This window comes from Corvus kubaryi, unplaced genomic scaffold, assembly GCF_017639235.1.
Source record: "Corvus kubaryi isolate FWS band 111438036 unplaced genomic scaffold, C.kubaryi_AGA036_p1.0 37256, whole genome shotgun sequence".
NCBI classification, from domain to species: domain Eukaryota; kingdom Metazoa; phylum Chordata; class Aves; order Passeriformes; family Corvidae; genus Corvus; species Corvus kubaryi.
Genome location: NW_024581076.1, coordinates 5255949 through 5400127, shown reverse-complemented (window position 1 = coordinate 5400127; position 144179 = coordinate 5255949). Strand labels below are relative to the sequence as shown.

General features: G+C 39.2%; 3 protein-coding genes across 8 annotated transcripts in view; 2 read left to right on the top strand and 1 right to left on the bottom strand.

Annotated features, from left to right (window-relative positions):
- ALKBH8 (alkB homolog 8, tRNA methyltransferase) overlaps positions 1 to 42152 on the top strand; it is a 44791-nt gene extending 2639 nt beyond the window's left edge. The window contains exons 2-13 of one of the 5 annotated variants that reach the window (XM_042023835.1): positions 1787 to 1910; positions 2312 to 2389; positions 3967 to 4207; positions 5259 to 5390; positions 6244 to 6339; positions 7699 to 7803; positions 10825 to 10895; positions 28741 to 28847; positions 31891 to 32045; positions 32855 to 33120; positions 40110 to 40259; positions 41439 to 42152. In XM_042023835.1, the coding sequence (XP_041879769.1) occupies positions 2321 to 2389; positions 3967 to 4207; positions 5259 to 5390; positions 6244 to 6339; positions 7699 to 7803; positions 10825 to 10895; positions 28741 to 28847; positions 31891 to 32045; positions 32855 to 33120; positions 40110 to 40259; positions 41439 to 42008 (1962 nt within the window). In that variant the 5' untranslated portion in view covers positions 1787 to 1910; positions 2312 to 2320 and the 3' untranslated portion in view covers positions 42009 to 42152. Of the gene's footprint in view, positions 1 to 1786; positions 1911 to 2311; positions 2453 to 3966; positions 4208 to 5258; positions 5391 to 6243; positions 6340 to 7698; positions 7804 to 10824; positions 10896 to 28740; positions 28848 to 31890; positions 32046 to 32854; positions 33121 to 40109; positions 40260 to 41438 lie in introns of all 5 variants that reach the window. The other 4 variants (XM_042023833.1, XM_042023834.1, XM_042023832.1 and 1 more) reach the window with 4 other exon arrangements.
- A 14737-nt stretch (positions 42153 to 56889) lies between these two features.
- CWF19L2 (CWF19 like cell cycle control factor 2) lies at positions 56890 to 125490 on the top strand. Of its 2 annotated transcripts, none has more exons than XM_042023829.1 (18): positions 56890 to 56995; positions 70002 to 70082; positions 70827 to 70946; positions 72329 to 72436; positions 74745 to 74864; positions 76011 to 76104; positions 77254 to 77369; positions 77658 to 78382; positions 84299 to 84392; positions 87275 to 87364; positions 99696 to 99821; positions 101079 to 101216; positions 110594 to 110806; positions 112319 to 112435; positions 116542 to 116697; positions 118009 to 118089; positions 120359 to 120460; positions 121349 to 125490. In XM_042023829.1, the coding sequence occupies exons 1-18, from the start codon at positions 56930 to 56932 to the stop codon at positions 121487 to 121489; spliced, it is 2688 nt and encodes an 895-aa protein (XP_041879763.1). In that variant the 5' UTR covers positions 56890 to 56929; the 3' UTR covers positions 121490 to 125490. The 2 variants fall into 2 exon arrangements, with proteins under 2 accessions (XP_041879763.1, XP_041879764.1); XM_042023830.1 differs by lacking the exon at positions 56890 to 56995 and adding an exon at positions 57034 to 57207.
- Positions 125491 to 144096: 18606 nt separating this feature from the next.
- The window catches only part of LOC121662564 (vitelline membrane outer layer protein 1-like), a 10287-nt gene continuing 10204 nt past the window's right edge, over positions 144097 to 144179 (bottom strand). Inside the window, 1 exon segment of the mRNA XM_042023828.1 lies at positions 144097 to 144179. This exon segment is cut by the window's right edge and continues 286 nt beyond it. Coding sequence (XP_041879762.1) covers positions 144171 to 144179 — 9 coding nt within the window. The 3' untranslated portion in view covers positions 144097 to 144170.

Genomic DNA, 144179 nt, shown 5'->3' with positions numbered 1-144179 from the left:
GGCCTGTTTGCAGGTCTGCCATCAGGAAAGTAAAATGATTATTTAAGAAAGTACCAAGAGATTCAGGAAGGGAAGGGAAAAAATCAGAGTATAAAATAGGCAAAAACATTTTGAGCTTTATGAGCTTAAACTTTATGAGCACCGTTGCTTTGAAGGGAAATGCCAGACAGTTCCTAACAAATCTGTAATAAAAATAATTTTGCAGAGATCAAGATTGATTCTATAACCCATTGATCTTCTCAGCCTCTACCCTTCATTTCTGAAGTCATGTGAAATAATTATTTTAGTAGTCCTCTCCTTTTTCTGAAACTCTGCCCTGTTTCAGTTTTGCTATTTGTGAGATTTTATTCTCATGCATTTTGCCTCCATTGCATGTGAGCGTGGCTGTGCTTGAATTCTCTCTAGGAGATCCTGGGAAATGTCAAGAATCTAATGGTGATAGGATGGATTTCAGTGCTGAGTAATTTATTCCGTGTCTTTTGTTTTTTGGGGTTTTTTTGGTCAGGCTCGGATATAAATATGACCTTTATGTGGTCAGATATGTGTAAAAACTTGCATAATGCCAGGAAGTCAGGGTTCAAACTGTTACAGCCATGCATGTGACACCTCAAACTTGATAGCAGGCATCTGAAACTGTATCAGGAGAGAATTATTGGTGCCTACCATGCCAGTATCTTGCTATGTTTGCTTGAAATTGTTGTTGACAAGTGTTTCAATTCATTTAAGACCACTGTAAAATCGTGTTTGAGAATGGAAGAGGAATGGTAGGAGGATGAACAAGTAAGTGGAAAGGAAGGGCAAAAGACTGAGTCTTCTTTGGCAGCATTTACTCTGCTCCTTTTTGGAGAATTAGAATCTTTTATTTCCACAGAGCGCTTTTGTCATTCTGATTCTCTTTAAAGATTTTTCTCTTGCAGCGCGGTTAAAAGTTGTGCAGGTTGATGATAGTAATGCTGCAGCAATCACAGGGAATACATACTTACAGCTCCTGTGTAACACTTCAATATTTTATAACAATTTTAGTAGCATATTAGTGCTTGTTTAAAACAAAATTTTTGCTAAGTCATTCAATACAAAGTTGCAATGAATACTAATATGAGGGATTTTTTACCTTTACCATTTTTTGTGGTACGTTGTCATATTATCGTGATTGTGTCTGCAGTTAAGGTATTGGGAAGCAGCTCTGCAGTCATGCAAGCCTGAAGGCATGCAAGTGGATGAGTGACTTCTGGGGCAGTTGACACAGTTAAATAATTACATATGGGGTGATTGACCTACTTTTGTTTCAGTTTTTTCCTTAAAAATAACTGAAACAAAACCATTTTTTGACATGAAGAGAAGATGGAAGGATTGTGTCACATTGATGATGATAAAATAATGGAATAGGACAGACAACTGCAGTTGGACTGTCCAGCTATACTTTTAGGAGGATTTATAGGAAAGAAGAGAAGATACCTCTAAGATACAGGTAAGGGGTTATGTTGTAGGGAAAGATGAAGTCAAAGTCAAGCTGCATCAGTGTCTGGGAGCTTTGTCATAATCTTACATGAGGTCTGGACTCTTCCCTTGGATTTGAATGAAGTAGAATAAAGAAAGGAAAAGAATGTAAGCTCAGAGAGATGTGGGAAGGTGCTGTATGATCTCAATATAGTGTTAGACCAAAAGCAGCAAAAGATGCAGCAAAACCTGGAGAATGCCAGTGACCCTTAAGTACTCACTGGTTGGTAAATGCTGTGTTGCCATGAAATTCAGTAGTTAATATAGATATATATTTATATGTACACAGGTTTCTGTTCCTTCTCACGACAGGAATGTGATTTGCATTAAGTTTGGCCTTGGGAGATGTGGTGAATGAAGTGTGGAGCATCCGACATCTAAGTATTGGACACATTTTTCTACTCTCAAGAAAGGCAAGTTTGGCCAAATGCCATACTTCGTTGCAATTAGGAAAAAGGAGCCAAACATTTCATCTCCAACTCAAGCATTGGGTGAGGCATGAGAATAACTGAGAAGCTGAGACAATACAAGTCTCATGGCAGTTCCACGCATAATTTTTTTCTCATGTTCTGCTCTGGAGAGACAGTAGAGAAAAGGAAATTAGCTGAAACTACTGTGTGAAAACAGGAGGGGCAGACAGGTTAAAACCCACAAATGGATGTAGTAATACTGTGAATGTGAATAAAGGAGTGAAGAGGAAGCGAAAAATGGGAAAATGAAATCAAGCATCATAGCAATCTTTTAAAGCTTTATTTTTGGGAGAGATCCTTTTCAAGCTGCACACTCACTGTGTGTTGTTATTTCTGCTTTCCAGAACACCAGCATGGAAGCTAAAACCACTGAAGATCATTTGAAAGTCCATAAAATGAAGAAGAAGGTACTGAGGAAGCAGGTCAGAGCTCAACATACACTGATGAGACATGAGGGCATAGAGTGTGTCTCCCATGCCACACAGGTGACTGGTAGTTGTGATTTTGATGGTAGTGTTAGAATGCTGCTTATCTGTGTTCTGTTCTCACATGTGTCTTGTGTAAAATGCAGTTCTTCCAAATGCACTTCCCGAGACTGATGGTTTTCTGTGCTTCTTTGATTTCAAAGCAGAACTCTACATCAGCAGTTCAGTGTCTATGGAGAGACTTTGATGGTCTTTGGATAAGGTTTTTTTAACCTGAAACAGTAGTTGCTTGGGTTGAGGAGGAGGAGGAAGCATTGGAAATGCTATTGAAGTAGATAAACTTTTCTTCTCTGTCTCTGTGGTTTCTTTTTTATTTTCTCAGGCTTTTAACTTTTGTACCTTTCTGTCCTCTGTACTTCTCTCTCCAGTGTAATTTGTCTCATCTAAACTCCCTGTTAAAAACATGTCGATATTGGAACTCTTTTCCATTTTGTTTTCTTCCCCTCAATAAATTAAGGCTGTGGTTCTGTGGGAGTTGAACTGGTTGGCTGAATTGCAGCTGTTGAAATGGGGACAGCTTTCTCTCTTTCCTTGCAGAAAAGCGACCTAACAGAAAGCTATTCAGATTTTTGATTTGTAGTGTTCTGCCACAGCAGAGTTATAGCAGATCAGAGAATGACCTCACAGATACTGATGTAGCAAAAAGTGACAGGAATTTGCAGACACAGAAATCAGAGTTTCTAATTTCTCTCTCTCATTTATGAAGAAATACAAATGGCTTGAAACACTGTAGAGCAGTGTCATTTACTCTATGGTTGTTCATCCCGATCCTGCAAATTCTTCCCATTCAAGTGTAGAAAAATCAGTTAGATCTTTACACATTTTTGTAATCAAATTTAGTTTAATTTTCACTCAGATTTCACACCACATGGACAGATGCTAATGACTCAGCAATCTTGTTTATGTTGTAAACTCTTTAGAACAAAGACTGAGTTTTTCTAGTGTTGCTTGGAAGTGGATCTGTAATTTGGGACTTGTTCCCCTTGAAACTGTTCCAGGTACCAAATTATCCATCTAATCTATCCAAAGAGTAATTCTGGGGTCCAGCAAGGTCCTTATTGGTGACAGAACATTTGAATAAGTGATACATGAAAGAAAATCATAGTGCTAGTGGTAAACTTGTGTCAGGAATACAGAAAATGCTTCCAGGCTTTGTGCAAGAGTCTGATTATCTCCAAATTGCATCATCAGTTGCTGCATGTTCTGCAGCAGTTGTGTAGTGGGGTCTTTGTAGATTAAGTGAAAGGAGTGGTTTGAACCTCTGCATGTCCTTCACACGCAGGCCTCTCCTGCATTAACTGAGATGTTTCTAGTAGAGATTGCAAGGCTTTCAGCCAGACTGTGTGCTGGGCAAGCTCATGGGAATGTAAGTATCTTGTGCAGAATACATAAAAGAGTGCTTATGGGTTTAAATTTTATTTATAGTGCTGTTCTCTTGGTAAAATGTTAGTTTTAAATGAACCAACAATAATCACTAATTCTCTCTTTTTTTTTTTTAATTCTTTTTCAATTAGAGCCTGGTTATTGCCAATGCTGGTCTTGGTAATGGAATGAGTAGACAGCAATTGCTCAGGATACTAGAAGAATATGGAGCAATGGAAACACTCTTAATGCCACCAAATAAACCATATTCATTTGTGAAATATAGGACAACAGAAGAAGCCAAGAAAGCCTTTAATGCCCTTAATGGAAAGGAAGTAACACTGGAAGACTGTGACCAAAACATTGTTCTATATATTAATTTTGTGGAAAAAGGTACAGTTTTTCTGCTCTCCTATATATCCAGCTTCCTGCACACTGCTCTCCTTTGCTTTTACTTCCTGGGTTGTAAATATAGGTGAAAGCCCACTAGTTTTTATAAGTAAACACAGAGAATGAAAGCTAGAATCTGAGATGCAGGACAGAAAATAATCTTTGCTCCTTGTATTTTATTATAGGATACTCTAATTTCAACTCTATTACTTGGAAGCAAAAGGGAAAAAAAGATTTGAGTAATTTCCTGACCATTCAATACTGCACGTGAAGGTTTTGTGGTTAAAGAACCTGGAGAATCTCCAGACAGTTCATTGGATTTCTTGTGTCACCTTAGTCTTGCAATCTCTAGCTCAGCTTCAAGAAGAAAAATATGCAGAATGGAATTTCTGTCTTTTTTTTCCCCTTATCCCCAAGATTTTTTTTTTGACTGATTATAAGCTATTTAATACGAGATCAGTTGCTCTTTCTGTGAGCTTTCATAGTGTCTAGCAAAAAGGGTTCCTAGTGTTGGTCTGTACATTCTGCCAGCAAACAGATTTTTTTGACCTCTAAGGATAGCAAACTGAATGTCCCAATGTCAGTGATGTTTCACCTGGGTGTTGTTTTGTACTCCGTATTTGTACATATTTGATTACAGAGTACTCTCTGTGGAAGCAATCTGCTGATACGGTAAATCGCTAAAGTTCTACAAAATTAAAATGAAATTCGGGTAGAACCTTGAAGTGATTGGGAAATTCTGTTTACCATTATTTTGACAGGAAAAGCACAAGTGGTTTTGTGTTTAAATAGTGTAAAGTGTTGTTCATCTTATGCAGTAAAATTTTTAGAAAGTGCTTGAATGATGCAAAACTTGGGCCTTACCCTGTTTTGGCATGACAAAAAGAGATCACTCATTCTCCAGATAAGACCACAATGAGGGCTTCATGGTATTGTTAAAGATTTCTACAGCTGTAATATATTCTCATACCAAGTAAATATATCCCCATAGGGAACACATGGTTTTATTTTCTCTAAACAGTGACAGAATTCTCTTTTTTTTCATATACCTCAGTTTCCTTGCAAAATGCTGTTCCTACAAGCTTGCCTCCAGGCTTAATGGTAATTGAAAAGATTATTTCTCCAGAGGAAGAAAGAAAGATGTTGGAAAGTATTGACTGGAAAGGAGATGAAGATACTCAAAATGGTGGGCACAACTATAGGAATCCAGATATTCTGTACTTTTATGATGTTTTTTCCTACAGTTTCAGGTTATGGGAAGTCTACATCTTGGTAAATGTATTGTCAGAAATTATCCTGTGTTTGTTCTTAGCGTTTTAGGAATTGGGTCTTATACTGCAGTTGATCAACTCCTTAGGGAAAGTGGTCTGAATTGATGTTCTAGAATGGATTTACTTGAATAACATACCTGCATCCAGAGACAATTAAAGTCTTTTTTATGTGTCTTGTGCCAAGCAGAAGACTTTGTAATTTGATGTCCATCTCAAGAGCTGCGTCTTCTTTTAAGTAAAAAGTAACTTAGTGAGGCATACGTTCCGGATGCTGTTGTGCTTTCACTTGAGTTTGTGGAGTTAAATCCTTCAATAAATGAATTCTTGGAAATCATTTCAGAGTTGCTGTGTAAATTTGTTCTGTGGAGCAATGCAAAAGTTATGTTGACCTTATCTAGTGTGTAACTTGGTGATTGATAAAAGCAAAGGGTCTTGAAGTATCTCTAGGGTATTCATCTGGTGTAAGTTCAGAGATCAGGGCAAGAAAAAGGTGCATTAAGCATGGCTCAAGAAAATGGGTATTCCCTGCTTCTTGCATATACAAAAACACCATCCCTTTGACTCAAAACAGCAGTGAATGTTATGCTTGATGAAATACAAAAGATAATAAGGCAGACGTGTGTACCACAAAGAACGAGGGTCACATACACTGTTTTAACTGCTAATTAAAGAATGTTTAGGCTTAACAGGTCAGATGGAATGGGGAAACATAGCAAATTGCTTGCAATGTTTTATGTAGTCTAACTTTAAAATTATGTATTTTTACAGCCCAGAAGACCTTAAAGCATAGAAGAGTAAAGCATTTTGGATATGAGTTTCGCTATGATAACAATAATGTTGATAAAGACAAACCATTACCTGGAGGTGAGAACTTCCGTATTAAACTGCACTTATTTTGCCCTGATGTTTGAACCATTATGTAAAGCCTTTAGGCTTAGCTGAGTTATGGCTGTGAGATTCTGGTTAAAGGAGAGCCCTTGCTGTATCTTAAGGATACACCAAACAGTGCCTTTGAGTTTTGAGATTCATTCCAAATTATTGTGAGTGCTTTAAGATTGTTGTCCAGTCACTTGGAGCCAGAGGTTGCTGCTCTTTGTTGAGGTCTGGTCAAATAGGGCTTTTGGGATTGTAATTGTCATTCCTTTTTAGCTTTTTGTTCCATCAAACAATTGCGTGTTACAAATTGCATATTAATTTGTTTGGGGGGTGTGACGTATGTTGCTGTGTATATTTATCTCTGCCAGCTTGAAGCTTGTTGGATGCACACTGAAATAAAATTTCCTTTGCTCTGAAAGCAATTTTGTAAAGGTTTCAATAACTCCTATTTGGAGTTGAAAGCTGTGAGTCAGAGCAAAGCCAGTGAGTCATCTTACAGAGTTAGATTTAAAAATAGTAAAATAGGAGAGTTAAATTCCTGTAAAACTTGAAGGTGTTTAAGGTGATGCATGTGTACTGGGGTGGATGCAGCATGCAACAGAAGGATTCTGGTTATATTAAGATTTTAACTGTGAAGCTATATCATTGTAAGAGGATTGATACGTGAATTGTTTTCTAGTCTCACAGACTATTTTGTGTGAGAGAGAAGCATAAACACTTCTTGAGGGAAAACAAAAATAAAAATCAGTAGATTCATGGATGGGATAGCAGTAACATATTTGTTGGTGTTACCTTCAGTAGAATTTTTCAATCAAGTCCTCAGGTAAAATAGCAAACCAAAGCTTCGGTGGAGGACTATGCCTTCCCCATTCCTGTTTCAAGACCATCTTAACTTCAGCAGATTTTTTTGGTGATATATTATCTAATTCAGTAACAGATTGCCAGAGAATAAATTTTTTGGAGGGCTCTCTGCACGACTGACTCTCTGCATAATAATTTTGCTTCTTAACTGCAACTCTTTTATTGTAATTGGTGGAAACTTTGCCTCTGGTTTGATGTGGTTTTATTTATGTGTAGAGATACTACAGTTTGCATTTGTTAGGGACTAATCTGCTTCTGAATGCAGAGGCCTTGGAGGAGTTGGCGTTTCTAATTTTGAGATCTTAAAAATATATTGGACTTGAAGACTAGGCCCCCAGTTCTGATGTGTGTGTTAGCAGCAGATGCAGAGTAATCATTATTAAAGATGGACTTGCATGTATATGAAGCTATTTCTATGTATTTTTCCAGTTATATTTATTGTAAAAAGATGTCCTGTCTTGTTTACAGTTCTGTTTCTGTAACTAGGTCTTCCTGAAACTTGCAACCCATTCTTGGAGAAGTGCTTAAAGCAGGGATATATCAAACATAAGCCTGATCAGCTGACTGTAAATCAGTATGAACCTGGACAAGGTAAGTTTATTTGTCCCTCAAAAATTGTGAGCTCTTTATCTTACATTGTGGTTTAACCCTGGTAGGTAACTAACCACCATGCAGCTGCTTGCTCACTCCCCTCACTGAAGTAGAGGAGAGAATTGGAAGACAAAAGTGAGGATTGAGATAATGGGTTGAGATCAAGACAGTTTAGTAAGTTAAAAAAAAAGAAAATAAAACAAAGGAAAACAAGTGATGCAAAAAATACTCCTTGGCTACTGGCCAATCAGTGCTCAGCCAGTCCCTGAGTAATGACATCCCTGGTAAACTTCACCCTTAGTGTTATTACTGGTCACAGTGTCATATGATCATATGGAATGTTCCTTTGGTCAGTTGGGGTCAGTTGTCCCAGCTGTTTCCCTTCCCAGCTTCTTCTGTACCCCCAGCTGACTTGCTGGGAGGGAAGCATGAGAACCATAGAAGACCTTGATACTGTGTAAGCACTGCTCAGAAAGAGGTAAAACATCCATGTATTATGTACACTGTTTTCATCACAAATCCAAAGCATAGCACCATACAGGTAACTGTGGAGCAAATGAACTACATTCCAGCCAAACCAGTACAGCTTCCCTAAAAAGCAGAAGAGTGTAGCATCTAACTGTGACATGGTGTAGGGACAGGATTTAAGCACTTGCTTAGGGTATTTTCTCTGTAACCAGAGATGCTTTGAATCAAAACTAAAGTCTTAATACTGGTTTCCGCACATGGGAACTTAGTTCAGAAGTGCAGTCTTTGATACTACTGTTAAGGAAGATGATGGTGTTTGAGTCCAAGGCCATAGTTTAAAAACTAACTAAAAACATAGTTTAAAAACTAACTAAAGAGATATAGGAATAGGTAGTCATATTTGTTTTTTTTATTTAAGTGCATTTTTTTACGCCAAACTTGTATTGCGTCCTGTAATGTGCATATAGTCTCCATGAAATGGCTCTTGCTGTTAGCGCATATGATATAATGTTAGTGTATGTGATATATGGAGTCTTAAGTATGATGCAAGCAGTGTTCCCTTATCTTAGTAATAAGGAATTACTGTATTTTTAAAATTTTTCCCAAACTGGAGGCTTCTGAAGAAAAATAAACTTCTAATCACACTTCTAGGGAATAAATCACATGCTGTACTTTTTGCTAAGCTTAGTCATCAAGGTTAAGTATCTGGCTTGCTTTCCAGAGTGAGTATCTCATTTGTCCTTAGGAAGAAAGAACATTGGCTTTACTCTCAGAATTAATGTCTCACATCTATTACAATGTCTACTGAACAAGGGTCTGAAAAGCTGATCCTATTTGTTTGTGTATCTGACAATACACAATTAAATTGATGCAGTTGTGTACTTCTGGCTGGGATATCTGAGGAGATTAGTTAGAATTGTAGATTTCTATCAAGAATGGAAGCAAGTTTTCTTGAAAAATCAAACAAACAAAAACCCAAGCCCAAAGCAAAATACCCCTTCTTAAGTGCAAATCATTAGGATATGAATGAGTACAGAAGTGCAGTCAGATTAATACTGTCTGCATCTTTGTTCTGAGCCATGTTTTCACTGGAAATTATACCTGAAACTTTAGTGAGTTATGGCTATGAGTGTCTAAGCTGGAAGGGCCACATATAAGATACTTTAAATGAGGTGGGTAGATCAGTGTGGCCTCGGTTGAATTATCAGTGATAGTGTAGAGAGCTGTCGATGTTCCCCTGCTGCACAGTGAATTGCACAGACTTCAGTGTGCCTCTTAAGGCAGAACCTCAGTGCTTTGTACTGAGGCAAAGTTATGAGCCGTAACAAACAGGTATCTTATCTGTCCTTGGTTTTCAAGTCTCACTGATTTTCTGTCAGATTAAATGTTGGTCCCATAAAACACTTGTATTGTTTTCACTGAAACTAAGGGAATTCAGAATATTTACATCTGGATGTAAAATCTGCCAGGCAGAAAGGGTACTTTATAGAGCTGACTGACACTGTTAAAAAAAATTGTTTTTAACTCAGGAATTCTCTACAGAGTCCCAAATGAACTTGGGTAGAATTTTTAATAAACAAATAAAACTGTTTCAGTTTGGATGGTTGAGGAGTTACTCTGTCTGCCTAGGCCTGCAGTGGATCAGAGGACAGTGTAGTTGCAGTTCCCCCAAGCTGCCTGCTGTTCTCCCTTGCTCCACTGCTGACTGCCATTCCCCACCATGTGGTGAGATCTTGCTGTGGCATGCACACTGCTGTTTTAGCACTTGGTGTTAAAATGTGTGACACAAGCTGCGGGGATTGGCAGTTTCTTTCTGATTAGCAGATATGAAAGAAAAATATAAAAGGCAAAACTAAAAATGACTGTCCTTTTGGCAATTCTCAGTTATGTGTGTGTACTCAAACACGCATCGACAGATGTATTACCCAGGGCTTAGCCTAGCAATGATGTGTGTTTGCCTAGGAAGTGCAAAACAGAGGCAGGACTTGATCCTAACAGTGCCTGCCCCTGAGATACTAGGTCCTAATGCTGAAGCTGAATCCCTTAATGCAGTCATTTGCTTAGGAAATAAAGGGATTTGAGATTACTCCTCTGTGAAGAGAGTTAGGAAGAAGTACATGATTGTGGATGAACTAAAGCCCAAAATCGTTATATGTGCCATAACTGTTAGTGCTGAGGGCTGACCTGCCTACAAGGAAAGTGAAGTGATTGAGCTGCTCCCTGCAGCAGGGAGAGCGTTTGGAGTCATCCAGGAGTGAGGGAAGCCTTGGACTAACCTGGACTATCTTGTAGGTATTTTTACTGATTATATAAGACACCTAAGTTAATTGTGTACATCTAATCTGGATGTGTAAATAAGACAATTGCCCTGAATTCTTATGGAAGGCAATTCCCTTGTTTATGATAAGGTTGGTTTGTTCAACCATACATCCCAGTTTTCCATATGGACATCCATAAAAATAGGGCTTGCTAATGGAGATAGCACTCTATTACTATTGTTATTATTATTATTATTATATTGACTTTTTTGTTGTTTGTATTTTTTTAAAACAGGAATTCCTCCCCATACTGATACACATTCTGCTTTTGAGGATGAAATAATCTCTCTCAGTTTGGGAGCTGAGGTACGCTTAACATTTGCATGTGGTCTTATGCTTTACTGAGAAGTTCCATTTTTATATTGTTAATTTGTTAATTTGATTTTCCATGGTGTCTGTCCACATTCATCCAAACTTAATATTAAATGTGAAAGGTAATGTGATATGCTAATCAAGTAACTTCAATACAATATTGTCACTGGAAGATTTGCCAGTGATAGCAATGATTCTTAAATCTTGGCATCCAGTTTTCCATTGACCTTCCTTCATCTTTATTTCATGCTTTAATTTTACATCTTCTGCCTCAGTCCTGCAGCCCTGGGCTTTCTTATCCTTTCCATTTCAATGAAAAGGCTGACTCTGACACGGATGCTGTGTTACTTCTTTGATGTAACACCATAAGTAGTGCATTTCTAGGTTATTGTATTACAGCATACCTGTGTGATGGTCTCAGAGATAGCCAAAACCAGTGATTTTAATCACGTGAAAAATACAAACCTTTTTGGGAAGTGGACTGCCTGGAGCATTTTGAAGCTGTAAAAGGTTGGAATGTGTACATTTCAACCAGGGAGACAGCTAGACTTGGGCCATTTCTAGATATTTCAGGCATAGGCATTGGATTACAGCCTGTTAGGTATCTCACAAATTTTAGTGCTTTTTCCTAATGGGCCATAAATAAACTTTTCAGGTGCAGGCAGTCAAAGCACAGATGCAGTAAAACAAGCCAGTAGCCCATGACATGCTGCATTGTTTATGGCTTTTCTTTCTAGTACTTCTACAATTTTTTATGATTTCTTTGTAGTTTTGTGCACTTAGCTCTTCATCTGATTTTAAAATGAAAATGTCAGTTGCAGTAATACGTGAGTTAGCTATTTTAGGAGTGAAGCCCCCTTCTCTATTCCCATTAAATCTTGCCACGGGCAAAATTTACACACTCTCTTAATAAATAATTGGACTTACACATACAGCATCAACCTTTGGTGTCTTTCTCTTCTTCTCTTCATTTTTCTCTCTGTAGGATGACTTGTTTTCCTACCTGAATACATTAGGCTGCAAGGTGGTAGAAAACATGCATAAAGCCATATGTCTTGTCCTTTTTTGTTCTCCTCAACAGTAAATGCACACATTTAAATAAAAAGTGCCATAAAGAAATAACCTTGCAACCCAGCTGATTCTGTATTCTATTTTGGAAATTGGCAAACCAGACACTTCAGAGGAAAAGAAGGAAGCAGAATGCCTCATTATGCTGAGGAATGGAAAGAGCATTTCTTTCAATTGCTTATATGCTTGTCCCTTCAGGATCTGAATTAGGCAGATTGTGATACTTAATAACTAAAACAAATGCATTGGCTTATGAAAAAGAATTCTGGCAGAACAGAGGACTAAACACAAACACGCTCCTAGCGTGGTGACTTAGTTATCACCACAGATTCTCAAACTCCTTATGTCATGTTCACAGGCCCACAGAACTGTTTAAGTTGGAGAGGATCTCTTAAGGTCATGTAGCCCAAGCTCCTGCTTAAGCAGGGTCAGCAAAAGTAGGTTGTCTAAGACTGTGTCCAGTTTTGTTTTGAATATTTCTGCAGATGGAAACTCCAGAACCTCTGTAGGCAACCTGTTGCAGTATTTGACCTGTGTCACAGTAAAAATCCAAACTGTTTCTTTGTGTTTTGATGGAATGGCATGAGGTTTAAATTGTGCCAATTGTTTCTTGTCCTGTTGATGGACACTGTTAGGAAGAATCTGGCTCCCTCTTCTTCATTCCTTCCCATCAGTTATTGATACACTTTAATAAGAGCCATCTTACCTGACCCTGAGCCATCCCTTCTCCAGGCTGATCAGTCCCAACTCTCTCAGCATCCCCTTATGTAAAGATACTCCTTTATAATCTTCCTGGCCCTGTCCTGGACTTGCTCCAGTAAGTCCATGGCATTTTTGTAGTTGGAAGCCCAGTCCAGTCCCAGTACTGGACAGAGTACAAGAGATATGTCCTCACCAGGGCTGATTAGTGAGGAAGAATCACCTCCCTTTAACAGCTGACAGTGCTCTTGCTAATGTAACCCAGGACACACTGTTGGCTTTTTTTTCTGCAAGAGTACATTGGTGGCTCATGTTCAACTTCTTGTCATCAGGACCTCAAGGTCATTTTTGGCAAAGCTGCCTCCTAGCTCATCAGCTGCCAGTGTGTAGAGATACATGGGATTGTTCCTGACCAGGTGCAGGACTTTGCACTTCTGTTTGTAGAACTTAATGGGGTTCCTGTTGGCAGCAGTTGTCCAGCCTGTCCAGATCCTTCTGAATGGCGGCACAACCATCTGGTATCAGCCACTCCTCCTAGTTTTATTTCACCTGAAAATGTGCTGAATGTGTGCTTTGCCTCATCATCCAGGTCATTAATGAAGTTGTTAAACAGTGCTAGCCCTGGCGTCAATCCCAAGGGCAGCCCACTAGTGACAATTCTCCAACTGCGCTTTGTGCCACTGTCATCTTCAGTGGTACTTTGCAACCTAACTCACATTACTGAGGATCAGTCTTTTCCTCAGTGGGGAATGAGTTTATCCAGTAAGAAAGCACTCTCTACTATTTTGTTAGAGGAATCACTGTAAGTTTAATTTGTTTCTGCAAACCTGATTTGTATTGAAAAATGAATAGTTACTAGCATGTATGCTCATTTTAAATATAAACAAATAATCTTGAGAACAAAATAAAGGCATGATTCTTCACAACACTGCACTTGTCTTGCATCAGAAACTTGACAGCAATCCAAGTTCTTGTGTGAAATGAGGTGGAAATGTAGGTGTGAGATCCTCTTTCTGTCACATGAAACAGCTTTATCAAGAGGCACAGAGTGGCCAAGTAGTTGCCCTGGTTGGTGCAATCCACTGTGTTTTGAGGATTTTACAAGACAGATTAAACTTGTTTTGAAGGAGAATAAATCTCATTATTGCTTTCCACTTCTGCCTAGCTTATAAAAACTATTGAATAGTGTGAGAGCAAAGCAGTGAGAGGTGATTTGTCTTGTCCCATAATACTTCAGGAAAAGTGAGGGTCTCAGGCTAATCATTCCTGTTTGTAACCCATTTCTTTGGCATCTCCTGGGAAACTGCAGAATAAAATGAGACTTCTAGAATGTCCTGTGGGCTTGTAATTGCATTTTATAAATCACCACATTCACCCTTTCTTTATAGAAGCTGATAGACTGAAAATATTAATGAATATCAGTGTCGGTGCTGTTGTATTGAATGGACTTTATTTGGAAATTGTCATAGTAGGAAAGCCAAGGTAATGTGGTAAATTTAGGTGAGTGACCTTCTATTAAATTTAATGGCAAATCATATTCTATGTCCATGAATTTGAACAAAGTACTGCAAAACAGTCCTTTCTGTTGAGAATGTTGGTTTTATTTCAGTTAGGTGTTATTTTCAGTGCCTCCATTTGGTGTCTCTAAAGATATGCAGTTTTACATCTATTTCATCTTAGAAGCCTGGCCAAGTTTGCAGCTGTCTCAAAAGAATCCTAATTTTAAAGCCTGTGTCGAATTTCTCTTTGCAGGTTTGCGGCAGGAGCTTGATCAATAGTGAGATTTCTGTTTTTCCACTTTTCCTAATTTGCCATTTTATATGCTGCCATGTAATGCTTGATTCATTAAAACTTTAGAAATACAGAGGTAGCATTTCTAGTATGAGCTAAGTAGTGCTACAAACATATCCAACAATAGAAGAATTTTCCCTTCCTGGCTGCAGATCTTACTCCCAGTCAACAGCTGCCAACACCCTGCAGTCCCTCCTTGTCAGCTCTGCCCCGCTGTGTCCAAGACTGCTGTGGGACACCCACTGCACCATGCCAGAGAGCAAAGCACAATCACAGTTTGCTCAGAGGGGGTGTTGTGTTGGCACAATACTCTGATTTATGTTGCTGTGTCCCATTTTCCTAAGATCCAGCCCCAGGCTTGTTGTTCTCTTCTCTTTAGCTCTGCTTTTCCTTGACTTACTCTGCTTCCTATCCATATGCCTTGGGCTGGCAAAAGGCTGATACAAACGCTGAGAACTGCTTTGATGCTCTGTCTAGGCCCTGACCTAATGTCTGAGGAAGGAAAGCTTTAGGGATGTCAGCCAGACTTGTGGCTCAGGGTTAAAGAGGGGGGCCATGTACGGAGGATCCTTGACCTCTGCCTAACTTCTGTTAATCTGACCACATTGATCATCTCTTAGCCTGCGGATCTTAAGTGCTTTGATCTATAAAGAGAACCTGTGACTCTCTTAAGCCTTGAAAGAAGAGCAATGTTACAAAGAAAAACTTTATGAGACCTTTTGAACAACCTTTGAGTATGGTCATTCTACCACTGATGGAATGAGGTATGCTGCTTCTGCTCATCTCTCAGTTTGATAATCAACCCTTTTTCTGGCACTTTTGCTTCTTACCTGTTGATTGATTTCCAATCTGTCTTGGTTAACAAACAGAAACCTGTAGCTGGTATAGCACCAGCTGTTTCTGTAATGGCTGAGAGATTTTATGAGAAGCCTATAGAAAGTCTAGGCTGTACCCAGCTTTAGACAGTTAGCAGCTGTTCTGTGTCTTGCATGAGCTTTAACAAGATAGGCAGGCACTGCATAGTGTTGTGTGGTCCAGCTCTTATTCTGCTTATCTTGGTTAGTTGCTAATTCAGTTTAATTTCCTTTTTACATCTATATTGCTTTATTTTTTTTTTTGTTAGAAAGCATCTTGCCTATTTAAGGAATTACTATGGTAGTGGCTATACCGAAGTTTTTTTTCTCCATCTGTGCTGGTAGGATGATGGTAGTGGGTGAAATAGTGGTAAGAATCATCACTATTTAAAAAGAGATTGTGTTGGCAGAATCAAATTGTCTCTGAACCCAAATGGAAGACACTTATTTTAATCACTACAACCTAATGCTGAGTTTAGAAGTTTGTTCAGATTAGGTAGGATTCCTAAAGCTCAATAGTGTGCTTTTCCAATCTGTAAGACAGGTGCAACTCAAGACACATGTCTTACAGACATGGATTTTATTGGTTCTTGAAGAATAGTGACTTGCAGTGGTTTTAGCTGGAAATCCAAATGGACTTTATTTATACTTGCATACCAAGTTTAGTTGGTTTGTTCCATTTAAAGTAGTATTTCATTTTTGAAAACTAATGCAGAGCTGCTCCATGTGAAAGGTATCCTGAGCACCGTAAATTAAATTTATCAGGCTTCATAAGTCTGTCTCTCCTGTTTGCATTTGCTTTTTATAGCTGTGTCCTGTGTGTTTCTTTCTATCCATGTCATACCATACTGTCACTGAGCTTGGATGAGATACAAGAACCACCAAAAAAGGAAGAACTTCCTGTTAATGTAATTGAACATTGAAATATGCCCTCTGAGATAAGAAATAAAGCCTGCAGCCCCTTTGTGGGAATACTTAAAACAGTCTTACTGCCTCTTTTGGGAAAGGTGAAACTTTCTGTTCTGAATTTTTATTTCTGTGCTGGATGTCTCTTCCCCATTTTCATACAGGATTCTCTTCATAGATACCAACATGTCCTGATGTTTCTACCTGATGAGTTATTTTAACCTTTGGAAAGATCCTGAAAGCCCAACTGCGATGTAAACTGTTCAAACAGAATCTGCGTTAAAAAAAAAGACTCCTTGGTTGTTGATATGCTAACTCCTGTTTCAGCCAAGGGTAACAAGAGCAAGGCACCCACTGTGTGCAATTAATGCAGACAAGCATTTGTTTCCAAGTGCTGTCCAAGAATCTGCTAACCAATTTCAATTTGCATTGAGATGGTACAAGAAGAGCATTTGGTCAAAATTGCCCCCAGAAAAATGATTTGATAGTATTATTTCTCTGGAAGCTGTATGGCAGTAATTTGTGAAGAAACAAGACAGCAGTGTGGAAATCTTGCTTTCTCTGATCTCTCCTAAGCTCCTTGGGAAGAACAAAATCAAAGCTAAGCTATGATAGAGCCACATTTCAAAGTTTTGTATGTAAAAATACGCTTTTTTGCTTCCCTTTCATATTGGTGAGACATGGTTTCCAGCTGCCTCTCTCTGAGATTGGGCATTTACCACCAGGGGGCCAATACCAGGCAAGTAGCTCTGCAAAGATTGGTCTCCTGTCTCCCTTCTGTTAGATTTATACCAGCCTGCCTTCCTCTCCACAGAAGGAAGAAACTTACCATCTCCCATCTCTTTCCATAAAGCTGTTCCCCACTATGCAAAGCCTAGTAGCAACTACATCAGTGCTGAGGAAGGAAAGCACCCTGTAGTTTGATTGCTGTGGGATCTCTGATCTGCAGAATGTGCTGTGACTTGCTGAGCTATTTCTCCTGGGTCTGCTAGACTAGGAAGCTGCCTTACTCCATTCTCTGTAGTGGTTTTGTTTCCTGTTCATGGTCCCTTATTTTGGCTACTGAAGGGGAAGACAGAGCTGCAGCCCCTCCTGGTTCATACCCCTTTGCTTTCTTCACAGCCAGCTGGTTGTTCTTTTTAGCATCCTGTGTTTTGTTTGAGCCTTTCAGTGTTGAGAAAGGGTTGTGGGAAGAATGTTCTCTTTGTCTCCTGAACTCCTCTGGGCAGTGCATCCAAAGCAAATGTGGAAAGAAAGATAAAAGAAATGGCAATTAGGAGGAATTTGAAAATGAAATCACTCAATATCACATAGAAAAATATATAGAGATGCTATAAAAATGTCATATGGTTCCAGTTATTTCTGTGTGATTGTGAGAAAACTCCTACTGGGAGTGAAATACTTTCTAAAATGTTTGCAGTCTGCAGTAGGGCTTATGATTTTCTGACTGGGGTCATAACTGCTAAATAATGAAGGAAAACTTCTGCGTAATTCCTTTACCAACTTGATTCTGTTTTAACAGAACCTGTTGTCACCAGGCTATTTGCTGTTTCTGTAGTGTGCTTATTTTGTATGCTGAGGCAGCATCATTTCATTTTCAATTCTCAGACGTCTGGCTGTTAAGGCACTACTGTGACACACAAATACAGATACTGAATTTTTCAGTGGAAGCAAATGTACTCTCTAAAAAGTGTCTTGCTATTCCATAGCTATTGCTACATTTTTCTAATTGGTTTTCAGGTGGTAGTGTACTAGTTTGAAAACAAACTAGTGGTAGGCACCAAGTCAGAATAACAATTTAATGGGGAAATTCAAGAAAAGGGGGGAAAAAAAAAAGAAAACACTGGTTCAAACTGACAAGAGTCCAGATACAACCTGTTAGTCAGGGTGGTGGTAGCAGTCTGGTAGAATGGTAGCTGCAGTCCTCTGAAGTGGTAATCCAGTAGAAAGGCTCTGCTCTTCCTCAGAAGGTCTAGTGGTGGCTATGTAGCTCCTGTCCTCTGGAAATCCAGTGGAAAGGTTGTCTCTGGTGTTCAGAGTCCCAGCTTATAACCATGATGGGATGCTTGGTTCCTCCCTCTGGGTGGAGCATCTCACAATGGGGTAAGGAGTCATGAGGCCAAGTGTTGATTAGGCTCATTAACAGAAGATAGTCCGGAGGGAGTTATCTCTGAGTCAGGCGGCAGGACAATGATGGGCCATTAACAGAAAGATAGTCTGGGGGGAGGAGGCAAGGAAACACTGCCCCACCTGATTTCAACAGCTCCTGAGGATGATAATAGAATACACTGCAACCCAGGACAGGTAGGAAAAATATAGATAGATAAAAATCTTGGGAAAATATTACATTATGGTGTACAGTACTGCTAGTTTTAAATGAAAACCTTTTTTTCTCTCTTTTGCACTTCATGCTTCCCATGTATCCTTCACTATGATGCATGAGCCATTCTTCCACGGTGGTGAGATGAATTAACTGTTTAAATATGAAGTTTCTATTAACTCCAGTGAAAAAAATATTGTAATAAAAGAAAAGAAGCATCAAACAGGAGACCAAAGGCAGTGTGGTCAACAGGTTGAGGGAGGGGATTCTCCCCCTCTACTCTGCTCTCATGAGACCCCTCCTGGAATACTGCATCCAGCTCTGGGGCTGCCAACATAAGCAGGACAAGGACCTTTTGGAGAGAAGCTAGAGGAGGATCATGAAATTGGTAAGAGAGCTGGAGCTTCTGCTATGAAGACAGGGTGAGAAACTTGGGATTGTTCAACCTAAAGAGAGGACTCTAGAGAGTTTTCCAGTACTTAAAGAGGGCCTACAGAAAAGTTGGACAGGGATTCCTTATTAGGGAGTGTAGTGACAAAATGTGGAGTAATGGTTTGATACTGAAAGAGGGGACATATACATTAGATATTAGGAAGAAATTCTTTACCGTGAGGGTGGTAAGACTCTGGAAGTTGTGAATGCCGCATCCCTGTAAGTGTTCAAGGCCATGTTGGATGCTTCTTTGAGCTGGTGTAGTGGAACATGTCCCTGCCCATGGTGCTCTCGAAGGTCACTTCCAAACCATTCTAAGATTCTGTGAAAACTAACAGAGTATTTGAATTTACATTTCAATTGGTATTTTTACAGCTAAAATGGTTTCTGAGTCAGGTTTTGAGTTGTCATTCTTGAAATGTAGTTCCATTTTTTTATAGAAACCTCTGTGTTGTTTTTTAGTAGTTAATAATTTCTTAATTTTTTAAAGCATTTTTTATTTTGTCAAGAGGTTCATCAGTGGAAGGTATTTCAATTCCCCATGTTATTTTTAGAAGGTCGGTACTCGCTGTGTGACATGGAATCCTGGTGTCTGCTACCAATTAACAGCAAACAGGCTGAACTGGAGCATTAAAGATTTGTTATCTTTAGCTGTTGCATTTCAGCTGTACTTCAGTTTTGGAATTCAATTCCTTTTGGAATAAGGAAATCTAATTTCATTAGCCAGTGATGTCATCTCTATTGTCATAGGAGCCTATTTTAAGACTGTGGCAAATTTCATGAAGAAATGCCAAGTAGTCAGTCAATAATAACAATCACAAGTAGCCTATAAGCAAAGAAACAAGCTTAGCTTGTTAAGCTCCTGCTGTGGTGTATTGTCTCTCTTTGCTTTGGACAGAACTTTGTCATACCAGTAAGTGTAGGAAATGGGGTTTGAAGTCTGTCTGCATTTATACTATCTTTACAAATCTGAGTATTTTGCATGCTGTAATGTTCTGTTTCCGTTTTTCTTACCAGCTATATTTTGGGAGGAGTTTCTCCACAGAGCTCTTGTTGCAGAAGAGTTGAATTTTTGCTGAGGAACTGGCAATTTTGAGCAGTTAAAGTGTGCTGGAGCTGTCAGACCTGTGATGCTGATACACTTGACAGAAGGATTCTGTCAGTGGGAGAGTCTTGCCCCTAGCAGAGAAGCAAGTAGGCAGGCAGCCTGTTGGTGCTGCCCAGAGGCAATGCAGGGAAAACTGGTCTCTTTGCTGAGGCAGCAGAGGAATGGTTGGAGGAAACCAAAGTTGATGGTGCAGCAGAAAACAGTGAGAGCTGGACACCTCACAGTTCCTTGTGAGGTGTTCTTGTTCCTCCTGCCCTTCGTGTTACTGCCTGCATCTCTGCAGTGCGTGTTCGTTCATGTAGTCTGTTGTAAATTCAGGGCCAGATGTTGAGGCCCTGGTTAGAGCTCTTCTGTGTAACTTTTGGCTGCATTATGAGAAGACAGTCATTGTGCTAATGAAGCAGATGGAGGGAATGACAAAAGAAAGAGATGACATTATTTAGATGAAAATCAGCAGTGTTAGAATACTGCCTATCCAGATTTCAGAATGTGTTTTCCCTTTATGGTTGTTTCCCCTGCTTTAAAATAGTATTTATATGTCAGATGTGTGGGACTTCTATGGGGTGAAACATAGCAATTGAGTAATTGATAAAACAGTTTTCTTCAAATGATTTTAAAGAAGTGTCTTTGTGTCATGCAGCATTTTGAATTATACTTTATGGCCACAGGAGACATCATTAACTAAGAAGATGGCTTTCATTAGTTCTTTGGGTTTTGTTTGAGGGTTTTTTTTTGTGGGTTGGTGTTTTTTTATCTTTGTTTTTGTTTTTGGTTGGTTGTTTTTTTTTGTTGTTGTTCATTTGTTCGTTTGTTTTTGGTGGGGTTTTTTTTTATTTGTGGGGGGTTATTTTGTTTGTTGTTTGGGTTTTTTTTTTTTTTGGTTGGTTGGGGTTTTTTTGAGGGTTATATGCTTTTGACTGCTAAGGAATGATGTTTCTTAATGTATTTAAGGAATTTTTGCAAATTCATCCCCAGATCTTTGTTCCTCAGTAGATTTCCCTTCTACAGTGAAGATGTAGAGGATTAAGAAACAGGCCATATGGTAGTTTCTATAGCAATAGATTAAAAACCATGTCTTGTCAGCCCTTATGAGAGATGATGCAAAAATTAGTTTGGGAAGGCACAGTTTGCATGTCGTGTATCCTGGAAGTTCTCTTTTATTGTAATGATCTCTGAGACAGCTGTTAGATGCAGGTATGAGAAGGACTAGCTGACCTTTGTTTCAAACTCTGAGTGAATAAATTCATCATTTCATCCCTTTGAATTACAGGTATTCAGCACCACACTGTTTCCATACTACTGTCTCAGAATGTAGGGGCCAAGATTTTAGTGATGATAATAGTGCAGGAAGAGGTTTTAATTAAGGCAGAACTCTTTTAAACAGAGTTGAAGCATCTGCTGAATCCATACTTGGATGCCTTATTTAATAACTTCTTGTCATTGGTATTCAGTCCGGGATTAAAGCACTGGAATTTTAGAGTTTACGAGTAGGTGTGCACTGCATGTGTACCTGTGCACTGCATGCCTGAGCTCCTCTGTAATCAGTGGCGGTTGAGTCAGTCCAGCCTATGGGTAATTCAGCTCATGCTGAGTTAGACATCTATTGTTTCATTTCATAGGTTTCAGTTCCCTAATGGGTTGTTTTAAAATCTAAGGCCAAATGTAGGTCCTTATCTTGAACTGATTTGCCTGTTTCCACCCCAGACTTTACGTTAGCCTGAATTCCTGTACTACAGCACTGCAAGCAGAAAGCTGAGACCTGCAGAGGAGAATAAGGTTTGATGAGCAATCCCAATGTTTGTAGAGAGTGAGGGAAGATGGTTTTCCACAGTGTAGGGTAATGAACACGCAGCATGTTTTACCCATGCCTTGAAATACACTGAACCTGCAAGGAGTTGGGCTGTTTTACAACAGCTGGCAGGTCTGTGCCACACTAATACTTGGTATGAGTCTACACTTTGAATGTAAATATTTCAGGTCCTGTTTCCTGCAAATTACACTTTCCTGTTTTATTCCATGTTTGGCAATATTACTCAGCCAAAGACTGGTTTTTGCTGTATCAATTATTCTTTATACTGAATGGAGGCTTTACAATTCCTCACACTGCTTCTGTTGTAGAAAACTTGCAATTAAAGGCTATAATGGTTGATGACAAAATGATAAATGTACAGGTAACGTGGAATGGACATAAAATTACAGTTGAAGGGAGTCCTGCTTATGTGTATATGCAACCTCAGTAGCGTGAGAATTGTGTGTATTTCCACAGATATTTGTAAACCATCAATGCTTTAGAAAGGTGCCATGTGCTTTTTGAATACTGAAGTTGTTCCCCTTTCTACTTAGATATTGAGAATCTCTTGAGACCTTTTCTAAATGTGTGGAAGAATTACAGATATGCCACGGCACCACATAGACCGTGTGCTACCAGGATCCTCCAAATATCATAGTTGCATATAAATTTGTGCTTATTACAGAACAGCTGTGTCTGTGTTGTAAGGACTTGTTCAGTGGTTTCTTGGTAGACATTTGGTACAGTATTAAACATGTAAATAAGATTATTTGCTTTCAGGACACAGAGTAATACATTAAGTGCAAGTCTGAGTAGATGTAATCAAGGACACAGAACTGCTTTCTTATGATGTCTGGGTGTTACATCTTAAGAGATTGAGCTCTCTGGAGCCCATCAGGGTCAGGATGATTGTGCTTTTCCATTGAAATGTACTCCATTAGAAAGCAACTGATGTAAAACCTTAGAAATTTCCTTTCCTTTGGAAGGGAAGATGAATGATTTGGTGCATTTCTGGCACATTCTGCCCTGGTATAGTTGGATGCAGTTCCCTATATGTCAGTGTAGTAGCACCCATGGATTTAAAGGAAGATGTATGACTGAAAGAATGGAAAGTACTGCAGAGGCTAAGTCAGTAAAATAAATTAAATAAAGACTAACAGCATTAGCTTCTTGCTTTCTGTGTACTAAAAGAATTTAAGCTAAGAGCTATGGAGGCAATTTATTAAAGGATGAAGATGAAATGTTAGTGAGAATAAATAAATTGGTTCTTGTTGAGAAAGAGTCTTTGGATTCACAAAAGGACATCAAGGTTTTATGCTTGGGTTGGGATAGCACTTTCCAGAAAGGAGCAATCGATACCTGTTGGGGGAGACAGAGAGAGAGAACCAGTGGTAATGTAACTATTGTCTTTTACTGTAGGGATTGAAAGCCTTTTACATGTGAGTCTAATATTAAGCATTGAGTTTTAACACAGGTAATGATCTGGGAAGGTACAAAGACCACAGGTAATGTCCTGACATACAAAAGAAGCTTGGTATTTTAGAGGCAGTAGGAACTGACATATTTAATGGCTTTTGAAACACGGAGTCAGCTTGAGAAGACATAGGAGTGAAGCACAAAAATTTGTAGCAGCTGTGAGGGATCTTAGAGTGGGAAGAGCAGCAGTCAGAAGTTGGTGGGACAGTGCCAGAGGTACCACCAGCATCCCATCCTCTGCCAAGGCTGGGCAGAGCAGCCACCTCGCTGGGCATCATAAGGAGCTGGCATCCGGCTAGTGAGGTGACTGGTAATTTCTAATAACTTGGAGCTGGTGAACTTCCAAAAATGAATCCCTGTGTACAAAAGGAGAGTGGTGTATGTTCCAGCTAGCTGTGACAAGGCCTCTAGAAGATTTGAAGCTCCTCCATCCAACTGTGGTTAGCTTGAAAATTGCAATAGTTTTTCTCTTCTTGTGCACTACCTGAACCTTTTAAACAGAGGCCAGACAGTAAGGGAATTTGTATCATGGAGTCAACAGCATACAGAGTAGCTAAGAGAGATACTGGTGTGCTGTTCAGTGGATGCACTCAACTCCACTTATCAAGAAAATCATAACAAGGTGAGACCTCAGATATAAAGAATGAAGTGCTGTCCATATATTGAAATATTTTTTAAACACTCATGTGCTAGACTTTGATTAAAAGGAAGAAATGCATAGATACTTAAAATGACACAGAGAATTCAGGAAGATGGATGTAAAATTGAGTACAATTTTTGAAGAAAGGAAGCCTAGTAAGTATACTAAGCATCTGAGTAACATCGCCATAGTGCCTAAGTGGATAAATAGGCTTAGCAAGAGATGGTCTACTTTGGTATAAATCTGATACGGGGGAGGCCTGCACATGTGTTGAGAGATTTTTGAGAAAGGCAGTGCTGAAGTAGTTCATCGTCACGATTGTCAATGCTGCACTCGTTTTCTGAAGTATGGCCAGAGAACATGATATAGGATGTAAATATCTGCATACATTACATAAGGTTAATTTGCTATGATGTGGATTATTCAGGAAAGATAGTCCTAATTGCTTTCCTTCAAAATTTCAGCATTTTCTGAGTCCCAAGTTTTGGAATTTAGCGTGGTTTTTTGCAGTGCAAGGTGCTGTGTGTTACCAATTGATTGCCTTGGTCCTGCGTGAGCCAGCAGGCTCTTGTCTCTGCATAGAGCCCCACTGTGGTGTTCAAGCTCCGTGTGTGGGCTTTAAACCTCTCAGCTGTCTTTGAAGTAGACATTCTTTTTCATCTGTTTTACATGTGGGAAACTGTTATGTAGGCTGGCTGTCTTTGCTCTCTGAAAATTCAGTAAATAATGTCAGTCTTGAGAAGCATTCCACATTATACTTTTTTTAGCTTTAGTGTGTGTTTCGTCTAAGGTAGTCTATTAACATCAAATACAAATTGCATCAGAGACAAAGCTTAGAAAAATAATTGTCATTCCCCACTGTAGCTGTGAAATTCTTATTAACACTGTCCTTATAGCTCTATTGCATTATTTCTATTTTGCCTTTGAATCTTTACTTATTTTATAGACCAGTCACTCACTTTCATCCTCCTACTCTTTCATGAAGTATAGTACCACTGCACTGAAAGGTGGTGCAGACTTCTGCATGCTGAGGTGTTAAGAAAAAGATACTTTATTCCCTTCTTATGTTGGATTATTTTCTGATTTTTGCACCTTGCCATATTTTATGCCACAGGAACAATGTTTGTGATGTGGATGTCTCTTTGCTTTGATGTTTAGCCATCGTTGAAAGCTGTTTACTGCTTCATGTGCTCCCTTCTCATGAACACTCTCTCTTAAATAACTTGGCATCGTGACAAGTTATTTAAAAACACAAGTAGGTATTAACTGTTTCTTTTAAGGTTTTTTTGCTATATTTAGAGACACACTTTTTTCATTGTAGAAGGAAAAATGGTAAAACTTATATAGCATCCACTGTTTTTATTTTTTGATTGTAATCCTTGGATGATGCACCATGAGCTAGCTGGAAATTTGATCTTTATTGACTCTGCCATCTAAGAGAAAAAAGAAAATAGGTGAAAACAAAAATAGTAATTGGAAATAGCTCCTGTGGAGCAAAGCTGTCGTGAAGCAGATTGATTCAGCAGTGGCAAAGTTGCTTTATTGATTGTAATTCGTTAGTAAATTAAAAAGAGGACCACACGCGTTAATCTTCTGTGTGCATGTGTGTTTGACAGTTAGAATTGAGAATGCTGTCCCAGGATAAAGACACACAGAGGAGTGTGGGAATGCTATCTACTTCAGTCAGTAACAGGCTTGCCAGAGATAAGAACAGAGTTCTTAAAAAATCCTTCTGGGTTAAATATTCTTTACTGTGCTGTAAACAAAGGATAGAAGAAGTACTCCTTGGTTTTTTAAGCATTCAGGTGCAGTTAATCTAGGTAAAGGAATGAAGCATAGGAATTATACTAATTATCTTCAGATGTTCCTTAAATTTTATTCTGTCTCAATTGCAATGTCATATTTATTGTTAATAGATCAGTGCAAAACTTTAATATATTCTAGCTGAGGACCTCAGTCTGCTTCATGAGCAAAAGTTGGTTTTGGATTTAGATTTTTGACTCTTTTAATTATTGCAAATTACTTGATGTCATTGTCCATTTCCAAGTAAATTAATCCTTTATTTATATTTTCCTTCCCAAATCATCCCAGCTTCTCATAAGGATGAAATTTAGTTAGATGGGGAGCAGCCACACAAAATGAAATTATAGTACAGAAGTTTTCCCTTCCCAGGAAAGTAGGGAGCAGGAACACAGCTGGGATTCTGTTCTGGTCAGGACTAGATGTTACCAAGATAAATTCTTGCTTTTCAGCCTCAAATTCTGCACCATGAGAAATTTTGTTTCATGTATTTCTTGTTGGTTTAGTGTAGTTGAAATTCAGCCAGGAGAACATGCTCTTCTCTTCTCTATTCTTCTGCAACTGCTGTCTGAAAATCCAGCTGCTAGGGATAGTTTTGTGGCCTCTCATTGCCAGTGTGTAACCTGCTATAGAGCACTCTGAACCTTTGTTGTTTTGGATGCACAGTTGTTTACAGGACAGGGTTTGAGGAGCATCTGCTGTGAAGAGACTCTGGGGCCACACAGATGGTGGGGGAAAAGGAATTGGAGATGCATGAAGTAAAACAGCAGAGAAGGCGGGGAGCTGGGGTACTGTTGTTTTCCACTACTTCATATGGAGTCGCCAGCCTGGCATGTGGGAGTGAAAGGGAGCAAGGTCCTCTTTTGGGTCCTGGAGGGAGATGGGAATTGGAAATGCAGGGGACCCAGTAGAGGTCTTCTCATTGATTCATGGACAAAGTGCAGGTTTTTAATATCATCTGCAAGAACAGATGTTTGTAGTTACTACTGACTCAGAAAGAGGACCAGTGGGGTAATGGGATTCCTTCCTGGAAGGAACGTGGGCACTCATATGTTCAGTTTATTCTGCCATACTGCTGAAGAACCCAGTCTCTATCTTGTCCCCTCACACTTGTCCCCTCACACTTGTCCCCAGCAGCACTGAGCCAGAGAGGCAAAAGACCGACTGTGGCATCATCTCACCCATTTCATCCTACCACTTCACTCCCCATTTCTTTTCTTTTCATGCTTTTTTTTCCTTACGTGCTGCTCCTGATTAGTTATCTTCTGGTTTATTTGCCTTGCCAGATAGCTGCATCTTTTTAAAGAGATTTGCTGCTACTTGTGCTTTACAGGACAGCATCTCCATCAGATTTGTAAAGCCACTGTATTTTCTTCTTCTTCACCCCATGCTTCTTGGAGGTTTCCTAGAAGAAATTGCGAAGTGCAAGGGAAGGAGTACAGTAGCAAGTGGCTGCCATTTGTCTATTTGTGTAGCTATTTAAATGTTTCATGATCACTAATCAGAGCTTATAGTTACGCTTTATTCCTCTTCCCTGATATCTCTCTACCCCTTTCAACCCCACTGTTTGTCACCCTTGTCACTTCTTGCCTTAAATTTAGATAACCCAACAGGAGAAGAAGCTGTGTCACTCTATGTGAATGGTAGTACAGTATAAAATTTTTTTTTCCTAAAAATGTGAAGTCCCTTGTGCTTTGCTTCAGTGTGCACAACATTAAATAGTAATTGTTGTTAGTGGCAATTTGTAGTGTTTAAGAGTCTTGCTTATTCAGTTTCTGTCTTACTGAGTTTTTGTGCTGAATGACTGATTGTTGCACCACTGTTTTCTCTTTGTTAAACACATCTGTACGCAGAAATAGAACTGCCTAATTTGTTTCAATCTGGCATACTGGAGTAAGTCTGCTTTTAAATTGCCTACTTAGTAGGTTACAAATCAGATGGCTGCATTTTCATGGTGCTAATTCTCCAGTGTACCAGGAACTGCTGACTTAGATAGTTTTTGACCACTTTTCTTTTTCAGTAGGTCTTCTGTAACTCATTTGGCTTGCTTAAATGACCTGCTCCTTATTTTCCACAGCAAGAGTTTCTCTCATTTGGGAAATGTAAAAGGGTAACATTCCTAGCCCAAGTAGAAGCAAAATGTACCACTGCCATCTGGGCTGTGAAATTGGAATAAAGTGGAAAGCGTTACCTCACTATATTGCCATGGCTGGAAGCCAGATGGCAGATAATAAAAGGATGGTCTGGTAGTTGGCATGTTAGTCAGGATCTGGGGATGTGCTTGTTGTGCTTCAAACCTCCAAGAATGTGGGCAGGTTGGAAATTATTTCTCTCACCTAATACTGCTTATCTGAATGTTATGTATCTACTGAGTTAATTGTCTCCGCTCCTCTGCTGTGAATGGATAGGCATTTCCAGAGGGCATAGGGTCATTCCACATCACTTAGCTGTACATTTTACACTAGGATGAATAGCCCTGTGGAGAAACTTGTCTCTCTGCATAGATATCACAAAAAGACAGTACCTGACGGCCTTAGTCCAGGTACATAACTTTCAGATGCTTGAGATACAGCAAATGAGCCCGCTCTTCCTCTTATGCAGCTGCCTTTAGTTGAGGGATGGCAGTCCTTTCTGCCAGATACACACAGAGGTTGAACAGTGCTACTGTTCTTACAAAGTTTTTATTGTGAAAAGAAATTGATATATAATTTTAGTTATCTCTATATACATATATTTGTGACTACTGATATTTGAACATAGTGCTGAAAGGGAGAGAGCTTTAGGACAGGAGACCTGGAGACTTTTGCATCCCTAGGAAATATGTAGCTGTTTAACAGAAATATTCAGTTGAACACATTAGAGAGACAAACAAAGCTAGGACTTGAGAATACCTGGCTTATGTATGAGGCTCTATAAGTCATGCTCATTTGTGGTGACTGGTTTTGTTTCTTTTTAGATTGTGATGGATTTCAAACATCCTGATGGCCGTACAGTGGCAATTATGTTGCCCCGATGTAGTTTGTTGGTGATGACTGGAGAATCCAGATACCTATGGACACATGGGTATGTGTAAGAGTCCCTGCATTGCTGATAATAGAGGAATAATAATGTTGTTTGTTTACTTTATTAATGATATTCTGTACTTAAAATTACTCTGAAAAAAGTCAAATCAAGTTTTAGAATTAATATACAAGTTCACTCTGCTGCTCAGATGCTGCTTAGGTTAAATTGAGGAACTTGGGGATTTAGGGAGCTAATTGCCAGTCCCTGAGGTGCAGTTTCCTGCTGCTGTCACAAGTGAAGTTTCAGCTGGAAATTGCTCTCACTTACATCTGCAGTGTGAAAGTTCTCAATGACTCTGAGCTTGCAAAGAATTGATTGTAGTGCAATTAGTGTCACCATTCTCTTTCTTTTCAGCTCACAACTTTTCTCATTGGATCACATATGCCAAAGCCTTGAGAGAGGGGCTAGTTTAAGAGAGTGACTTTCCCTGCACTGGGAGCCTCAGGGTGACGGAGGGGAGTCTTCCTGAGCTATTCCCAGCTGCTTTAGGGATACTTTAGCTGCTGGTAAGACTGCATTGAGCAGTTTTGGGAAGCTGGAAAGAGATTTCTTGAAATATGTCTTGGGGCTTTGCTTATTGTAGAATCTAAGTACATGCTTTTTAAATTGTACACCACTGGGAGATACTTACAGTTGGAGTGCTGAAATTGGCAAAAAGCGTAACACCTTGGTGAGCTCTGAGTGTGACAGTAACGCACTTCAGGTGAGTATGGCAACCCTGAATTGGACAGAAATGCCCATAGTAAGCATTTCTTCCTTTGTTTGACCTAAGCAGTCACTGGTTCAGCAGTCAATAGGTGACACTAACTACATTCTGTGTAAATTAAACACCAAATCCTTTTACTGGCAGAAAATCTTCTGCCTTTTAATTTTGCTGGTTAATATGTATTATGAAGAAGGGTGAATATGAACTCCTTGATAATCTTTATGTTGTTAATTTTTATAGAGCTCTTATACCACCTGCATATTCCCTCGTTAAATTGAAGAGTTGTAAAAAGCACTCAGTACTTCTGCTGTGCATCATTATAGAAGGCCAGGGCAGTGAACTCCCTTGTTGTTTGATATCCAGGACTGAACACAGATACCAGCGTTGTAAGTGTCTTATGCTGTCCTGTCAAATACTGTCAGCTGCCTTTTGGAAAGGCTACATACAGCTCTGAGAACACAGTGCAGTTTCCGTGTCAGTGACATTGCTGGCCAGGAAAGCCAGTGGGCAGTCCCCAACCCCAGGCCTCAGGCAGCTCCATGGGCTGGGCTGAGGCCAGGTTGGAACACCAACCCAGGGTCAAGGCAGTGGCCGTACACAGACAGAGCTGGGGATGCATCTGGGGCTGTAACTGGAGCATGGCCCAGTGGGACAGCCTGTGCTTAAACACAGCTCCCAGGGGAAGGAGAGCTCGCCCTTGCTGAGGCCTCAGCTTTCTCCAGGGCTACCAGCTCTGCTCCTTCCAAGCTGGCCCTGGGCAGCCACACTCCCAGGAAGCAGAAGGATGCGTGCTGGGCACTTGCAGTACTGGCCAGCAGCCATTCAAGTTGGAATAGTGTACCTGTCTATTAACACCTGCAATGAGATGATTACTTAACTCCCTTATACCTTCAAGTGATGGTTGTCTTTTGAGAACCAGTGAACAAATGACATTGAAAATGAAGATCCTAGATCTTTTTACTCAAGTACAAGTGATTCCCATGCTGGTTCTTGTCCACCTTTCCTAAATAATAGTTTTTCTATATTTTTTTATAAGCAGTAGTGGGTCAGGATACTCAACTGGAGTAAGCTTTCCGTCATGCCACTGGAATGTCATATCATAATCAAAATTAATCATTCAGCGAGAAGTTGTAGCTAATTCACTTGTTTACATAATGTCAAAATGTATTTAATAACATTTGTGATGCCTTTTATCTACACCTCAGAAGTCAAATCATAAGAGCAAAAGAGTCAGTTCTGAAATTATTCTGGACATGTTTTCAGTGTGTATACTTGGAATGCCAAGGAATTAGAGACTTCGTTTTGACCCCATTAACAAAGTGCACAGGAAAAGTGCTTTTGTTCAGTTCTCTCTGAAAGAGAAACACAGGGTTTAGAAATAAGCTATGCAGTGTCATCAAGGAGGACAAAAGATGTATTCTCTTTTTGAGTCATAGGTGAAAGTAAAATTCTGACTTTTCTGATGAAGTTCATTGGTGATGTTTTTCGTATTTGGTTGGGTAACCTGGCAAAACTCTATTCTTGGCACTGAAATAGTAAAACCTCCCTGTGCCAAGCAAGAGGGTCTGCAGCATTTTATTTTTGGCATTGAAAAGTCCTTGTAATAGTAATGAAAGGGAGTGAGAGAGACGAACAGAACCCAGGAGGAGCAAGTGATGCACAATGCAGTTGTTCACCACCCACTGACTGATGCCCAGCCTGCCCCCAGCAGCGATCGGTGCCTCCTGGCCAATTCCCCCCAGTTTATACACTGAGCATGATGCTCTGTGGTATGGAATATCCCTCTGGCCAGTTCAGGTCAGCTGTCCCAGCCATGCTCCCTCCCAGCTTCTTGTGCCCCTGCTCACTGGCAGAGCATGGGAAACGGAAAAGTCCTCACTTAGAGTAAGCACCACTTAGCAACAACTAAAACATAAGTGTGTTACCAACATTATTCTCGTACTAAATCCAAAACACAGCACTGCTGCTGTTAGCACAGGTGCTTAGAAGAAAATTAACTCTATTCCAGCCAAAACCAGGACAAAAATAAATATATTTTAAAAATTAAGTATTAGACAAATAAACAATCAAACTTTATGGAAGAAAATGGAGGGAGAGAGGGAAGGGAAATGTAATTACATGCAATTAAACAACACTTTAATTCATGTCATTAGTTTGTGTCATCTCTTTTCTCTCTGAAATTGAATAAGTGGAAAACTGAGAGGCAGAAGTATGTGAAATAGGATGTTGTAGTCAAATTTCTCTCAGAGTGTAAAAATTACCTTCTTACAAAGGTGGATTGGGTTTTTTTCTGATGCAAATTGAATTATTCCTTTATTTTCTCTTGCTTTATTTTAGGATCACACCCAGAAAATACGATGTCATTCAAGCATCAGATCTTAGGCAAAAAGTTGGAACAATCACTGCTGATGCTGGAGATTTAACATTAAATCGAAGGGAAACAAGGACATCATTTACATTCAGGAAAGTGAGGAGGAGCCCTTGCAACTGCAGTAAGTGTCTTGAGGCAACTTTGAAGTCAAAATTGTTATTTATCACCAATAGGTAGCTGCTTTTGTTTTTGAGCAAATCATTTGATTCCTTTGAGTAGTTTTGGTAGTCTTCATAGCTATTCCTGGATGGTTCATAACGTGCTATATGGCTTGAATTGGTTGCATTCATGTGGTTGCTGGAGTTTCTCTATACAGGAAGGCATTTGGCTTGCTCCAGAGCCAGGTGAGTAATCTGTAGTCTTGCGTTTTATTGGCATTTCAAGTGCTTAATAATGTAACAAAATAGAAATAACTATTCTTCAAGTTTTCCTCCTTTTTTTGATTGTTTTTTATTTGAGGGGGCCTGTAATTTTGAGAAAATAAGTACATTAGAGAAGGAGTCGTATCTGCAGTGACAGAGCCATGTACAGTGCCTTAGGGCAGTAGAGATAATAATAGGTGGCTCAGTGATTACATGGAACTGAAGTCCATTTATGCCCTTAGAACAGAATTTCTGAGGCTGAATTGCGATGATGTGGTGGTCTTTGGCATTGGGGACACTATCTCAGTTTTGAGAGCATAAACATCATTAACATAGCAGATTAATGATCACTGCAAACAGCCTCTGGTACATGTGGGCAGGTTACTTGTTTTCAGGTCATCAAGCACTTCTGCAGTTTGACCTGTGTTTCAGCTTTTAAAAGATAAAGGAGGAATGAAGCATTTTTTTGCATTTTAATATTTCACTTTTAATTTAATTTTTCTAAACATGCTTAATCAACGAGGAGTTGCTTAAAAAAATTAATATTTTGTATCCATTGCTTATCTAGTTTACCCATCTGTCTGTGACAGCCAGAAGGGACAGCATAGACTGGTGCAGCCTTCATTTCCCCAGAATGAGATGGAAGCCTCAAAGCTGGAGCAAGAATATGTGCACAAGGTGTATGAAGAGATTGCCACACACTTCAGCAGTACCAGGCATAGCCCATGGCCCCGAATTGTAGAGTTTCTCAGGTCCCTGCCAACAGGGTCAATAGTGGCTGATATTGGCTGTGGTAATGGGAAGTACCTAAGCATCAACGAGGATTTGTACATGGTAAGTAGTAGCTACTGTAATTTGTTTTTGTTGGTTCTGGTGTTTATTCTGTCATACACTTGTAGCATGCTGGAGGTTCAGGTTGGCATTGGAAGAATGCCGAGAACAGAAAGCTATTTCCTGATCCAAGATCAATTACCAATTGTCTTAAGTTTCCACATGTATTCATTATCTGTGTTGCCTTTTTCTTTTTTTCAAAGCCACTTTTGCATTGTAATTCAAAATATGTTGAGAAAAGTAGTAATGGGTGCAGTGGATTGAAAAATTCTAGTGGATGGTTTAGCCATTTTTGTCATTGTTGTTGAATAAATTTATTAAATGGTTGGGCAATCTGAATGCTTCCAACAAGATTTTCACTTGGTTGGTGGGTGGGTGAAATCTCCATGGGCAACACTATTTTTCTTGTCCTCTTCAGTTCCTTGTGATACGTCTCATTTGTGAATGATGTCATGTTTGGCTGTTCCACCTCTGGCTCTGTGCACAGGCCCAGTAAATACACCAACATAAAATTCACAGGGAAAACTTTGGTACAGATTTCTGGCCCTTCTCTCCCTTTTCTTTGCTTTTAGACAATTCTGACGTCATTCTTGCTCATATTCTCTCTTCTGCTGTCTCACAGTCTGTACTTAGTCCAGTTATACATCTCTCCCTTCCTGTCAGGGAGAGATGAAGTATATACAAATATGAACCAAGAGATAGCTTTCATTGCAAATATTTAAAAAACCTTTTTGGGGGAAAAAAAAAAAATCAAACTTGCTGTTTCAACCCAAAAGAAATCTCCGAGAAGTGTGTCTTATGGTATCTGCTCTCTCCCAGGATTGTCCGATTCTTTCACAGGTTTGTCCTCTGAAACACTCTGAAATCTGTCAGGCTTTAAAACTTCTATATAGGGCAAAGCATTCATTATTGATATTAAAACTTGGAGTTGTTTGTCTGTCTCAGGAGTTGCTGTCCTATTTATATTCAGCTAAAAAAGATAAGTTGTTATTTACAACCCTGTTTGTATTAGTAAATTATCTCCCTTACTGTTCTTATGGGCTAGAACAACATCATCCAATTAATGAGTAGGCATCTTTATGCCTGACTGCTGTAGCCTGAGTATAATTATTAATTTCAGTACATTTCAGTCTTTCAGTCCTGACTCCTGTAAGAAAAATCAACAAGCCTAACTAGAGAGGAGAAACATTTATTAGGGTAGCATGAAGCTCAACTGGTTCTAGAATGGATTTGGTAAATTGCAGTTGTGGAGGTCTGTGGTAGACTTTTAAAGTGAAATTAGTGCAAGATGCTGTGTTCAGGAATTGCCAGCACCAGTCTGTTTTCTGGAGCCTGCAGTTAACCAGCTAAGGAAAGGAAAGATCACATTGGCTGGCAGTCAAAGGAAAGCCAGCTCCTCTCCTCTATTACTTTAGGACTCACCTCATTTCATATGTGTCTGCAGGAGAGATAAAAAACATGAAAAATAACAGTGAAATGGAGGAAACTGTTAGAAAAGCAGTTGAAACAGTTGAAAAATAGAATCTGGGAATTGCTTCATTCAGTTGACCTCCCTAGATGTTTTATTTTCCACTGGAGACAACTAGTGAGTGCTTCTTAGATGGAGATAGACTCTAGACTTTGCATTTGGTTGTTTTCATCTACAAGTCAGCACAGAGCCTCAGGATGATGGATGTGACTCCTTTTTTCTACTAGACTTATTTTTATGTAGCCTCCAAAGTATGGTTAAAGAAACCCTGTGTTTATTGTGTTTACAGGTGTTTTTAAACTTTTGACAAGGTATCTCAAGTGCTGTTAATTCCATCTACCGTGGTTTAGGCATGGAGCTGAGGGTGAGGGATTACAGAATGTTTTATATATCAGGTGCATTGTTGGGATAAAGGGAGTGCTCCCTAGATGCAGGGCATCAGTTTTCTCCCTCATTTATTCCTCTTTAGTTGGAGGCGTGAAAACCAGGCATAAATTTAGTCAATTCTACATCCTTTTTTTGTGCACAATGTATTGGAGCTCTTAGCCCAGGTCCTGTTGGGAAAGAAGCAATAAAGCAGTGCTGCAAAATTAGGAGTCGTGTAGGGATTGGATGGAGCAGTGTTGGCACAGCTCTGTAGCTTGGGGTGTTTTGACTCAGCAGTACTGAAAACCTGAGGCAAGCATTTCCTGAAGGCAAGCAATATGCTTTACAGGTTATTGTGCACTTTTATGCTTTAGGTAGCAGTGCTAATGGTAGATCAAGGCTAAGGTGGCTCTCTTGGTGGTTTTAATCTTCAGGTACTGTCTGAAAACGTCTCCACTGTGGCCTGTGCTGTTGTACTTGCTTCAGTTTCTCCAGATGATTACAGGCAGCCTTATCTACTTGAATATCCAATGTGACAATGAAATGCACGAGTCCATCTATGCTCAGCGAAAGTGACAGTGCTGTAATGGCTGCATTATTCTGACACCGTGCGAGAGCAGCAATTTCATGACAAACAAATTCAGATTAAGAATGTTTCAGCTGGAGGTGGAATCCATGTCTGATGTAGCTAGCACAAAGGCTGGAGAAAGGTTGAATTTAATAGAGTTTCAGATTACTTTTTCTGTCTCACCCACCTCTTTATTGTTAAAATGAATGCAAAAAAGAGACATGTTCTTAGGGTTGTTTTTCCACAATTCTCTCCCCATCCAACCTCATTTGGGGGAATTATTTTAACAGATTTTATTTAGGTGCTTTCAACCTTAATATTCATATCTGTAAGCAGAGCTTCTATTTTTATGGAACACTGTGTTTCAGTCTTAGGCATTCCCCCAATTACCACAAGGGTTTCATTGATGTTATGGCAATGATCTCATCAATTTCTATATGCTTTAGCTTTGTCTCCTTGTTTCCAGTGTTCAGGTAGGTGTGGTGATGTGTAAGTCTCTGCAGGAATGTTCAGCATCCTCACAGGGCTAAAGTGTGAATGAAAAGTCATTGAAGTCTTTCAAATTTGTGGTTTACATTTGTAATCGAACTGATAAATTGGTGGGAAATTCAATGGCAAACAACTGAAAATGCCATAGGGTAGATACTTTTTCTTTTTATATAAAGAAATTACGTGACAGAGTACTGATGATAGGAAAAAAAATTTGGCAATAGAGGAGCCAGAATGATTTGCTTTAATACAGACATTCATATTTCTGTTGTGTGTCATTCAGAGGTAATTGGTAACGTAATTTACATTTCACAAAACCTTGTAAGACACCTTTTTGCTGTGCGATGTGCATTGCTGTTTTCTGCATTACTGGCCCAAACTGTGATCTACTAGAACTATATAAAAATTTGGTTTTTCCAGGGTGTGGGGAGGAAAGAGAGTGAATATTTACCGTGGTGTGGTTGCATAATGTTGGGTGGGTTTTAGTTGCACTGGGTTTGTACAGATTGAGAATAGATTTCTCTCCCAAGGATATTTTAGTAGTGGGTAAAAGCAGGAGGGACAAAACCAATTAGTAAAGGTACACCTGGAGTAAGTTCACCATATCTTAGCAATTGAAGGGCAAGGCAGATGAACCTTTCCTGCCCTTTTCTCTCAATGAGTAACAGTCATTAAATGGATGAGAGAGCTCAGAAGGAACTGGCAAGAGCAGCACAAAACTAGAATGAATGCTGAATGGGTCAACTTGGTTCTGTTGCTTTGTCACTGAGAAATGAACTCTGGGTCTTAGGCATAGCACTTGCTTTCAGAGATACCCTGACTATATGCAGTGGAAAACCAAAACACTACATGAAAGGAATACTGAAAGCCTGACTCAGACTAATTGTTCATAATTTGGTTTCTTGAGCTTCTCATGCTATTGGTTATAGCTGAGGCATTTCTCTGGAGAGCCACATAATTCCATTTGGTGGCTGGATTTCAGAATTAGATGTCATTTTGTTCATTGCTTCGTAATGTGCTGAATAAATCAGGTTCCCAGATACTTAAATGGACTAAATCTACCAGGCTGAGTTAGTTATAATGTAGAAAGAAAATACATAGTGGTGGGTGATGTCTAGCTGTCTTTACCTATCTTTATTTCAGCATGCAGGAGGATTTATCTTTTGCAGATTTGCAGCATCATTACAAAGCAAGCTATTTATTAGTCTCTTTTGCCCCCTAATGATCTATACCAAACCACTGCATTAAGCAGATTTTATAAAATCTACTTTAGGTACTCCTTGCTGAAAAAGTGGAGGTGAAGGTGTATGGGAACACAAAGGAGCAGGATGGCATAACTGCATATGTTATCCATTTCCAGGAAGCCAGTACAGAGCTGCTGCAAACTTGGACAAGTCACAGGTGTTATAGTTGTTTCTCCCTCTCTTCTCCTCTTGTATCTTGGTCCTTTTTTACATATATATTTTGCTTGTTTAAAGGTTTGTATTATCCAGTGTGCCCAGAGAGGGTGTGGTATGCCTGATGACATACCTTTGCCCCTTTCCTAAGTTTTGTGTTTGCTGGGGTTCTAGTTACAGAGTTACAGGCCTCCATACTAATGTAGATTTCCTGTCTTAAAATAAGAGTTGGGTGCAGTTAGTGTTTATCCTTATAAACTGAAAATCAGCGCATGAAATCCAAGTGGATTTCAATCACAGTACCTGTCAGCAGCCACTCCGGAGCTCCTGTGAGCCATTGTTTACATCACAAAAAAGATGTGCAGAGAGGGGTAGAGGTACTTCCCAAAAAGGCAGGGATGTGGGAACAGATGTCTGGATTATAATTATTTTGAAATATCATGTAGAGATAATTCTAGTAAGCATGCTAAAGTTGCCTAGCTTCAGCACCAGGCATCTGTGATGACTCCCTCTGTTCACAGTTTATGCATATATGCATAGCACCTATTGTCATGTTTACATTTAAAACCATGTAAAGTTTTAGCCCAATATATCTATTCTAGAGCAGCTGTGTGTTCAAAGTGTTCTGTTTCAAAGTCTCCATTTTCATTGCGAAACAGCCTCTTTTTGCTTTGGATGTATATTTGCTTTAGAAAGTATGTCAATACAAGTAAACCTGACTTCATAATATTTGATATAATTTAGATGCAAATGTGGACTTTGCATTCTGGCAGTCATGCCTTTGTTCTCATTCTCAGTTCATTGGATTTCATCAGCATACATTGTAGTCCTTTTCAAGGTCATTTTGGGAACAGAGGATTGTATTCCATTACCCAGCCCATTTTTACTCTAGATGTAGAGGGCCAAAGCAATTCTTTCTGGGAAAGCTTGCTGTCAGTGGAAGCTGCAAATGTTCTTCTTCCTTCTTCTGCCAGCAGTGAATTTCGTCCTTTGAATTTTATTATTAAGTACTGCAAGCCAATGTCTTAATTGCAGAAGTAGTTAAAGGTACCAGTAATGAGGTGTGTAATCGCTAACATGCAGGTTGTCAGAGTAATTCAAAGACACTTCAGTTGGCTGCCAGTGTCAAATGATGGGGATTTGTTTGCTTTCAAGTAAACAAGAGTTTCCTTTTTTTATTCATAAACAACACAATTCACTCAGTGCTTTAGTAAATGTGAGAGACCAAGGAATGAATGTGAAGAAAGCAATTGATTGAAGGATTGATCTTTCCAGGTCTGTTTACTGCAGGATAATATATACATATTCATAGTTTCTGTGGAGGATTATCTTGTATTGTCAGGTTGGCATTTTCACAACCGTTTCATTTACTTTGGATAAAAAGTCAGGGCCCTGAGTAGAAGGCAGCTCACTGGTAAGCTTTCAGGACATAAGACTGGAACAGAATTCTGGTTTTCTTCAAAACTGTGATGGTAGGCTGAAAGATAAAAGGATTTGAATGGATAAAATGAAAAATTATGATGGAAAATAAATATATTTTCATTAATCATTGCAAAAGAGGTTTTCAATTTTAGTGGTACTGTTGTCTCTTCTGGGTTGATTAAGCAGAGTAAGTTGTTTGCTATTCTTGTATCAAAGATGGTTTAGTATTCTTTTGGTGTCATGCAACAAACACTGTCAACAGTAATTATTTAGGATTCTGAACCTATTCTCTGCTATCTACTTGTTGTTGGTCATTGAAAAGAAACAAATTTATTATTCTTATACAAGCAAAGTTTAATATACAGCCTGGTAGCAGGGCTTTGGTTTGAGTATTCAGTGTGCATGGCAGACATGAAAACAAGGATGGCGCATGTCTCACTCTATTTCTTTCAGAAGGTGTCTTGATCAATTTAGATTTACTGCTTTTATGCAGGCATGTAAAAAAACACTTCTAGATGCTGATTTTTCAAAGATGTTAAGTTTTGTGTTACTGTCTTTGATGTGGACATTGGGCAGGGTTTAATGGGGAAAAAGACTAATGTTTTATGAGGTGTTCTGAAATGGCTCTTAGGGGTCACTTCACTGGACTGTGTAGAACTTTAGAAAATTATGTTGTGCTTAAATATTTTTGTGGATCATGATACTGAGGGGTAAGAAGAAGAAATCTGAGCACTTCTTTACTTACACTGAAATGACAAAACCTGGGTGATGAGTGAAGCTGTATGCCATATTTCAGTGATGCCACCAAAGTCCCTGGATAGTTGTTTACACTTGTAGGTCAGCTTTTGTGAGTTCAGTATTTGGGTACTTGAAATGTTGTCAAACTACAAATGGCAGTTTGAATGAAAACAAAATACTGAGGTTAGATCACCTCTCATTTTGCTCATTTCAAGACACCTTAAATGGGTTTTGAAGAAAAGTTAGGTTGAAACCTGGTCCGTCTTAAGCTGGTTCAAAATCAGCGTGCTATAATAAGCTACTACCCGGTCTTTCATTTTTGTTTTAAGTAAGCATCAAGGTTGTTTTCTTTTTGTCTATACCTGGGAACTATATACTTCTCTTAAAGATATTTTCTCACACTTGCTCTTGTTTTGATTTTAAACTGTGTTCCCTCAGTGGGAGACTGTGATGCCTCTATTACTTTAAGCATCAAGTGAGAATCATATTCCAGTCTCATAATTATCCTCTTTTGAAAAGCTTAAAGAAACATTATCTGTTCTAGGTTGGCTGTGATCGCAGTAAAAACCTGGTGGATATTTGTGCAGAAAAACATTTCCAGGCGTTTGTCTGTGATGCCCTGTCAGTGCCAATCCGCAGTGGTTCTTGTGACGCCTGCATCTCCATTGCTGTAATACACCACTTCTCAACAGCAGTAAGTCACCCCTCTCTCTGCTCCACTCCACAGTTGTATTGCTGTGCAGAGCTGCCAATACTACAGTACAAGCAAAGGCAAGAACAAAATGGGAAGAAATCTAAGGTTTGCATTTGGTGTAAGCAGTTGTCAGAGCAGAGTTAAGCTGTTGTGCTACTGCTGCTTCTTAGACTTTCTCTGCTTTTCAGATACCCTTGCTCCCCCTGAAGCTTTGGTCCTGATGTTTGGGTTTCATTTTTGTGTGCTTGCAATTAATGACACTGGAGAAGGGGGCTCTGCTGTGGGAGTCAAGAGATATATTGCTTCCAGGCTCATATCTTGGGCAGATCTTGTGATTTGGGGTTTTTTAATCTGTGCATTCATTGTCCATCCTCAAACAAAAGGGAGACTACTCACCAGTCTGCTGTGTCCTTGGGCTGGGTAAGGTTCTCCTGGCAGGAACTGTGCCATGGTAACAAGCTTCTAGACCATCTTAGAGAGGCCCCATGGATCTTTCCATACCAGAAACGCAGTGAATGATTCCAAATCCAGTACAAAAAAATAGAAGGAGCTCTGTTTTGGAGAAGGCTGACATATCTTTGTTTGTGTGGTCAGAAGACCTGTGTTTAAGCTGTAAATCTGACCCCTTCAGGTGTAAACTTAGCCTGTGCATCATCAGGTACAGTAGATTTGAATCTGGGATTTTAAATACTGAATCACCTTCTTGAAAAGGTGTTTGTCTTTTCCAGGTGGGCTGGTATGTCCAAGAAATCCTGCTCAGCACAGAACTATTTTCAAATGGAAAGGGAATAGTAGAATCACTGAGGCTGGAAAAGACCTTTAAGATCATCAAGTCCTGCTGTTAACCCAGCACCACCAAGTTCACTATTAAACCATGTCCCTCAGTGCCACATCTACAAGTCTTTTAAATACCTCCAGGGGTGGTGAATCCACTACTGCCCTGGACAGCCTGCTCCAATGCTTGACATGACTGATGTCTTGATGAAGAAATTATGTCTAGGAAAATGTCTTGGCTTGCACACAGTGATGGAGGCTATATTATGAATGAAAATAAATAGTGGGAAAAAACACCTTCCTTTCAAGTTTTAGTGTATCTTAGGCAAGGAGGAATTGCTGCCATTCCATTCTCCTGACTTTTTGTTTATGTACTGACTTCACACTTTTGCTTTTCCTTTCCAGGAGCGGAGACTGGCTACTATCCATGAACTAGCTCGGCTTCTAAGACCTGGTGGAAAAGCACTCATTTATGTTTGGGCAATGGAACAAGAATACAAAAACCAGAAGTCTAAATACCTTAAGGAAAAGAATGGTAATAAAAACAAAGAGAAGGAAATGAATACTGGCACAGCCGAGAGACCACTTAATGACCAAGGGCCTGATAACAGCAGCCAAGACTCAGCATGGTCTGACCAACTCCTTAATGGCTTGAAAGATGAAAGCTGTAGTGCCAAGCCAGTAGCAGACTTCAGACTGCCTGTTCACACTAACAGAACCTCCTTTCACTCTCAAGATTTGCTAGTTCCTTGGCACCTGAAAGATGGTAGTAAAAAGAAAGAAGAAAGTGTTGATACAGTATTAGTTCCAGGTGGCTCCAAAGAATCACAAGAACTCAGCCCTGTTTTCCACCGCTATTACCATGTGTTCTGTGAAGGGGAACTGGAAGCAGCGTGCAGATCCCTGGATTGTGTCAGGGTTCAAAAGAGTTACTATGATCAGGGAAACTGGTGTGTGATTCTAGAAAAGTTGTAGCCTGTGGTGTTTCCTCTACCATCTGTAGAGTTTTCTTTGTTTTTTACAGTGAAAGGTATTTTGTGAAAAATATTTTTAATGCAGGCTGCAGCTATTGCCTCTTTTAAAATAACAGAATAAAGATTGTGTATTGAGTTAATAATAGTGGCTAGCACTGTGTGCATATGTTAACAAAATAATGGCCAAATTCATCTACTTCCTCTGCAGAGTGTTTGCTTTACTTCTCTGAATTACAGTGAAGAGGATTAAGTGGGAAAATACTGCCCACGCAAATCACAAAGTCTTGAGCTTTTAAAGACAAAGGGTCTGGTTCTTCCTTCTCTTACACCATTTTATATTGAGGTAGCTGCAGTGGTTTCCCTGCAGTCCACAACTAATTGAAATGGAGCTCTGGGCAGGAAAGGCAGAGCTGTTTGCTGTGTAAAACTGTGGATCAGGGACGAGGGAGTGAATGGTGTATGAAGCAGTTAAGCTGAACAGTCAAACTGTTGCCTCAAGTTTGGTCCTGCCTGTTTTGGTGTCCATGAGGGGCGACAGATCTCTTTCAGTTTGGAATTTACTCTCTTGATTGTGGTAATAATGATTTCCTCAAAGAGAGCTGGAAAGTCAGCGGGTACACTGCAGACATTTTTCTCTTCCTTGGCTCTCAAATACCTACAATTCATGCTGTGTGTCCCCAGAGTTCTGTAGCTCTTCATTGTAGTGTAGTGTGAAAGCTCCTCTGAAGTGTGAGTTCCAGCCCAGCTGGAACAGCCAGACCAGCTCTGCTACCCACCTGCATTCCTATGAGTGCACATCTCTGTGCCTGTAGCACCAGGACTCGTTGGGTGGGGTGACCCTGACATCCCCTGTGGGGGGAAAAAGGGAAAAATATTAAAGTGAAGGCAATATTGGTGCAGGTTTTCTGCTGGGTAGTTTCAACCCCTAAATGTTGGCAGTGGAGCAAGTTCTATTTACTGCACTTCAGAAGAGCAAAGGGCTTGAGTAGAGGGAACTGATGCTGGGCTGGCTGACTCAAAGCAGCCCTTTTGGCTGTTGCCTACAAGGACTAGGGCAATTTATTTAATACAACTCTCGTGCTACCAAAGGAACGTGCCACCTGCAATACATTTCTGGAACTAAAATAATGGGCTGACTTTTGTAGGGTGAGTGGCTATTGGTGCCTCTGGAAACCAGTGCTGCTAAGTGATTTATCGCCTGTAGTTGTCGCAAGATCTATGGTATTGGCAGGTTGTGCTTCTGTAAATAATGGCATTTAAAATGAGTGCCCATCCTAAATCATGTGGGGACTTCGAGGACAGCTGTGTGCCCTTGGCCTACTCCTGCCTGCCTCCCATGTGCAGGCTAAAGGCACTGCTCGCAGTCACTGTTTCTCCTAGGCTCCCATCTTATAATGGAGAAGATCTGAGGGGCATGCTAGCAGTAGGAGAGGAGCTTGCTGCCACCACAATTCACCTTTGCTTGCTGTCTGCTTCCAAAGAGCCCCTGGGAAGGAAGGTCTCATTCCCCAGCTGCATATGCTGCCCATGTAGCAGCAGCCTTGTCCTAGCTGATTTCTTTCCTTTAGACAACAAAGGAAGCATGTCTGTAGCAATGAGCTCTCTTGGGCATGTTCAGGGGCTGATTTGCACACATTCAATGAATATCACATAGCTGGAAGCATGTCTTGCATCAAAGCCTGAGCTGGCTTCAGTACTGGGACACAGTGTTTTTGGGTGCAGGAACTCACGCCTTTACCGGCTGGACTGTGGGACCAGACCTAGCCTGGAGAGCTCCAGGGTGCAGTGCTACATGATGTTGGTGTGGCACTGGTGAGAAGGGACAGGGACAGCCTCTGATGGGTGTCTGTGCAGTGACTAACTTACTAAATTGGGCTCCCTATTCTGATTATGTGGATTGCATTCATGTAGAATAAAGTAGGAGGACACATCTCTGAAGCTCTGTGTCTGCAAGGCCCTGTGTTTGCTGGTGCCTGGACTCCTGCTGAGCACACAGCAGCTGCCATTGCGTTTGTACATTGCCTGTAGCTGCATTTACTCTAAGAATATACAGTGTTCTGGCAAGGAACAACTACTTCTTGAAAGTCCTTCTGAAGTGTTGCCGTATCTTGACCTCGTGTGACAAATTAGGAATCAGGTCTGTGGTTGTGCTCCATTACTCAATGTACCCTTGTTCTGACTGGGGATAGCTCAGAGGTGCTGCCTCCAAATTCACTGCTGGCTCTGACTGGACACAGGGTCATGCATTGTTCTAACCTGGGGCTCAAATGCATCAAGTAGACAGAGCCTGAATAATTGAACGTGGACTTTATGTAACACTGATCTATTTTTTGCAGGCCCTGTGGCTCCTGTAGAGCTTTCCTGCTTTCTCTCTGTTTCCCTGGCAGAGGCAGCATTAGGCAGTGTCTGGTGTCACATTCAGCATTTCTTGCCTTCCAGGCTGAATAACATCATTTATTGACTGCCACATGTAGGAATAGGTCAAACTTCCTCTCACCAGTTCTGCAGTGAAGCACCTGGGATGTCTGAGAGACAAGTCATATTTTGCTGTCAGCCTTTTTGGATGCCATCTCTCTTCCTGCAAGGTATTCCTTTTAGCTGAATCACAGCAGCTTTTCCAATCCATTTCATGCTGGCTCAGAGCAGAAAGTGTCACTCTCCCTGTCCTAGGCAGCCCGATGGTGGTGAGTTTCAGTGGGTCCTGGTTCTGGAAGGAGGTTCTGGCATGGAGAACACCAGCTTGGTCAACACTGCATGGACAGGCACACTGGGTTGAACATACAATACATAATTCCTTACCAAAGAGGGTTTTCCTGGCATTTCTGAGGGCTGTGAGCTAGAGGACAGTCCCAGCAGCATGTCATCTCTTCAAAGACAGTAGAAAAGTTAAAAGTACTCTGACATCCTCTGAGGCCTGGAAATGTTATGAAGTATTTCTTTGGTTAAAGTCAGGGAGTCTCTTCAGATGCTCGAAGAGGAATCAAGTGGTGATGGAAAAAATGACAAGAGAGGAGGGCAGGTAGGTGTTAACAAAATGTTTTGCAGGGATTTACAACACAGAATTACGTGCCACCACAGCTGCCCTCTGCACTACCGCACTTGCCCCTTTTTACCTCCTGGAAGTGTAATGAGATGAAACTCTTTAAGGTCAACAGTTAGATTTAAATGTTACAGGTTTCACAGTGCACTGGTTTTCATAGTAATTATGCTCCCTTTTTGGCCTTATTTAAATAACAAATGTGTTTAAATGGTTATTCATTTGCAGCCTAGAAGATAAAGGGAAAGCAAATACTCATCTCCATGTGAGTATGACCTGTGCTGTGAATGCCAATGCCTGTCCTATGGCAGTCCTCCCTGATGTCCCAGTCATCATCAGATCTCGGTGTACCCAGGAGCAGCGAGGTGGGAATTTCTGCTCTGGCCCAGATATGACCCTTGGTTTAGGTCTGGGCAGGCAAACGTGCAGGCAAACATCTGGTGGTGTGACCAGAGGTGGCTGTTTTAGAGGTCACTGTCCCCCTTGTTCCCAGCTTCCTGTTCCAGAGACCACCAGGTGACCCCAGATCAGGTGCCCTGACCCTGCACTGGGCAGACCTGTACCATGTGTTGCACTGTCTTGCCCTGACAAAACAAGGGCTTCAGAGCATCCACGGGCTCAAAGCTAAGGACACGATGAGGTGATTTCTTGTCCTGGGGCAGGCAAAAAATGAAGCCTGCAAAACATGGAGGGCTTCTTTTAACTTCATAGGTTTCTTCAGACTGATGTCCTAATGCAGCCAAGCCAGTGACAAAAACTCCCCCAGACCTTGGAGAGGCTGGATTTCCCTGGAAATGCTCAATTTAAGCTTAGCAGGGAGAGGTGTAGGACAGCAGATGGCAAGGGATGACATGCTGATTGCATTGCTTTGCTGAATGAGAGCCACAAAAAGCTGAATGGGGACCACAGCTTTTCTTAAGAGAACTTGAAGGACTGGCCTTGGCACAATGAGAAGATGATGAATTCTTGTACTCCCTAGTGCCCACCAAAGTCACTCAATCATGCCCTTCCTCAGTTGGACAGGGGAGAGAAAATATAATGAAAGGCTCATGGGTTGGGATAACATTGGGGAGAGATCACTCGCTAATTACCATCATGGGTGAAACAGTAGAAAAAGGAGAAGTAAAACTGAATCTTGAAAACATCTTGCCCCCACCCTTCCCCTCTTCCTGGTCTTAACTTTATTTCTGATCCTCTAACTCCTCCTTGCAGTGACACAGAGGGATGGGGAATGGGATTATGGTCACTTCATCACATCTTGTTTCTGCAGCTGCTTCCTGTTCTCATGCCAGGATTAGGCATCTTCTTCCTCTCAAAGAAGCATTATGAATGTGAAACTTCTAATCCATGTAAGTACAAATACAGATGTGCTTCATAAGTATAAGTAAGATTAAAGTGTCCATCTTGCTACTACTGGCTTTTGGCTGAGGGTGTTGATACTGGATATAAGGTAAATAACTCATATTTCTGTCTTCAAGAGTTATAAGGCAGTGTAGGAAGCAGGAAGTTTCTTTAATGTACTAAGAGATGGAAAAGCAGAGAGATTATAAAACAAGTTATAGGGAAGAGCATGGTGAATAGAAACTACAACTTAGTATCAATAGAGCATGACAGAGAGTGGAGACTAATGGTGATCAGTTAAATGCCATGATCCCAGTGGGAGCAATTAAGCATCTATCAGAGATATTAAATATAGGCTAGAAAAACAGCAATCAATCTGAGTGAAGGCAAGCTGCTGGCGTGCATACAGGATGAAGAGAATTTCTGCAGATGACATGGAAAGTCAGCTGTGTCCGTAAGTCTCTCCCAAGCAGAACTCAGACATTCTCTGCATAAAGTGAACGTCAATGAGCACGTTTGGGGAACCGTGTGCCAGAAATAAACGTCATGCAGCTGTCACTGCATACAGCAAATGTTCTGAGTTTTGCAAACTATTCCCCAGACTGTACTAGGTGGATGGGGAACCTTCCCAAACACCTAAATTATGAGAGATTTAGAGTGGTAACATTTTCCATACATTACAAAATTTTCATGTTTACCAGAATCTAAAAAAACTTTTCGTTTCAGAATTCCAGTTCTGTTATACCCGTAAATATCACAGAAACCTTTTCCACTTGCAAAGTGAAAATTGTAAAGATTTGTCTAGGAATACTAAAGAAGATTAATAGCTACTGTCTCCAGTGTGGTTTGTTTTGTGTATTCTTCTTGCTGCTACAATTACGGATTTCTTGTCATTACCACTTTCTGTGTGTCACTATGGTTTTCTATAATTTACTGGGAGAAGAGAGGGAAAGACATTTCATTCATTATTACAAATCTCTTTTATGCTTTAAAAGAAGTGATTATACTGATAATGTCAGCATTTGGACACTAATTTATTATGCAAATAACTTGCTCTGCCTTAACTAGTATATGTCCTCTTGGGACAGAATCAGAATTGCATTGCTTTGTCCAAGCTTTCTGAAAGACCATACCTGACATCTCAAGTGCCCACAAATGAATCATTTTCCTTCTCTCACCTGCCTCTTTAACAGATACTTGCTACAGAGATGCTTGTTGAAGGCAGACAGCTTGTTCCTGTGCCTGATGGTGCTCTCATCACTGAACTGTAAAAGACACCTATGTTGAAGTGTACAACTCGGGTCAACAGCAAGACCCTGGATTGTTTTTGTCTGGCTGACATCATTTGGTACAGTATTTCTGTCACACTTCTGCACTTGCAGCAAGCTACCACTGGTGTGCAAGCACTGTAAAATTCTCAGAAACTTTGCAAGTATTTTAAGCTATTTTAAAGGTATCCTTGTTTAAATTATTCTAACCTGTGACTTTGTCATAATATCAAGTATCTGATATTGTGAGTTGACTCTTAAAACTGGACATTTTACCTGTCAGCCATAGCTGTGGCTTTGAAGGATAACACAAGGAGGAAGCTAGAGACAATCCAGGGGGTTTCCTTGTCCTCTTTGTTCTTCTCTTCATTTCTAGTAAATAAGGTGGTCTAATAATTTTATTTTAGGGCTTTTTCTAAAGCATCCTGAGAATTGATGGAGACTTGCCCCTCTGCCTCTTGTGAGCTCTGGATCAGGCTCTGAGGTAGGTGGCTTAGCCAGCAGACTGGGAATACCAGATGTGATGTAGGATGACAGAGGCGGGGGTGGTGCTTGTAGGTCTGAGGGCATCAGGACCTCCCAGTAGGCAGCCCCTCCATGGAGGCAGCTCTGTGGAGGTACATCTGGGCACTGACTGGATCAGGGACACAGAGAGAGTGCTCTGACATGAAACTCTTCTCTGCTCCTTAAGCAGGCTATGCCTACCATTACAAAACAGCAACCCCAATGACAGCAGTACTTTTTCCTCTGACTTTATGAAAGCTGTGGCAGGAGATTTCCAATTCACAAGCAAATAAGGTGGAGAGATATGTCATTGCAATATCAGTAATTAATTTTCTCCTTGCAATGCAGAAATGCTCTGTATTATTACTTTTAACATGAGGACAAGCTTACTCTTGTTAAAAAACTAATGCCCTTTATCTAAAAAAAACCCCAAATCAATCTTCTATCACAACAATCAACTACATAGATGAATTTATTCTTAGCTGTCTTTGTCTTATATTCCTACTGAAATTTAATTAAAAGGAAAACTATTGAACCAAAGCACAAGACAGTAGAATAAATTAATGTGAAATAGATATTTTTATAAGTGATTGTGTGCTTCTTTGTGTGATGTCTTATTCAGACTCTAGATCAAAACTGAAACTGATTCCAAGGCCTAGAGAGAGTTTAGAAATTGCTAACAATAAAAGTAGCTCACAGTCTGTTGCTGAGCCATCCTATCTTCTCAGATAGTTCATCTTTGATGCCTTGTGCAGAGCAGAAGATGAAGCAGCACGTTTCTCATCACATTTGACTGCTCAAATACACATCAGTCCTTAATGTTAGACTTCTCATACACTTGGATGAGTTCAAAATATAAGCTTGCAACCAGGGAGCTGCTAAAGCACCCATCTCGGGGAGGCAGAGTCCTTTACAGTATGCTGCAGCTCTCTCTGGCAGTAATTCAAGTTACAATCTGGCAATATCTGAAGCTCTGTTAGAACAATTACAGTGAATCCCACATTCTTGCTATTAGAAGGCAAACCCTGCCTTCCATTCCAATTTCAAAGCTCCCCAGCTTTTCACACTGCCTTATTCTTCTAGTTAAAGATGGTAAGGATAAGAAACAGAGAAGTTGTTCATTCTTTTTTTTTTTCTGCTTGCTTCTTGCTTAGTTTCTGAAAGTGATTTGCACAGTACATAGTTTTTATACATTCTCCTGTTCTCTCTAAATCTACCAACACAAATCTGCTGGTTTCCCCCCTCTTTCTTCCTTTGTAAATCAATTTTTTGTGCACAACATCCCTTTCTGAGGACTTGTTTGTGTGTGCCATCCATCTTTTCACCTTTATTTATGTACGTATTTCCTCTCTGGTCCCATGGCCTCTGAATACTCACCCACATTAGATTTCCTAATATACCAATATAGAAATAACCCCTTGACTCATGAGTAATGCCATGCTTGAGTCCTTGAAAATCCTAATACTCTTTATTTTGCATTCAAATCCTCTCCTCGGATTATTTACCTCTGGGCCTCTTACAGGCATCTCAGGCTGGGAAATTTTGACATAAAGCCTTTTACTAAGTAGCCCATCTGGTAACTAGCCTGATGCTGGTTTTAATATATCATAAGAACCAGTTCCTAGCAGTTTCCAGATGACTCTTTTGTTGAGGGGTTATGCCCTTCAAGAGAGCTTTCTTTGAAGAATGCTTCCTATCTTTTTTTGGTTGGTTGGTTTTTTGTTTTGTTTTGTTTTTTTATTGCCGTTGTAATGATTTCTGCTGCATGGACTCACTTCACATCTTACCTTCCTCACTCTTCATCCCATATTCTGAGGAAGGTTCAGAGGGTGTTTTATTCAGAATTCATCAATGCCTCTCACCAAGCTACCAGAATGAGAGGATATATTTCCTCTGGCCCAACTGTTGAGTATTAAAAATACACTAAAGGAAAAAAAAAGTTTATTTATCATGCATTCTTCTTGGGTCTCAGGCTTTCTTGGGTCTCAGGCTGTACGTGACAAGGATGTAAATTAGAAGGTGTTCTGGAGTAAAAAACATTTGCACCAATTCCTTTTAATGCAGAAATGCTGATTATGGACATGTAGCTTATCTGTATGCCTTAAATTAGAGGAATCACTGAGATTAATCTGTTTCTTTCTGTTGATATCTCACAGATTAGATAAACACAATTCTGCAGTCTCTGGCAGTGTTCCCATTCCCTCTCATTTCTGTTACAAAATCTGAAAGACATGGAGCCAGCTTGCAGGCCACAGTTAGATTTATCACTCCAAGATCCCTGGTAGGAGGTTTGTTAGGATGGCCAGAGATCTTGCCTCACCTTTGTTCATTCCAAATAATCCTCTCAGTTGAGTCAATCCACTTGTTCAGATTGACATTCCAAGTAGTCTCCTGGGAGAACAGGCAGGAGGAAACATAGGGTCAAAAATCACTCTCACCCATCTTCCCTATATAAAAAATGCTTGGCTTTATAAGGCATAAAGACTTTAAAATAAGACATTATTTCTGTGTGACGAATCCCTTTCTGAATCCACCATCTTGGCAGGACACTCTGCAGGGATGTGTTTCTATCTTGCCTGTCAGCAGCTTCCTAAGATGCTTCTGAAAGGCAGGGTGAGGGCTTGAAACCACATCATAGAGAAATATTAAATGGAACTTGACTATGGGAGATACTATGGTCTCTCCCATTCTGAAACTTCTAGGGCAGAAGAGCCCAAAAAACATAATAAAAGAAATCCAGCGTCCTCCTACTTAGGGTCTCTTTTCCAGCTCAGTGGTATCCAGCACCGTGGCATATGCTTGGAGATATGCTTGCTTGGTGTAGCCTCTGTGTTAGCATTAACAGGGGCCTGGAGGGGCCTTTGTGCTTCAAAATGAGGTGAGTGGCAAGACGAGCTGGTAGTGTCATGCTTGTCAGAGGGTTTGCTATCAAGAACAGTGACAAAGACAGTGACTTGGGATGTCAGGCATTTTACTCAGTATTTACAGCTATTTCAGGGTCAAGGGCTAAGACAAGAATTAGATATGAAATTGCCCTTCCCTCTAAACACAGAAGTATAACACAAAGAAAAATGAAAAGCAATTTCAGGAATTGTGGGGTGAAAATTGGAGAGGAGTAAATTGCTCAAGTTGCTGCTGAAAGAGACAATTATGAACACTCTCTGTGGCAGTCAAATTCTCTGTACAACTATTGCCATGGTGCTGTAGTGCCTTGAAGCCCTTTCCATAGAGCAAGACCTCACTGGTGTCAATAATTTTTTCCCACAAGTGTTCACCTTTTCATTAGAAAAAGACATGCTCCCAACTTTTTTTGATTCTCTATATTGCAGTGAAAGGAGGAGACTCTCCTGCAATACTCCATGTGTATAGTCCAGCTGGGAGGGTTACTGCAGCTCCCTTCAGTTTGCTGTGTGCTGCCCACATGCGTGTGCACTGGACTGAGCTACAGTACTGCAGGAGAAAAGGACAAAGACAGCCCCAAGGTCTCAGGAGCAGCCAAAGGCTGTGCTTACTCTGTACACTGTCTCCAGTATCAGTTTAAGGTATTGCTGCTCTTTGTAACCAATGGGCTGATACAGCTCTTTGTGGGACTACACTACAACACGGCCTCTGGCCTACCTTTTAAAGGCCTACCTTTAAGAACTAAAACTGTGCTTTAGTCTCACTTAAAACCAAAACCAACCCATTGCACTGCATTGAAACTCTAAGAGTATTTTAGTTACTATTGCACTGGTCTGATGGATAGGGACTGATAAATGAAAGCCCCAGGGCTTTAATCCCTGCCCCAGCCAGGTGATCTTGAGTCAGTATTTGTGCCTCACTTTCAATGTAGCTGATCTGAAGCCCCCTGACATGTGCAGCTCTGGACCTCTCCAGGATGAGCAGGCACCAGAAGATGTAGTAATTTCTCCCAAAAAGGTGTGTTACCAGTCTCAGCAAATCATGGACAGGATGAGTGTTACCCCTGCTGTGAGCTTCCTGTCTGACAAAAATATTTTCAACTTCTCAAAGGAAAAAAAAAACTAACCAAAGCAAGCTCCTCAAGGCATGAACTGAGTAAGTTCTTTCACATGTGTAACAGCTACCTCACAAAACATTTATTAGTAGAATAATAGAATCATTTAGGTTGGAAAAGACCTCTAATCTAAGACCATTGAGTCCAACCACTAACCCAGAACTGCCAAGTTGTCACTACCGAATTTCCCAGATGAAGGATTCACTTTATTACAGTCATAAAACTTGGGTGGGGAGAGGGAAAATGGATGTTTCTAAACCCCATCCCCCTGGTCTCCTGAACTATGGCTGAAATAATCATCTCTTTTCAAAGAAGCTGAGGAAATTAACAAAATAACAAGTGCTCAGGGGCAGGCAACTCACAATTTGCTATTGAATATGGAACAATGGGTGAATCATTCTTCGATCCACCATTTGTTCCAGCCTCCTCATTTGTTCTCATTGCAAGCTGAGCTCTCCTTTCCAAGAGAGGCTGTCAAGAACCTCAATGTCACTGGGGCTCTTTTGTTGCTGCCAGGAGCACTCTTCTTGATGGACAGTAGAAAATCGTCTGGTTTTTCAATTCAGGTGCTCACTGCACAATTCAGGCACTCACTGCACAATTCAGGCAAGAGCAACTAATAATCCGAGCATTGCTGCTGCATTGATTTTTGGATGAGGTGTTCTATCATTTTATGGCACTGAATTTAGACACAGTTGCTTTAATTTTCTCCTGAGTACACATAATGAAATTTCTATGAAAGAAATATGCTTTTCCCAGTAATTGCATCATTCTTTGTTTGTTTGGGTTTTTTTCCCCTGCAATTTCTCCAAGGACTGACATTTTATTTCTGAGACAAGACAATGAAAATTCCCATCTGAGTCTAATTAATCCCTCAGAACTGAACGTAAAGGACTGCTCGGCAGTACCAAAGGCAACTGAAAACTAGGTGGTTTTAAAAATGAACAGAATAACTGAAACTACATTATGACTGGGGTGTGTCCTCTTTCTGTCCTCTTACTAGCATCTTACTGGATATTGTTTTTCTTTAGTATGAGGACTTCACAATATATTGTTATAACTGAGGTAAGAAATTCTCTACAGCATCACTGTAGAGAAACATTTTGTATTCTCAGAGTAAAAGAACTCCTTTTCCCTTAGGGAAACACTGCCTCTTGTTTAAAGAAAACTGCACAGGATCACACTAAGTGGAGACGATTTTTTTAACCTTTTTGAAATAAAAAGAAAACATCAAGCTGAGAGTTGAAGGCAAGCAGTGAAAGTTAGAAGCATGGAGGTTTATAACACAGGTCAGCTGGAGAGTCACCAGTTTCTTTCAGAGAAAGTGTAAAATGTGCCATTAAATGGAAAATAATGCTTCACTAGGCAAGGTCAGTTCCTCCCTGAAGGAGTTAATCAAAAATCAATATCTACAAGGCATTATTGTTTTATTAGCCTGTTTAATTTTGGCACTGAGAATGAGACAACTGAACAGAGGTTCCCAGCTGACCATTAAAAGTTGTATACCAAGAACTAGTTCTCTAGGCTCACTGAAGATTTCTGAGCATGTGAGGACCTCTCAGACATACTAATATCTTGAAAGAAATAAGGCTAAACTTAATTTTTTACCTGCTTCCTTTGAGAAAATGCTTTTCTTGAACGAGGAGAGGAAACAAAGCTAAATTATGTCACCATTTCCCTAACTGCTGACTTCAAAATTAAAGGCAGCTCACAGAAAGAACTTCCTAGGTTTTACTGTTCTTCAGTTTTTGAGATTATACAGTGTATTTGCATCATAGTTTCTTTCCTAAAAACAGGAGTATTAGAAAATGGTTTAAAATTAAAATTTACAGTACCACCCTATTAACGACATGGAGGGTTACAGGTATGAAGAGTAGCACCTAACACTGCAAGAGCTCACCCCATGCTTTGAATGCTCTTCTTTGTAACTTTCTGCTGTAGAATACACATTCCCTGTTCTCACTCCCAGATTGTCCACATCTGTCACTATCCACGCTATGCCACAGTTTCCAGACTTTCTGTTCTCATTTTCAAATACTTCCTAAACTGAGTCAGTCACAAGTAGTTGGCTCAGCTCATGGACTATCAATTTTCTGTTTAGATTTAATACAAATCTATTAAGCCCATATGCCTGGCTGTGTGCTGAGTGAGTTAGAGAGCATACACTTGAGATACTCTGCTGGCTGCCTGGAACAAGTGGTAGCACTGGGATGGAAAGAAACGAATTTGTTGGTGAGAAGAGCACATCACAATCAAGAAGAGGCTTTCTTAATGGGCCAAACATGCTCTTTTCTTGCTTCTCCTCTCTCAAGCAGTGTACTTTCCTGCATATAGCTAAGGACTGAAAGTAGCATTAGTCAATCCTGCTGGAACATCTTCTGTATCCATCTGTTTGCTCTGTAAATGGCTCCCTGAAGAGGGTTCACATGCTGCTTTTCCAAATGGTGCCTATGAAAGTCTATCAGTTATCATTCTACACCTAGTGGTGATCTACAACAAGTTTTTCTTGAGATGTTGTTAACTGTCAGTATAAATTGAACAAATATGCAAATTCAATTTACACATTTAATACCACCACGGAGATGATGATTAAATTACTGTTATCACTTTGAAAACATACTGTCCCAGGCAAATAGCTAACAACTTACCCAAGCTCTCCACTCTGACCTTTGCCTAAATGTTACTACTTGGCAACTGTGGACACATTTGGTGTCAGACACGTTAATAATGCTCTGATCTCATCCCAAAGAAATTATGTCCCAGATAAACACTGGCTTCACCAGAGTTATAGAAGCCCTGTCAAATACTGTTGCCCAACTGCAACTTTAAGTGCTTGAACACGCCTGTTTTTGAATTTCCCTCCACTCACCCAGGCACATTCCAAGCAGCCGTCATCCTGACATTACAGAGGTCACGGTCTTGCATGGATGCACTGAACTGGCTGCAAACGGGCAAGAAAGTGTCTGGAAGATCACCTGGAGGCGTTCACAGCAATGGGGAGCACTGGGCACTGTGTGGAACCTGTGAGCATCTTTTGGGCCACGTTTGTTTGCTCTCATTAATGCTGGTCTGGACAAGCAGGCCAGGGTCTGTGTAAGGGAATTTCAGCTCGGCAGGAGGGATGAGCCTGGAGGTCAGTATTCCCATTGTTGAGGAATACATTTAGTGCTCAGTGTGCAGCTGCAGGCTGAGCTCTGGGGAGAAGTCTGAGCCCGAGGTAAGAGACTGTGAAACTGCCAAAGGGCACGGGGACCTGTGGTGCCAGCCAGGTGCCTGGACACTCAGGGGCATGGCAGGAGCCAAGGATTCCAGACTGTACTGTGCTTGAACTGTGAGGGTATAAGAGCCCTGGGGTTTCTTCATTTGGGGCCCCTCCTTGAAGGCACCCAGCTCAAATTGTTGTTTTGTTGTGGTATCATGATTAAAATATTTTAAGGATTGAGATGTCACAGACTTTGCTATGGGAAACCTGGGGTCAAGCCAGTAAGGAAACCTTGTCTGACTGTGGGGTATGTAGCTGCCAGGTCCAACTCAGGTGATATGAGTGTGACTGCTGGAGTGGCTTCTGGATGGCTGGGCAGGGAAGTTTCCTTAATGCCTATCCTGGGACTGTGTGGTCCTGTTGGTCAAGCAGCACAGGGTTGCAATAAGCTGCTGTGCCATGACATGGTGTTTGCCGTGACCTTTGCCTGCGAGGCCGGTGAGCTGTGAGCAAGGTGTGGGGAACCCACCTGAGTGCATGGGATGGGGCAACCCTGGATGTATGGACAGACTGCAGAATGAGACACTGGAAAGCAGCGCCACGGAAAGGACCTGTGGGTCCTGGTCAGTGGCAAGTTGAACACGAGTCAGCAGTGCCCTGGCAGCCAGGAGGGCCAACCCTGTCCTGGGGCACCACGCACAGCATCACCAGCCGGGCAAGGGAGGGGATTGTCCTGCTCTGCTCTGCACTGGGGCAGCCTCACCTCGAGTGCTGGGGGCAGTTTTGGGTGCCACAATGTAAGACAGACATTAAACTATTGGAGAGTGTCCAAAGGAGGGCAATGAAGATGGGGAAGGGCCCTGAGGGGAAGCCATACAAGGAGTGGCTGAGGTCACTTGGTGTGTTCAGCCTGGAGAAGAGGAGGCTGAGGGGAGACCTCATTGCAGTTACAACTTCCTTGTGAGGGGAAGAGGAGGGGCAGACGCTGATCTCTTGTCTGTGGTAGCACTCGAGGAATCCGGCGTGCAGCTGAGTCAGAAGAGGTTAGGTTGGATATTGGGGAAAGGTTCTTTACCCACAGGGTGGCTGGGCACTGGAACAGGCTCCCCAGGAAATGGTCACAGCACCAGCCTGAAGCGCTTGGACAATACTCTCAGGCACATGGTGTGATTCCTGGGGATGCTCTTATGCAGGAGTTGGACTCGATGAGCGTTGTGGGCGCCTTCCAATTCAGGATATTCTGTGATTCTACAACCCTGTCGTAAGCTGAGCGCGTCGCGGCGAACGCTGGGGAGCCCGCACAGGGGCTGAGGGGCCCGGCAGCAGAGCTCTGCTCCGGGGAGGTCCCCGCCGGCGGGGCGGGCGCTGTGCCCTCCCTACGCCCTGTGCCCGCTGTGCCCTGTGCCCGGCTGTTCCCGCTGTCCCCGCGCATCCCGCGGCCCCGCCGGCAGGAGCCGCAGCAGCCCCGCCCCGCCATTGCCCGGGACGCTGTTCACGACAGTGTCGCGGCGGGGCTGCCGTACGGCCGTTGCGCGGCTTCCGGCGGGCTGTGCCGATGGCGTCCGGGCTGGAGGGCGAGCGGAGCCGGGAGCAGCGGGAGCGGGAGGCGCTGCTGGCTCAGGTGGGGTGACCGGCCTGGCCCAGCCTTGCCCTGGGGCCGCTCAGCACCCCCTCGTTCCCTAGGCTGGGCGCTCCTGAAGGCTGCCGCGGCCGTGGCAGCCTGAGGAGGGGACAACGTGGGGAGAGCCCCTTCTGTGCCGAGGGGAGCTGGGCTGCGGCACCGGGAGTGGCAGGACGCACTCTGGAATTTCTGCGTGACACCCACCTGATCTCGTGCGTTTTGCCACTTGTGGTATTGATCCTCTTGGTGTTCCACTTATTATGTATTTCTGTGCTTACACCTTTGGAAAGAGCTGGAGTCGGTCGTCTTTACATTCTCATTTCAGATTTTTTATACATTGGTAAGATGGCACCACCCTCACTCCCCGTCCTTCTCTAGGCTAAACAGGCCCAGCTCTCAGCCTTTTCCTAAACGAGACATGAAAGGCATCTCCTCCTTGTCTTGTGGTCTGTCTTTACTAAAGAGGCTGTATCTCTCCATTGCAACACTCTGGTCATGGAGTGGTAATAACTTGAAGTTGTGTGCGTGTGTTAAGAAGTGGGAGCCTGATGACTTGCCTGGTATGTTGCTGTAGTGTAAGACAAGAATTAGGAGGCTCCCACTCACAGGTGCTTTGGTAGAGTTGCTGTGACTTGGAGACCCGTGCTAATCCTGATGAATTTTGTTCAAAATCTGCCTATATGCTGATTTTGGTATTTGTGGTGATTCTTCGTGTGACTTGTAGGTAAAGTGAATGCTGAAGTTGTAAATGGCGCATCACTTAGGTGACATGGCTTATTTTGGAGTTTAAGGGGGAATAACAAGAAAAGTGTAAGAGGAAGACAGAGTATGGAAAGAGTATGAGGTTGTGGTGATGGGCTTTTGACAAAAGGAAGGCCAGAGTAAGCAGCAACCAAATCTTACTGGGCAAAGACATTGTCAGAAAATAAGTAGTGGGAAAATGGCCTGAGTAGCCTGATGGTTGCACAACAGCGATGCCTTTTCTCAAGGCAAAGCAGAAAGAGAGAGGATTTCATGTAATGTATCATGTGGGCATCTCTCTTGTACGGTTTTGGAACAGTTTCTTGGCAATAAAAGTTCCCTTCAGTGATTTCCCCCCTTTTGACAAGCAGTTGAAAGGAAATACGTTTAACTTAGTGAATCACACTACCCTGCAAAAGTTTGTTGATGTTGTTGTCTGTTGCTTTCTTTACTTGATGTATTTAGGAGTGCTCCTTTGCTCAGTTCAACCTCTTGGATGTTCAGAAAATACACTTAACAGCAAGCAAAACTTATGTAGGACACTATTATCCTACTTTACCTTGCCTTCTCAGCTGGTGCCACTTGTACAGCAAGCTGTCTGGGCCAATGCCACTGGCTTAGAATCCTAGAACAGCTCTGATTGGAAATACCTTGAAAGATCACTTGGACAGCCCCTTGTGGGAAAGGGAGCCAAGGTGAGATTATCTAGTGCTCTGTTCAGTCATGTCTTGAGAACTCCAGTGATGGGGTTAAGGAAACTTTCGTTTCTGAGCATTCAAGAAGCACAGTCCCCCACCTGAATCCCACTCCCACCGCCTGAGGCTGTCACTGCTGGCACTGAAGCCCCTTTGCAGAGGGCAGCTCCAGTGAGCCAATGCGTGCTCTGCTTGACTCCCTACATGCACCACTCACACTCAGTCAGACAAGTTTCCCTTACCAAGCTTGACCCCAGGTGTTCCATAGCAGAGTCACAGACATCTGGATCCTTAGAACAATTTAATTGTGGTGCAGAACACCAAGCCAGCTTGAGCTGGGTGCCTCCAGGGAGGGACCCTGAACAACCAAATGCCTGAGCTTTTATACCCTTGCAGTCGTAATTGTGCCATAGTCTGGGGTGCTCCTGCTGAGTCCCTGGCTCCTGCAGTGTCTCTGAGTGCCCGCTCTCCTGGCTGGCCCCAAAGGTGTGTCTGCTGTGCAAAGGGACAGCACCAGTTCACAGCCTTTTGCCTTGGGCTCCCATCATTTTCCAACACCCAGAGCCCAACCTGCAGCTCACACTGCAGCTGCACACTGAGCTCTCTGCACCGAAGGTATTCCTCAGCAGGAATGCCTTGTCCTCTCCCTGTGGCTCCTTGCTTGTGGAGAGAGAACTTCTGTTCTCTTTATAGAACACCCTTTACTGGAATACTGTGATGAGTTTCCTCCCTTAGGTGTCTCTTCTGAGGGAGAAAAGGCCTAACTCCTTCAGGCTTCCCTCACAGGGCAGGTTTCCCAGCCCTGTGATCATCTTCATGTGTTTTCTTTGGACACTCCAGTTTATCTGTGTCTTTCCTGAGCAGTGGGGGCCAGCGCTGGGCACGGTGCTCTGGTGCAGCCTGACAAAGGCTGAGCAGAGTGGGGTGGTGATGTCTCTGTCTCTGCCAGCAATGCCCCTGCAGATGCAGCCCAGGATCCAGTGCCTTTGTTGCTGCAGCAGTGCAGTGCTGACCCTGCCAGCTTGTCCACCAGGACCCCCAGATCCCTTTCAGCAAGGCTGCTTCCCAGCCATGCAGATCCAGACTTGTGCCAGGCTCTTGGATTATGTCGTCCCACGTGCAGGACCTTGCACTTTACTGTCTTAAACTCCATACATTTCTTGCTAGCCTGCTCTTCCAGCCTCTCCAGGTGTCTCTGTAGGATGTCTTGCCTTCGTGACATGTCTACCACCCAGTTTGGTGTCACCAGCAAACTTGATGAGGTTTCAGTCCCATCATCCACATAATTTATGAAGATGTTGAGCCTGTAGAGCCCAGTATTGATCCTGGAGGATCCACTTGTGACAAGCTGCCAGCCTGACTAAAAAACATTGATAAATGCTTAATTTTTGTGAAAGCTTTTTACAGGGTCAGACATTGCAGTAGTTTATGAAATCATAGTTTTCCTCTTTTCCTATTTGCTTCTGTTTGCATCAACAGTTTAACATGAAATGAAAGTGTCCTGTGAGGATGTTATATAAAAATTTTGCTACAACTTCCTCTTACCAAAATCTCTGTGGATGCTTTTAACTTCTTTTGTTACTACCTCTAAAATACTGTTAATTTGAAGTAAGAATATTTTACATGTAGCATTAAATGCTTTTGTGATGTTTTTATAGCAACTGGTGTTAAATATGCTGCAATCTGTGGAAAAGGCAATGAATTTGTATTTAACCTGTAATCATGTTTGGGTAGGTCTCAGTTTAGGGAGGTAGTAAAGCTGTGGAAGGAGGTTTGGTTGCTGGAGAAACACAACAGCAATGAGCCAAAGCCACTCTCATAGGGGAAAGGTTGACATTGGGAATGAGAACACTTCTTCATACTGACAGTGTGTGGGGAGAAAGGGCACAGGTTGTTTTTGGCAGAGTTTGAGTTGTTGCTAAAAAGCATGGTATCTTGAGTACAGGGGCTACACTTCTGACTACACTGTTAGGATATGTCTCAAAAGTCCTTTGATGATACTGTAGCTTCATAGGTCCTAACTCTTAGTGTCAATATATTCTGCTCATCAGCCTTGCTGAAGAATATTAGAGAAATTGACGTGGAGTTTTTAGAATGAAACCAACTCTGATGTGTTTTCTTATTGCTTAGATGTAGTATATTAAAAGGTATGTATGTAGGATCTGTGTTGAATGTTGTCATTTTCTTTGACTTGAACGAGAAACAGACCATCATTGTATTGTTCAGCATATTTTTAAAATGCAATGAATACAAATTACTCCTACATGAATATCTTAAAATATATGTGCAATTTTTGTGTGATACTAAAGAAAACTGAATGCACAACCCTAATTTTCTAGAGTAAGGCAAAACTGATTTTCTGTGTACAGCAGTAGGCTCAGAGTTGGCTTTTACCATTCAAAACTAACAACTGGGGAATAAATAGCTCTATAAAGATGTTACATCATTGCTTAGACAAAAGATGATGAAGTGTTAGAACTACTGTGAGAAGAGGAAAGAACAAAGCAAATGGTTGCGCAGACATATTGCACATCATTTCTGTGCAATGTGAAATAGCTTATGCAGTCCTGGTCCCAGCATCTCAAGAAGAACCAAACAACCTCGGAGAAGGTGGGAGGAAAGGTGCAGAGATGATCTTGGTGCAGACTGTCCAAGGACTCTAGAGGTTTTGAGATGAGGGAAGATAGGCTGAAAATAAAGTTAATACAAGAGAATTCTGTAAATTGTTAAATGATGTGGAGAAGGGAAAGAGAAGTGCTGTGTGCCGGTCCTTTCAGGTCAAGAACTAGGTTGTATTAAGGGATTTGCAGGTAGCCAACTCAGAGCAGACAAAAGAAGGGAGCTTTCAGATGATGCACAGAGAAATTGTACAGTCTCTTGTATAGCATGTTGCAAATACTGGCACTGCATTTCCATCCAGATAAGAGTAGCCTAAAATCTAAAATACATGTTCAAAGTTATTGATTGAAAAGTTGTTGAGCCCCAGATTGCTGGAAGTTCCAGGAATATTTTGGAGATGGCTCACTTTGGACTTAAGCCTGTATACACTTCAGCTTTCCTGAGCATTACTGGACATTTTTTAGTTAGGATACTAGCTTAGATTCTCGGGTCTGAGAATGTCAGAGCACTGAGAAATCCAATACAGGGAAACATAATGGAGTATAATTTGTGAAATACTAGCCACTGTGGTTCTTCAGATCCATTTTTTGTGGAGTGTAGGAATGGATCTGGAGACAATGCTGTTGTTTTCTACAGAATTTAAACATTATAGGTGCTTGGTCCCTACATGGCCAATGAGAAACTTCCCCAATGTGACTTTTCAGCTTCTTACTGAAAGTCACAGTATAGAGTCTGTGTTATATTTCCTTATTGTTATGTTTTCACTTCCAAACAAACTAAAGCTAAGTCAGATTCTTTGATTTTCAAAGATTGTCTTGAGTGCATTGGGTAATACTGAAACATACATTAATGATCAAATGGTTTTCTTTACTATTGCTTGTGGAATTTGCTGTGTTCATGAATGAATTCTTATGAATGTCCTTGAACTACTTCTTTTTCTTTGCAGTAAGACTGAAAAGTTGAAGTAAGGAGAAGACATATTGAAGGTTGGGAGCTTCCCCCCCTGCCCCCTTTTCTATACCAAAGTTTTAGAAAAGTGTACCATAAGCATTTTATCCTGTACAAGTCCATGTGGGCCAAAAGAAGCTGTAGAGATTCCTTTATCTCTAATTTGGCCTATAGAGAAATTTAGGAATTAAACTTTTTTTTTTTTAAACTCATTGCATGTTTCCTCTTCCCATTTATGGAACCAATAACAAAATATTAAGCTATGTGAAAGGGCAACATTTTTAAGACTTCTTCTGTAGCTATTCTGTTATTTCTGTGAAAAGTCAATTTAGCATTTTTTAATGTGCAAGCGTGAGGATGTCATAATTGCCACGTTAATACTCTGCTGTCTGCTTTTCAGAAATGGACTTGTTGCTGCCTGTGTGAGAACAGATTAATGTCCTAAGTGTATTGACTTTCTCTGCTTTACTTGGATTATGGTTGGACTGCCTGCTGCAGTGGAATGGCCAGGCAGTCGAGGGAGGGGATTGTCTCACTCTGCTCTGCACTGAGGCAGCCTCACTTCAAATCCTGTGTGCAGTTTTGGGTGCCACCATATAAGAAAGACATTAAAATATTAGAGAATGTCCAAAGGAGAGCCACAAATAGAGTGAAGGGCTTAGAGGTTGCAGCCGTATGAGGACTGACTGTGGTCACTTGGCTGGTTCAGTGTAAGAGAAGAGGAGACTGAGGGGAGACCTCATCACGGTCTGCAGCTTCCTCATGAAGGGAACAGGAGGGGCAGACACTGATCTCTTCTCTGTGGTGACCAGTGACAGGATCTGAGGAAATGGCCTGAAGCTGTGTTAGGGGAAGTTTAGGTTGGATATTGGGGAAAGGTTCTTCACCCAGAGGCTGATTGGGCGCTGGAACAGGCTCCCCAGGGAAGTGGTCACAGCACCAGCCTGACAGAGTTCAATAGATGTTTGGACAACACTCTCAGGCACGTGGTGTGACTCTTGGGGTTGTCCTGTGCAGGGCCAGGAGCTGCACTTTGATGATCCGTGTGGGTCCCTTCCAACTCAGGATATTTAATGATTTTATGAACAGAACTGGGAGAAAACTATTGCAAGACTTTTTCTCAATGTGTTTTGATTGTTTTGGTTAGAAAGGCAGCAAGAGATTTGCAGGAACTTACCACAGCTGGCTAACATAGTCAAGACAGTTATTTGGTGATTGCGATCCTGGAAGCCTTTTACTTTGGGAGATACAGTTTGAAAGCTGTGTATTCTTTGCTTCTGGTAATCTGAGAAGTTTGCAAAAATAACTGTACTTTAGCAGTTCTGTTTCTGGAAAGATGAGATGTTCAGCCAACTCACCTTAAGGAGCTTTTTGTTATGAAATATTGAACTTACACTTCTTTTGAAGAACCAAAATGCCACACAATCCGTTGATCGAGATTTCCCTTTTAAATTTTGGAGGTGTATTCTTTTATTTGTGTAGTCTGTCTTCCAAACTGCACTGATAAAGCCCAGCGGCTGATAATGTTTATGATAATGATCAGTAATCAAATAATTAAGTGTTGACATGCAAATTGTTATTAAGCTTCAGAAATAGCATCTTGTTTTGATGAGCACAATAGTTCATGACATTGCTATTTTGGTTTACAAGTTTACAGCAAGAAAATAATCTGATGGTTGTTTTGGTAAGTGCAGGAATGTGTATTTTTCCTAGACATGAACACTTCTTTTCTTGGTACAAACTATCAAGACTTCAAATTTTGGAATATTCTTGCACCAGTGGTATCATATAGTATTTTTGTATTTTAGGGTTGCTCTTCTGTTACTTGGGTTTTTTCCATGGACTGTGAGTCTTTCACTCTTTGGCCTCTGAGGGTGATGTGATTTGACCATTCCTTGTACAGAAAATCCTGCCTTTTGATTTTTAAGGATTACTGACAGACTGGACGTTGAGTGTAGGTAAATAAGACTTCAGTCAAATAATGTATATTATTGAAACAGTGAAAATAAATTGATACCATCAAACAAATTCGTTGCACAAACAAGAAATTATGTGTTTAGTTTTACTTATTTATATTTCTGAAAAAATTGATTTGAGATTTGCAAGCCATTATTTTTGGAAGCATCTTGTTCGATGCTTTTGACTTCAACTTCTCCCTTCAAATTTGGTTTACATTTTTTGTTTTATTTTATTTGAAAATACAACTTAAAATTAAAACAAACCAAACCAACAACGAGTGTATAACAGTATCACTGCATTCACAGTATTAGAGCTCTAAAGAAGTTGTGAAATCAGCAGGTTTTGCTCGTGAAGTATGATCAGGTATTTCCTCCTAAAAGCCTAACAGTTAGCTCTTTGCAGTGATCAGTATTTGCTGAGGTGATGGAGTGCTTGGCAGTATTTTACGTTGCAGTTTTCAGTGGAAAATTACAGAAATCTCTCCTTAGGCAGAAATTAGTAACAAAACATGTCTCTGTAAGGGGTTATAGTTTATTCTGTGCTGTAATACTAAGCACCTCCTTTTTGTTCTTTCCCTTTTAAATCCTTCATGAAGTGTTACATCCCTAACTCTATCTGTTGAAGGAAATAAACACTTCAGCATTTAAGTCTGAGATATTAGAAGAGTAATGGTACTGAGAAATGAATACTTTTCACAAAAGATTTTCAGATTTTTGTCAAAGCACCTCTATGCATTTTTGCAAGTAACATCTTTGAACAGACCCATCGTTTTTGAAGGTCAGTGATGAAGACAGATGTCTTCACTGTTATGTTCTGTAAGGCCTTCCTCTGGAGCTTGCTTTGCCACAGCAGTGGAGAGGTCCTACATTAACACAAAATACCTGTTTACAGTAATAGCAGTCCTAGCAGTAGTAGCTTCTATTTATCTGTTGTGTCTGCATGTGTAGCAGCAGAACCACTGCTACCTCGCCGATGTTTCTGGTTGAAGGCTGACATCTCCTGCAGCCTGCTCTTTAAATCACGTCTGACTTTTGATTATTGATCATAAAAAGTGTAAATGATTGAAGTGATAGTCGCTCCAGTGGCCTTTCTTCTGTGCATTTGGCAGGTGAAAATGACAGAGGGGTGACTTTTTCCAGTTGGCAAAGCTTTGTCTGGAGGAGGTGGTGGTGCAGGCAGCTTTCTGACTCAGTTGCAAGTTGCCACGTTGGGGTGGAAGCTAAGCTCTTTCTTGTGTTTCTAGAGTTGTCCTCCTTGAGAAATCTTTGTGGATGTAGCAATAATTGGAATATTGAGACTAGAAAAATAATCTAAGCATTCACAAAAATAAGTGTGTTATTCAGACAGAGAATTGGTATAAAAGCATCGGAACTCTAAAGAAGGGTATGTTCAAGTTCCCTGGAGGGAACTTGTTGTAATGAGGGCTCTCTATCCCTGAGCTTTGGAGTGATGGAAACTGGGAGGGTAATACATGCCACAGCAACCTTTCTGATAGTTGATTATCAAAACAGTTAAAACAGTGGAGTGGTTTGTATGATAGCATGGGAGATGATACTAAAATTAGAAAGCTGATTGTAGATACATTGAATGCCTTATGTTGGTGTCTGAAGGACTGGCTAGGTGTTAGAGTTTTTGAAATTTCCTAACAGAAAGCTGTTGCTGAAAGGAAGTTTTTTCCACAGTTCTTTTCCCCAAAGTGCACTTTTCCCCCTAGTTCCTTGTGCTTAGACTGATAGCCTCGATGACCTTGCTAGAGTGGCAGCTTGTAAGCTTGGTCTGCAGGAAGCCACACCCTGCTTTTGGTGGGATTCATTTTATGTCAGCGTGGTCCTTGAAGTGGCTTTCCCTGAGACTGGAGTACAGAAACAGGTCTGGGTGGCTGAGGTGGTGGGAACACTTGAGGGGCAGAGAGAAGAGATGTGGGAATGGAGCCCTGCCCTTCCCACAGGTAGCCAGGACAGCAGCTTGGCTGGTGCTCTCTCTTTTGAATGTTTTTGTCATACCGTATTGATCTGATGTTGTGCTGTAGATTTTCTTCTGATTGCTTATGGAGGTAAAGGGAGTTTTTCTTCTTTTGGCTGAAGAAGTTGACTATTGAATCGTGGTGATTATCATTTGAAGAACAAGAGGTTGACCGCAGTTATAGGTGGAAAATTGCAAGGCCTTTGTAGTGCTGTAGAAAACTTCCCCTGGCCTTGGTGAGAGCTGGAATAGTAAATAGAGTTGAGGTCAGAAAGAGAGTTGGTCAGGGTTTCTGTGAGCTGGGGAGTGAATTTTTAGCCCTAGGTGACATCCCTCCATCCCTTCTGGACGTCCCTGAGGGACTGCTGTGTAACAAGCTCCATTTATTGTGTGACCTCTAACTTGGCTGTTGGCAGTGTCTTTGATCTTTCCTGCTTCCTCCTGGTGTGGCATGATGTAATTTTTACAGCTTTTGGGTTTTGCAACTGCAGTGTGTTACAGGCTGCTTTGGAGCAAATTTTAGTCTTCATTTAGTAGATAGTGTTGTCAGCTACTGGGCGGGCTGGCCTTAATGACCTGCTTGATGAAAACCAGAAAGCATTTTCCTTGAACTTGGTTTCCTCCCACATTCAGATGGATCTGTGAAATTCAAAACCCTTTCGCCTACGTGCTAAAGACTGCAAAATGTGGCTCTCTTCAACCATGGCAAAAAATGCTGACATAGTGCTGTAGAATAATTATGGTTTTTATAGCATCTTATCAACAGAGCTTGCAGAGTGCCTTGCCTGCCTTAGACTTCACCTTGTTTTTGTAGCAAAGGAGACCATGAGCAATTTTATTAGGGTGTTGCGGAAGTGCGTAGTGTGGCATGATGCTTGCCCTCCTTGACAGGTTGTTGCTCATAATGTGTTCATGTGTACATGCACAGGCGTTTGCATAATTAATGCATTACTTTTGAAAGAGGGGTATTTCAGAATCATCCTGTATTTATGGAGAAAACACTTAAAAATATTGCTGTGGTGACCTAAAATGTACCTCATTTGTAAAGGGGAAAGTATAAATTATTGGATATTCCTGTGGTATGAAAAGTATTAATGAACCTTAATGTGAATTAAATGCTTGGACTCCTGTGTGTTGACAGATGTGAAACTATTAGAGTTGGTCCTCATAGATAGAATGGTAAGCCTGACAGGGAAATTAATTAGGTTTTTTTTTTTATTTTTTACATTTTATGACATCCTAGTAAGCCCTGCAGCTTTTGAAAAGGAAAGTAGAATATAAAGGTAAGTTTTGAAGCTAATAAAGTAGTGTAGGCAGATTTTCCGCCTCACTTCCACTTGAAGTAATTGTGTGTATATGAGGGGAAAGCATCACGAACAATAAGAAATGAATATTCTAATTTGAGGGAGCTAGATTTTAGAGGTAGAAAGATTTAGAGGGTATTGCTGCTAACTTTCTAGTCTTGTGTTAAAATGATATTTTAGGTGAAATTATGACTTCCATATTTTTAGATCTTTAGGCAGCTTTTTTTTTTTTTTTTTGAGTTTGCATAGATATGTTCTTAAGAATCTTCTATATTTTGTATCTTTGTCTAGGCGACACAAACTTTCACCTGATGCTTTTGTTTCTGTCTCTCTTTTTAACAGCCTGGTGGTCAGTCTGCCACTACACATTCACCTTGCCCAGTCCTGTTTCGTTCAGTATTCAGGAGACAGCAATCTATAGTCTGATGATGATTTCTAGTCAACCTGTGTTCTAAATGAGTATTTGTGTACTTCAGCCAAACTGATGATCCACCTCTTTCATCAGGATCATATATCTCAATTACTTAAATACTTGCCTTCATTTTTTCTGTTTATTTTTGGATCTAATAAAAAGTATAAAAGCTCCTTTTGTACCTTATTTATAACATTAACCTAATTTTATTCAATGTTTATTTGTCACTTTGGTAGCATGAAGAAAATAGTAATGTTATTTAAAATATACTTGTCATTATAGGAAATTATAAGAGGCTAAATCTTCCATGACAGGCAGAGAGCATATACAATGAAGACATGGTGACAAGTTGATCTTGGATGACTTTTATTTGTGGCATTTATAGATTTATGTGCCTGAGAGCTGCAGAAGGGGTGGAAGGGAGCTGTTGACTCCAGCTGCAGTTCTTTCTCAACCAAAAGAGAAATGGTATATAGGGAAAGCCTGTCTTTTTTTCCAATCTACATCTTGGCAACTTGTTTTGTGTTTCCTTGTGGAGCAAACGGAGTATGGTTTGGTTTTTTAAAATTTTTTTTTCCATTTAGAACTGTATTCAGGTTCCCTTTATATCCAGTGTTTCATCTCTGTCCAGTTATAAGCTTAAGTTTGGAGTCTGTGGCTTGTAGACGTTTTGTGAGTTGCATAGCTGAGGTTATTATCCTTCACTTGTTCAAAAATGTGGCATGTTTACTTTTACTCAGATGAACATATTTTTAAGACAAAAGGGCCATCATTGTCTATATGGTCTAGAAGAGAATGTATAAATCAGTGATTTCTGCATGAATTTTCATGGGTGTTGTCCTAGATGTCTTAGGGTGGCCAGGGTTACCTCTCTGGATCGTGAAGGGATAGCAGGAAACACACCTGAATTTTTTGGAGTCCTGGGTGGTTTTGGTGATGCTATGTTGTGCTTAACAGCTATTTCACTCTCACTGAATTGTAGTCCTGCTCATTCTTTTGTTGCTTTGTTTACTTATAAACTGGAAAATGTTTTGACACTGGAATAGGTGTCTGAATGTGTTCTTAACTCATTCTTTCTTTATGCCTGCCTTTTGAATTTTAAGAGGTAGCATTCACCTTTGTAGACTGTCAGCTTCATTCTAGATGGAAGTCTCAGTCTTGGCCTCTTTATTCAAGCTGATTTATACTATTTTTTGTTTGTTTTACAATATTCCTTTGTTTAAAATCAAGAAGTCTGGGTAGCAGCCTTGCTTTGCTTGCATTTAAGTGCATTGGAAAGTTTTTCACCTGGAGCTTCTGAGAAAGTAGACAATGAAGGTTTAAAAGAGTGTTTTGTTTGGGCACAGATGTGTAGGGGTTTTTTTTGAGTTCTTTGTGTTGTGCCACTTTCAATATGCTGATGCCAATGTTCAAAAACACAGCAGCAGTCCTATCTTGTGAGTTAGCACTTTAAAAAAAACCTCTTTTAATCTTATTTTTCTTATTTTTTTAGCATATATTTCTGTTCTTTGAACCCTTATAGTGTATTGGTCATCTTCCTGCAAGCATTGTTTTCTGTCAGGACAAAAGCTGCAGATTTCCTTCTTGGCTATACCAAAAAAAGAGAAACTGGCCTGTGGTAGGGAGGTTACTGTCTGGTGCAGGGAACAGTCTTGGATCTGGAGAGCTGATAGGTGACTAGGAGGAAAGACCTCAACTGCTGTCTAATCTCCTGAGAGTTTTTTATTTGCTTGTTTTAAATATTGGTCTTTTTAAAACTTGTATGTGTTCTCTTGGCTTATGTTTGACAACACTTTCTGGTAAAAGTTGGTGTTTAAGGATAAAAATTCCAAACTCTACCTTTTTGTTTTGATTTTAGTTATTTTAAGAGAAACCCCTCAAATAAACAAAAACCCAAAGGCACGTTAAAATTTGCAAGACTTATCTAACACAAAATTAGGGTTGTTATAATATAAAATAACTTTCCTCCTGTTCAATCGGGGTATGGTGATATATGGCATATGATAGATGGGATAAAGAATTTCCTAAGGACAAGTTATACTTCAGTAAACTTGCTTCCAAAAGTCGTATTTATGCTTAAAATAGAGTGAACTTCAGAGGCTGAAAAAATAATTATTTTATTGATGTGGCTTATAAAAATCCTTTTTAGGTATTGAAACTGTTTACAGTGATGGTTATTTTTTCAGAAGAAGCAGTAAAAGTATTTCTAGTTTTATCTCCATAGCCAGAAAGGGAGGAACATTCTGAAGCCTGAACTGCAGTTCTCAACATTGTGTATGGTTGTGTCAGTGTGGCTTGCAGAGGTGTGTCTGTAAGGAAATGCTACTGAGCTCCACCTGGTTATTTTTCTTCTCTGTTCATCTTAGGCCAAAATTAATTATGAAAAGAAGGAGAGTTGCAAGCTGCTAAAGGATCTGGGAGGTGAAGATACATGGATGCCTGCTGATGTGAGTGAACGTATGGAACAACTGGAAAAAGTGATAGAATTGTAAATCATTGAATTAGATTGTTACCTTTACAGCACGTTTATATGAACAGAAGACTGAGGGCTTTAAGGTGATCCTTAAAAGCATCCCAATTTCTGGTTCATTCATGCTTTGATATTAGCTTTTTTTAAGGTAGTAATAATCTTTTACTCACCATGAGGAAGAAATTTTGTCATTCAATTCCAGTGTTAATTTCTACCAAATGCAGATGAGCAAGTGCTATCAGACAATAATAGTTCCATGGGAAGAAATCTGGAGGATTCAAGGCTTCATAGCAGTCTCATTTGTGGTCATTCACTGGAGAAACCTTAATGGAGCCTCTGAATAATCACACGCTGTTAGTGTGCAGGTATTTCAGCAAGAGAAGGATGTGAATTGATAATGTAGTGATATCTGAAGAAACAGGTTTGACCAAAGTAAATGTAGTGTAGTAGATACTATCTGTATAGTTATAGTGCCTTAGTTCCAGTGAAAAAAATATTGAGAGGGCAAGAAAAACTGATTATTGATGCAAGGTATGCTGTCCCTGCCCCAGCACCCCACCCCAGCCCACCCCTCCCTTCATAGAAGAGAGAAAGGGTAGTAAAAGGTAGTTATGTGTGTTTTACCTTTTTTCAGTGTGGTTTGGTAAGTAGGTTTTGATGATTTTTTTTGTATATGGGTGATTTGGTCTACTGGATCTCATTCACAAACATTTACTTGTAGGAACATTCTGTGCAGAAGAAAAAGAAAAAGGATAAACATTCCAAAAAAGCTAAGAAAGAAAAGAAGAAAAGTAAGAAACAAAAATCTGAAAAGAAGGATGACTTACTTGATAGCTCTTCAGTAAGTAAGAAATTTTAAAATAATTCAAATTACAGTCTTAGAACTTGAGCCATTTTAGTCCCTGTAGATGCACATGGTTAGTAAAATTAAGGCTTAGTCTCATCATTTTCTATTGGGAAAAATTGTGGCAAAATTTGTCAGTTCTAATATACTGAGTATTTAATCGATTTAAAATAGGCTGTTATGTGAGTGCTTGTGAATTTTATAATATTGAATCCACTCATTAGGAACTATAAGGGATTTATAGTTTTTCAGCAGAGAGAAAATGAAAAACAAAATCCTCATTCTGGTAGAGAGAGGAAAGTTTCCTAGGTACCCCATAGTCTGTGGTATATGATAGAAAGAGGTGTCTAAAATTGCAAATACTTGACTTTGATTTTAAGCACGAATTACTTCTGCCTTTTCCCACAGATGTTCAACCATGGACACTCCCAACAACATGGGAGTTGAACATGGGTCTGAAGGACTTGTACATTTGGTCTGTAAGGATATGCCTTCACATGGAAGGGCACTCTGGCAAAACAGTGCAGAGACTGCATTTGGAATCTGGTTGCTGCCTTCTGGCCACATTGTGGAAAACATCTTCCCAGCATTTTTGGTGTGGGTCAGGTGGCACTGTTACTTTGAATTTTCAGAGAGCTGCTTTTATGGACTGAAGGAACGTGCATTATAATGAGATTTATTTCTCAGGGATTGATATTAGAGATGAACTATAATACCAGTGTGGGAAGTAACCAAAGGCACAAATGTCCCACATTCTCCATGGGAGTAACCAAAACCCTTCAGATCACAACAGGGACTCCTAGGATACAACACAGTCCTGGCTGTATCTTCCATCCAAACTCTGTTACTCCTAAGACAGGTTCATGTAAATAACAAAGAAACTCTGTTCAATGCAGTCCTATTGGCTTCAAGTGAAAAATGTGAGTACACTGTTTGCAAATGCAAGTGTAGGAAGCTAGATACAGAAATAGCAGGCAATAGTATGTACCGTGCTTCATATTGTGCTGTGCCCCTTTTTAAATGTGAAACATACTTAGTAATGAATTTAGATTTTTTAAAATTTTGTTTTTGTTATGTCATAAACGCAATTGGTTTTCATTTTAGCAGAGTTATGCACATAAACTGCCAGTATGAGCTAGTGTTGCATACTGTGATGTGCTCATGAAGTGTGGTGGAGTGTTCGGATCATGGAGAAACAATCTTCTGTGGGAATATCAATATTCTGGTTTTATTATCAGTATTTTTAAATATTAAACAGTATTATATTAATAAAGCTAATCAGCATTTATTTTAATTACAATATAATTTTAAGTATTGCATGTTATCAAGTAGTGTGTTAAGGTATTATTTTTATTCTTTACATTAAACTCTCTTTTTAGGATTCTTCAGTTGAATGGGTTGAGTCAAATGTGTCACAGTCAGATGACACAGAAAAGGCTTGGAAGATCAACAAGCAACCAGATGCTGCAAAAGAGCCTTCCCTGCAGGTGAGCAGGCTCACAGCTACTCCAGAGATAAAAGTTTGTGAAACGTGCTTAGGTTTCTTGGGAGCTCTTTTGCAGGGTGTTGAGCAAAACCTATTTTACAGACAAATGTCTTTGTTTAGCTGGGTAAATGCTACTTTTCATTGATTGGAAGACTTCTCTACCTAGTAATCCTTAGTGTTTAACAAGGCACTACTCTTAATGTTGCCCTGCACCAATTCCTTCTATCAGGTTTTGAGGCTCTAACAAGTTAGCTTGATTTTCTTGAAGAGATCATCTTAAAGGTCTCGACTAGACATGTTACTTTTTTCTTCATAATTTTGGTGGCTGTTCTATGATTGAATAAATTTTTGCCTCTATGGTGCTTAAACAGATACAAGAAAGAGAGATGTAGAACTTTTCAGCAATAGTACTTATGACATCAGTGCCTCTTTTGGTCTTCCTAGGTGAATTCTGAGCTCAGTGAGCAGTATTTATTCTGGAAAATGTAATACTGTAATGTAATACTGAAATGAACTGTGGTGATTTTAGAAACAAGTGTAGTCATATACCATGATATCCTTAGTCATGTGAAAATGATTTTTAATTTAGTGTCTCAATTTTTTTCTTCTGAAAAATGTCTCTGCTTTTCATTCTGAATTTGTACATCTTGTTAGGAGAAATAAAAAGGGTCTCTCAATTCTATCTTGGAAAAGTATAAAGCATGAAGTAATGTCTTGATAGTTTATACTGCAAAACCATTTTGTTTTCAAGCGTTGTTTTTGTATGATGTGTTTCCTAGGCTTGTGTGGTTTTGGATAAAGAATGTGCTTTTGACAGAAATTTCATGGTCATCCCTACATTATGTTTTTTGTCCCATGTAATGAAGAGCTCTTGGAGCACATAAATCCATATCCTGTTGGATTAAGCTAAATTAGAAGTGTTCTCAAAGCGCACCTAAGGTGCTCTATGTGACCCATCTTGGACTAGTCCAGAGTGCTTACTTAAAAAAAAAAGGAAAGACAGAAACAAAAATAAAAATCTCCAAACCACAGATTTGAAGCCTAAATAGAAGACAGAGTCAGGCTTTTTTCAGTAGTGCCCAGAGACAGAACCGGAGGCAATGAGCAGGAATTACAGGATGTTGCTTCTGAACATCAGGAAACATTGTTTTATCACAAGGGTGATCAGGCACTGGCTCAGGTTACCTGGAGAGGTTGTGGAATCTCCATCCCTGCATATATTTACAAGCCATCTGGACATGATCCTGGGCAACTGGCCCTAGGTGACCCTGCTTGAGTAGGGGTTTGGACCAGATGACTGCCAGAGGTCCCGTGCACATCCACATTTGTTGATGCAGATAGCTTGCTGATTTGGACATAGATATTATTGAATCACTTGAAGATAGATAATTTTTCAGTTCCTTCTCTTTCTTGGAGGAGATCTGAGAAATTGAATGTTGTGTTTCACCTCTGAAATTCTCTGGCATGTTGCCTAACATAATTTTTAAGTAACAGAGAGAAAGTGACATATAGCATCTGTTCAGATTGACAACTCAGACTTGAACTCTGTTGAAGATAGGAAGATTCTTCTGCAAGGACATGTTTCAGAATAGATGTAATCTTGTCATTTTGGTTGCTATACTAGAATTATAGAATTGCTCCAAATACTTGTCTTTATAGAGTAATTGCTTACAATGTGTATGTCACTGCTTGCTTTTGAGGCTTCAGGTTTTACCTGTATAAAGGTAGTAGATATATCTAGGCTTTTAATGTGCTGCTTTTCTTTAGACTAGTCCTCATTTTTAAGATCTCCTTGCTCTGGCTTAGGTTTTGTAGGTGCAGTTTTCTAGCTGTTGTTGTGGGTAGAGTTCACAGAATTTAGATGTGGAACTGTTGAATTTGAGAGTGCAGTTAGTGCCTGGATATCTGAGGTATGAACTATGCTCAGGTACTGATCACAGATTTTCTGTACAGCAGAAGAAATGTAAGAGATCATGAGATTAGAATTAGCAAAATGATATGTACAGTATTTGTTTATACTAATAATTAGCATTCTGTACAATCTGCATGTTTACTAATGTCTTAAATACCATTGTAAATATGTATTTCATATTACAGGGAGACACAAAATCTGTTTGAATATTAAAAAACTGGAAGATTAGGGTTCTTAAAATCATGTTTGCTTTTCACTGAAGTGTTTCATATGCGTTTGTAGAACCTATACTGTTTATTGTCAGCAACATTTGTCAGTAGTTGCACTGGTTTGGTTTGTACATAAGCCATGTTTTTGTTGGAATTATGAACACTAATTCTTTGTGTTTATTTTAAAGAGAGAAGAATGGATGAATTTAAACTTCATGTCATTGAAAACAACATCAGTAGCAGCTGTCAAAGGTGAAAGACACAAAGAAAAAGTATTGGAACGACAGAAAGCTCAAGAACTTCAGCAGGTAGGAGGAATTAATATCTTAATTTTTACCTGCATTTTACTAAATTTTGTGTCATGTATAAACTAATAAATTGGTTCGAATATGTAAGTCTTTATTATTAAAACTAATGCCTGATGTGATAATGAATTTAATTAAATTGGTGCTTGGATGGAAGGTTTAATACTTCAGGCTTATCTTGTGGAGAAAAGCCTTTTAACTATCTTCTAGGTAAGGAGAAAGTTACTTTTGTTAGTACTAAGTTCTGTTAGTAACAATGACAGACTGTTGGTCTGGCCTTCTCTGTGGTGTGTAAAAGGAGCACCATTGGTTCGTGTGATAAAGTTTACTTAAGTTACTGTGTTAAAGTGTATGGTGCTGAGGCTTGTTTTTTCCTAAAGAAAGAACTCAGAGCAATTGTTGTGCCTTTCATGTTTCAGTTGTTGGTGAACACAGGAGTGACTCAGGGTCTGGCTGGAGAAGGGGTTGCTGTCATTGAATTAATTCTGTTTACATATAGTTGATGGCTCCTTCATTTGTTCATTCACTTCCTTAGATGCAATGTAGTAGTCTGATCTGAAAAGATAATTACTGATCACTAGCTAATATTTCCTTGTCCTCATACCTCACAGTGGGCTGTTTGTTGCTATTAGGTTTTCCAGTTGGCTGTGTTGTGCCTGGGAACCAGGTTGACCTGGATCACTGTTCTTTTGTAGTATGCAGAGCCTTGGTTATTGTCTTTTGACAAGGGATTAATACTTCAAACATTTTTTTCTCCGCATGATTTTTTTTCCTGAACGTTATTTCAGAGGTGTTGGAGGACCATTTAATGTGGACATCTTAAATCACTAGAATGTCAGCATGTATTAAATGGTTAATGACAATTTATATGTATTCTTAATCCTAAGAAAGTATGATTTCTATAGACTCTCCCACCCAACTACTTGCTGTCCATGCAGGTTTATACCTCCTGTGTTTTCTACACCAGAGTGTCTGCTTTTCCTTTGGTCCCCAAAACAGTGTGTACAACAGGTGCTTAGGCCATGAAAGTGGTGGTGATGAATTGACAATATAATATAGACTTCACACACAAGTCTTTCAAAATTTATCAGATATTCTATAAAATATGAACCATATGCTATGCACACATTAAAATTATTTCTGGTTTAGGCCATGCTGTCTGAGAGAGAACTCAATCCCTATTGGAAAGACGGTGGTACAGGTTTGCCACCAGAGAAGGATGAAGAAACTTCAGTTAAGAAAGGTAAACAGCAACTTTTAGTAATAATCTTAAATTTCTGTCTCTAGTTTCTGTTCTCTGTGTTGCTAACAAATTACTCTTCGTATTGTTGTAACAGAGTTATGAATAATATATGTATTAATATATGTAATAAAGTAAAATTTGGATGAAAATTCCATAGTGAATATTGGGTTAGTATCATAGAACATTGTTTTGCAGAATTTCTCTTCACTGGTTTTTAATCTTGAGTAGTTTGACCTTCAATATCCTTACAGAAATTCTCCATTTTGAACTAATTAAAGAAAAGCATGATTTAACCAAGACAAGATAAATTGTTGTCAATTAATTTGGTTCCTTTCATTCCATTGCACAAATTATAGTTTTAAAGTATTCACCCACAGAAGGCTGAGTCACATCAAAATGAAGTACATTACAGATGCAGTTTGTGAAAAATATTATTTCTCTAGCCTTTTCACTTTTTTCCTTACCCTGGGTTATCCTGCCCATTTCCAGCAAACACAGTAATAAAAAGCTTTTTCGTAATGTCATGAAACATTTATTATGTGATAAGAAGGGTCTTTGTATTCTGTCAGCAGGAAAGAGTGGGGTCTGTGGCTTTTTGAGAGCCTTTCCCTGTGGAAAGTCTGTCCCAGAAACCATTAGCCTCATGCCCACTTTTGGGAGTCACAGAGATCAGCGATCTGTAAGAGATGACAGGCATCAGCAAGTGTGTGTTCAGAATGGTAGGACCTCTGCTAGCTTCTCACATGGGAAACAGTAGGTTACTCATTCAATTTCTGAGAAAGGCAGTTCACTCGTTTGTGTGTAAGGGGTATGCCCGAGGATGGACACAGATGGAAACAACAGGAAGGTTCTTTAATGTCATAAAGAAACTCTACAACTTCTCATCTGCCACTCCTGTCTTGGAAACTTCTTGTGTTCTATAATAAACTAGAGAAGCTTAAATTAAATCAGTGGATTGCTGAGGTATAACCGGCATTAACTAATGAAAATACGTGATTGTATTTGTATATTAAGTCTGTTTTTCTTTTGCACTCCTTCAATTTTTGCAATAAGTTTAGGTGAAGCTTTAATGTCACATACAGAGTAAGGATAAATAGGAATAATTACTTGAGATGTGAAACTACAATCTCTCATTGTTTTCTACTTTAGTTACAGTGGTAGAAGATGCTGGATTAAGTTGGCTGCGAAAATCATACCAAAGGATGAAGGAGCAGGCTGAGAGAGAGAAACGGAATTTTGAGGAAATTGTAGCTGAGAGATACGGGGTAAGGATCTTCAGTTAAATTTTCTTCATACTAATAGATGCTTGGAAAAGGTTACTTTCATATAAAGGCACAAGTACTTAATGTGTAGTCTAAGACATGTGAAAAGAAGCAGGAAAAAACAGCCTCTGAAGCTTCTCTCAAGTGATGCAGGGTTTAAAGCTACCCAGCCTTTAATATATTTTTCTTATTAAATGTTTTTAATATATGGGATCCTATAGCAGATTTAAAATACTTACACAATACCCCAAGGCCTTAAAAGTGGTATGACTTTTTTATTCTTTCCTTTAGTCAGTGGAGGTATTTCAGTCACGATTAGAAGAAGCTGAAAAAGCTGCATCCAAAACGGAAAATTATCATAGAAGTGGAAGATGGAAGAAGACTGACTATTCAGAAAGTGAGAAAGAGAAGAAAGAGAGGAAAGAACAGCATATTGAAAAAGCAGCCCGAGATGAAGATGGTAAAAACAGAAACACATTTGGGAGCTATTGGGAGAAGTATGGCAAGGGGTGGGCACAGGAAGACAAGGGTTACAAAAGAGATGCATCAAGAGCAGACCAGGAATGTGGACACAGTAGAATGGACTCAGTATTAAGGGGCTACAGCTCCAGAGCAGAAAAATACTCCAGTGAAAAACGAAATCAGGAAAAGAGTTCATCTCTAAGCAACATGAAACACAAATTTTTGAAACCCTCTGAAGATGATTTATCACCTTACAGTGCACCCAGAGACTCCAAGTCCCAGCACTCCTCTTCCAATCTGTCAGCCCATAGCTCCTTGAGCAGCCGTTTCCAGAAACCTGGTGAGGATACTGCACTGTGGACCAGAACACACACAGAAGATAGCAATGAGAAATTAATACCTGATCAAAAATCATCAGGTACTAGGGAACAAATTGATGACAAAAGCTGGAAAAGAGCTCCAAGTGACGAAAAAGAGAGGTCACGACAGGAGCACACAAGCAATACCTCTGAGAAGAAACAGATTTTATCTGACAGTAAAACATCATCCTCTAGGTATTTTATGAACATCTTTACTTGGTTTTTATTTGCTGTATTTTTCATGGCAAAATGTAACAGAAGCTCTGTCTTGTTTTTGACAGTATAAGCACTGATCATACCACATCTCTTCAGTTTGTAGGAGGAGTCAGACTCCAGCTAAGGGCAGCTGGAAGAAGTTAAGCAGAAGTAGTGAACATCCCCTACCTGACCTATCTCCTCAGCAGATTTGAGAATTGCTGATGATAGGTTATTTTCTGCTTCTAATGTTAGTTCACGCTGCAGTAAAATTGGCCTCTTAGGCAAAAAACCCTGCAAAATATCTTAACAATCATTGAATTTATAAAATGCAATCTTGAAATGTTAGGAAATGCTGACTAAAAACTGGAATAATTAATACAGCAGGGATAGGTTTGCCACTTGTGAGATGAGCTCATATGCTAAAGTAGTAGCATATGAAAAACAGTAGAAGGTATTGATTAGAAAGTGTATTTTCTATGGTGAAGAGGAAGCATTAATAGGAGTGGAAGGGAAACACACACTTAATAGGCAGCAGGAATTTAATTTTCTGTGATTGGCTTTTGTGAGAGACAGCAGAGAGGTGGTCAGACAAGTAAGTTGTGGAGAACTGACCTTTTGCTCTGCTCAAGGCCTCCTGTTCTCCAGTATTAGCAACTTGCTGGCTCTTCCAGTGATTTGACTAGTGTGGTTATTAGTATGAATCCTTTCTTTCATATCTTTCCAATAATTTGTAGGCATGTGCAAAAATATTTTAGAGTCAGATTTTATTTAATTGCTTGGGAAAGCTGAACAAGTAAATATTCTTGGTTGGAGTATGTAAGAAGAATGATATGGTTTGATTGAAAAAAGCATTTGATAAAATATGATCAAATATAACTCCTTTCTTACATGCTTATGTCAGTTATTTGCAGAAAAAACTTCTTATAGTGGGGTTATGAAGTATTTATTTTATTTATAATTGTTCCTACATGTACTACTTATATATCTCAATGTGTATTTCCAAAGAAAAAGTGTACATTAATCAGTACTGCATGGCTAACCAGAAACAAGCATCTTAGTCTATACAGTTTTTTATATTTTGTATGTTGGGTATTTTTTCCAGCTTTCACTTGCACTTTGGTGGAAGCCAATTAAATTTAAATTTTCATTGATAGCAAAAGTATAAATTATTTGCATGATGTCCACTTAATCTATTTCTTTTTTTAAAGCATGAGCTTGAGTATATGTCATGGCAGGAATAGTTCCAAAATCAGGTATGACTAGTTTGTACACACTATGGAAAGTCCCATTCCTAAGTGTTTGTCATGTCTTGTTTTGTTGTTTATTTTATTGTTTGCCTAGGTGCTGTTTTGCTGGAAAATAAGAAGTATATTTTTATAGTTGTTTTAGTTACTCTGAAGAAATGATCTGATAGCATTAAACCTTTGATGCATGAGACATTATTAGACATTCAAATTTAGTGATTCTTTTTCTGCTCCTACGTATTGCCCCAATAGTTATTGCCCTGAAGTGCCTGGGGTTTACCAGTTAAATGCACTTTGTAAACTTCTGGTTAGAATAATCCATGGTGTGTCTGAAGTGAAGCCTATGAGACTTCCTCACCTCTTGAGTCTTGGATTGTTCATGACTTTGTTCAGGTACAAGGTCTGCACAATCCACAGTTGTTTTCCACCTTCCTTTGTGGGGTGTGAATGGGGATGGGGCAGAAGGTGTGGAGCTGGTTGTTGCTTTGTGTGTGTGGTGTGTTGAGCCCAGCAAGCAGCTAAGCATGTCCCAGCTGCTTGCTCATTCTCACTCCTGCAGAGGGAAACCAGAAGAGCAAAAGGGAGAAAAACTCATTATTGGATAAAGGCAATTTAACGAGTGAAGGAAAGGAACAACAACATGTGATGCAAAGGTAGTCAGTCACTCACCAGCTCCCATGAGCAGACTGATGCCCAACCAGTCTTTGAGCAGCAGCTACTTTGGAAAGACTGCTCTCTCCAGGGTTTTTTTGCTGGGCATGATGTTATGTAGCATGGACTAGCCCTTTGACCAGTTTGGCTGTGAGCCCTCCTAAAGCCTCTGCTCCCTCCAGCCTGCTTGCTGGGGGTGCACAGTGAGAACCAAGAAAGCCTTGAGGCTGTGTAAGCACTGTTCAGCAACAGCCAAAACACTGGTGTATTATCAGGACTGTCTCCAGAGAAATCCAAAGCACAGCACCATAGGGGCTGCTGGTCACAAATGAGTGGTTTAGAGTTGCTCAAAGAGTCACCATCTAAGGTATTAGCAAAAGTGGTTTTAATATAAATCTATAAAAGTCATAAAAATGAGACTTAACCAAGTTTGGTGGTAAGGTTCACTCTATTATTTACTACATGGATGAAACATATAAAGGAAAACTGAGTTAAAATTGATTTAGAGTGTTTTACGCAGAGTCTGAAGACACAAAAGGGTGAGGGGGACCCTTCCATTGAGTCACAAGGTTCTGAGTGGACCCTTGCTTTCTAAACTCCGGGTGTAGCTTAGGTGTGGCTAGGTCAATCTTTGTCTCAGACTTGATCAACAGTTTACATCTCAAGGATTACATCTGTAATTAATTAGGATCACCTGAAGAACCACTGTCCAAGGTATCAGAAAGAGGTGATCTCAGTATGATGTTGTAAAAGTGTTAGTTCACCACAGGTGAAATTTTTACATGGCTTCTGATATAGCAGCAGTCTGAACTTTATTTGGAGTTTTAAGATGAATCACAAGGTTTTATCAGTACTTAATTATTGACTAATTTAACATTTGCATAGTGAGTCAATAGGATTTACTACAATCACAAGAGTGACAAGTATAGATCTGAGATTGTAACATTCATACTCGCTGTAAGGTATCTTAATTCACACATGCATGCACATGGACAAAAAGAGATATATAGGGATAGATGTGTGTAAACGTATAAAAATATATGTATGTGAATATATAAAAAATGCCTGTTAAGAGTTCCTCTTGAGTTCAGTGAAATACTTCAAATGTATTGGAATTTATCAACGAGCAGGAGTTGAGTCTCAAGGAGTGGAGGGTTTCAGCCCAGGCCCCCTTTTCAGCTTTCTGTGATGGTGCTCTAATCCTTGCAAACTGGGGAATTGGTGTGTTCTTAGAGGTGTCCCACTCAGTGCAATGCTGGCACAGCCCACTTTGGTCTAGGAGAGCTCAGAGGGCCTCACAAAGCACCGCTATTTCTGGGGTCACCACATGCTGGGCTTCAGTCATCAGTAAATTTCCATCCTGGCCACAGTCTGGCTCAGTCACTGGAATTTAGAAGATTTCAGTGGGAATGGTACTATTCCACTTAGGCTGCGCTTCAGGGGAATAATTTTCAGAGGCTGCCAGGGGCTGACTGATTATTTCTGCATTTGTTCCCCACCGTGGCAGGCACCAGGAGTTCCAGGTGCAGGCAGTGTGCTCCCACCTTAGCCAGGCTAGAGTTTCTGCTACAGTCAAGGGATATTTTACTGCCCAACTCGTTAGCCTACAAAGGCCAAAGCATAAGGGGAATTCCTGGGATTGCAGAGTGGCCTGGGACGGGGAGGGCTAGGCACAGTGTGGAAGAAAATGTACCACCACATTGCTGTGGAAGAAATAAATTCCATCCCATCCAGCCAGACCTAGCAGAATGTGTAATTATGGAGTAGATACCATTGCCTCAGTATTGTTTTCTTGAAAGAAGCAGCTACTCTTTTTCAGTTTGGTTTTTTTTTTTTGGTGAAATAATGGTGATTCTCTTTTTTTAATTGCAGGTACAAAAACCGTACCTTTTTTTTAAACTGCCACTTTTACTAAGCGCAATGCTAATTGTAACCGGACAAAGCTGCAAATTTTGGGAAATGAGATTGTGTGCGGAAGTGGTCTGCTTATTCAAGTTCAAAGAATTCAATTACTATGATAGAAAAGATTATTCTTTTCCTCACAGAAGAGAACTAGACATAGAAACTGTTCAGCTGGTATTTTCTTTCACATGTGTTTTCTGTTCTGGTACTGTTAAACCCAATTGTGCATCTTCTTTGATATTTTAATCATATTTCTTAGCCAATGCAATTACTAAGCTGACTTATTAGTAAGGTGGGGATTACTTAGGCCTGCAAAACCATATAGCCTCTGCTTACTGATATAACTTATTTCCAGGTTCTTCTAAGATGACTCTTAACTCCTGAGATTCTGTGTGTTTGAAATAGTGAATAGCCTGTTTTCCTGTTTCCTTCAGTAAGATGTCCTTGTTTTTTTTTTTTGGTAGAATTTTGTAGAAAATTCTGGCTTTTGGAACATATCAGGTTTGGATATGTGCCACAGTTATCCGTTGAGAGTAATTTTTAAGCTGCTGCTTTCTTTTTCTTCTTAAAGTTTCAAGACTTGTAATAAAGGTACTCTTTCAGAAGTGTTGTCAGTCACAAAAAGTAAATCATCTTTGAGGTGAAGGCTTGAATTAATAAGTGTTGCTGGTTCAGTTCCTCATCTCTCATGCTGAAAGTATAGCTTTTAAATTTTATCTTTTCTAAAGCACAGAGGACATTTCTTCAGCCTATAAATCAAAGTGTTTTGGACAGTTATGACACAGGTTAATTAAAAGTGCTGATTGGATGTCCAAGGGATCTCCCCAGAGGAAAAGTCCATCAGCTAGTGTTTGCTGGAAGTCACACTTAATAATATGACTGCTTCAGAGTTTAATTTGAGACAAGCTAAAAAGCAAATCAAAACAATGTCTCGGGTCTCAAGAAGTTCAGAGAATGAGTCAAGCACTAGCACCACTTTAAAAAAGCCTATATGAATTAATAAACACCTTTTGTTCCCTTTACTGGAATAGTGTGCCTTGCTTTGAAAGATATAGCTTAAGGAAAAGTGAGAACTTAATCTTTGAATGTTTTGTTTCGGATGAAATTGAAGTAAATTCTGTTGAGTTTTGGGAGTTTGGATTGAGCATCTTGAAAATGATAAAAGCAACTTCGGTAATTTTCGCAGGACGGGGGAGATCTCATGGTTAAACATGACACCATCTTCAAAGATTTCCCTTTTCTTCAAATATAAATCTCTATTTGATTTCTTCAAATCCTGCAGGGTTTAACCATATCAATTAGTGAGTGAATTCTCTCTAACAGCAGGAATGAATATCATAACTGTACTCTTATGTCTCTTTTCCGTTAGATATTTTAGAGTTAGCCAGTTCTGGTCTTTCCTAGGGTTAGCGAACAAATGCCAAACTTATTTGATGCCTCTTTGCAGGATTTCTTGGAGTCCTTATTTAATAAATACCATAAGAACTCACATGCTGAGTTTTTAATATTAAAATTAAGATACAATAGTCTTTATTACCAACTGAGGCTTCTCTAGGGGGGACTTAATATTTTTAAAAATGGTACCAGTTAATTTTCCATGGAAACTCTACTGTATCAGCCATAACATATTCAGATGCAAGGATTGTACTGTGAGCAGGTATAAAATGAGAAAACAAGTAATTTTCAAGAGGGGTAAGGCCATTTGGAAAACAGAATAACACAGAAATGTCTGATTTTGCAGGAGCTGAGAAGTAAAAGCATGACCAAAGCCAGAAAGAAGAATTAGAGTGGATTGAAATAACTTTCTGTTTTTCTGCTTATACCTGCTGCTGACCCTTGACTGTTTTTTCATGCTGGGAAAATGTTCATAGATAGTGTTTTTCATTTGAATTGATCTCAAAAGTAAAAGGAAACAAACCTCATAAAAATTTTATTCAAGCGCTTTGGTTTCAGAGTCCTTGGCAACTTTGGACCGCATATATTTTTATAATACATCATTTTCAATTATTTTGCCAATAGGAGCATATGTACTAGTATAGTAGGCTTATCATACTTAATTACACAGGTGAATACTGCACTGTTTTTCTGTGGCTTTAGTGCAGCTGGTGTTTTACAGATCACCAAAGGATGAGCCGCCTCGGGTCCTTAGTGAAGAGGAGATGAACAGACTGGGAGCGAGGATTGTGAAAGCAGAACTCATGGGAGACACGGTAATGTCTGTGAAAAATGGTCATGATTTACTGCAATTTTTCTTTAAAGCTCCAAGTGATTTAATTGTTTGGGGTTTTTTTTTAAAGGGTGTTATTCAAGCAAAGAAAGACTTGCAAAGTTGGGTAGAATTTGAAGATACTGCTTTTACAGTAACTTTTGCTTTAAACGCAGTGGTTCATAGACTAGAGGGTTCAGGACTCTGGCCTTTGTAGGATAAGCAGCATATCCAAAACCAGTTGTTCTCTGCCATTTTTGTAGTATTTATTGTCTTTTTATTTAAAAGGGAGCTGGTGAAAACTACAAAGCTCCCTGTCTATGTTACAAGGTAAGCAGCGTCTGGAGCTTTATTTACTTCATCAGCTTTGTCACAAGTAGTTGCTTGTGGTCCAGAGCTCTGCTGTATAAGTGAGCTTATTAATTATGATACGGAAATTGTAAAACTGAAAGGAACAGCATATGCCATTGCAGCCAGCTCTGCATTGAGAACAGCTGTGGAATGCTTTGTGGTCCTGCCCTGGTTGAGGCTGGTCTGTGGAGCTGGGAGAAACAGCTGCATATTTAATGGAGCTTGTTTCAGCCAGCTACCTGAAGGAAGAAGACTTTCACTCTTGTGGAACACTAAATTCTGGAATTATATGTGTTTTATTTATTACATTAAACATGGCTATAGTGAGTTAATTCCCTTTAGTAGTACTGTCTGGAAGTTTCTGTTATAACAAGGTCAGAGTCTTGTTAGTTTTTAAGCTGTGTTTTTCAAGTGTTTGGCTCTGAATAGCTGCTCTTAAAAGGAACTATTTTCATATTTTTAGAAGCAAGTGCTATCACTGTGGGCCTTTGTATTTATTTTTTAAGATTAATTTTTACTGCAGCTATTTAGTTTGCCACTTGTAACATAATATTTGCACCAAAATCTGCATCTTTAAGAAATAATAAATAAATATTTATTTATAGTAATATATAAAACATGTTATGTCTCTAAGTGGTAAATTAATATTTCTCAAGGGCTGTTGATTCTTTGATTTGTGGAAAGTTTAAGTATGTTTTGTCATTATTGCTGGCCTAGGACGTGGTGCTGACATGGTGTTGATATTTTTTAAAACCCCTATCAGATAATTCAGATTTTGTTAGGAGAAAGTGTCCATTTTATAAATATTTTCTATTCAAACCCATTTTATGTTATAAATTCTTTTCCCACAGACTTTAGACACAGATAGCTTTGAAAGTTTGAACAGCAATACCTTATCTAGAAATCCTGTCCGTTTGAAATGTTATCAGCTTCAAAGGTGAATTAAAAGTCACTTCAAGCAGTGTATTTCCTACTAAGATACAGTGTTAATGATTTAAATAGATGTGTCCATATGTTAATCTGTAGTTTTCCTAATTAATACAAAAAAACATACACTAGTGAGGAAAAATATGTTTATGAATGTAATTATATGATAGGTTTGTGAAGGACTGGTGTAGTCACTTAAGATACTATATTGTTTAATACATTTTCCTGCAGGGAAAAATGATTGAAGCTATCTATACACTAGTTGCTAAAGTACTGGGGAGGGAAGGTTTTCCAGAGACTCTGATGGAAAGCAGAAATCAGTAAATTTTTTTTTTTCCTAATACTGCTCAGCTTCAATACCATTGCCTAAACAAAACTTTGGGCACAAATCTGGTCTTTTTCTTTTCAACCTGGTAGGAACTGAGTACAAGTAATTTGATGAAAAATATACAGGTTTTCTGTAATTAATTTAATATTCTATAATTTTGTTTTGTTTTGACCCAAATCATGTAGCAGAAACCAGTATTACAATTTTGCTATTATTTTTAAATATCCAGTTTTCTATACATGCACTCTGAATCAGCCTAGTTTAAAAAGAACTAAAACAAAACAACAGTTTAAATAATAAAATAGCTAATATAATATATATAAAATATAATAGCCTCATGGCATTTTAAATATTTTTCATGGTCTTTCTCTAATCCAATTGAAAATACAATTTGTTTAAAAAAGTTCATCACCACACACCAGATTAGATGGTTATGTAACAGCATGTCCTGGTGGCTGGAGCTCCAGGTTGGCCATGTGGGCCAAATGAATTCTGAATCTATTTTTTTTACTGATTTGCTGCCTGGTGTTGATCAAGTGACTTAATTTTGGGGCGGCAGGTGTGGGCACGATGGTTGGAGTCCAATCAATGAAAGTGGCAGAGGGGTCGGAGTATAAATGGTTCTATTCCTTACAGGTTGATAGGCTGGCAGTTCTTAGCAATCCAAGATATTCTGAAATACTTGTATTTATTTAATAGGCAGATGGATAAGGGAGCAGGAGCATCAAAACCAATTTGCACAAGAGTGTAAACAGTTCTTGTACATTTTAATTCTCAAAATAAGGTCTTAAGGGCAAGAGTTGGACATGGAGTGTAGAGAGATGTGAAACTCCATAGCAAAAATTTCTGAGAGATATTTTCCTAGACCCATGGAGTGGGTGTATGTGTGTAAAGGTGTGTATGTGTGTGTACAAAAAAAAAAGGATATGATGTGTTCAGGCTTCCTTATCTAGCTTCCTATACATAAAACAGTATCTGTGCTTAGTTATGCAAAGCATATATTAGTGTAACTTAATAATGTTGAAGAATACTTTTTCTGGTCTTTTTATGGCACTACTTGTTCCTATACTTCAGATGCCTCTATCTGAGCTTTTTTTTCATGTTCTATCCTATAGAGAGTTGTGTGAATTCTATTGGCATGTTTTCTTTAGTCTTTTGTGTCATTAGAATTTAAAATATTTATCAAAACACAAAAAATGAAATGAAAATTATTTTGATATAAAAGTCTCTTAAAAGTTTAAGATAGTACTCCATTAGTTGAGCTATCACTTTCTTTGAAGGATTTAGCTTCAGAGCTTCAAGCAGAACTTGACAATGCTCGCAAGTTGAGAGAAACTCAAGGACAGATTCCAACAAAGGCTGGCAGAGAGGTAAGTGGAAAAATATTTTTCTTTTCTTTGCACTAACACAATGGTATGATACAGGTAGCAGCTGATTTAGAGAACATCAAATGTACTTAGGAAAATTAGAAGGCGTGACTTCAGGTGAGTAACTGTCCAAATTGAGTTGCACTTTTTGTTGGTAAACAAAACTTTCTCCATTGTACTTTAGCAAATTCAACAGGATTTTTTTTACTCATAGTATTTTCTCAGCAAGGATATATATCTTCCATTAAAAATGAAACTCCTGTGTGCTGGCTGTTAAATAATTTTGCTGTCTCTGAAGAAGCTGGCACTTCAAATGCTATTCCTTTTGAAGGGTGGTATTTAAGAAGCATAAGAAAGCTTCTTCCATACCAACACTGTTATGTAAGGAAACAGGCTTAATATCTTAAGTTATGAGCTCTGTCCTCATGATGGAGGGGAAACTTTTAGGCAAAAACTAAAATTCTTGTTCAATTTGACACCAATTCTACACTGAAAATTCAGCTGCTAGTGAGTTGAGTTTGAAAAGCCACTAACTTTTTTTTTTTTTCCAAAAAGGCTTCATGTCAGACCTCATACACTGACTAGTATTTCTCCAATCTTTAAAATATAAACTGAACTGGAAGATAATGTGTGGCCTCTTGCTGGCTGCCTTGTGACAATAGTACTAAAGTCTCACACCTTGAATTCACAAGAATTTAAAATTACAAAAGCTCTGTGTAGGTAGACTCTGCTTCATTGCAGTGCAGTTCTTTGGCATGTTTTTTGTATATGTAAAAAAAACCCCGAATAAATCGGATTGGAATTGTGTAATTATACAGGAAAAATCCATTCAGATTTTAAAATTGGGAAGTAAAGAGCGTGTTGTGGGTGGACACTTACTCCTTAGAAGCTGGGTTATGAATAACAATTTTGGTCAGCCTTGGTCTTAACCATATTCTGATTTTTATCTTCATTTTTAATTAAACCATTTTTACAACCAACAGCATGTAGTCATTGCAAAAGTACCAAATGTAAGTACTTATGAATATGCCTTGCCTGTGCCTCTTTTGTAGCTTCTTCTAGCCTGTATTACGTGGTGTTTGAGTGTCAGCCATCCAGCAGAGCTGACTAAGCCCTGTCTTTGTGATGCCAGGGTAGTCTTACTGGTTTTACAGCTTTGAATTGGTTTTGAACTACTGGGACAGAAGCAGGATGTGTTTGGCACTCCTGTGTATCAAGGGCCAGCTATGCCACACTGTGTCTCAACAGCCCAGATGTTCAGAAACCATCTCATAAGACAAGGGAAGCTGGTTTGTGCAGGCGTGTTTGACTCTGAATGACTCAGCCTTCCTGTGGCATAGACCACCCAAGCGACAGCCTCAGCCACTTCAGCCAAGTGTATTGCAAGGGAGGTACCTGAAGCAGTTCCCACAGAAATGGTTTTCCAGATGGATGTCCTGTTGATCCCGAAGTTTGAGAGCTTTGCCTCCACTGCCAGTAACAAACATGAAGTATTTTGTTTCAGGCAGGTCTGTCTCTGCTTCTGCAGAGCAGCATGGCCAGTGTCATGCTGGGAGGTCCTAAAATGTGTCTTTGCCTTATTTTAATTTCTTTTGGGAGAGCTGGGGAGATAAATCAGGAAGCAGTGAAGGCAATTTTGAATGCATCTCCCTAGGAAGTTTTTTTTCTTAATTAATTGGACATGGATCAATTTCCCAATTCTGTTCCCAGTGTGACTGAGTGGTATAAGGGGGTCTGTGAATGGCTGGGGTTTGTACAGAGGACAGGATCAATTCTTTTGATAGTGGTGCTGGCTTATTCTGCCTTAAAGTGATCAAGAAAATACAGACTGAAGAGACTATAAAGTGCTAGCTTAAATCCTAGTTTAATTTTAAATAATTTTATTTTGTTTCTAAGTGAGAGTAGTGGCAAATATAGCTTTTACAGTGTGACTTAGTGACTAGTTCTGTAGGTTTTTTTTTACTTAGACAAGAATTCTACCCCAAGCAATCCCAAAAATGTGGTTTTGAAGTATAGTTTTGAAAAACTGATGTTTTGATGTTTAGAAACCTTATGTTTCTCAGCTGATATACTTCACCAAGTCTCACCTTGGGCAGAGCCCCTCTGTTGTTCACTGCAGGCTGCCTTAAGTATATAACCCTATAAATTTTAGTATGAATGTAGTTAAATTATCTATTAATGGAATTTGGAGTCTTAATGGGTATTGTACTTAAATATTTGAGTCACATGTGTACAACTACAATGAATGCACATGCAAAGATCCTTTTAAAAGGATGAATTAAAATGTAGATTGTGCTTGTTTTGTCTTTGAGCAGGAGGCAACCTTCAATGTCTGTGGAAATCAAAAACCTTTTGATTTCATTTGGGATAGAATGAAAAGGTGCTTATTTTCAGATGCTTATTGTCTAATTTGTCATGGGCATTTTGAGAAAGCAAGGCTGCGCTTTGAGTCCTAGTGAGACTGTGTAAAGAGAAGGCTGCTGTACCATAGGGTTTCTGAGTTGAGATAGGTGATGAGAATGATGCCTATTGAATGTAGGGAGACAGCAGAAAATTGGAGACTTTGGCATTTAGAAGACAGCTTCCATGTGTTCATAGTTTACTCTTAAATACAGTTTATATTTCTGTTCTGAAAGTGCTACACAACTCTAGATTTTATTACATTGGTTATGAGGGTGTCACCTCTGCCATTGACAGTAACAGCCACAACTGACATAATTTATACTTTTATTCAGTATTTTTATTTAACAAACTATATCTGGAACATTGGCACTCCTTTGAGGGACATAATTTACAGCAGGTTTTGCTAGTACAAAAATTGGAAGGTAAAAGTTGAAATGAGGAAGAGGCAGAATATAGAATATATCCTTTGAAAGGGACTTTCCGTGAACATGTAGTCCAACAACATGCTGGTAGATAAATAAAGTATAAGAGTATGCATCTTTTAAAACTGTTTTCAATCCCAAATGAGGAATGGCTTAGAAGAAAAGCTTCTCAGCCCTAAGCCTGTTTCTGTATTCTGTAGGACTTAATTAGTATTCAGGAAACAGAAAGTAGTCTCTGCTGAGCAAATGCTAGAGACGGTTTTCAATAATGATGAATTGCATTTGAAAGAGAAAATCAATACAACATTGAATGAGAGCTGGAAGGTGGTACTTTAAGCAAAATAACATGGTAGGATATACTGTCACTGAGTATTTAAAAGGAGAGAGTTCTGAAAAATAGAAACAGCTACAGGCTTTTCTGTTATGCATTTGAGACTATGTAGGCAAAATACGAGTTATTTCATCATCAAAAATCTCCATTTGAATAACTGAATTTTCTGTGGAAATCCATCAGCCTTTGGTCTAGTATGAATGTTTTTCTACTGAAGAGTGTTCAGTGCTTCTGTGAAGCCTCTTAGGCATAGAAGACATTCGTAGAGTAAGACTTGAATTTTGGCAGGCACAGTGTTTCACTTTACAGTAGATATATGGCTGACATGATGCTGCTTTAAAGGAGAAAACCTTTCTTAGGGTACCTGTTGCATCTGTAAGAGTAACAGACTTTAGTCCATTGCTTGTGCATCTCAGATGGAGAAGATTTATAGTGCAAGGAAAAGTTAATTTAGTGAGTCCTATGGCATACGTAGGGCTCATCTTTTAGTGAAAACCCTCATAGTATTAAGAGCTCCATGTACTTCAAATGCTTCTTCTATTTTTATTTATTTATTTAATTTTATTTATTTATTTAATTATTCTTCTTTAGTATAAAAAATAAGGATGATTATGTTTCCAACGCCTCCTATCTGAACACAAATTTTGATGTATTGAAGGTCTGATGTTTACTTTGGATTCCTGAGATGCATTAGACTCCAGACTGAGGGAGAATTCTATGGAAACTAGCTCAGTATAAATAATATTTTTAAAATTCTTTTTGAAGAACTAACACTGTTTTTCAGGAAAGAAACTGAATAAAACAGCTTGGCTTAAATCTCAAATCCTACTTACCTGAAGTGGGCCTACAGGGAAGCCAGAGAGGGACTTTTTGTTAGGAACTGTAGCAGTAGGACAAGGAGTAATGGGTACAAATTGAAAGAGGTGAAATTTAGGTTAGATATTAGGAAGAATTTTTTTACTGTGAGAGTGGTGAGGTAGAACACTGTTGCTCAGGGAGGTTGTGGATGCCCCAATCCTGGCAGTGTTCAAGGCCAGGTTGGACAGGGCCTTGAGCAACCCTGGTTTAGTGGGAGGTGTCCCTGCCCATGGCAGCGGGGTTGAGACTAGATGATCTTTAAGGTCCCTTCCAAACCCTTAGCATTTATGATTCTATAAAATTGCATCCATTGCATCCCATTGTGTATAGTTCTGCATCAGGAGAGACAGGACAGAACATGCTGGATCTTTATCCAGAGAAACAATTTGCAGCACAGTTAGTATCCTGAGACAAGTAAACCAGTAGGAGTAAGTAGCTGAGAGGAATCAGATGTGGAACAAACCTGAAATAATATTCTATTGGTTCTAGTAATGATAATGGGGAGAACAAGAATGTATGTTTATTTTTGATATGTTTTCAAGATTGATCTGTTCACAAATAGCTTAAAAATGACAGTGATTCCTTGGAGAAAGAGACAGTTATCTCAGTAAGGTGGGGTGTGTGTATACATGTGTGTTTCTGTATATGTGTGTATGCATGTAAAATTTAGACAGTGATGAGTACTTCAGAGTAGGAAGTGAAAAAAAGAAGGAAAATAATCAATGCTTCTGATGTCTGGGTTTTTTTTATTTAAAAGGAAACCAAACCATTGCTAAACAAACACAAAAAAGCAAAAGCCAAATCACCCTGAAAATTAACATTCAAAATTGCAGGTGTGCCAGGATGTTTAATTTTAGGTTTGGGAATTGAGACTATAAACACAGATATTTTTTTGCAATGAAAATATTTGGTTGTCAAAATTTACCTGTAATATATTTTCATAACTTTCATTCTGACTTAACTAATGCAGAACCTAAATACAGCTGTAGTAATGCTTATAGACTTACCATATATAAAGAATCCTTTAAAAATTATTTAAAATTGCTTTGCAGAAAGGTATAGCTGAGATACTTGTATAAAAACTAGAAAGCTGGGGATTAATGATCCTCACTAAATGCACAATAAAAATCTCAGCTTTTGTTTGGAACCTCAGATGGTAGGAAGATACAGCAACAGATGGCTCATGGCCTTTTACTCTCAGATGTTTTCAGCTCATCATAATTTCTGATTCCTGCTGTTCCATCACACTTGAATCTTATCTGCAAGATGGCTGTGCCATCCTTTCTCCAGAAAAAGTTTGTGTTTTCCATACAGAGTTGACTTGCTCTGAGCAGAACACGGAATAATGAAGGGGGTATACTTTTGCAGAACAGCTTTCATATCATTAGTACATACTTTTAAGAAATAGTAGGTGTATGCAGTTATTGATTAGTGTGTTTCCTGAACACTCTTGTTGATGTCAGTAAGAGAGGATTATGCAATTATTTAAGACAAAAACATATTAAGACAAAGTGGTTTATTTTCCTGAATGTAATTTATAGGAAATCGGCTTTTGCAATTAAAACATATTGGAGAAATTGTAGCAGTAACTAAATGATGTAAATATCATTTCAGTACATGTAAAAAGTATAAAAGGGCAGAATGGCTAAAATGTCTTAAATTTCAAACTGAGAATACAAAAACTTTGAAGTATGCTTTGACACCAGAGACAAAAGCCCTATCCGAGTGCCATGCAGCACTTGTAACTGATGGGGCCCTTTTTTCTGGCTCTGTTTTTCTCCTAACACCATGTTAAATTTCTACATATTTTTACTGCTGTATTTCCCCTTTCACTGTGTTAAATCAATGGAGATTTGTGGACTTAAGAACCAACATGCTGCAATACTTTCTTTTCTTATGGTGTGAGTATATATGTTTTGTGTCAGATGTTCTTGCTGTAAAAACAAGCCATTACATTTTTTACAAGTTTTCTTACATCTCATACCTACAGTGGCTCATTGATGAGGCTAACCATTTCAAAGCATAGCTAATAATTTAGAGTATCAAACTGAACCTTTAGAGCTTTTTTTAAAGTTGTATTTTCAAAGCTATGTGGCTTTCTGATATCCAGTATTATTTTAAAGTTAGACTTAATTGCTTTAGTTTTCCCCATTACTAAGTGCGTCCCTGGACAGACACATTACAGGCTGCTGTAAGTTATACATTACTAGTTCCAGTTTTACTTCCACAGGCTGGCAGGATGACTCTTACTGAATTTGACTTTAGATTTGTGTGTGTCCATTCTACTGAAGAGATGATATTCCGATCACCCTATCTTAAAGATGCTCTAGGAAAATAAGTACTGACTGGAAATAGAAAGATTTTTGCATGCAGGGCTGATCGGAGGCATTAGTTGTAAAGAGGAGATTAATAAGAAGACCAGGTTGCTTATTCTGAGTAAAAATAGTCTAGCCAAAATAACCTTTTTGTAATACAAGAACAAAGAATTGCTGAATTTAAAGGGCAACTGACTTTATATCAATAAGAACAAATGAAGTTTTGTACATTTTGTGTTACTAACCGGTGTCACTCACTGACTGGCAGAAAGAAAGGATAGAGACCTAATCCTTTTCCAGGGTTTGGAGCTTTTGGGGCTTTTTTAGTCTCATGCTTTACATACAAACCAAGCATTACCTGATAAAGATTCTCTTCTATAGAATAGTTCATGTCTGTGTTGCAGCCTGCATTAGATTTTCTAATGCTTCTCTTCACTGTTAAACACAAGGGGCCTAATTATGGCAGACCAACTTTCTGATCTTGTAAAACCTTTGTAAAATCCCATTACTATGTTAGCACCTTTTGAACATGTAATAGTGACTCATTAATATATTTATGAAGTCTTTGTCAAAATACTAAATTTTTAACCTAGTTTTTAGAAGTTTGCTTTTGCTTTCCTTCCTCATGCTGCTGATTCTCTTAGTCTTATCTTTTTTCTGCTGTAAGAAACCCCAGTCAAAGATACAACATGTATACAATGGACTGCTATGACAGACCTCTGACCATTTTAATTTCATCTTCCTGTGAGATCCAAACCTCAGTCTTGCTATAGAGAATGGTTAACCTACTGATTTTTATAAGCATTATGTTGAAGGTTACAGTGCCATTATTCACAACAAATCTCAGAGTCTGAAGGGGAGCTTAGATACTTTGAAACCTGTTACCTGGGCACTCCAAGTTGGGAATACAGTGACTCCTGAATATGAGACATGATGCCCTTAGGAATAGCCAGCACTGAAGGAGCCCATGCTCTTTCTAGATGGGATTTATTCATCCTTCTGGTAACTGGTGATTATATGTGAGTGCAACCTGAGAGCCTAAGAGGGGGGTAACTGGAATGGGAGAAGAAGGAGCAATGGAAGAGAAAGGGAGACAGTGGGTGGAAGAAATAGCTGAGCCTAGCACTCTGAGAAGTGCTAGATATCTTTTAGGCGCTTACTGATACTGTAACGTAAGGACAGATTTTTCCAATAGAGGAATAAGACAATATTCAAAGCATTTCCAACTTTGCCAAAGACTGTAGGAGAAAGGAAACAGGTGGCATGCTTAATGCAGCATCTGATTTGACAAAGCTAGCAAGGCTTGTTCCTTGCTGAAGACTGTTCCTGAGCTTTGCTGTTCCTTCATTACACTGCGCTTGTACCACTTGAATGGAGCTCTCAGTAAACACTTGCAGACAGCTTTCAGTGCATGCAGCATCCAGCTTTTTGTTGGCTCAGTAATTAAAAAAAAAAATTGTTCTTTCCTAGCTCTAGTTGTTCCCTACCCCACAATGCACTGACTGTTAAAATATATTTTATTCCCTTTAGCTATTAGCATTGAAAAACAGTTCTAATGGAGTAGATCTTATCTCAGATACTTGGCCATGATGGCCAGATGATTACTCCATTTGTTCACCTGCTCCACTGTCTGTTCCTCAGATTATGCTGTGCACTTGGTGTGGCAGAGGATTTCCACTTCCACCTGCTGGATTCTGGAACAGGGATAATCTCTGGAGAGTTCAAAAATCTTTTTCGGAGCTGCATCTTAGTTATTTATTTATGTATTTAATTTAAAGCTTTTATCTTTCAAAACCAGACTTGTCTGGTTGTTTTGTTCAGTTGGATGTTAATTGCTATATAGTGGTTTGTACATTTGGTGAGAACAACTGTGTACTTTGCATATTTAATTGGCCTGAAGTAAAAATTCATGTTCCTTAATTAATGGCAACAAACAATTCCTCTCTCATTCTGGAAATACATACTTCTTTTCTTCATTTCAGACTGTAAACTACATTGTTTGTTTAGCAATCATCACAAGATTCAGGGATAGTGACTGAGCCTCTTCTCCAGTTTCAACTGTAACATTTAACAATAGGTATCATATTTAAAGGACTGTAATATATGTTTTTAAACCCATGTTGTACTTAATAGAAGTATTATTTATCTGATCATAATTACTAATGAGTATTTATTACATTACAATGACCACATTGTGTTACCATATACCATGTCATATATTCACGGAAATGCAAGTGTAAAGAAAATATCGATAGAAAGAGAACATTAAGTAATTCTTGCAGTTAGATTGCTATCCACACTCCTTTGAAAAAGTCTGTTACTTCTGTGAGTTGTGGATTTTTCCTGCAAAGGCTCTTTCTCAGTATGGTGTAATTGTTAAAGTGTAGAGGAGTTCTGGTTCTTAATATACTTGTGTGAACTTTTCCATTATAGATGTTAGATACATTGCCCCAGAATTCCCAGAATCAGCCTTTGGCACATTTTAAAGCCTTTTATTGTATTGGTCACTTTCCATTATTTTTGTACTGAGACCTATTTAAGGGATATAGTATGTGCTAAAAGATGTGGACATTACATATTGGAATTCTTTTTTGGAAGCTCTAGTGAAAATCATTACTTCATGGCAGCTTGCTTAAAAAGCTCCTTTTACTGATATTTCGGTTTAAAGATGATTTCTAAAGTTTATTCTAGGTTTTTTTTCTTTTTTCTTTCAAAAAGTGTTGTTGAATAAAATACAATTAATTAATTTATTATTCAAATATCACCTTCTGATAATGCTGTAACCACTTGAGCATCTTTTTCTACCAGAAAGCTTTTTGCTTCTGATGTGTTTAGAAATAGCTTTACTAGTTATTGTTGGTAAGATCCTCCTAAAAATCAATTTTTTTTTGCGTTAATACAATTAACCGTCTGTTGTTATGCTGTGTTTTTAAGTCAGTTCTATTTAGATAGGGTTTTGAGTTCTGAAGGATGTCTTTAATAACATCTTTAATCTTCTGAATAATCATGTTTGGCTTGCATCCATTGGATTCATCTTGGTTCCTAGTATGCATTTGCTGTTAGTCTCTAACATGGCTTCACATTAGTCTTCATACTGTCCATAATTATTTTATCCTTTTATCTGCTTCCTTTAATTTCTCTTTGAAGGATCACTTCTGGTTTTTTGTACTTTGTATTCTAGAGCTAAAAATTACTCTAATTTTTTGCCTTTTTTTTTTTTTCTCTGAAATATTATATCTAAATACATTATGGTCAGTATTACATGCCTTGTGTCAAGACTCTTGGAAATTAGTGAGAAAAAACCTCAAACCATCATAAAGCAAACAAAACCTTGCCAGCTGTAGGGTTCTGACTCAAAGAATTCAGTATGTATTATATCAACTGCTCCCCTCTCCATTCCCTGTCCCTGTCCTAACTCGTTCCATGGTTGAGATCCAGAAGATACTCTCCTACTGCTTGTGTGTTAGTGCATTAGTATGCAGAAATGGGAAGAAAAAGTGCAAATGTTGGATCTAACATTTTAGAGCCCTTCTTCAAAGGCAAAGAAAGTCTGACATGTAGAACACCTTGTGAGTTCCATTAACTTTTGGGAAAATAGCAGGCTGCACTTCAATGGCATCTTTTCTGAAGTGCCTGTATTAAGAATTTTAGTGAAGACAAATTTTGGGATGGGTGTCTTTGAAAGGATCTAGATGGTTTTAAGTTGATATAAGAATCTGGCATTTACTGTTCTTTGCAGTTCTTGAAGTACTGCTATTGTAATGACTGTTGTTTTTAGTGATTTGTGTTTTTTGGAAGTCATGTATACAATGAGGTTAGAGACTGGGAATGGAAAAGTTCGTCCATTTTGTTGTCTCAGTAACACAGAGGTATGGGGAAGGAGAGACCTGAAGTCAGCATCCTTTTGGAAACTCTATAGAGGCAGCAGGTAAAAGGAGCTGAATGATTGGAAAGATGCTCCTGACTGAGAAGTTCACATAAACAGGACCCTTCAGAAGTGGTTACTTGGTTGATTATTCACTGAAAACTGTAAAGGGTCTGCTGTGTGGATTTGACTAGTCCTCTTGTGAGAACTTTGTATCCCTACTTGGCCACGTGGGTGTGGTTTAGAACAAGTGTGGATACAATGTTGCTGCTAGCAAGAATTTTGCTTCTTTCTAAGCCCGTGGGATAGTTTTCTCTCTCACAAAGAGATTAGCAGAAGTTCTATAAGCTATGAACACCCGCGACTTTGCAGAGCTTTTGTTTATGGTACAGTAGAAAAATATTTTGACAATGGATATTTTAGGATTTTAGCCAATCCACGCAGGGGGTGGCTGATCCTTTGTCCAATTAGACTATGAAGAAAAAAGTCTATAAAAGAGTTTGTAAAATCGTTAAATAAATCAATCTTGCTGCACAATTCCTGCCTGTTGGATCTTCTCTCCTCTCCTACGGCTGCAGGATACAGTAATAAACAAGGTTGGTTTTCTTCCTCTACAGAAGTCTGTTTCATTTCAGACTAATTAGCAACGCTTTGGGGCTTTGAGTTTTCCCTGTGATATCTATGGTTATGTGTTCAGCCTCCCAAATTTGTAAAGTTACCCAAGTTTTAAAGGAACTATGGCATTTAAGAAGTTTCCTATGATACATTCTTATTGGTGTTAACTTCATCTTTGCTTTCCATATCTGCTGTGAATAAGGTTTTATTGCATAGTGATGACCTGAAAACATGGTCCCCCCAGTCTGGCTGTTTGTGTCTCAGCCAGGTGTGACCTTTTAATGATGTGACACATGTGGGGTGAATACACACAGCCTTTTTCTCCTATTGGGATGAATCACCTTCTCTTCCCCTCCCAACAGGGAGAAAAGCCCTTATGTTGTGAAAAAGTAACAGGTGAGGCATCTACCTGGCTGATGCCAGAAGTAAGTTGTGTTGTATTCTCAGAAAATATCATTATTGTTATTGGAGCCAAAGTGGTGCTGAACATCTTGGTTTGCTTTGCAAAATGAGATTGGCCTTTGGTGTTACAGAAGAGAGAGGTCTGACTTACCTAGGCAGCTTTTTGGTCCATAACTTCTACCTTCATATGATTTTTCTTGGAAAAAATGTAATTAAGCTGTTGAAGTATACTTCAGTACCTACAGATTTTACAGACTTTATTTGGGTTTCTGGGACAAGCTTTCCTTAGGCAAGGATGGCAGGTGGAAATCAGTTTGGTAGAAAATAGCTTCAAATTAAGATTAATGAAGTTGTTTATAAGATTTGACAAAGGCTGTCCTAATATCATCTGATTAAGTGGTGACCCCATTATGTGCTCTAATTTAATCAACTGATACACCTAAATATCTGTGGAGTATAATCAGGAAGTGCTCAGGCTTTTAAATTATTTTTTTAAATTTCTCTTAATATTTTAGAAAGTTAAGTACTTACTTTTTGGTAATTTCTGCCTTTTTTCCTGCCCTCTGTGTGTGTATATATATAAAATATATATACAATAGATATAAAATATATCTTTATTTAAGTTTGAGAACACCCCTGTGAAGTGGGGGCCCTTTGAAGGACCTTCCAGCTTTTTGGGGGACTGAGATGAGGGTAGTCATTCTCCACACCCCTAGCTGACAAAAGAAGTGGTAATGTGCTGTAGCTTTTCAGATGGTTTTCAGGAATACTGCCTTATAATGATGCTGTCGTATATTAGTTCAGTATTATCTCTTTAAGTCTTCCAGAAGCATTGTGTGTCTTTTGGAGATAAAGCTTTATGAGAAAAAACCAAGAATACGAATTTGGTTCTTTTGGAAAAAAACCTCTGCATTTAACTAACTGAATACTTTTTTCTGTTTGAGTGTGAATAGAATATCTCGCTAAGTTGATACTGTCTACTTTGAATTATAATGAACACGCAAAATGTAAAGAATCTGTTACTTAATCTTTAGGATTTTAAACATTTATTTAATGTGGATTAGGTATTTCTTTTGGCTTGTCTGTACCATCTGTTTTAAATACGTCTTAAAACCTGACACAGGCTTCAAGGCATCAAGAAGATGAACAAGTGGTCCTTGTCAGAACAGATGGAAGTGGAAGGGCATGGCCTGTGACAGGACCAGCAGAGCCACTGGAGCCAAAAGGAGGACGAAGAAAGCAGCAGATGGTAAGTTTTACAAATCTGAGTATTAAACTGCAATTCTTAAATTATTTCGTAGTTTTACTTTTATGATGCCATAATTAATGAGTATCTTATCAGAATGTCAATAGGTAGTTAAAAAGTTCCCTTCAGAAGATGATTGTAATTAAGTGTTAGAGTACATATTTATTAAGCAATATATTAAGTTTATTTTCAGGTTGTATTTCCCAAGGGATCACTTTAGGGCTTATTTAAATGCACATTCAGGGAAAAGTTATCACAGTCTCTTAGCCAAGTAGTTTATATTACAGAAAGTTATGTAAATAATGAAGATTACCAGAGCTGAATATTTCTGAATTAAGAAAGGTTTTACTGAGATACTCGCGTATCAGGGTAAATTTCACTTTTATTCTAATAAAAAATATGGCTGCTGCTGATAATAATAATAATTATGACCTAATCTTTGTAACAAAATGCTTTGGGGAACAATGAGTAGCCTGGAAGCTGGAGCAGTGTTTTATTCTTAGGATAATTGCTTCCAACAGTAAGTATAGTAGCACTTTGATCTTTTTGAGATAAGAGGAGGTATATGAGGATACTACCTCATATTTCTAGCAAGCATGTTCTTGATTAGTAGGACAGATCAGTTTGCAACACTGCTGTGGAGAAGTGAAAGGCACAGGAGGGTGAGGATATTGTTGTCATCCTCCTGTTTCCATTTTGAAAAATGCTATCCTAGTTTATGTTAATGACCACTCCCTATGCTCCTTCAGAATTTCGTTTAGTCCTGCCCTAAGGAGCATCTCTGTTCTCTTGTGCACTCTGTCTAAGATGGCAACGTTTCTCAGCAGAGGTACCATATTCACACAAGTTTTCATTACTGTCTGTGATTACTGTGTTTCAGTACTGTCTGTGACTTTACAAAAGCTTTAGAGTTGTGAATAATGAAAATTGCTTCTTAAAATATTTCATTTTTATGAGCTTATTATCTGTTTCAGTGAAGCACTGTATATCTTTCCCGAGCTGTTGCTCTGATACCTTAAGGATATAAAGGATAGAGTGACTTTGGAAAGAGGCTGTGTTTTCATCTAGGCGTACTGATGCAATTGAAGAAAAGGAAAGATGTTCTTCTCCTTAGACAAAATGGAGCCGTTAGCCCAGTTGTTTCTGATCTGCTTAGCTTGATTCGTGATTCTTTAAACTTGTTGAAATTGTTAGGGTCTGAATTTTATAACTGATCTTTCTCATTAGGTTAATATTTATTTTTAATGTGTTTGCTTCCAGGTCCCTACTCATGTAGATAAAGAGAGAGTAAGGTATTTTCAGGATGATGATAGTATGAACCTGAAGGATTTGGTCAAAAATGAGAAGATGAGAACAGCAGAGGATCAAAACTCACTGTTCATGCGTATGGCATCAAAGGTAAAGTGTTGTGTGTATGACTTTTTAATTAAGCATGTAATTATTAGAAATATCAGGGAGGATGTGAGGCCTGAGTAAAGGGAAGGCCTGCAGGAAGATGAGAATTGTTTATGGTTATATAATTATGCAGGACTGTCAAAAATAGGGGTCACTGTAAATTGTATATTGTAGAATTTCAAAGTACAAAGCGGGGATTTTTCTAACATTGTGGAACATCTGAGCTGGTTCTTAAGATTCACTTTAGAGAGCTCCTGGAGAGACGTAAGTATTTTAGTGATGTGAGTTACCTGTCCTATTTTAAATGCTGTCTGAAAGGCATTATGGGTATAAAAGGAATTCAAATGTCTAGTTCAGACACAGGGCTATAGAACTCTCAAATAAAAAAGAAGAGATCCCATTATAGCTATTGAGGCAATAAATTCAGATGAAAGACAGGGTTGATGAATGCAAATGTTGGTAATCGTGAAGCTGTGACTGTACATATACAAGAGGCTGTCGATGCTTGATTTGAGAGTCATTGTGAGTCTGCAAACATCATCTCAGGCTGGTGTGATTAAAAGGAGAAGCAGAATTTTGGAGGTTATGAAAAGGGAGAATTTAGGAACATTTTAAAGCATGTAGTGAGCACATGGTGCACTCATATCTTGAATACTACCCAAACTGGTAAAGCATACCCTGTAATCAGAGGCACAGAGTGTTGGCCATTTGAAGAAAACCTAAGTAAACAAAAGTTCTTCAGCTTGGGGGGGTGAGTGGATGGGTAGGGGAAAGCAGCTGCTAAACTAGAACAATTAGCATAAAAGTTGAATAGAATACAACTATTTTTGTTTCTCATATGGGTAATGGCGACAGAACAAAGTTTAACATGAAGGAGTGGTTTGGGATTTTTTTCAGTGAAGAAGGAAATTGTAGAACTTGTGTTGTAGATCATGAAATGCTGTGGAGGCCTTAATTGTGAGTGGGAGCAAAAAAAGATACAGCAACTTAGTGAAATACAGTTTCGCTGTTAAATATTAAATAGGGAGATCTAGATAGGTTTTGGCTCAGGATTTCCACAGTAAATGCTGAGAGCTGCATATGTGTAGCAGAAGAGTCAGTTCTATGAGCTTTCCCCCATGCATTTTAGCCATTGCTGGAGACTGATTTTGCAACATAAAATGATCACACTGGGTGAGAAAGCAACTGGGTTTAGTATGTTTCATTCTAAAGCCTTTTTTCCTTTTTTCCCCCCTTATTTAGTTTTTGGTTTTGTTTTCTTGTTTTGTTTTTGTTTATTTTTTAAAGGTTAGAATTTATTAATAGTGTTGCAAGAATGTATTGTATTTCCTAGCCTATGCAAATACTTTATTTTAGTTTTGGAAGGCTCTGAATTCCTACTGATTTCAGTGAGCTTTGGATCAGATGCTATGTAATGTGTTTCTTTTATGTTACTGGTCAAAGATGTACTACATCACATTATTTTATTAGAGCAGGCTTCTTGAATCAATACTTAGCTCTTGACTAACCTTCTAAGACGGAGCCATATTATTTATTTGCTGGCTAAGTCTATTGGAGCATGTGCTCAAAGTAGATATTTTGTCAAAGACATTACTGTTGCAATGTCCAAATTTTAATTCATGGTACTGTAGTCCTTCAGTGCCATGCAATGGCACATTTAGGTTTTGAAGGTACTTTTGTTTGGTTTTCATCGAAAGAAGTACCTCAGATGCCAATTCTTCTTCTCCGTTAAGGTCTAAAATGCTTTTGGTAGTTTCTGTACAGGTGATTCCCAGATCCCGTCACTACAAAATGTGATGGTCTTCCCCAGATGGTGATTGTTTCTTAATCTTAAATTAAGAAACTGGTCCTAGGCCTTCCTGAGGTTTCCGTGTCTTTCCATGTCTGTAGAATGTATTCTTATTCACAGCACAAGATCAGTATTACCACTGAAGTGTTGGCAGCAGTCTGAAAAATTTGGGCATGATCTCAGGTATTCTAGATGATTATTTATGTACTTTATAAACCTATACTACATGGAGTATCTGCATTATGATCTGGGGCTCAGAAAGATAGTCTTCAAAATTCTTTCATCTTTCCTCAGTGGATTCAGCAAGTGTTTTATTCTAGCAGGAAGTCTAGAAAACAAACCTCTTTTGCCAGTTTTAGTTTGATAACATAGTACACAAATTTGACACATACAAATTACATTCCCCTTCTGCCTTCATTTGAGAAATGGAAGAATTATCCACAAAAATTAATCTGTTGTATTGCAGAAGAGTGGTGGGAGGAAACTGCTGCAGGTCTACAAATGATACCCTACCTAGGATGGGAGAAGGGAGATCCTGTCCATTAAATTCTGTTCAATAATTTTGTTCATCTAATCACTGGGAATTGCCTAGGGCACTATTGTTTCCTTCATGGATTTTCCCAGGGCTTTTATCACTTTCCCAGACTATGCCCAAAAGAAACTTCCAGCCGCACGGCTGTTGAGGATGGAGGAAATAGCTGCTCTCAAAAATGGGAACAGAATGAGAAAACAGCATGTTTTCTGGCTTTTACACAACTGAATGCTCTGCTCTAGATCAGTGTTACTTTCCTGATATTTAGTGCTTTAATGATATTTCAAATGAAATACAAGCTAGTTGTTATTGAAGATAATAACATAATTGCAGTTTTGTAGAGAAAGATGGGGATGTTGAAAGGTATAATTCATGAAGGGATTTATTTTCTTAAATGGGACTTGGAAGAAATAGCGGTATGTAGACCCAAAATCTCTCTTCATGAAACCTCTGTCTAATCCCATTGGCACGGGAAGGTTTGTATGTTATCTCATGCCAGACTTCCACTCAGATCAACAGACTAAACATCTGTAGTATTCAAGCTGTACTCGTCCCACCTGTCCTTTTCTCAAGAATTCAGTGAGATGAGATGAGATGGAGAGAATTTGCCATCTTCTTGCTATTTGTTTACCTGTTTAGTCTTTGTTTTAAATTTAGATTCTGACTTTTTATTGCCCTCTTGTCCATTCTTATTTTTCTAGTCATGGTTCTAAGAAAACCCTGCTGTACTTGAGGCTTTTACCTCCTGTTGCCCTTTGGCCCCTGTTTGGAGGTGGCTGATGTGGATGTCACTTACCTCAGCACAGCAGTTTGGAATGCTGCCTTTCCCACAGCCATCCCATGCATGCTATTATGTCAAATGTATGCATATTGTGAAAAACGCCCAAATCTTTAATTTACAGTGCTGAAAAAAGCTTTTTAAAAACCCAACACTAATCTTTTTGATATATGGGAAAAAAGCAGGCCTAGAGTTTGATTTGTTCATGTTTCACTGTTATATCTCAAGGAAAAAACCACCCATTTAAATCACTATTTCTACTTTTTACTTTCTTCACCTTTGAAAGTGGTTTTGGTTCTCACTGTTGTAGAAGCATGACTTTAGGGTACAAAAAAGTAACAAAACATTTGAAAACTGTTTTTTTTCCTGACAGTTTTAGAGTACAAAATATGTGTGAAGTCTTAGGTTTTCACCACTGATAGCTTTAAGTACCCTGTCTGTAGTTTCTTCAGCCCTTGACTGTTGTAAGTGGTTCAATTTTCCCAAATTCATGCTGTTAAGACTTATGTAATCCTTTCACTTATGTCAATAGACACTTGTGGGTGTTTAGAGACTGATTCCTAGAACATTACCTCAAGAGCAATTACCTTGTATTTATATATATTAATTCTACTAAGGCGGTTTTTTTCCCTTTTTATGTTTTACTTAAAGAAAATGAGAACAATTAATTTCTGTTGTTCATCAGGACATTTTAATTTTGGCCCTAAACTAATTTTATTTTAAAATATGTGCAGTAATTCCTAATGGGAATTTCAGCAGTGAAAAATAAAATGCTTTATTAGTAATGCTGACCTTCCTTTATGGATTTAGCCAAGAAGTATGCTGGTATTATAGGTTTGCAAAAAGGAAATTTGCATGTTGCCTTTCCTTGCTTCTGTAAAAGTCTGTAAAATGGAAAATTGCTTTCAGCCTTATCATTTTTACTTGCTGTGCAAATCTACCTGTTCACATTTTTGCAATTCCATCATCATAAACCAAAATAAATAGTCTAGAAAAACCTTAGAAGCTAACGTGAAAAATACAAAATGTTGTTGCTGCTGCTACTATTATGTAACAAACCTTTTCCTTCTCTTTCTTCACATGGTGAAGCAATTTTAGCACAATATTTAATAGACATGATAAAGCCAGCAAAGCTCTGGTGCCCTGTCGCTTTTTACATTTACTTAAAGATCCTCTGCATGGTTTGCTGTAAAAAACTAATGTGAAAACCCAAGAGAAATAATTTCCAGCACCTTGTTCTGCTACATTTCAGTGGAATGCACTAAACATCCTTTTGTGTATATTGTCTGGACACAAAGTTAAGGCTGTTTCTGCATGTGGAAACAAATCAACAACAGTAACAGCTGGATGAGGGAAGAAAACCTGGGAACAGTAAGAACTCTGTAGATGCAGCCCATACTAAATGACTGCATAAGCATTTAGCATTCTTCCAGAATTAGGTTAAAATGACAAGATATATTGGAAATGAAGACTTATGCAGGACAGTTTTTCCTAGACATTAAAATTATGGCCAGGGATAACTGTAAAGTGAAATGCTAATCACACTTTTAACAGCAGAATTCTGTGGCTGAAGGTATTCTGTTTGGTTTACATTTCATGTCAGTGACTTGTATATAAAGTTTTATCTGTCCTAATAACTAATTCTAGCAAAATCTACAGTTTTCATTTCAAATAGCAGAAACAAAAAGGAGGCTGGTCCCTAGCCATTGAGCAGTCCTCTGTCATCAGCTTTTTGCTTGACTTCTGCTGCTCAAAGGTAATCCTGAACTACCTTGCTCACCGACATGATGGGTGATCTTTTCCTGTTAGTGACAGAGGCCTTAAAAGTGCCCTGTGCATTGATATCTTAAAATCCTTTGATACTATGTGTTTAACATATTCTTTAATTCAGTGTGATGATAGGTTTTGAAAATGCCTATTTGCTAAATTATATGATGAATTAAACCTACAAATTCAAATGTCTGTGTTCATAGGGAGACTGGAATTGTAATAAGGTTTACATGATAAAATTCTGCCTTTGTTTGGCTTAAGCAAATACTATTTGTGATCAGAAAGACTTTTAGGAGGTGATTTTTTGTTCAGAATAGGTGCTAAATGCTGAATAAATTTAAATGTGATGAGATGTATTCCTGTGTCACTCAGGTTTGTATTCTAAAATAATAGATTATTCTTCTTTGCAGCTTCCTAAAATATATTATGATACAACATTCCACAAATATTAACTCTGTCATTTAAAGTTGAAGACGTCAGCGTTGCCATGACAATTTAAACCCAAACTGATACATTTTATACAATCTATAGACTTTTTTTTCCAGAAATTTTTCAAGCAGATGCACTTTTATTAGCTTACATGGAAGTAACTCTGGCTATGATTGTGTTAGCAAGGAAACAGGAAAAGCAGAAGTTCAATAGTTGCATACAAAATGGAACAAGAAAATAAGCAGAAAAGAAACAGTATAAAGAAGCTGAAAATAACCCACACTGGAACCATGCAGGTGTTTTTTTTTTCCTCTGCTAATTGTGTTTAATAGAATTTCCCATTTCATCCTCAAACTTTGAAGGAAATTTGAGGAGGGGAAAAAAGTGTACTTGAGGTATTAAATATAATCTCTTGTCATTAGGAGTTCTGTCTCTTAAGGTTTCCTTTCAGTATCACAAAGATACTAAATTCTCTAGTGGGGCTTTTTATTCCAAAGGGCCACCCAAAAGGCAAGTAATAGCAGCAGAGGGAGCAATAGGAGGCACAACGTGCAGCACACTTGAGATGGAGTGTGTAGGAAGCCAGGAGTGTATAAGACTCCAAGGGTTTTACTGTGGAATAAGAAAACCAGAACTGGTTTAAAATTAAGCTATGAGATATGGTTCCAGTGGTCTGAACATAGGTTGGCAGAAAAATGTGGCTGACCCTGGAGTGACCTTGCACAGATTTGCAAGAGTTACTTCAGGAAGTAGCCCCATGCCAAGGTGCCTGATGGCTTCACTAACATAACAAATTAAAAAGGGCATCAATTACTTTGTAAACAGAATGTTATATAATGAAATTTTTCATGTAATATATTCATATTATTCATGGTAATTATCATGATAAGAATTTAATCAGAAAATACAACACTGTAATTTTTCCCTCTCTCAAATAATTCTAATTTATGCATAGTCAGATGCTGATTTCTTTCTAAACTCCTGTGCTGAATGGTTAGAGATCTCACTCTTTTTCTTGGGTTTCAGCCACATTTGCACTGTATTTGAGCTATCCACATGAGAGCCCAGAGGGCTCCTGAGAGAAGTTTGGATGCCTTCCCTTACTGCTCTTTAAATGTTTGTGTATTACAGGCCTCTCTTGGCCAGGGCAAGCACAGTTGTGATTCTTCTCTGTTGGTTAAACCAAAGCTGCATCCTGGTTGTGGAAAATCAGATGGACGTAGAAATGACACAGTTGCACAGTTATGCTGTGAGATGTGGGAGGCCATGTCATTTTGCCTGGTGCTAAGAGTCCTAAAGCTGCCTTTCTGTCCTCTGGTCAAACAGTGCTTGTCAAAAGAAAAGGGAAAGCTGGAAAAAAGAGGGTGTATATGAAGGAAGAATGTGGCAGATAAGCCCAGAATAAAGAAAAGTGAAGTAGGAAAAAGAAGACTGGGGACTGTAGAAGTGATCTGTCTTATGAGTATTAGCACAGCTCTGGCCTTTGGTCAGTATCTGGTAGAAACAAGGACTTCAGGTGCATTGCCTTTATAGATACCTGAATTTCCTTTATTAGCTTTACGTAATTCAATGATGTTTTGTAGGACATCCCAACTTTAAACTGATAGATCAAAATGACTTCCTATTTTTTTCTGATCTCTGTGCAGCACCTGAGCAGCAAGGACAATACCAAACAGTATCAATCATGGCAAGGGAACTAAATACACAACTTCCAAAATGCATTGGCTTTTGTGTTTAGCAGGTGTGATGCCACATCTATGATGCAGAACAGCAGCTTTCCAGCAACTCTAATACATCAGCATAGCTCCTTCTTTGGATGTGTACCAGCTCTGTCTTTTGTATGAAAGAATATATGTATGAAAGAAATTGGTATTTAAATGATTACTTGCTTTCCTTCTGGCATTTTAGAGAATGATTTCTTTTTGTTCTTTCAATTCCCCTTTAACTTCTTTTGAGAGATTTAGTTGTAGCTGAATAATGCAACTGGCAGAACTCACTGGGCACCTTATTGTACAAATAGAAGTGTAAATGTTTTAAAAGAGGGATGGAGCACCTCCCCTATGAAGACAGGCTGACAGAGTTGTGGTTGTTGAGCCTGGAGAAGAGAAGGCTCCAGGGAGACCTTATAGCACCTTCCAGTACCTAAAGGGGGATTAGAAAAGAGAGGGAGAGCAACTTTTCACACAGGCAGATACAACAAGGGGTAATGGCCCCAAACAGAAAGAGGGTAGATTTAGTTTAGTTATTTGGAAGAAATTCCTTGCTTTGCGGGAAATCAGGCATTAGAACAGATTACTCAGGGAAGTTGTGGATGCCCCATCCTTGGAGTGTCCAAGACCAGGCTGGATGGGGCCCTGAGCAGCTTGGCTTGGTGGAAGGTGATCTTTAAAGTCTCTTTCAACCTAAACCATTCAATGGTTCTATGACCTGTTGGTCATGACTGTACCAGAAGAAACAAAATCCGGGTTTTAGACAGCACCTACTTTATAAAAGTTGGCTACTTTGTATGTAAGAATTTTGCTTTGGGTCCCAGATGTCATGTTGTATACCATTTTATCCCTGTTGAAGAGAGGCATCTTCCAGGCTGTTTAGTAATATGAATATTTATTCTATCACAAGGGACTCTGTGGAGTATTTTGAGAAGTATTACTACGTAAAAGAGGTTGTGTGTAACAAACCAGGAATTTCCATGACTACTTCTAAGAGCAAGCAGAGCAAAGTAGTAATGGTATTCTGTGCTCTGTGTGATACTCCTGATAACCAAAGTTGGTGATTTCCACTCTTCCTTTCCTTTCTAGTCTGCCAGCTGTCATGTTTCCTGTGTATTTCCATTCTCGTGGCAGAATTTTTATTTTAAAAAAACCCAGACTTTATGTTTAGTTATAACAAAATACTGCTATTCTTTAAGCAGTGCTTTGGCTGCAGGTCTAACTTTACCTTTTTAATGCTTATGACAGAAGAACAGAGACTTGATTTTAGACACCCAAACCACTAAATATTTTTTCTGAATCTCAGGAATCTCCTTTTTCTGTTAAATATAGAATTACAGCGTTACAGTAAGACAGAAAAAGAATGGAGTTGGACTCTTGAACTGTTGATTTTAGTCTGCAGCGCCTTCCAGTAGGAAATGTACATAAACAGTTAAGTGTATTATAGCTAAATAAAGGAATATTAAGGAGGCTCCTCCTCAGTTGTTTGATAAGGAAAGTACTGAGCATATTTAAAATAAGGTATTGATCTGTGTTAGAGAACTGCAGTATTTGGTAAAAGCGAGAGCTGTTGTCTTTTTTGGGGAAAGTTACTTATGTACTCTACAAAAAAAAAATCTTCCTTCTTTTTCTTTTTTTTTTTTAATATCAGAGTATCTACGCAAACTATGCCTGGGATATTTGGAAGAATTTCTTTAATTTGGAGACTGTGCTTCAGTTATGATAGCATGCCTTCCAAATGCCTTCAGTTAACAGTAGTCCTTTGCTAAGGCTACCCTAGTCAGTATCCTAAAATATATTAAGATCTGTTTTGGAGTGCAACAGGTGCACTGAGAAAGACTTAGGACTGAAGGCAAAGACTGTTCTCTTCCCAAAATGGCTTAGTCCTATTCACTTGGTAAGAATAACTGTTGCATATTTTCACAGAATGTGAATATGAAGTGCAGAGTCATGGTCTAGGTATTTCACAAAAGATGATTTAATAGTAGTTGTAATAAGAGAGGAGGAGGAGAAGGGAGAGGATAAAATATATGATATAAATGATATATAAAATTGTGCATCTATTTAAAAATAGCTGAAGTTATATCAAGATAATATTGAAATACCTAGCCCTTAATTTGAAATGGAATATAGTAATATACTCTTCTCACTGCTGTCACATATCTATATTTTAATATCTGTGCTAAGATTGTGTATGACTGCTCTCAGGAGAGGCACCTGATGATTCCATCTGCAGCAGATGCCATATGAAAGGAAGAAATGCTATTGCTTATGTATACTTTGTGCTTTTCTCAATGAAGGGTACTACAAAGAGCTAAGTAATTTTTCTTGGTACTTTATAAATACATGCAATTTTTCTGTATATCTTTTCAGCTCATGGAAAAAACTGACAGAGAGTACTACACTCTGGATGACATGTTTGTTTCCAAAGCAGCCAAGAGAGCGCGCAGTGGGGAAGAGGAAGAAGTACAAAGAAGAAAAGCAATCCGTGAGCACCAGCAACTTGCTGCACGCATGGAAAAGTGCCCCTACTGCTTTGATAGCAGTGAACTTTCTAAACATCTTATTATTGCAATTGGCACCAAGGTAAGAAAATGGCAATTTAACACAAATGTAGAAATAAAGAAGAAATGATGTTAGAGTGCTTAAAATTAGGAACGAAATTGCTTCTATGGAAGGATTTATTGTTCTGTATCTTACTTTGCTTGCCCTTTCAGTTGATTCCACCAATTTGTCAAGGGTGAGGAAGAAAAAGATATAAATCTGTCATGAATTTTAAAGCTAATCTTTGATGTCAGGACTTCACATTCGCAGAAGACAGGAGTAATAATGAAAGATCTCAGTGCAGAGATTAGACTGTAGGTGGATTTGTGGAATACTAAATCACACTTCACTGGAGGAAATTTGAACTGGTGAAGAACTGTATCTGATATCAAAGAAAATTAGGTGGAGGATTCAACTTTTAAGCTTAAAATCCTTCGAAATAGACAAAAGTTTGGTTTGGAAACCTTTCTGCTTCTGTTAATGCTTTTAAAAGTTGCATAAATGTTTGGATTTTTATAATATCTGAAATACTTCAATACAGCCTTTTTTGTCATTTTTTCTCTACAGTTTTCATTTATTATTGATGTTTTTATTTGATCTGAATCTATAGGTGAAGGAATTAGGTGCATAGATATGTATTAAGGTACATCACATTCCTTTTTTTTAGAGATTATATATATATAAAAATCAATACAGGTGTATATCTGTGTGTATATATGTGTGTATAATCTGTGTTTATATATCTAATAGATAGATAAATATACAGAGTATCCTGGTTTTGGCTGGGTTAGTTTTCTTCCCAGTAGCTGATACAGTGCTGTGTTTTGGATTTAGGATGAGTGTAATGCTAATAAGACACTGATGTTTTTAGTCATTGCTAAGTAGTGCTCAGGGACTCTTCTGCTTCTCATACTACCCTGCCAGTGAGAAGGCTGGAGGGGCATGAGAAGTTGAGAGGGGACATGGCCAGGACAGCTGACCCTCACTGACCAAAGGGATATTCCAGACCATATGCCATCATGCTCAGTGGATAAACTCAGGGGAAAGTTGGCCAGGGGCCAGTGCTTGGGAAGTGGCTGGGCAACAGTTGGTGGGTGGTGAGCAATTGCATTGTGCATCACTTGTTTTGTATGTTGTTGTTGTTGTTGTGTGATGTCCAGCTGCCTGCCAGGTTAAACCATGACACAGAATACGCAATTTACAGGTATATATATGTATAAAAAATATTTTATTAAAAATGCATACAGCGATGTATCTATATTAAAAATACTGGAATGGACTAAACAGTGTGATTTCATAGCAGCTATGATACCAGTTGGTTTATGAAGCTGATATTACTGCCTTGGTGGTGGAACTGCTTTCTGGATACTACTGGTTCGTTTGAGCTACTGGTGCTTTTAAAAAGCACTAATGTTGCTAATACCGTGCTGTAATTAGTAGCTAATTGCTTCTGTTGGTTTGAAATTAGCAAATGATTAATTTCTTAGCCTCAGCAATGGGAAGGTTTTTAATGCTGGAAAACTGGGCACTTGAGTTTTTGTTTGCTTTTCCTAGGTGTACTTGTCTCTACCAAGCAGCCAGTCCCTTACTGAAGGTCACTGCCTGATAGCCCCTCTACAGCACCATACTGCAGCCACTCTTTTGGATGAAGACATCTGGGAAGAAATCCAGGTCTGCTGAGAAACTGTCTCCTATTCTAAGAGCTTTGTAAAATAATTTTGTTGTGGATAATAATATCCTTGTCGTGAGTACGTATTTTCATGATTTGCAGTCTGGCAGCTCTATTCTGATTCCACTAAGGGGCAGAACGTTCTCGCATTGTGAATGGAAATTAGTGGTCAAATATTAACAGGAAAGAGAGGCAGGGTAAATACTGAAGAAAATTTTCAATTTATTAAGACTAGGAAAATTTTCCTGGAATGCTGCAGAACATGCATCCTTGGAGGTCTTTGAAACCGTGTTAGAGGAATGTCCATTGGAAATGAAGTAGGTACAGCTGATCCCTTACAGAAAGTAGAATAACTGGCTTAATAGGATTTTCTTAGGAGTGCCAAGGAAAAGAAAAGAATCATCAGAGCAGGCAGATCACTTAAAATTAAATACAAATATGTTGTTTGCATATCTTCAGTTTTTTAATCTATGTTTTGGGTGGATTATCAATTAAAAGAGAACTATCTTACTCTTAAAATCAATGAGATCCCTGTTCGAATCCAATTTTCTACCTTTTTTGAAAATAATTATTAAAATCAAGTGCCAAGCATGATGGATTGTGCTTTCCAACTGTCTTATGAAGACATTTTGAAGATTTTGAGTTCTGTTTTCTTTGGAGATGGAAAATCAAGGGAGTAATGTAAAAAGCTTCTGCCTAAGAGATTGACTGTGTTTGTCAATCCTCACCCCCTGCCATCAGGATTATTACAAGGGGAAAACAATTTGAAGCCTCTTATATTGAAATATTGGAGACTATATCAGACTAGAGAAAGATTTCATTGTTGTAGTTGCTGAGATTTAAAACCAGCATAATTTATAAGTTTGAAATAATTTAAATAATGTTGGTCTTCCCTCAAGTCTAGGGATGGATTCTCTGACATTTCAAATTTGCTCCCCATATTGGTTCTCATGGTTAAAGTTGTTTTTATACAGTGTTTCCTGGTAAATTATGCTCCCCTTCAACCAGGAAGGGAAAGGAGTTCTCTTGTATATGACAGAAATGCCTAGGAAAGTTGGATATGAAGCAAATAAGTGCAACAAGTAGGATCAGGAGGAACAGAAGAGGGTGCAGAAAAGTGATAAATATGTTTATCCTTGATCTTCTGTTTTTCCAAATCTCGTAAGTAAACAATTACAATTTTTCTAAATTGTATGAGAAAGAAAATAGGATGAGGAAAAGATAAGCAAATGCAGTCCCAGTATTCAACACTAGTCTTTTACTTGCTAGAAAAGGCCACTAGTTGCTAAAACCATTATCCTTTGATCCTGTGAATATATTCATAGACAGCTTAGATATTTCTTTGCAGCAAAGTATTTTGGAAAGTGATGGATACATGAATTTTTTTCCCCCAACTTCTATGTATTACAGTAGAAGGAATCTGAAAAGCTTTAGCAAGAGTAAAGCAGACAGTCAGTGACTAAACTAACTTTCTGATGCCAGAGACATATTTTTTTTACAGGTGAAGGGAAATAAATTGTGACACTTTAAGTATTCACAAGATGTTGTATGAAGTACATGTTTTAGCTAACTATTTTTGCTGGGGTTCTTTTTTAGGATATATTGGAGTAAAGCAAAAAGGATTTCTTTATACTGTATGCCTTCAAGCATTTGAATTTAACATATTGTGTAGTTTAGACTGATGTGCTCACTTGCCAAAGTCAATATGCATGGAATATTTTCAATATGAAAGGATATAAATCTTTACACATTCTGTGTTGACTGAACTGTTGCATGTATTAATGTTGCGTGCATCCAAGCATAAGCCAAGCCTTCTTATTTGCCCTTATGGATGGTTTTCTCCTTTCCAGTCCTAATTATTCTTGATGCTTTGGCCTGCTCAGAATTTGGAGGAAAAGTGCAATGTATTTAAAAACAAGAAAATGTAGCTAGGGAAATGTTAGCTAACATCTGCTGGTATTTTAGGCTTTTTGGTGGATTTGCATTTCAGTTGATACTGCAGGGTAGCAGCTCTAAGTAATAGTCTTTCTCAGCCTTTGGTATCTCACCACATTGCTTGCTTCAGTGTGTTTCAGAAGTAGAGGGCTGGTGGCTGGAGTGACAAGGAGAAGACAAAAAGCTGTTGATTCAGAGTAGCTTGTCACTCTGTGCTGTGAAGTCCTGTATCAGTCATGGAACACTGGGTAGTGTCTCCTGGCTGTAATTCATCAGTTGTTTTAGGGAATGATGGTAGCATTTTCCAGTCACAGCATGGAGCAGCTCATTAGTGAGGAAAAATTCAGAGCACAAGGGCCTGCTTTGAAGAGCTTAAATGCCTAGTTTAGATATATATTTGGCCACATTTCTTAGACTTTTAGTTTGATTCATTCTGTGCAAGATGGCGAAAGGATGGAGAGCTCAATTTCTAGTCCTATTGCATTGAAAACCTGGTAGTGATTTGTTTTCCTTCTATTTTATTTCAGTACTTTACTTGCTGATGTTGATGATGTGTATTTGTTTATGTTTGATTAATCAACTCTCCATTTACATTAAGATAAGGAATCTTAAACCATTAGATGGGATTAGCCTTTCAATGGTGCTGTTTGTATTTCTGAGCATTGTTAATTGGAAAAAATATCAGTGCAAAAAGGACTACCTGTAAATTATGTGAGCCATAGGGCTATGGTACCTTGCTCTGTGAGGCTCCTACAGTTTCAGTGGTTTCTTGGCTTACACTGTGGAAATGGTATAGAAGCATGTGCAATACAAAAATCTTCATTTTTAAAAGACAGTTTTCAAGATCTTGAGAAACTTTCAGAAAAATTCACCCTATCAGAAAGTTAGATCTTTTGTGCACTTGAAAATGAGTTTGAATGACTCTCAGAAATCATCCCTTGTGCTTGATAATTTAGTTAAGCATCTGAACATTTTAAGCTATAGAATGATGCTCTTGCCTATCTTAGATGCAAACGCCAACTGTCAAGAGCCAGCAGCTCTGCAGGAAAGCAAGGCAGGGGTGCAAGGTGATGGGCAGGGCAGGTGGGGGAGGTCATCTCACTGACAAGGCACAGTCCCGTGGTACCAGGCCAGGAGAGTTCCCATGATAACAGACAGGGTCATCCATGGCCCAGGGGTGGCCAGGCAAGTTTGCAGTTATGACTTAGGTTTGAGATGAAGTCAGGGCCAAGAACTGCCAGGTACCTGGCTGGGCACAGGCCTCCCTCAAACAGCTCAGGCAAGGACCAAAAGTGACAGCCTGGACTTAATTGCAGCTCCTGAGTGACAGGGGGCCAGGTCCACACTTCCCACCACTCTTCATTACGCCAGCTCTTTCTGCTGGATCTGATCCAGTCCACAACTGCAGCACATCAGAGCTGCCCACCTGCATGGGCAGCCAGAGCTCCAGCAGCTAGAAGAGGCTGCAGGACCTCTTGGGTGTGTGCAGGACCCTGACAGTGGAGCTGTCAGAATTGTTAACTGAAATACACTTTGAACAGGTGCAGCACCTAATCCCTCTGACAGGGAACTGGTAAATGTAGTTTGAGGCCACATGTATTGATTATTACATTTCGTTTGCTTCCATACAATAAAGATGGTGGCTTTATTTTTTGAGGCAATGTTAATATTTTACTTAAAGATCAAGTATGCCTAGTGGAAATAATTTCCTTTCTTGAAATTTTTTTTTGTTCAACTGTATAATTGGAAGGAGTAGTAAAAGGGTAATTGTAGCTATAGTCAGTAAATTGTAACTGTAGTCAGGTCATTTCATTACCTTCTTAGAAATTGCAAGCTTGGGACCTACTGTTAAAGCCATGTTGTGTTATGGAGCACTGCAGCTAAGAAGTTCAACAAAGTTTCAATTTCAGCTCAAAAATATGTGTTATTTATTAAAACTAAGTTTGTAGTGTTAATTACATTGTGTATCTCACAATAGTTTTCTAGACTTCCTGTTTTTATCAGAGGAAATACAGTTAATATTAAATTAGTAAATTATACAGATTTTTCCTAGTATGATTGTTTTCCATTTTGTTGTTAGCTTATTACAAATATAATATCTTAGTGAAATAATGCATTGTATCTGAAAGATTTGAAAAGTTAGTTTCAATAACACTTTTTTTTCTTTAAACAGATGTTCCGAAATGCATTGGTGAAAATGTTTGAAGCTAAAGACTTGGACTGTGTGTTCCTAGAAACAAACATGAGTATGAAGAAGCGGTATCATATGGTATATGAATGCATTCCTCTTCCAAAAGAAGTAGGAGATATGGCTCCAATCTACTTTAAGGTACATGAAAATGTTTTTTTCTGAGGTAATTTGAATATATGTATCATAATTCATCTATTTCTGGAAAATATTTTAGATATTCAAGTGCTGTTTTTGAAAAGATGTATTCTTTGATCTTTTTTCTGGATCCATTCTTTGCTAATAGCCCTTGATCTTAAAGTAAGCTCTGTGAGGTAATTCAGTTTTTCAAGTAGTCAGTGGGAGAATGGTTTTTCACTGAGCTTTTGTCACAAATCTGCCTGCACTGACGAGTTCTGGAAGAAGGTAGGAGAATTGTAGTGTTTTAAGGATTGCAATACTTCTCACTTAAGTCCTGTGGTATAAACTTAAAACAAAATACTTGTGCCTTGGAAAGCATTAAAGTAGAAAATAATGTTAACTGTTTTAAGAAATACCAATGTAGATATTGTTTCATTCCCATTTTATTTCAGTAAGCCCAAATTTTACATGTATATTAGGCCTCTGATGAACATTCTACAGCATGATAGGTACTTCTTCTATAGCTTTTCTGGTCTCTTTCCCCTGACCCTGTAAGAAAAGGTTCGTTGAGGCTTTTGCCTGGAACAGAGTCCTTTCAGCTTTCAGCAACTGACTCATGATTTGCCTTTTATAAGTAAATTATTTATTTGATTTTAGAAATACTGTTTATGTTTTCTGGAAATAATGTGATTGGGCTTTGATGAAGTGGAGCAGCAGTATGGTGAACAATACAGTAACTTTTACCGCATTTGAAACGCTCCACCTGTTAGATCTGACTGCTGTGCTTCAGATGCTGTGTTTTCTTTGAATACTCAAGGAAAAAGAAGGAACAAGATTTAAAGCAATGTAATTTATTTCAGAAGTATCTACCATTAAAATGCACAGGAAATGAAATTTAAATGGTACCTACCCTACACTGTATCCAATTCCATACTATGGGGAATACAGAGTCAGCTTTGGGTTTTTAAGGGCAATCATCCTTCTAAGCTGGATTCTTCTCTTAGTGTTTAAAAGAAAAAGAAGGCTAGTATAGTGTAATAAACTCATAAGAGGTTTTGTATGGGGTGAGAAAAAAGAGAATATGACCTTTTATTTGAAACTTGTGTCAAGCAAAACTTAAAATAAAAAAAGAAACAGAGGAACTGAATTGGGTGGGTCTGAAGATACTATATGATGTCTTTATAAAGTAGCTTGTGGAAATGAGATAAGTTACCAAAAATAAAGTTTGTTAAGAAGTAATTGTTACTTGCAGTACAGTGTACTTCACTACAGTTAGTTCTTTATTTGCTGTATGAAGGACTATTTTCACATTTATATAAAATCATTTTGCAGAAAGCGATAATGGAGTCTGATGAAGAGTGGTCCATGAACAAGAAGTTAATTGACCTTTCTTCAAAAGATATTCGGAAATCTGTAAGTAATGAAGTGTTTTGAATCCTGAATTTGTCATCAAATTCTTCTAACTTCTTTCATTATTAATTGTTTCAAAGAGAGAAGAAAGGGAACACAATTAGATTAGTGCATCAGAAGATGGCATAGGTATGAGGAGAATTACCAGTCTGAACTCCTAACTGACATTAGGCAAAAGATTCCCATTTATTTCAACAATTGGTGGACTAAGCTGCCAGCATTAGTTGAGAACTAATTGAGAACTAGTTGAGAACTAACAAAGCTGACACTTTGAGGACATGTAATGGCATAATCTGCTTGATTAACTTTAAGAATTAAGGTAGATCAAAGATTTGCAAATTACTTTCCTGGAACAAATATGATGTGTCTTTTTCATTAACCTAGAACAGCCATTTGTGTTGCTAAGTTTATGAAGTGAAAATATAAATAGCATTATGAATCTTTTCTTTATAAAACAAGGGAACAGTACCCTCTCTGTCTCCTGGATACTGAGATGAAACATCTTTGTATAAACCAATCTTAAAGAAATAATGCTGGATCTGTTAGGTTCAAAGACTGTTCTGTCTTTTTAATATTGAGGTGGAAGATATGTGTTATATAGACTCTACCTCAAGTAGTTTACTACTGCATAGTAATAGTACTTAATTTCTGAAAGTGGCTTTTAGTAGACATAGCACCTTTGTACTAAAAAAAAACCCCCTAGTTTATGAGAAAGAGATGAGTTTTAATGATGAGACATGAAGCCTGATACGACAAAGAAGGAGATTAAATACAGAAAAGTAAGGTATTCAAATAATTTGCAGCAAGGGTTTAGGGAAGACTTTAAACTTAAGGTGGATATAAACATAAAACAAAATGGGCTTATTTGGAGTATCTTCTACTAGTTGTTTCAGAACAGGAAAGCCAACATCTATCACAAATAAGTGACGTATCATTTTCTTGTCATGTTGTAAGGCATTAGGACATGCAATTTCTTCTAGAGTCTTCCTGGCCATACATTTTTGTAGCCATTATGTGTTTATTTGAAGGTAGGCCAGTTTTCAGATTAAGTCAGAACAGTTCTTTAAATTAATACAGTGTATCTGAGCATAAATTGTTACACATTTGTGTGATTTTAGCATTATTGTAGGGTAAAAGAAATATCTGTAGGCTTCAGGAAGATCGTAGAGTGTAGCTTAGAGACTGAGCTGAGGTTTGGGAACTTGGAGAATTGTATTGGGAGATGGTGGTGCCTAGAATGAAGGTCAGACATGGCTGAGACATCACCTAGTGGGTGGATTGTGTGCAGAAATTGTGAGAAATAAGACAAAGCTGACCTTTTCCTTAAGATGTCACCTGCCAACCCATTCTTCCTTATTTAATGATTTTTTTAAAGTCCATTTAAAATGTTAAATGTTTCTTTCTGTGCTACATTGCTCCTCTGTATTAAATCTTAATTATTTTTAGAGTCACTATTTCAAGCAATATATGGAACACACCTCCAGAAAGTTGTATAGTTATTTGGACAGCAGAGGAAATGCTTATGAATTGGAGGCTTTGTAAATCTTATTGGTACAGAAACATCCTCAACAATTAAAAGAGTGAAAAATAACTTGTTGCAGTGAAATAGCAGAAATTACTTTCAGTACTGTACCAATAAATGGATCCACTTCTGTCAGACTGAAGGGTCTTTGTTGTGGCAGGATATCCAGCATCCCCCCTGCAGGCTGAAAAAATTATTAAGTTGTGTGATTTGTCAAGTTAAGGATAATATCCTTCCATTCACATCGAGGGGGTTTCTGGTAATCTGCTGTCTAAGCGAGGTGTTTCCCCTTCCCCCGAGTGTCAGTGTTTTCGCTGGGTAAGTATTTCCTAGTACCAGTCAACATCTTACCTTTAATAAATTTGCTAGTGGTTGTCTTAAAATTTCTGCTAAACCCATGTAATTCAGGGATGTGGAGTCAGAGAGGCATTTGCTCAGTGTACACACTGCTGCCTGGTGTCCCCATTTCTTACCTGCTATTCCAGCTGTGGCCTCTGGAGGTTCTGCCACCCAGTCATCCTCTCTCCAGTGTCTTTTTGTCCAGTTGCTGTATGTTGTTCTTTTCCCTTACCTGTTTGCTTTACTGTTTCTCTGTTGCAATTTTGTCCTACATGTTGAGAGGTGGTTTAAAATAAAATATGGTATTGTTTTGAACATGGCAAAACTATGTTCAAATTCATTCTTTTGTGGGGAGGTTGACTGATTGCCAACAGTTTGTTAACATCTGAAAGTATGGTTTTGCATGTGTAGGTTCCTAAAGGATTGCCATACTTTTCTGTGGACTTTGGCCTTCAAGGAGGATTTGCTCATGTGATTGAAGATCAACACAATTTCCCTCATTACTTTGGAAAGGTATTGTTATGTAAAAGATTATTTTACCAATTATACTCTGCTTTGGAAAATTAAGTAATTAAAACAGATGCTTCCGGAACAGTTACTTTGATGTACTCTATCTCAGTTTATTATCTGTCTTTTCTTGATGAGTCATTTTAACTTGGCTTGTTGAATAAAGGAGTAGTTGATTTTTTCACTAGCTGATACTGAGATTGTGATTCTAAATTTGTGTTTCTTTTCATTTGATTGGAACTGTAAATATCTGACATTATAGGTATGTAATCTTATAGATGGAAGATACTTGCATCTACTTAAGAATTTTCATGGCCATAGTATTGACAAATAGGTGCACTGATGCCTGGTTGTATAAACTAGTGTGCATACACATACAGACTCACAGATAACTCCTACTAAAATCCTCGTGTGGCTGAATTGCTCCTCGTGATATGTATAGTGTACAATGTATAGTATATACAGGGAGATCTGTAGTAAATTCTTCCTTTCTTTATTATGTCACAGCAAACATTTTCTGAAAGAATCAGTGTTTCAAAAACATGAAGAGTGACTAGGAGAAATATAACACCAGGAACAGCAAAGTGGGCAGCTTTCTTTCTCTGAACTTTACCTTAATCACAAAATGGATTAACCGTCTTGCACTGTTAGGATATTTAACAGTACATTGATGTGCTGTGCTTACAAGAATTTTGCTGAGGCAACCATCTAACAACTGCAGTTCTGTGTTTAAATTGGTGTATTTTTCAGAATTTCAAGTTTTAATTAGCACTTGAAGAAAATGGACAATCTCATAACTTGAAAATATGTATTTCTTTATTCTGTGATGAGATAGTGTTAAGTAATATGGTAATTCTCCATTTTTCATTATCTATCTTACTTTTACTTGCAAAGGAAATTATTGGTGGCATGCTGGACTTGGAACCACAGCTCTGGAGAAAAGGAATCAGACAGAACTTTGAGGAACAGAGGAAGAAGGTGTTACAGTTTGCACAGTGGTGGAAACCGTATGACTTCACCAAAAAGAAGGAATGAGAACAGCCTGGAGTCGAGGACTATATAAGCCATAAATTCTGCTAAAGGATACTTCAGATGTTAAGGATAACACCAATGTGTTATGTGTTGCTAATATATTTTAAAGTATAGGATATTGTTTAATTGCTGATGATCTGTTTCGGACACTGGATCACATGTACCTGCAAGCCTGAAAAACCAGATTTGTACAGTGAGTTTAGTTTCTCCTTTTTCAGCTGAGCCAAAAGGATAATATCTATGTGGCCATTTGAGTTCTTAAAAATGTAACTTTTGCTTTTGGAGTTTTTATAATCTTTGAGACAACTGATATTTTTTTAATATTGTATTTAGCCAGTGCTTAATTATCATGGTGAACTTTTGTAGGAAATGGTGTATCTTTTAAGAATGTTTTGGTTAATACAAATACATTGTTGCAGAACGAAATTGTACAGAAAATAGTTTTCTGGTTTTTGTGTCCTTGTGGTCTTTAAGTTGAGGTCATTGCAGTAACACAAACATTCATAAAGGATGTGACTGATAAACCTGCTGTTGCCCTCCTGCAGAAGAATGAATGCAATTTTTTGTACTTTCTTGCAATATGAAGTAGTGTGTTTCAAGCACAAAGGATAATAAGACAGTCCATAGCTGGTGGCAATTGATAGCTTTAATAGTAACAGTTACTCTGATTACAGTAAAAGAAGAATCTCAAGGGAAAATGCTCTCTGATGGCCAACAACGAAGAAAATCATTACAGGGATCTCCCTAGGTGATTCTTCTCCCCTGGGCATCCCCTGTAGTGCCACAGGTGGTTTGCCATAATACTTTGCCCTAATAGTTTTCATCAAGACCAGCTCAAAATCCCTGCTTGTTTTTCCTGCTTGTGATGCCATTAGGGCTGGTTGAAGCGTGCTCTGACCAGAGGCAAGAGTTGCATGTTAATTGATTGTTAAGCATGGATGTCACTAGGAAATGCCTGCATGCTATTTCAGTGACCACTTTCCACCATTTTATTTGCCCGATTTTGTTTTTTCTTTTGTGTAAAAGTTAGGAAATGAGAGTAGGAAGTGTGAGGTGGGGAAAGGGTGATTCTTGCATCAGTGTCCACCACTTCCTGTGGAAACCCTGACACAGCAGGCTTGGGCTTTGCAGGTGCAGAGCTGGGAGAACAAGGAGAACAGGAGACAAGGACAGAAGGACATGGATAGAAACATTGCAGCAGCACAAGGGAAAGGGTGCAGACTTGTGTACAGTGCTACAGGGAGGGGCTGCAAATGATGGAAGGTGGAAGGCCCTTGGTATAGGAGATGTTAAGGCTTTGTGTAACTGTCTCAACATGCTTCCTGTGTCTTTTCCTGCTGAACTACCGCTCTGTACAACTCTGTTAACTATTGTGAACTGCTCAGGTTAAGAAATGGATCACGAAATATTACAGGGTTGATGACATGTTCATTTCTAGTCCCTTGGTGGTCTTTTGCAGCTTTGCTGAAGAGCTGGCGCTTTCCCTGTTCCTACCCCACTGCCACATTTTGGCAAATAAGTCTGGTAGAGAGAAAAATCTGCTGTGTTGTGAGTTATTTTCTGTAGGATCTTTGTCAATTGGTGTCACTGCAAGAGAAATAACTTAAAAGTAAGCTTTGATGATAATTTTAGTGATTTAATGTCTGATTTATACTGTGTTCACCAGCAAGCCATGGATAAAAGGGACAGTTCTACTGTTCTCCAGTATGTTTTGATTTTCCTTAGGCTACTGGGAAGATTACTTAGCAAATAGGATGTGAAATAGTAGCTGCTAGTAGTTGCTTAGAATGTGGTAATGCTGAACCAAATTTAGCTAAAGTGCAGTCTTTGGTGGTGTAAAGCATGACTAAAAATTGTTTTCTCTGAAGACATATGTAGCCTCCAGTCTCATCTGCCCCCTGGGATGGCAGCTGGAAGCAGCAGAGGTGACTGTCTTTTAAGGCCATGGAAAAGTCTTTATCCAGTGCTGTGCTGGAAATGCAATTCTGCTGACGTGACTTCTCTGAGAATTTGTGTTCCTCAAGGGAAGTGCTGTGTTTTCCAAAGGATATCCAACTTGTATGAAGAAAAGTCCTCTGACTCGTGGTCTGTGCATATTTTATTATTCTGGTTTCAGCAAAACTACTGGTATTCTTTGGAAAGGACTCTGGAATATGGGAGAAGGGTAACTCAAGCTGGTGATACAGGAGAATGTTTCTTACCCTGTTAGAAGATTTTAGAATGGGAGACTGTGTTTTCCACATACACTGAGAATAGTTTGTTCTTGTAATTGGTCACAGACCAGACATGCATATTGTCAGTTTAAGCTCTTCCTCTTCATTAGTATCTCTAAATATTCACGAGGCCATGACAGTCAACACAGCTTGTTAGGGCACTTGTGGGAGGCATGGTATGCTTAGACTTCAGTACTTACTCTTAAAAATATTGAAATATTTTAAATAGACCTCTTTCATCTGGAAGAATACCCAATAACTAAGTTCTTTGGCACTAAGAGGTAGAAAATATAAATTCAGGTGTCTTTAGGGAAAACAGGGATTGGAAGCTTGGTTTCTTACATTGTTACAAATATGCTTCTATGTACTCTTTTGTGTGACCAGGGAGGAAAAGGATCTTCTTTCTTCAGGTGAATCTACAAGTGTGATTTAACAGGCATCGGATTATATCCATGTCCTGCCCTGTGTTACAGGAATATTGTGTAATATGTGCTGCTACTCTTCTGAAAGGAAAAAGTGTTAATAGTAATTCTTATGGCAGTTCACCAATCTCTTGAAATCTCATGAAAGAAGAGAAATTTTGATGGTTCCCTTGAGAGTTCTTTCTTCAGCATTTCCTGTTTTCTGCATTTGTCATTTTATCATTAAAGTATGTTTTTCTAATTCTGACTGGACTAATGAAAAGTCATGGAAACATAGGCTGCTATGCTCTTGCTTTAAGTGTAGCTGTTTTGTAAACAAGATCTTTAATATCCTAGGTAAACTAGGACTAGGTACTAGAGTACAAGACATCTTTACCTGCAAGCATCTTTACCCTCCCTGGCTCCTGGGTGTTACCTAAGCACTGTACATAGAGGCACATCTCGCACATTGGTTACGTTAGAGAAAGCAGAGTCTGAGCTCTTGATGGGTGGGTAGTTGTAAAAAGTTCATTCCTCAGTGCTCAAGCTGCATGTGCCTTTGTACATGCAGTCTGAGGGCAGCAGGCTGAAATTGCTCTGATGAGCCAACTTTAAGTTCTGTATTAGAATTGAAAATGCATTAATTCATTATTTTAAAATTTTTAGCTTTTGTAAAGCAAGTACACTACAGCATACATGCAGTAAAAACAAATTTTGCAAAAACCCACAAGCACAATTAACATTTTAGAATAAAGTTGAAGATACTCTTCATGGACCGCTGTCTTTGAGGTAGTATTTTTATTCAAGATTTTCTGCTTTGTGATTTCTGGCCATTGATGCACAACTCTTGGTCACCTGGCAATCTGGAATGAGAGATAGATACAGTTTGCTTTCCAGACCAGACAAGATGACTTTTCCAAGTCTCTCCTAGCTCTTTCTGCTGGGATTTTAAGATCTTATTTGGTTCTGATATTTTATGTGAAAATGTCTTGGAACAGCACTGTAAGACAAGATATGAGCAGCTAACAGCTGATAAATATTTAATGGAGCATAAATACAGTTGCCGCTGTACAGCTTCCCCTTGGCTGTTGTCACAGGTTACAGGCCTTCATTTGGGATTACCACGTGATCTCTTATGTCTCTAGATGGTTTTTATAGCCAGTTTCAGGTGTGTGCTTTGCAGTTGTTTGAAAGCATTGCAGCTCTTCCATCTCTTCCAGTATTCTCCCTTTTAGTGTAGAACAGCTCTTTGAATGTTTGACCACAGTTCAGGAGGCCTGAGAACTTGCCAGTGAGGTGGACGACAATGACTAACAGTCATAATGGCTTTATGGATGATGGCATCTCCAACTGGAACTGGGTATGTAGGCTTTTAGTTTAGAGTTAACATGAGCAAATTGAATCAGAAATGGTGACACTGTGATCTTTCAGTCCCTCTCTCTTCTTTCCTGGCTGCTGTTTCAGGACTTAGATCTTCATTATCTTATCCAAGCTGCTTTTTCATTAGGTAACTCTTCTCAGCAATACTTGCTAAGACTTGGCAAGTACTTGCTAGGAATGGCTGGTTCAACCTCTTAGCCACCAAGACTGACCAGTCTGTACAACAGTGTTGGGTCTTTGCCTGAATCACCCTTTCCCATGGCTGACAGTAAGGGTTTGCTAATGTTACGTAGTGGAAAAGGTGCAAAGCCTGGCATGGCTACTGTTTGTTACATACCCGCACTCCAGGTCTCTGTGTAACTGTGTGTGTTGGGATATGTACTAGTTACATTTAGGGAACAAGTGCTGAGCCTTCATGGGATTTCACTAGAGTTACATGAAGCTTTACACCATTAAAAATGTCAGAGAATGTCCCTTATCATGAGGAGAAGGTAGATTTAAGTACTCAAAAGGAATTACAACTTTACTTGTTCATTTACTTAATCTGCTAATACTGGATTTATAAAATGTCTTAAGTAAACTTTAAGCCTTTCATAAGTGGTTTGTGGCATCCATAGAATCAGAGGAGGAGGACAGGAGATAATTTTATCTTGCTGATTCAAGGAGAAATTCAGGTACCTTTGTGGTATTGGCATTCCTAGGTCTGTTTTTATCATGAACCGTTTGGCTTATCTTTAATCTGATTTGTCCATGATTCAAGTTAAGTATTTATTGTCTTGTCTGTTACGAATGTGTGAAACATTATTTCATTCTTTGGAGGCTGCTTTTGCATATCTGAAGACTGCAGTTAGGCTGTCTCCAAATTCTTGTCTTCAGGTTAAACTGTGCATTTTCTTTCAATGTTTTCCTGTAGGTTGTTTTTTTCTATTCTTCTTGTGATTCTTTGGTGCTCTAGAGTCTCTCTGGTTCATTAAGATGGGATGTGATGGAAGTCTTGAGAGTGGATATGATATCTCAGAGAAGTGTTAGCATTGTGTCTGATATGAGAGGATTGATGCCACTCTTGGTGGAATATCCTCCTATTCACAGACACACACATTCCCAGTGCAGTTTGCCTATTTCAGGAGACTATGACATAGTGAAGCCTATGACTCCCTGCAACCTTCAGATCCTCTCCTGCTCTCCAGTCCACAGTTTGCAATTATAGCAAATTATACCCAAGTCTGTGTTCTTGCTCTTATTGTTATTGACTTCATTTCCTTTTTATAGACCTTTTTTATTTTCATTTTGATGAGATAATTTTGAATTCTACTTCTGCTTTTAAATTATTTTTTTACACCCTCTTGAGTCATCTGCAAAATTAAGCAGTAATGCTGTATTGCAGCAACCAGCAATTGATGCCACATCCATGTTCACCCTGCAATATTTGTGTGCACTGGCTAAACTGTTTTCATGCTATCACTTAGACTGTTGCTGATGGACTTGCTGCAACTTCTGGTCCCATTATTCTTGCTACAGGTGTGGCTGCTGTGGGCATCTCAAGTACCAAATGCAATGGAAAGAGTTGCTTTAGTAGTCAGAAACGTCTGTGAGAGTTGAGATAGAAATGAACTCCAGGATTGTATTCTGTTTTTCCATAGGAAAAAAATGGGCTGAAAATGAGACATTGCTGTGATACCATTCCCACTCAGGTCATCTGCTTGGCTGTGCCCCTTCCCTACCTCTTGCATGCTGAGGGGGCAGAGGTAGAAACAGGAGAGGCCTTGATGATGTGAAAACACTGCTCAGCAATATGTGAAACTTTTAGTGTCCTATCAGGATTGTTTTGGTCACAAATTTAATTCACGGCACCATGCAAGCTTTGCCCTTTGCTACTGGCAGATAGTGACAGGGCCACCACCCAGCAGGAAGGACTTTTGAGAGGCTTGGTTGTTATTATGTGCCACGAGTTCTTGGAGTGATTTACAGTCAGGCTAGCTGAATTTAAAAGTGTATACTACTGGCCATCCCTGAAAACTGAGGAAAATTTTATCTGTAATGAAGATAGATTCAGGATTTTAAAAGCCCCAAACAACTTGATAAGCTTTGGAAGGCAGAGTGGACAGAAGGCAGAGAAGGAAGGCAGAGAATTTGGCTATTACCTCTTTTTAAAAACAACACATGGCTTCTTGAGAGGTTCCTGTTCACCAGCTCCCCACTTTATTGAAGTGTAGTCTTCTGTGGAAAACTTTTGGATTATTTTCTCTTTAGAGCAAGAATACTTTGGCCAGTATTAGAAGACAAACAGATGATATGGAATTCATCTCACATCTGTGTGAGTAGTTCTTGTCTCTGTAGCTGTCTGCAAGACTATGGATAAACAGCATTTTATATTTCCTATCAAATACAAAACCTTTTAAAAACTTTGTTCTAAACTGGAAAAAAAAAAAAAAAGAATAGCATTCTCCAAGGAAATCTTCATCCTCAGGACCTTGATCTTCACAGCTTCTTGCAAACATGAACTTTGTGTGTCTGAAGGTTTTGACAAACACAGCTCCCTCTGACAGCTGTGAGTCTGCTGTCTCTTTGGACCAAGTGAATTTGCCCCCAAGCCTTTGCACATCCCCTGCCCCAACCCAGTGCCTAGGATTTGGGTTGCTTAGAGCACCTAGAAAGTCCTCTCAGATCCCAGGTCCTTGTGCACGCCTGGGATCCCATCCTCTTCAGTTGAACACATCAGCCTTGAAGTCCTCTTTGTCCATGAACACAGTTTTAAATGATTTATGACTGCACAGTCTTCTATTTTTAGCTTCAGTACAAAGCTTCCAAATCAAATCTGGGTGGGAACTGCTGTCTCTGATTATTTTGTTGTCTTCGTTTCCACTAATGAAAAACAAGTAAAGTCTTGCAGTTAAACAGTGTGGTTGTCTTCCTTAGTGTATTTTTTACACAAATCAAACAGGAATACAGGTAGATGAGAACAATAATATGATTCTGGCATATTAAATAATTAACTTAAAAAAGGTCAGTGAGTCCCTGCCTAACAAAACAGCAATGCTAGAAAGCTTGCATTGTTTTTTAATGTTGGGAAGCAAGGACATGCAAGAGGGTTGTAAGGACTCACAAAGAGGTTGTGAGCTGGATGGCGCAGTTGGCACAACAGAAGGACAGGATGCCATCCTGGGGGGCTGGACAAGCTTGAGAAGTGGGCCCATGAGAACCTCATGAGGTTCAGCAAGTCTAAGTGCTACTCCTGGGTCAGGACAATCCCAGACATGAGAACAGACTAGGAGAAGAAGTCACGGAGAGCAGCCCTGCCAAGAAGGAGGTGGTGGTGCTGGTGGATGAGAAACTGGATGTGACTTGTCATTGTGTGCTCACATGCCAGAAAGCCAGTTGTATCCTAGGATGCATTGAAAGCAGCATGCAGGCAAGGGATGTCATTCTGCCCCTCTGCTCTACTCTGGTTTTTATCATCATGTGATTCCTCAGTTCTGATGCTACCGGTCCTGTGGTCTTTCACGTGTCTGCATTATTTGGGCAATAGAATTGTTTCATTCAATTTAAGAAAATTTAAGAAAATGTTTAAGTTCAATTTAAGAAAATGTTTCATTTTCTTAATTTACCCTATATGCATTACTTGGGTTATGCAGACATCTTTGTGCAACTTCTGTTTGATGTATTTTAGCTTCACAGAAGATTTCTGGCTATGCAGTTTTCATTGCATGTTTTTGTTTTTTGTTTTGCTGGGGTTTTTCTTCCCCTGTAACACATTGACTGCACTATGTGTTTGAGGGTGCCAACAAGAGTGCTTCTCCTGTGTGATATCATGCTTGGCTCCTCTGTATGTGACTGACTCTTAGTTAAGTAGACTGGCACTGCCTGATCCTGGAGAGTTCCTGGAGACCTGTGCTGCTCCCTTTCCTAATAGCTGGGGTCTTGGAGAGAGGGTCTGTTTATTGGAGATGGGCTTCATGGTTATTGATCATCTCCCTCTCCTGAAAGGAGTCTGTTGTGTAAGAGGACAGGTCTTGGGGAATAATCTAAAAACTATCACCTTCTCAGGAACTGTGTTTCACATCTGGATCAGCTTATTAAGGATATTTACTAATGAAGCCCCAGTAAGGTGACACAGCAGCCAATTATTTTTTGCACTGAGTTCCCACTTGTTTATTGACTGACAGCAGGACCTTTTAAAACTGCAGGCCTGACAACTTTGTGTTAAATCTGTTATTTCAGTTTAGTCTTTAACAGCATGTCTAAACCCCAACCTGAATCCCCGAATATAATCACATTACAGACCTATTATTCTGCTTGCTGAGTCACTTTGTCAGTTTGACAGCATGCCTAGCAGAAAATTTCTATTCCTTTCAATTCTTTGATTAAAGAAATGAATTAATTCTGAGTTTTATTTTGTTTGGAGATACGGAAATCTGACTTGCCCACAGATTCATAGTCGCCATTTGAAGCTGGAGAGTTCTCTTTTGTGGTAAATGTAGTGAGTAGTCACAATTCTGAGCAAAACCCTTGTTTTTGCCATGCTGTGGTGAAGATCCCTGTATTTGAAGGCCTACTCCCAGCTTTTTGCTTGTATTGGCCAGAGGTTGAGTATATCTCACTGTAGCAGCCATGAATGGCCAATGCAACAAGTAGTCGTGAAGAGGGAATTGATCTGTACAAAGGATGTCTTCCTGATGGATTATTATTTAAAACAAATATACAAAGACGTGTAGAGAGAGTTTGGAGCTGGGAAAGAACCTTTTCGACTTGAACAAGTGGGTCTTGAAGTTGGAAGTTAGCAATTATTCGTAGTGCTTGACCTTCAGAATATTTAGTTGGCTTAGAAAAGTTGGGTATCTGCAGCCTGCAGTGAAGACTGAGAACTGTTAACAAAATCATACAATCATATCTCTCTGATATATTTTTCTACTCTTTATAATGGGAAAGGAATAGTATTAGTATTGGCATTTTGAAACTGTTTCTCAAATACCGCAAATACATTATGATTTAGAATTTACAAGTATTGTATTGCTATCAGCATGCTGCAGACCAAATCAGCTGTTGTCCTGGCTGTTGTACAGTCACATAATTAGGCCATGCACGTCATAAGGAGTTAAAAAAAAATCCCACTCAGAGCAGAGGAAAGTTTATACTTTTCATTCCCATTCTGCTAATGAGGAACGACCGACATGAAGATGAGAGCTGGGACAGAGTTCCACTTAGCAGCGTGCAGTCCCTGCTGGACGGATGTGGTCAGCACAGGGCAATGTTTGATGGGGAGGGATCATAATCCACTCAAAATTAGGGAAAGGAAAATTATTAGAGGGCTATGTAAGGGCATAACGGGAATGTGTGGGGATAAAACCAGAAGGGATAGTGTGAAGCAGATCTAGTGACTTTTAGGTTCATGAAAGACGAGAAGTTTAACACCTGCACTAAGAAGAAAGCAATGATACCATGGTTTCATGGCTGAGTTAGGAAGACTCTCAAATAACTGATGGTGCAACAGAGATATGAAATAATTTTTGCTCTTAACTTTATAAAAAAGAATAATTTTGACCAGACTCTAAACACAATTAAGTTTTCAAAAGGGAAAATATTTGTCAGCAGTGAGGAAAGAAGAGGTAGAACAAAATATTCAGTAACTTACATGCATGTCATTCTCTAAAAAATCAGCAAGAAAGTATCTCGATGCTGTAGAATATTTGGGGGAGATGTGAAAATACCATTAATAAATATTTACAGATACATTCAAATATGGTGTGTGTAAAATTGCCTAGACCTATATCCCATAGCTTTGTTCCTGTTCTCAAGGACTTTTTTGGGGGGAAAAAAAGAAGCAAACAAACTTTCAAAGAGAATAGATTTTTTTATGTTCTCTTCATGTGAATTTTCACACTTCCTTAAAAAGTTACCTTTCCATCTAAGCAAAGCTTTCAATATTTCTACTTTGAGTTTTCTGTCATTATGCAGTCTAAATAAAATTCATCTTTGAAAATTTTCTTTCAGATAGAGCTTTTCTGCCAAGAAAGAGAGTATAATTTTCACTTTTCTCTTGGGAATTCTGCAGCAGAAAGGTTGCTTTGAAGTGCACAAAACCTGCAGTTTGTGCTGGGTAATTTTGCACCCTCCAGTGGCCATGAAGCTTCCTTTTTAGTCCCAAATTCCCTGAAGTAGATAGAACATATTGCTGCAGGTAGCAAAATGTTCAGATTCTGAAAGCCGTCTGTGTGCTTTCTTCCTATAATCAAGTAATCCACAGCTTTTTCCAAAAGGATATATTCCAATAACTCTGTGCTTTCATGGAAATTTTCTTCTTCTTTCCACTGTACTCTACCACTGCTGGGGAAAAAAAAAGGTAAATCTCACCTGTGACATTCTGTTTATGTTTAGTAACTGCCATAGGCAGGCAGGAGTCCTGCAGCATTTTCTAGTCACCTTTGGCAAGTTTTGTAGTATCACAGAAAAATGGCCCTTAGGAATTAAAAATAATGAGCTGTGATTCTATGTCTGCATCTCCAAGCATCCCTTCCTTCTGTTGGGACAAGCTCTCTTGAGAGGAGAAGGTGCTGACACTGTTTATGTATTCTTTCCAAGGCAGGCATCAGCAAGAGGTAGTGAAGTTCTGAGTACCTCAGTGATTGCCTGTGTTTGTTTCCAACTAAATCACAGATCTGCTTGATACTTTGTCCATATGTGGAAAGAAATATCTTTCAAATGTCCATCAGTATCCTCTGGAAGAGACCCTGATGTATGACTGTGGAACTGTAGATGGATTTCAAGCAAGACCCCTTATCTCTCTTGATTTCAGTTTTTTACGTTGAACAATTTACCATTTATCCTCGGAGAAGCCACCAAAGGCAGTGTTACTCGTGCTGGTAAGTAATCCTCAGCCTTCAATTCTTTGGGAATGTGTTAGAATTCGCTTGGAATTTAGTTCTGCAGTTTCACTAGGAAATGTTTCAAAAAGTGTAGCTTTTTTGCTACTCAGTGTGGTGAGATGCAAGGAGTAGAATTCATCTCACCTTAAGTTTGGGGGGCTGATTTACCACCAGTATAGGGAGGATGTCTAAACTCCTGTTTCAGTCAGTGTAGTGAGCAGGGTCTAGAGAGTGGTTCAGTCTACTCAGTGTTCGTGGTGTTCTTGGGATGAGTCAATGGACTCCAAGCCGTGTCCTGTCCTGCCTGGCTCTCCATGGGCTGTAATGGGAATTTAGACATCTGCCTCACATGTAGACATCTGCATTGTAGAAACTCAAATCCAGGAAGGCTGGACTGTAGCCTGTATTTTTATGTAGAAAACTATTGTCATTATTTTATACTCCTACATAGGAGTTATATCCTTTAGAATATAACTTTTCTCCTGTGATACTTGCAGCCATCAGAACGCTATTGAATTTTCTTGCTCTAAGACATGAGCCAAATTGTGTCTTGTTAAAGGTGGGAAAGTTTAATATATTTCACGAATTGAATGTTAAATGTTTGTTAATGTATTTTAATATTCTAAGAAGGGATGGGGAATGTGGGAGGAAGTGAGCACTCCTCTTTCTAGAGCCACAGGATCTTAACTGAGGCCAGCCCCCAAAAAATGAGAGTAAGTTTTCATATAAACCAGTAGTTATATTTCAGAAGTCAAAGGAATTGGACAACATCTGAGAGGACTTGCAGAAGAAAAACATTTTTGTAAGAACCCAGGGACCTACACTCTTCTAACCCTTACCTTGGAACTGGGAAAAAAGCAAGAAAATATCTAATGGTTGATATATATGGGTAAGAAAAAAAACAAACAAAAAGGATTTTGAAAATTCCTTGAGGCTGTTTTTTGTTTGAGTGGCCTACAGAGAAAGCAATAGATATGATATATGTGGAATTTTATGCTTCTCTAACTCATGTGTGATACTCCCATAAGCAACCTATGAGAATAATGAAACCCTGGAAGTGTTTGTACATTCCACTATTCAATTCACACCTTTGGTCTTGTGTAGCAGTGGGATCCAGAGGATCATTATGATGCTATTAGATGTCATATGGTTGTTAGGTTTAGGATATATGTTTTTTATAGCTTTAGCACAATCCTGAAAATGTGAAGAACAGCAAAGAGGTAATTTTGGCAGAATGGGAATTACTTTGAGTTTGTATTTAAGTCCACAGTCAAGATGAAGGACCTCAGAAGAACATTTTTCTCAACATGAGATGAGGCATTGTAGCAACATGTGATGCTTCTGGAATGTAGTTTTGCTGCCTTTGACATAAAAATAACATGGTAAAATAGCAGAGTTGATAGAAAATAATGAAGGATGTAGATTGGACAGTAGCAGTCACATCCATTTTCTCCTTGTCCCCCTGCCCTTAATGAAAAGAACATGATGTTTTTTCCTTTACCCAGTTAGGTCAAATTTAAACATGTCACTTGTGTTCTACTGAGTTCCAGTTCTCAAGTTCTTCTTGCACAAATGGTGATATGTATTCCCTTAGATCACGTCAGTAGCCTCTCCCTCTGACAGGATAAGCCCCTGTGTTTAATTTTTGCTGACTTTTATGAACCATATTATTTAATGATTTCAGGTGTTTGGGTTTTTTTTGCTTTCCCTGGTACAGGCCCTTGAACAGGTGAGATCTCTTGCTTCACATCATTGTGGGTAATATGACACTTTCAGTCAAGTCATCAGAAATCCCAGGGACACGATAGCTCTGGTCTCTGTACTCAAGCGAGCACAGCAAAGAAGAGGAGTTGCTGGCCTTGAGCTCTGGACTCTTATGCTGACAGTGAACCTGTTATTTCAGATAGGATATGTATCTTTGGAGGATCTGGTGTTCCTTGTGGCTCATGTTTCTGGATGCACTGCAAGAGCATCAGGAAACAGAAAATTTAGTAAAAATAACATACAGATGTAAAGGTCAAGAGTTTGATTATGGATTCATGACAGCTTATATTTGCAAAAAGGTCTCTCTTTTTTTTAAACTATTGCTCGAGGGGCTGAGAAGAGTCCCTGGCTCCAGACTAAAAAGCCCACAATGTGGCATCTGTCCTCCAAAGTTCCCCAAGCAAAAAGTAGCAGAGATCTTTCCCTAAGCTTGAGAAGATTATACAGTTGTTACGTGAATCTTGACTGCCACTGTGATTGCAACTGCAGCAGCAGAAGTTTTCGATATCCTTGTGTTTTGTTGCTTTGTTGGTTTTTTTTTTTTTTGTTTGTTTGTTTGTTTTATAACTTTATTCTGGTGGAATGGCTCAAGACTTTGGGAATGATATGCAGTGGTATTTCTGACTTTGCTCATTCCTGGTAATATTGATTTCAGACCTCTAACTCAGTTTTCTGTTAGCATGATGATTTTATTGTCTAATAGTTATTTCTTTGATGAAACAAAAGGGATTTGAAGAACAGAGAAAATAACACACTATTTTATTACTACTTTGGTCTCCAAGAGGATTAGACAAGAAATGCTGTAATTATACACAACAAGAGCAGTTTCTGTCCCAAATACATCATAATCTGTGGGAAAGGAAAGGCTCTCAGCCTTTTATTTAGAGATGGGAAACTGAGGTACAAAAAGATATATTTTCCTGTTACGCTACAGCTGTGATTATGGATATTTTTATTCAAGATGGTTGTTGAGTATTTTCAAGTCTTTCAGATTTGATATTGAGACATGTTGACATGTACATAACAACTTTTAACTACTTGTATCAAAAGCTTTATACCTAGAAATTGTATTCCTTCCTTTGGTGAGACAGAGACAATTGGAACTCAAGCCAACACAATCCAGTTGATACAAAAAACCTTTGGTCGCTGATAAATGGACCAGTAAAAGACCTACTCAGGCACAGCCTTTAAGGCATCAGCCTCAGTTTTGTCACTGATAGAGAGGGAAAACATGATTATTGCAAATGTGTTCAGAATTTGAGGGGGATTTTGGGTCTATGTGAAATTGATTATGAGATTTCAGAAGAGGTTTGTGGGATTATGTAAAATTTATTATGGGAAGTGTATGGGAAGGGAAGGGATCAGGGTAAATGGGTGAGAAGCATGAAGCAATAAGGAGGAGGGATAGAAATGGCTCAATGTACTGAACCCTGTGCCTGCCCAGCATCCCTGTCCTATCTTTGTATTCAATCCTTTCCCCAAACCACTCTTTTGATGCCATGATGATATTTTGCCTTTTATTTTATACCCCTTTTTATGTACCTTTTTATAACTTCTGTATTCTTAGTGTTTTTTAGCCTACATTCTTGGACTTATTTGTCAAGCTAGGAGACTAAACATCTTAGAAGCTGTGTAGTTAGGGATCAGTGTGCTCCAGACAGCAAGGTCCTCTCCAGAACACATTTTGTAAACTAAGAGAGAACCATCCAGGGGAAGATTCCTTGGGGAGGGGGGCTCATTCAAGCCTCTCATTGGGGAATTTTTGATAAATATGCTAATTAGTAAGACCTATAATGATATACCAGATCTTTTGGGGGTGTGCATTGTGGTGTGCATTTCGGTGCGTTCCACCTGGACGTGTGCACCTAAGGATCCTTAAAATAAATACAGAGGTAAAATCCCTTTTCCCCTTCTAACCATGTTTGACTCTTGATTTTAAGACCAGGAAAAGGCATCACTTTCTTTGTAATCTTGTTGTGCTCTTTGTGAGAGCTGAGAGGTCCAAGTGACAGCATCTGGAGAAGGACTGAGGAGGTCTAGTTGTCAGCAACTGTGTATGAGACACCTAAATGCCAGTAACTGGAAAAATCTGTGTCCTGCTTCCTGCAAGTGCTAACAATAAAAGAAAAAAATGTCGTGTCAAAGGTCATGTCTTACTTCCATGAGTTACTATAAACATGCTTTCCTAAAACTCCCACAGCACCAAATGTAATGACTCATTGCCTCTGTTAATTCCTTAATTACAAAGTTCCTATGTGGGGGTCTCAATTTTATGACAACACATCTCACTGGCATGACTTTCATAATGACTCTGCTCCATGGCATGTTTGAGTGCAAGCATGGAAATAGGTTGAGGGAAAAATGTTTCCAGTGGGGTTTCTAGTGATGGATGCCTCCACCATCCCAGCTCCAGCACCTACTGACTCAGACCTGAAGAGAAAATGACTGGAAAATTCAGGGGAAACTGCTGTACCTGCCAAGAAAGTGAAGAAAGAAAGCTGTAAGAGTTAAGGGAGAAATCAGTGATGTATGTGGTGGTACAGGCAGAGCCACATAAAGAAAATGACCACTTCCAGGTACATATTCCATCATCATGCACTCCCCAGAGTGCTGCTGGACCCAGACGGTTGAAAATTATGCTGTTTTACTCTGTAATTTGGAAGCCAGAAGGAATTGTAGTTATCCACTTGACCGATGTCCAGTTTTGATCTGAAATTTGCTAATAAAATAACCTGACTGCCTCTAGTCTGCTTGTGTCTGCTCCTATCTGTGGCAGAGCCTTGATTAATGGCTCTGGTGGTGATATTGCTTCTGTGATAGGAGGTCCTGCCAACCTGAAGAGAAGCTAATCCCAAAAAAGAGACGAGACACAAAAGGGGAAGCTGCTCTAGACGTGCTGGGAAAGTTGATCAGAGGGGATGAAGGAGGAACTCTGATGGCCCTGAAAATACGCTGGGTGAGGTTGCTGAGGGTGCTTGGAGAAAGTACAAAAACGGTTTTTGAAAATAACAAGGAAAACAAAACACTGGAAGAGCAATTGAGAGAAGAAACTGAGAGCAAATACTTTCCCTCTTATTTCCACCCCAATCAATATGACGATTAGGAGAGACAAAAGAGTTTTCAAGAGGTCTGAGTCATCTCTTCTAATGTGGGGGAGAAATGTTCTGCAAAGTCCTCTCTCCTTTTCAGGGTGTGCTTCTGTGAATCAGTCTGCCTAACTGAGGTGGCTTTAGGCCTTGCAGAGAAAATTGGAATTGCATTAAGTCTACTTGCTGCCTTAGTACAAGCAGAAGGAAATGTGTTTGGGGTAGTTGCTGAGCTTGCAAGCACCCACTTTTGATTTTGGTTTCAAAGGTGGCATGTATTACCACTGAATAATTAAAGTGTTATCCTAATTAATCTGGACCTACAGATCATAGTGTCTCTGAAATACATTTTCTCCATTAATTAGGGATTTTAACAGTGTGGTTAGGTACAACAAAGTCTGCCTTTCCCTGGCAGGGGATTTCCTCTAGCTTCTTTTAATGTGATTTTCCAGAAGAAACTCAAATCTGATTTTGTTTTAGAAAACCTTCATTTGGCCAACCATTCCTTGTGAAGCTGTACTAAAAGAAGTTTCTTTAGATGCTTGAGTTGAGGATACAGAAAGAAATAACTGACACACATTCAACCCGAGGAGCTGGAGATGACTTTCCCACCAGCCTTTTATCCAAACAGGTGTGGGTTGCCTAACACATGCAGCTCAGCAATAAAGATTTCCTGGCAAGTCCAAGGACAATACTAGCTCTTGACTTGCTTTTTCTGTGCTGTTCAGGACAACATCACCTAACAAGGACTTGTGCTCATCTATTAATTACGTTTTTCTGTTGAGGAACCTCAGCACAATTTGACCCCTAACACAATTTATTCCTCTTGTGCAAAGGAATGACTCAGGTTTTTGTAGCTGTTGTGCCTGACTAAAAGTATATTACTCACTTTGTATGAAAAATAATGCTGGAGACATATGGCTCTGTAATGGCTGCTCTGCAGCCATTTTGTGGTCTTTGTGTCTCTCTACTATTATAAATCTTGTATTTTTTGAGGTATTTCCAACTCACTTACTGAAATTTGCATCAACTTAATGTTCAGCCTTCAAGATGCTGCCTAATTTTCTTAGAAAAATTATCCAGAAGTACAAAAAGATGCAGATTCCTTAGTCAAAGGCAGGTTCTCTCAAGACACAACATTTCTTCCTCTCAGCATTTTCCAAGTTTGCATGAAAAGCCTTGGGGAGGGCAGCAAATCCTTTGTTGCAGGGTCTAGGTGTCCCCTTACAGTAGACACCCTATGTACATAGTAAGATTGTGCTTGGCCCAAACAGCTTAAAATCCAAAGAAAATGAGGCCGAAACTGACGAAATAAGTGGGGGAAAACTGATGTTTATGGATAACAGGACAAATTCTCCCTGCCCAACTATAGATTTTAAGCTTCAACTGGACAGGGTGCTGGGCCATCTTGTCTACAGCATGGTTTTGCCGAGAAAGGTTGAACCGGGTGATCCTTGAGGTCCCTTTCCAACCTGGTATTCCGTGGTTTTATGACTTTTCAGCCCAACAAAATTACACTAACATTGGAATGGCTTTATGTTCTTTTTCCCTGTTGCAGTTATGGGGACTTGGTATCTGAAACTGCTACAAGGAGCAGAAAGAAAGATCTGTGATAATGGCATCAGTTTAGGTTTAAAACAGGTTCTTTACCGAGGTGGAAGATGCAAGATGACACTGAGTACTTTTTAGGTCTATTACCTTATTACAGATGACTGAGGTGCATTTAGACAAATCTGTACAAGCAGACAAGCAATATTTAGAGAAAAAGGGCAATTGGGTGCTTAGACAGTAGTTGTTTTTTGACAGGCCTTTGTGATGAAATGGCAAAAAATACCTGCATAATGAGACTTTGGTAGATGTAGTACAACTGCAATCAAGACACAGATATCAGCAAGATGATGAAATTATTGCACCGCCTTGGTGTCTTGTTCTTGTAAAACCAGATGTAAGACTTGAAAGCACCATGAGAACAGCAAGTGCTTTCTTCATATAATAATTTTTCTAATTTTTTAAAAATATAGTTGAAAATAATTCCAGAGAGAAGAGGAATGAGAGGTGATGGTTTTTGCTACTATTAAGACGCTCCTCTCAGAGTATCACCATTGCAGGTTGGTACTAGGAAGCTTTCAAAAGATGTCCTTATCTCTTCAAACCGTAGGAAGAAACCTCATCTTCCCTCAGAGAAATCAGCTGCATGGAAAACATAGCTTAGGCAGAAAAACTCTCCCTTCTTGTGCTAAAATGTTCTGGGTAAAGTGAGCTACTGAAATGGTCGTGAAAGGTCCAGGTGGGTGTAAAGGGCAGCAGTGCTGGAGCTGGTCCCTGTGCACAGCAGTGAGGGTACAGCCTCCCTGGACATGTGTACTTTCCTCTTCTTCAGCAAGGCCACCTTCAGCTTCTTCGTGGACATCCAAGGGAACCTGATGTAGGTATTGGTGAACTGGCATGGGCGGTGTGGGGTCCCTCTACTCCTCTTTCCTAGGCTCAGCAGCATTTGGAAGCTACACAGTAGACTGGTTATTCCTACATCAGCTGCTGAATCCTGCACAAGGAAGGTGGCTGCTCTCATGGAAATGTCCCTGCAAACACTGGTGAAGCTGAGCAGAAGAAGGAAATCTCCAATACAGCAGTAAGTGTTAGAAAGTGTGTATCTGAAGTCATGGCTGAGGCTGAACACTATTTTTGCTAGATAATCAAAGAGAAGATATAAAATATCAAGGGATAGAAAGGAAAAAAGGGGAAAAATATTCATACCAAAAGAAATAATGGCTGACACTAGTTTGTATCAGTAGAGATGACAGCCCTTCTTTTACTAATGGACTTTCCAGAGGTAAATTTATCTTGAAATGACACTTTCCAAAGAGCAAAGTGTCTATTATAATCTAATTTAATAAACTGTTAGGCCACCTAAATATGCTTTCTATCTGAATTTTCCACTGGAAACATGTGCTTATCAATTCATTAACCTTCCTTCTAATTATGTGGGTACAGGCAGCACTCTGCTATGGCCCTGCAGAACCACAGCACAAGAAATTTTGCTCAAAGTACCTGTTCTTTTGCCCAAAGTACATGTTTGCTTCTGAAAAGGGGCACAGAAAGGTCAGAGGGATGTAGTTGTTTGTACCCTCCCTTGGATTTACTGGAATTGTTACTTACTTGTTCAGAATTAGCTATTACTTCAGTACAGATTTTATTACAGGTCAAAGACACACTTGTGGAAGCAAAACCAAATCTCCTACTAAAATGAAAAATAACAGATAAAATCAGATACAGTATTTCTACTTCAAGGAAAATATAAATACTTCATTAAAGATGTTCTAGAGGAAATAAGCTGGCTTGGAAGAGTTTTGAACTTTGGGGACATTTGCTTAAGGTGGAGCCAAGTTCAAACTTTGCAGTTTTTCTGAAGGGAATGTGGTGGTCTCAGAGGATGAGAATGCTGATAAGCACCAGAGATCTTCTAGGCTGCAACATCTCACAGTGCAGCTTAGAGTGGAGTCCTACCCCTGCTGCTTTTAGGGAGGAAACAAACTTTCCAAGAGACTGTTGGGGCTGACCACCGTTACAGAGGTAGTTTGTTTGAAATGCTCAGTACCTAGAAGTGAGTCTCTGTTATCTGCCATGAACATTTTTCAAAGCTTTGAATAGTGCTATTTCCCAGCTTTAGTATTCATTATTTCAGCTGTGTCATGCGACAGTGATGTCCAAAGGCTGCAGATGCACCAGGGGAACCAAACGTTTGAATGAGAATGGAGAAGGTAAAAAAGTTCTGTGTCTTCCTTCAGTACTCTTGGGAGAAACACTAAGAAGATTTCCAAGGTGTTTTTCATCCTGCTCTATTTTCATATTTATTCTCTCACTCCAGGAAGGGTGTTGCAGGTGTCATGACAGCTGGAGGACAGGACTGTGGCTTCTAAGAAGTGCACTGTCACCTCCCTCAGCACGTGAAGAGGATGCCTGTTAATGTGTGTGCTCAAGTTGCAGCAAAGATTAGAGCATGGACCTTTGTTCTGCTCCCTGGTTGCACAATGTCAAATGACACAGGAGCCCTGGTCCATTACTGTGGTTTTCATGTATGAATTCTGTCACCAGAACAGACAGTAAGAGTGAGACAGAGCCTCTCTGATAGTACAGGGGCTATCAGGTGCAAATGTGAATGCTGCTCTAAGCAGCTGTCACAGGAACGCTCCCATTCTCCACAGGGCTCTGTCTTTTGTGAGTGAGGTTTGAGGGAAAGCAGGCATTATCCTGCATATAGCACAGAAGGAAGCACAAAGTTCTGCATAAAAATTCTATGCAGAAGAATGTGTGGGAGCAGTGGGAAAGCAGTGCTGAGCCCTGAAGAGAGAGGGCTAAGGACAAAAGTAGATCTATCTCTTTGTGGGCTTGCTCTGAACAGCTGTGAGCCTAGTGCTGCCTGGGCTCTGGATACTGGGTACCTGTGCTGAGCAGTGCTCCAGGCCAGCATGGATATAACACCAGAATAACTGGTGTTACTTCATTAACAGTTGCTGCTGCACATCACCTGTGTCTTTTGAGGAAGTGTGGCTGTGAATATCTTTACATATCATTTTGAGCTCCGTGCATGTTCTGCCCAGTGAAAAGTGGGGGAAAAGTGGACGCTGCTGGCTATTTTTCACCACAGATGCCTAAAGGCAAAACATGTATGAAGTGAGGGATGCAAGATTAAACATCTCAACCAGCCCATGCTGGTACATCAGGGTGAGTAATCATGCAAGAAGTAGGACCATTACTGAAAAGCCTTGGATTTCCATGTGGTATTCCATTCAGGTTTTCCTGAGAGAAGAGTGGTCACATGCTGGTGTGAGTGCACAGGAAGTGAGTGCTTGACATGAGCCTTGCCCTGTTCTGGTGTACTGTGACAAGCCCTGGGGGTCACTGTTGTAGATTAGTGACATACACCATACAAAATCTAGTATATACGCTAGTCAAATAATGAATTTGAAGGAGTAATGGACAGGGACAACTCTTCCAGCATTTCACTGTTAGATCTCCTCTGCCCGGAAACTGGGAAATTTATTATTCAAGAGGATCTGCCATGGCATTTGGATTCAGCCCAATAAAATGTTTTTATTATGATGGGGAGGGCTGAGTGAGGAGACCATGAAATGACTTTTAAGACTAGTTTTCTTGCAGGAACCTCCTTGTTGACAGAAACTCTTTCATGTTTAATGCCATGTAAAGCGCTTTGTACAGCAACTTCCTTAAGTGAATGAGTAATGAGTAATATGAAAGTGATATAATAATGCAAAGATAACATAAAAACCTTTGAGACATTCATGACAAGAATCCCATCTTTTTGTCTCAGTGTATTTCAGAGTGCCCTAGGGAAACCTTTTTTTCTGGAAGAAAAGCTGAGTTATGCATTTTCCTATTATATCTAATTGTAGAGAGAGATTCCTGTAACAAAAATTGAGATGCCTTTACCTCGTAAAATTGGAAATCATCCATGAGGATGTGTGACCTTATTGCCAGATCACATATTTAGTGTTGCTCTTTTGATTTTAAATCTAGTACTCTCCTGAGATAATAGGTGGCTCTGTGGGGCTTACCAGTATAGGTATGGAATAAGAAAAGCATGTGGAAATCAACCAAACTGGCAGTAAAAATATAACTGCTTGGACTTTCAACCCCCTGTTTCCAAAAACTTGGCAGAAAGGGTTAAATATACTCGTAAATATACTTATTGTAAAGCTTTTCTTGGCTGCATGCCAAGTGGCAAGCAGTCCCTCTGGATGCATAAGGGCACATGGTGGTACAGCTAATGCTTCAGAAACCTCTGGAACATCTGGGATCCCAGCAGGGATTAAGCAAAGATAACATTGTCTGTGTGTTCAGGTGTGTGCACAGAAGGTCTCAGCTCACAGGTGTAACTGAGGACCATTCACAAACTTCCTAAGCAAGACTTACCTATCAGAGAGAATACTGTAGTAAACAAATTTCAAATACATGAGCATGGGAAAAGTGTATGAACTCCACAGAGTTGAGGATATTCTCCTTCCCTCCTATGCCTTTCTCAGATTTCTGCCTCCTCTTTGCACTCCGGGGACAGAGGAAAGTGTTTGGTTGAAATCCTTGCAATTCTCTCTGGAACTCTCCTAATCCTTGCTGTTTGCTCCTTTCCTTCTCGAGTCCTTCCTGCACATGTGCATCATAATGCTCTCCAACCAACCTGTTCCTGCATAACGCCCTGTGAGACCTGGGTTTGTGGCTGATCCCTGTCCCAACACTCGTTATGGCCACAGTCCTCACTCACAAGGTGCTGCCTACAACCTCAGGAAGCGGCACAAAAGATGAGCTCCAGAGGAGAACTGAGCAGGAGGTTTGGATGCTGAAGGAGATGCTGGTGGGTACAGGAAAGGTACCTATGTACATTTCTAACTGCAATACAAGTGAATTATTGCAGTCTTTGGAACAAAAATCCTCAGGGTGCTTCTGTTGCACAGGGCACCTGCAGACGTTGAGGTGCTGTGCTGAGAAGGCTGGAAGGAGAGGCATGGAGCTGGGACCACAAGCTGCATGGTATATTTGAACTTACTTGTGGATGGATGGATGGATGGATGGATGTCTGATAGTGATCCCTCCACATCCTAACCATTATAAATGGAGATAGGATGAAGAGTTCCCCTTCCTCTCCTTTGAAACCACACTTTCTGCCAGGGCAGATGATCCCTCTTCTACTTCATTGTTCAGCCCTAATAGTCCCACCTCCTGCCTTACCAACAGGTGTGGGAATCTCCTGTGCTCCCTCACAGGAATTTTGTAGGTTATAAATTTTACAAAGCTTAATCACAATAAACACAAAGACCCTTCTTATGAAGTGCTGTAGCCATGGGATCTGGCTACCCTTGACAAAATAGGACAGAAAAAAATTGTACACTGCTCTTTGTGCAAGGACAGATTCAAGGTTTAATACTGTGCAGCTTTGTAGACGCTGGCATGGGGTGGGGGAGTCAGGTTTAATGACA

What these genes read in the sequence shown, in the direction of transcription:
- CWF19L2 (XM_042023829.1), top strand. Translation starts at nt 56,930, where the DNA reads ATGGCGTCCGGGCTGGAGGGCGAGCGGAGCCGGGAGCAGCGGGAGCGG. An exon ending in AGAAACTTCAGTTAAGAAAG is followed by an intron (nt 76,105 to 77,253) that starts GTAAACAGCAAC and finishes TTTCTACTTTAG; the next exon opens with TTACAGTGGTAGAAGATGCT. An exon ending in TGGCTCCAATCTACTTTAAG is followed by an intron (nt 116,698 to 118,008) that starts GTACATGAAAAT and finishes ATCATTTTGCAG; the next exon opens with AAAGCGATAATGGAGTCTGA.